At 43.5% G+C, this 103577-nt stretch overlaps 1 protein-coding gene across 1 annotated transcript; it reads right to left on the reverse strand.

The window, feature by feature from the left end:
- Positions 1 to 41225: 41225 nt before the first annotated feature.
- On the reverse strand, positions 41226 to 98451 carry ANKRD54 (ankyrin repeat domain 54). The gene is made up of 8 exons (XM_082266604.1): positions 98088 to 98451; positions 93761 to 93808; positions 71194 to 71292; positions 54215 to 54286; positions 54058 to 54105; positions 53834 to 53958; positions 51508 to 51615; positions 41226 to 41420 (listed from the first exon to the last, which is right to left on the reverse strand). Exons 1-8 carry the CDS (start codon positions 98293 to 98295, stop codon positions 41346 to 41348), a joined length of 783 nt encoding a protein of 260 aa, XP_082122730.1. The 5' UTR covers positions 98296 to 98451; the 3' UTR covers positions 41226 to 41345.
- Between the last annotated feature and the right edge of the window lie 5126 nt (positions 98452 to 103577).

Raw genomic sequence — 103577 nt, forward strand, 5'->3', positions numbered from 1 at the left:
GGGACATACACTAGGTAAGTAAGACTGGTGACTGAGATTGTACACTGACTGAGGGTGTAGTGTAGTACCTGAGTATCTGTGAGTACCTGAGTATCTGTAAGTACCTGAGTACCTGTGAGTACCTGTGAGTATCTGTGAGTACCTGTGAGTACCTGTGAGTATCTGTGAGTACCTGAGTATCTGTGAGTATCTGATAGTATCTGTGAGTACCTGAGTATCTGTGAGTACCTGAGTATCTGAGAGTACCTGTGAGTACCTGTGAGTATCTGTGAGTACCTGTGAGTATCTGTGAGTACCTGAGTACCTGTGAGTACCTGAGTATCTGTGAGTACCTGAGTATCTGTGAGTACCTGTTGCTACCTGAGTGTCTGGGAGTACCTATCACTACCTGAGTGTTTTGCGTCTGACCGGGCTGTGCGACTGAGCATTGTGCGTCTGACCGGGCGGTGCGACTGAGCGTTGTGCATCTGACCGGGCGGTGCGACTGAGCGTTGTGCGTCTGACCGGGCTGTGCGACTCAGTGTTGTGCGTCTGACCGGGCTGTGCGACTCAGTGTTTTGCGTCTGACCGGGCTGTGCGACTCAGTGTTTTGCGTCTGACCGGGCTGTGCGACTCAGTGTTGTGCGTCTGACCGGGCTGTGCGACCGAGTGTTGTGCGTCTGACCGGGCTGTGCGACTGAGCGTTGTGCGTCTGACCGGGCTGTGCGACTCAGTGTTGTGCGTCTGACCGGGCGGTGCGACTCAGTGTTTTGCGTCTGACCGGGCTGTGCGACTCAGTGTTTTGCGTCTGACCGGGCTGTGCGACTGAGCGTTGTGCGTCTGACCGGGCTGTGCGACTGAGTGTTGTGCGTCTGACCGGGCTGTGCGACTGAGCATTGTGCGTCTGACCGGGCTGTGCGACTGAGCGTTGTGCGTCTGACCGGGCTGTGCGACTGAGCGTTTTGCGTCTGACCGGGCTGTGCGACTCAGTGTTGTGCGTCTGACCGGGCTGTGCGACTCAGTGTTGTGCGTCTGACCGGGCTGTGCGACTCAGTGTTGTGAGTCTGACCGGGCTGTGCGACTCAGTGTTGTGCGTCTGACCGGGCTGTGCGACTCAGTGTTGTGCGTCTGACCGGGCTGTGCGACTCAGTGTTGTGCGTCTGACCGGGCTGTGCGACTGAGTGTTGTGCGTCTGACCGGGCTGTGCGACTGAGCGTTGTGCGTCTGACCGGGCTGTGCGACTCAGTGTTTTGCGTCTGACCGGGCTGTGCGACTCAGTGTTTTGCGTCTGACCGGGCTGTGCGACTCAGTGTTTTGCGTCTGACCGGGCTGTGCGACTGAGCGTTGTGCGTCTGACCGGGCTGTGCGACTGAGTGTTGTGCGTCTGACCGGGCTGTGCGACTGAGTGTTGTGCGTCTGACCGGGCTGTGCGACTGAGCGTTGTGCGTCTGACCGGGCTGTGCGACTGAGCGTTTTGCGTCTGACCGGGCTGTGCGACTCAGTGTTGTGCGTCTGACCGGGCTGTGCGACTCAGTGTTGTGAGTCTGACCGGGCTGTGCGACTGAGCGTTGTGAGTCTGACCGGGCTGTGCGACTCAGTGTTGTGCGTCTGACCGGGCTGTGCGACTCAGTGTTGTGCGTCTGACCGGGCTGTGCGACTCAGTGTTGTGCGTCTGACCGGGCTGTGCGACTCGGTGTTGTGCGTCTGACCGGGCTGTGCGACTCGGTGTTGTGCGTCTGACCGGGCTGTGCCACTCTGTGTTGTGCGTCTGACCGGGCTGTGCCACTCTGTGTTGTGCGTCTGACCGGGCTGTGCGACTCAGTGTGGTGCGTCTGACCGGGCTGTGCGACTCAGTGTTGTGCGTCTGACCGGGCTGGGCGACTGAATGTTGTGCGTCTGACCGCGCTGTGCGACTTAGTGTTGTGCGTCTGACCGGGCTGTGCGACTTAGCGTTGTGCGTCTGACCGGGCTGTGCGACTCAGCGTTGTGCGTCTGACCGGGCTGTGCGACTCAGCGTTGTGCGTCTGACCGGGCTGTGAGATTGTGAGTGTTGGGTGACTGACCGGTGTCAAGTGAGTGGAGCGGAATACCAGAGGGTGAGAAGGTAGCGTTAGGAAGCCAGGAAATAGCCACATAGGATAGACTTAAATCGCTGAATCCCCATTAGATTAGATAGTAGGTACAATGCCCGGCGGGTGTGGGGATGTGACTCGGTGTACATCTTGTGATATGTATGCGTTCCTCGGTCATGCGATCGAGGGCGAATACAAATGCGCAAAATGTGAGCACGTTGCTTCCCTGGAAGCTCAGGTCCTGAATCTAGGGAAGCAGCTGGCAACACTGAGACGAATGTCCATACCGGAGGAGAGCCAGGATTGTACCAATCAGGTGCAGACAGGGGCCTGCACAGAGGTGGGCGGAGTATTGGAGGTGCAGGCATCAGAGCAGAGTAGAGGGGTGACAGTTAGGAGGGGTAGAAGGGGACAAGTCAAGGAGGCTGATCCTGGGCTGGAGCACCCCAATAGATACGCCCCGTTGTGTGATGTTGGGGAAACCAGTCAGGGACCAGCATTGCTGGAGCAGAGTGACGCCCCTAGCTGCCAGGGGAAGAACTCCTCCAGTGAGGCCGGGAGAAAGGGAAAGGAAAGACAGGTGCTGGTGGTAGGGGACTCAATTATTAGAAGGACAGACAGTGTAATCTGTGACATAGACCGTGTGCGCCGAACAGTCTGTTGTTTGCCGGGCGCTCGGGTTCGGCACATCGCGGATCGGGTGGACAGATTACTGGGTGGGGCTGGGGAAGACCCAGCTGTCATGGTACACGTGGGTACCAATGACATAGGCAGAGGAAGACGGAGAGTCCTAAACGATTTCAGGGACTTAGGCGCTAAGTTGAGGACTAGGACCTCCAAGGTAGTATTTTCCGAAATACTACCTGTACCTCGAGCCACACCAGAGAGGCAGCGGGAGATTAGGGAAGTTAACGAGTGGCTGAGGAGCTGGTGTAGTAAGGAGGGTTTCGGGTTCCTGGAGAACTGGGCCGTCTTCTCAGTCGGTCACCGGCTCTTTGGTAGGGACGGATTGCACCTAAATGGGGTGGGTGCAGCCGTACTGGGTGAGAGGATGGCCAAAAAGTTAGAGGGGCTTTTAAACTAGGGAATGGGGGGGAGGGTACAGATGTAGAATTAGCCAGTGGAAAGCAAGTTTCAGAGGGCAGAAATGGGGGCATTAGCGGTAGGGTGTTCGGAGCCCCTATACCCAGGGTGGGTACGGGGAAAAATCAAGAGAGCAGCCTAAAAACATCAAAATTACGAGGCTTATATACCAATGCCAGAAGCCTGGCCAACAAGATGGGAGAGCTGGAGCTGCTGATGTTTGAGGAGGACTTAGATTTTGTGGGGATAACTGAGACTTGGTTTGACAGCTCTCATGACTGGATGGCGACCATTCAGGGGTATTCCCTTTATCGCAGAGATAGAGAGGGTAAAAAAGGGGGAGGGGTATGTTTGTATATTAAGAACAGTATACAGGTAAATATGAGGGATGATATTAATAATGGAGCTATGGACGAGGCAGAATCCCTATGGGTAGAGCTTCAAAGGAAAGGCACGGTGGGGAAGGTAATATTGGGCGTATGCTATAGGCCCCCAAACCAGAGGGAGGAGGGTGAGGTGGACCTCATGTTACAGATAGGATTGGCAGCAAGGATGGGAAATGTCATTATAATGGGGGACTTTAATTATCCTGATATAGACTGGGCAGAAGGAACCGCGCATTCAGCCAAGGCTCGGCAGTTCCTAAATGTTTTGCAGGACAATTTCATGGGTCAGATGGTGAATGCACCGACAAGAAACAATGCGGTACTTGACCTACTGATTACCAACAATACAGACCTGCTCACGGATATAGAAATACGGGACAACTTAGGGAACAGTGACCATAGGTCAATTGGTTTCAGTATTAATTACAGTAATAGGAAACACAAGGGTAATATAAGGACACTGAATTTCAAAAGAGCCAATTTCCCTAAACTGCGCTCGCTGCTAGAAAATATCAAATGGGATAGAACCCTGGGAACAAGAACACGGAGGAAAAATGGGAGTGCTTCAAGAGCATACTTAACAAGGGGGTGGGCCAGTGCATTCCACAGGGAAATAAATTTAAAAGAGCAAAACTAAACCCTGGGTGGCTAAACTCCAACATAAAAATGTATATTAGAGCTAAAGAAAAGGCCTTCAAAAAATACAAGACTGAGGGGTCATTGGCAGCATTTAAGCATTACAAAGAGTGTAATAAGAAATGTAAAGATGAAATCAGGGCGGCTAAAATAGAACACGAGAGACATATAGCGGAGGAGAGTAAAAAGAACCCCAAGAAATTCTTTAAGTATATAAACAGTAAGAAAGCGAGGCCAGAACACATTGGCCCCATAAAAGATGATAAAGGAAAAATGGCCACTGAGTACAGAGAAAAGGCGGAAGTGTTAAATAATTTCTTTTCTTCAGTCTTCACAAAGGAATCGGGGGGCTACACGAACCCCGCTTGTAAGGCCGAACTAAATAATACACCTCAGGAAGTGCCGCCATGGCTAACAGAGGATAGACTTAGAGCTAAACTAGAGAAACTTAACATAAATAAATCCCCGGGACCGGATGGCTTGCACCCAAGGGTTCTAAATGAGCTCAGTCAGGTGATTGCCAGACCATTATTCTTGATCTTTAAGGATAGTTTACAGACAGGTATGGTGCCAGCTGATTGGAAAAAAGCCAACGTGGTACCAATATTTAAAAAGGGGCCGAGATATATCCCGGGTAACTATAGGCCGGTCAGCCTAACATCTGTAGTCTGCAAAATTTTGGAGGGGATGATAAGGGACCACATACAAGACTTTAGTAATGAAAACGGTATTATAAGTAGTAATCAGCATGGATTCATGAAAAATCGTTCATGCCAAACCAATCTATTAACTTTCTACGATGAAGTGAGCTGCCACTTAGATAAAGGTAAGCCTGTGGATGTGGTGTATCTGGACTTTGCAAAGGCCTTTGACACCGTTCCCCACAAACGCTTACTGTACAAACTAAGGAAGGTAGGTATGGACCATAAGGTGAGTACCTGGATAGAGAACTGGCTCCAGGGGAGAGTACAGAGGGTGGTGATTAATGGGGAGTACTCGGATTGGGCGGGTGTGGAAAGTGGGGTCCCCCAGGGTTCTGTCCTGGGACCAATCCTGTTTAATTTATTCATAAATGATCTAGAGGAGGGGATATCTAGTACAATCTCAGTATTTGCAGATGATACTAAATTAGGCATGCCAATATCTTCTATGCAGGATGTGGAAACCTTACAAGCGGACCTGAACAAAATAACGGGGTGGGCAACTACATGGCAGATGAGATTTAATGTAGAAAAATGTAAAGTAATGCACTTGGGGGCCAGAAACCAGAAAGCAAGCTACTCACTAGGGGGGGAACCTCTGGGTGAATCTAGGATGGAAAGGGACCTGGGGGTACTGGTAGACAACAGGCTTGGAAGTGGCATGCAATGCCAAGCCGCTGCAAGCAAAGCCAACAGAATACTGGGTTGTATAAAAAAGGGGATTCACTCCAGAAATAAAGAGATTATTCTTCCACTCTACAAGACTCTGGTCCGGCCACATCTGGAGTATGCTGTCCAGTTCTGGGCACCGGTCCTCAGGAAGGATGTGCTGGAACTGGAGAAAGTCCAGAGAAGGGCAACAAAAATAATTAGGGGAATGGAGGACATCGGCTATGAGGAAAGACTACAAGCACTGAACCTATTCTCTCTGGAGAAGAGACGATTGAGGGGGGATATGATATCAATGTACAAATACTGTACTGGCGACCCTAGCATAAGGAACAAACTATTTAGAGTAAGGGAATACAATAAGACACGTGGCCACTCACTAAAACTAGAGGAAAGGCGGTTTAACCTTAAAGTGCGTAAGGGGTTCTTCACTGTAAGAGCGGTAAGGATGTGGAATTCTCTTCCGCAAGCAGTCGTATCAGCGGGGAGCATTGATAGTTTCAAAAAACTATTGGATGGACACCTTAAAGACCACAACATACAGGGGTATACAATGTACGGTTAAAAGCAAACACACACACATAGGTTGAACTGGATGGACTTGTGTCTTTTTTCAGCCTCACTAACTATGTAACTATGTAGTCTCTTCCCTCATTTTCATGGTGCACCTTATATGAGTGTCATTCCGAGAGAAGAACCAGAAAACACCAGGAGTCCCTCATTTACGTATCCAGAGAGAGTCTACACTCATTACATGTTTGGAAACAGTGGGATCTGGTAAGCAGCTCCCCCCCAACCCCCGCCCCTGTCACACGTGAAGGTGGGTTCCAACACAGCACTCCCTTTTGGTTATCTACAGAGGTCCCTTTGGATTCATATTTTGTCTATCTGCCCTAAATCTACTTAAAGCTGGTAAGCGGTGAATTCACCAGGTGATGGGATTTTCACGTCACGTTCGTTGAGTTGCAGCAGCACTTGGTTTTCTCACGGCCACCAGTGATTATTTTTGGCACTGGTATTTATTTAGTTTATTTTTTTTTTTTTAATTCTTCCATGTAAAACAAACAAAATTATATATACACACACCAAATTTTCAACTGCCAGGCACTGGTATTTATTAAGTAATTATTTTTTTTTTTTTTTTAAATCCTTCCATTTAAATAAGTAAAGAAATGTATAGCAGTAGTGTTAAACATGCTTGCAGCCGAAGATATATATATATATACCGTATTTATCGGCGTATAACACGCACTTTTTCCTCCTAAAAATGGAGGAAAAAGCAGCAGTGCGTGTTATACGCCGATCTTAAAAAAAAAAAAAAAACGGACAGGAAGCACCGCCGAGAGCAGAAGGGGCGGGCCGGGCTGAGGAGAAGGAGGGACAAGCTGTCATAAGAGCAGAAGGGGGCGGGCCGGGCCGAGGAGAAGGGAGAACGAGCGAGCGCTGTCATCGGAAGTCCCGCCTATGACAGACGTCACACGTCTCGGCTCGCTGTCTGTGCTCGCTAGTTCTTCCTTCTCCTTGGCCCGGCCCGCCCCCTTCTGCTCTTATGACAGACAGCTAGTCCTTCCTTCTCCTCGGCCCGGCCCGCCCCTTCTGCTCTTATGACAGACAGCTAGTCCTTCCTTCTCCTCGGCCCGGCCCGCCCCTTCTGCTCTCGGCGCTCCTTCCCGGCCTTTTTTAAAACAAATATGGTCAGTTCCAATGGCGCTTGTGAGGCTGCATATTTGGACACTGCTGGTGGGCTGCATACATGGACACTGCTGGTGGGCTGCATATATGGACACTGTTGGTGGGCTGCATACAAGGACACTGCTGGTGGGCTGCATACATGGACACTGCTGGTGGGCTGCATACACGGACACTGTTGGTGGGCTGCATATATGGACACTGCTGGTGGGCTGCATACATGGACACTGCTGGTGGGCTGCATATATGGACACTGTTGGTGGGCTGCATACAAGGACACTGCTGATGGGCTGCATACATGGACACTGCTGATGAGGATGCATTGTTGGACTGCTGATGAGGCTGCATTCATGGGCACTGGTGAGATATCATTTGATTTAAAAAAAAAAAAATGTTCTGAGTTCAAAGCTGTTTATTTTAAATTTTAAGCTTTTTTCCTGAAATTTCTCTCCAAATATTGGGGTGCGTGTTATACGCCGATAAATATGGTATATATATATGCTTCAAATGTCGGGCGCAACATCTTGCCGAAAACTCCAACCATATACAGCAGCTCCAAATGTCGGCCGCAGTTGCGTTGAAACATCTTGCCGAAAACTCCCAACTCTCGTGCACAGTGTTTCCCACTGTGCATGGGCATTGACTCGCAGCCAGCTGAAGTGAGGAGAATGGTTGGAGATCTTGGCAAATTGAAAAAAAAAATATATACACACACACACACACAAGTTTCAACTGCCAGGCACTGGTATTTATTTAGTTAGGTTTTTTATTTAATTCTTCCATTTAAAACAAACAATAAATATATATATATATATATATATATATATATATATATATGTGAGGATTAATATATATATATATATATATATATATATATATATACCAAAGTGTCAGGCACTGGTATTTTAGGGTTTTTTTTATTCGTCCATTTTTATAGATATAAAAATAAATAAATGGGAGGATTAAAAAAAAAAAAGCTGTGTGTATATATATATATATATATATATATATATATATATATATATTATATTAGTAGTAATATACATATATATTTTTTAATCTTCACATTTTATTTATTTTTATATATTTTTTATATATATCTATAAAAATTGAAGGATTAAAGAAAAAACTAAATAAATACCAGTGCCCCAGTGCCTGACAGTTGAAAATTATAAATATATACAGTGGGTATGGAAAGTATTCAGACCCCCTTAAATTTTTCACTCTTTGTTATATTGCAGCCATTTGCTAAAATCATTTAGGTTCATCCTTCTTCCTCATGAATGTACACATAGCACCCCATACTGACAGAAAAACACAGAATTGTTGACATTGTTGCAGATTTATTAAAAAAGAAAAACTGAAATATCACATGGTCCTAAGTATTCAGACCCTTTGCTCAGTATTTAGTAGAAGCCCCCTTTTGATCTAATACAGCCAGGAGTCTTTTTGGGAAAGATGCAACAAGTCTTTCACACCTGGATTTGGGGATCCTCTGCCATTCCTCCTTGCAGATCCTCTCCAGTTCTGTCAGGTTGGATGGTAAACGTTGGTGGACAGCCATTTTTAGGTCTCTCCAGAGATGCTCAATTGGGTTTAAGTCAGGGCTCTGGCTGGGCCATTCAAGAACAGTCACTGAGTTGTTGTGAAGCCACTCCTTCGTTATTTTAGCTGTGTGCTTAGGGTCATTGTCTTGTTGGAAGGTAAACCTTCGGCCCAGTCTGAGGTCCAGAGCACTCTGGAGAAGGTTTTTGTCCAGGATATCCCTGTACTTGGCCGCATTCATCTTTCCCTCGATTGCAACCAGTCGTCCTGTCCCTGCAGCTGAAAAACACCCCCACAGCATGATGCTGCCACCACCATGCTTCACTGTTGGGACTGTATTGGACAGGTGATGAGCAGTGCCTGGTTTTCTCCACACATACCGCTTAGAATTAAGGCCAAAAAGTTCTATTTTGGTCTCATCAGACCAGAGAATCTTATTTCTCACCATCTTGGAGTCCTTCAGGTGTTTTTTTTAGCAAACTCCATGCGGGCTTTCATGTGTCTTACACTGAGGAGAGGCTTCCGTCGGGCCACTCTGCCATAAAGCCCCGACTGGTGGAGGCCTGCAGTGATGGTTGACTTTCTACAACTTTCTCCCATCTCCTGACTGCATCTCTGGAGCTCAGCACAGTGATCTTTGGGTTCTTCTTTACCTCTCTCACCAAGGCTCTTCTCCCCCGATAGCTCAGTTTGGCCGGACGGCCAGCTCTAGGAAGGGTTCTGGTCGTCCCAAACGTCTTCCATTTGAGAATTATGGAGGCCACTGTGCTCTTAGGAACCTTAAGTGCAGCAGAGAATCTTTTTGTAACCTTGGCCAGATCTGTGCCTTGACACAATTCTGTCTCTGAGCTCTCCAGGCAGTTCCTTTGACCTCATGATTCTCATTTGCTCTGACATGCATTGTGATCTGGAAGGTCTTATATAGACAGGTGTGTGGCTTTCCTAATCAAGTCCAATCAGTATAATCAAACACAGCTGGACTCAAATGAAGGTGTAGAACCATCTCAAGGATGATCAGAAGAAATGGAAAGCACCTGAGTTAAATATACGAGTGTCACAGCAAAGGGTCTGAATACTTAGGACCATGTGATATTTCAGTTTTTCTTTTTTAATAAATCTGCAACAATGTCAACAATTCTGTGTTTTTTTGTCAGTATGGGGTGCTATGTGTACATTCATGAGGAAGAAGAATGAACTTAAATGATTTTAGCAAATGGCTGCAATATAACAAAGAGTGAAAAATTTAAGGGGGTCTGAATACTTTCCGTACCCACTGTGTATGTGTGTATATATATATATATATATATATATATATATATATATATATACACACAAAAGTTTAAACTGTCACTAGTATTTATTTAGTTTTTTTTTTTTTTTATCGTTACATTAAAAAATAAATGTAAAAAAACATAAATAAACATATATATATATATATATATATATATATATACACACACACAAAGGTTTCAACTGCCAGGCACTGGTATTTATTTAGTTATATTTATTGTTTGTTTTAAATGGAAGAATGAAAAAAAAAAAAAAAAACTAATATATATATATATATATATATATATATATATATATATATGTATACAGTGCCTTGCGAAAGTATTCGGCCCCCTTGAACTTTGTGACCTTTTGCCACGTTTCAGGCTTCAAACATAAAGATATAGAAATGTAATTTTTGTGAAGAATCAACAAGTGGGACACAATCATGAAGTGGAACGAAATTTATTGGATATTTCAAACTTTGTTAACAAATAAAAAACTGAAAAATTGGGCGTGCAAAATTATTCAGCCCCTTTACTTTCAGTGCAGCAAACTCTCTCCAGAAGTTCAGTGAGGATCTCTGAATGATCCAATGTTGACCTAAATGACTAATGATGATAAATAGAATCCACCTGTGTGTAATCAAGTCTCCGTATAAATGCACCTGCACTGTGATAGTCTCAGAGGACCGTTTAAAGCGCAGAGAGCATCATGAAGAACAAGGAACACACCAGGCAGGTCCGAGATACTGTTGTGGAGAAGTTTAAAGCCGGATTTGGATACAAAAAGATTTTCCAAGCTTTAAACATCCCAAGGAGCACTGTGCAAGCGATAATATTGAAATGGAAGGAGTATCAGACCACTGCAAATCTACGAAGACCTGGCCGTCCCTCTAAACTTTCAGCTCATACAAGGAGAAGACTGATCAGAGATGCAGCCAAGAGGCCCGTGATCAGTCTGGATGAACTGCAGAGATCTACAGCTGAGGCGGGAGACTCTGTCCATAGGACAACAATCAGTCGTATACTGCACAAATCTGGCCTTTATGGAAGAGTGGCAAGAAGAAAGACATTTCTTAAAGCTATTCATAAAAAGTGTTGTTTAAAGTTTGCCACAAGCCACCTGGGAGACACACCAAACATGTGGAAGAAGGTGCTCTGGTCAGATGAAACCAAAATCGAACTTTTAGGCAACAATGCAAAACGTTATGTTTGGCGTAAAAGCAACACAGCTCATCACCCTGAACACACCATCCCCACTGTCAAACATGGTGGTGGCAGCATCATGGTTTGGGCCTGCTTTTCCTCAGCAGGGACAGGGGATGGTTAAAATTGATGGGAAGATGGTTAAAATTGATGGGAAGATGGATGTAGCCAAATACAGGACCATGACTGGGACGGAGATTTGTCTTCCAACAAGACAATGATCCAAAACATAAAGCAAAATCTACAATGGAATGGTTCACAAATAAACATATCCAGGTGTTAGAATGGCCAAGTCAAAGTCCAGACCTGAATCCAATCGAGAATCTGTGGAAAGAACTGAAAACTGCTGTTCACAAACGCTCTCCATCCAACCTCACTGAGCTCGAGCTGTTTTGCAAGGAGGAATGGGCAAAAGTTTCAGTCTCTCGATGTGCAAAACTGATAGAGACATACCCCAAGCGACTTACAGCTGTAATCGCAGTAAAAGGTGGCACTACAAAGTATTAACTTAAGGGGGCTGAATAATTTTGCACGCCCAATTTTTCAGTTTTTTATTTGTTAAAAAAGTTTGAAATCTCCAATAAATTTCGTTCCACTTCATGATTGTGTCCCACTTGTTGATTCTTTACAAAAAATGACAGTTTTATATATTTATGTTTGAAGCCTGAAATGTGGCAAAAGGTTGCAAAGTTCAAGGGGGCAGAATACTTTCGCAAGGCACTTTATGTATGTATGTATGTATGTGTATATATGTATGTATATATATATATATATATATATATATATATATATATTGTTTTTTTTTTTTTTTTCATTCTTCCACTTAAAAACAATTAATAAATATAACTAAATAAATACCAGTGCCTGGCAGTTGAAACTTGTGTGTGTGTGTGTGTGTGTATATATGTGTATATATATATATATATATATATATATATATTTAGGTTTTTTTTTTTTTTTTATGTAACGATTAAAAAAAAAAATAACTAAATACTAGTGACAGTTTAAACTTTTGTGCATGTGTGTGTGTGTATATATATATATTATATATAATTTTCAACTGTCAGGCACTGGTATTTATTTAGATTGTTTTAAATGGAAGAATTAAAAAAAGAACCTAACAATATATATATATATATATATATATATATATATATACAGTGGGTACGGAAAGTATTCAGACCCCCTTAAATTTTTCACTCTTTGTTATATTGCAGCCATTTGCTGAAATCATTTAGGGTTATTCTTCTTCCTCATGAATGTACACATAGCACCCCATACAGACAGAAAAACACAGAATTGTTGACATTGTTGCAGATTTATTAAAAAAGAAAAACTGAAATATCACATGGTCCTAAGTATTCAGACCCTTTGCTGTGACACTCATCTATTTAACTCAGGTGCTTTCCATTTCTTCTGATCATCCTTGAGATGGTTCTACACCTTCATTTGAGTCCAGCTGTGTTTGATTATACTGATTGGACTTGATTAGGAAAGCCACACACCTGTCTATATAAGACCTTCCAGATCACAATGCATGTCAGAGCAAATGAGAATCATGAGGTCAAAGGAACTGCCTGAAGAGCTCAGAGACAGAATTGTGGCAAGGCACAGATCTGGCCAAGGTTACAAAAAGATTTCTGCTGCACTTAAGGTTCCTAAGAGCACAGTGGCCTCCATAATCCTCAAATGGAAGACGTTTGGGACGACCAGAACCCTTCCTATAGCTGGCCGTCCGGCCAAACTGAGCTATCGGGGGAGAAGAGCCTTGGTGAGAGAGGTAAAGAAGAACCCTAAGATCACTGTGGCTGAGCTCCAGAGATGCAGTCAGGAGATGGGAGAAAGTTGTAGAAAGTCAACCATCACTGCAGCCCTCCACCAGTCGGGGCTTTATGGCAGAGTGGCCCGACGGAAGCCTCTCCTCAGTGTAAGACACATGAAAGCCCGCATGGAGTTTGCAAAAAAACACCTGAAGGACTCCAAGATGGTGAGAAATAAGATTCTCCGGTCTGATGAGACCAAAATAGAACTTTTTGGCCTTAATTCTAAGCGGTATGTGTGGAGAAAACCAGGCACTGCTCATCACCTGTCCAATACAGTCCCAACAGTGAAGCATGGTGGTGGCAGCATCATGCTGTGGGGGTGTTTTTCAGCTGCAGGGACAGGACGACTGGTTGCAATTGAGGGAAAGATGAATGCGGCCAAGTACAGGGATATCCTGGACAAAAACCTTCTCCAGAGTGCTCTGGACCTCAGACTGGGCCGAAGGTTTACCTTCCAACAAGACAATGACCCTAAGCACACAGCTAAAATAACGAAGGAGTGGCTTCACAACAACTCCGTGACTGTTCTTGAATGGCCCAGCCAGAGCCCTGACTTAAACCCAATTGAGCATCTCTGGAGAGACCTAAAAATGGCTGTCCACCAACGTTTACCATCCAACCTGACAGAACTGGAGAGGATCTGCAAGGAGGAATGGCAGAGGATCCCCAAATTCAGGTGTGAAAGACTTGTTGCATCTTTCCCAAAAAGACTCCTGGCTGTATTAGATCAAAAGGGGGCTTCTACTAAATACTGAGCAAAGGGTCTGAATACTTAGGACCATGTGATATTTCAGTTTTTCTTTTTTAATAAATCTGCAACAATGTCAACAATTCTGTGTTTTTCTGTCAGTATGGGGTGCTATGTGTACATTCATGAGGAAGAAGAATGAACCTAAATGATTTTAGCAAATGGCTGCAATATAACAAAGAGTGAAAAATTTAAGGGGGTCTTAATACTTTCCGTACCCACTGTGTGTGTATATATATATATATATATATATATACATACATACATACCAAAGTGTCAGGCACCGGTATTTATTTATTTAGGTTTTCTTTTTTATCCGTCCATTTTTATAGATATAAAAATAAATAAATGGGAGGATTAAAAAAAAAAAGCTGTGTGTGTGTTTATATATATATATATATATATATATATATACACACAATTTATATTATATTAGCAGTAATATACACATATATATATATATATATATATATATTTTTTTTTTTTTTTAATCTTCACATTTATTTATTTTGATATATATCTATAAAAATTGGAGGATTAAAGAAAAAACTAAATAAATACCAGTGCCTGACAGTTGAAAATTATATATATATATATATATACACACACACACACACACATGCACAAAAGTTTAAACTGTCACTGGTATTTATTTAGTTTTTTTTTTTTTTTTAATCGTTACATTAAAAAAAAAATAAAAAAAAACATATATATACACACACAAAAGTTTCAACTGCCAGGCACTGGTATTTATTTAGTTATATTTATTGTTTGTTTGTGTGTATATGTGTATATATATATATTTTTTTTTTTTTCAACTTGCCAAGATCTCCAACGATTCTCCTCACTTCAGCTGGCCGCTAGTCAATGCCCATGCACAGTGAAGAACACTGTGCACGAGAGTTGGGAGTTTTCGGCAAGATGTTTCAACGCAACTGCGCATGCGCCCGACATTTGGAGCTGCTGTATATGGTTGGAGTTTTCGGCAAGATGTTTTTTTTTTTTTAATCCTTCCATTAAAATAAGTAAAAAAAAAAATATATATATCTATCTATGTATATAGATATATATACATAACGGAAAATTTATATCAAATACTTACCGTAATTTTCCTTTCCTGATGGACTCCATGGCAGCCTACGTGTGGGTTAGTCCCGCCTCCTCCTACCTCATAGGACCCCACTCCCATAAATTTCACTCTGCCCCAGAGACCATGTTCCATAAAATAGCCTCCTCCGGCAGATGGGTGTTGACTCCGGCTGCCATGGAGTCCATCAGGAAAGGAAAATTACGGTAAGTATTTGATATAAATTTTCCGTTTTCCTGACAGACTCCATGGCAGCCTACGTGTGGGAAATAACTAGCCAAACACACCAGGGTGGGCAATCTGCTGTTCAAAAGAAATTTAATTTGCACCATCAACTGATAGTATCCGCAAACCAAAATCAACAGATGATAAAGAAGCTGGCTCGACACAATAATGAGCCATGAAAGTGTGAATTGAGGACCATGAGGCCGCTTTGCATACAACTTCAGGAGCCACATGACGAAACGCTGCCCAAGTCGACATTCCTCTTGTAGAATGCGCTGTCACCGCCTCCGGGGGAGCCAACCTTTAGCTCTATAGGCCCATTGAGTGGACTGGACAATCCAAGATGCGATCGTTCTAGACGAAGCACGCAAGCCTTTATTCTTCCCATAGAACAGGACAAACAAATAATCCGAATGGCGGAAATGAGATGTGGCTTCCAGATATAGTTTCAGAATTTGCCCTACATCCAGTGGATGAGTCGCAGAGTCAGACGATTTGAATGTTGGCAAGACAATTATCTGATTTTCATGAAAAATAGAGGATACTTTTGGATGCGAATCCAACATGGGAATCAGAACCACCCAATCCGGGAAAAACGACAAAAAGGGTTCTTTGCATCCCAAAGCTCCTAGCTCAGAGACCCTTTTTGCTGAGGCGACTGCCACCAGGAACGCTACTATAAGAGACAATTCTTTGATGGAGAGTTGAACCAGGTTATCTTTTCTGAGGTCTGCAAAGAAATCCAGAACAAGTGGAAGATCCCACTTAGGGAATCTGGGCTTCCTTTGTGGTCTGAGCCTAGAAGCTCCTCTGAAAAATTGCCTCACTAGAGGATGCTTTGCCCAGGATGTTCCTGCGAAAGCCGAGATAGCTGACACTTGATCTCGAAGAGAACTGACTGATAAAGGCAGATCCAGGCCAGATTGTAGAAAACTCAAAATGTGTTGAACCTTTGGAGTGCCTTGCACATCCATATTTCCGGAGAAATGAGACATGAACTTCTTCCATATCCTTTCGTAGACTCTATTTGTTCCAGCTCTTCTCGCATTCAACAGTGTGGAGATAGCTCCACTTGGACACCCTAATGCCTCCAGCCTTTCCCTTTCAAAAACCAGACCATCAGGTGCAGATGGGCCGGGCAAGGGTGTAGCAACGTTCCCTAAGACAGGAGATCCTGCCTGGAAGGTAGTGGAACTGGCTCGCGAAAGCTCAGCTGTAGCAGCATCGGAAACCAGGGCCTGTTCGGCCAATATGGGGCTATCACAAGAGCCTCCACTTCTTCCGACCTGAGTCTCGTCAGGAATCGAAGGAGGACTGGAACTGGTGGGAAGGCGTAAGCCTTGTGAAACCTCCACTGCTCTGTTAGGGCATCCACCCCGAAAGCTTGTGGGCATTTGCATCTCGTGTAGTAATTCTCCAACTTGAAGTTGCACGGGGAAGCGAACAGATCCACTTCCGGAAGGAACCCTAGGGATTTTAGCCACTGAAACACATCGGCATGAAGACTCCACTCGTTGTCCATGGAGACTAGTGATAGAAAATCCGCCTGGATGTTCTGTGTCCCTGGCAGAAAAACCGCAGTGAGGTTGGATAAGTATTTCTGAGCCCAGACCATTATTGGCTCGACTTCTCTCAATAAAGAGTGACTGCGAGTTCCCCCTTGACGCTTTATATACGACACTGCCGTCGTATTGTCCAGCCTCAGGAGGACAGATGTTCCTACTGTAATGTGATGAAATGCTTGGAGAGCTCGAAACGCTGCTCGAAGCTCCAGGATGTTCGAAACTTCCCTGTGTAACCGAGGATTCCATTTGCCCTGGGATATCTCTGATAGGCAGTAAGCGCTCCAACCTGTGTTGCTTGCGTCCATGGTTATCGTGACCCAAGAGATGGGAAGGATAGAATGGCAATTGAGTAGATTCCTCTTCTGCAACCAGCACAGGGGACTGTCCCGCATTACTGGGGAAATCCAAATCAGATGATCCATGTCACCTGGGCACCATTGGCGAAGAAATCCTGTTTGAAAAGGACGCGTCCTCCATTGAGCCCATTTCACCACAGGTGTCGTGGCCACCATAGTACCTATTATTTTGAGGCACTGTGAGACCCGGAGATGAGATGTTGACATGGCCAGCTGTACTCTGTCTCTGATAATCAGGATTTTCTCTAGAGGCAAGGAGATGATGCCCTTGACTGTATTGAATTGAGCCCCGAGAAAGATAAGTGCCTGTGGGGGCTCCAGATGGCTCTTTTCCAAGTTTAGCAACCAGCCGAACTCGAGAAGAGTCGCCGTGACTAGATCTCTGTGAACCAGGAGTTGCTCTCGATCTTGCGACAGAAGTAGTAAGTTGTCTAAATAATGGTGAAGACGCACTCCCTTGATTCTGATCAGGGCTACCACAGCCAATAAGAGTTTTGAAAATACTCGAGGAGATGTTGTGAGCCCGAATGGGAGACATGTAAACTGAAGATGGTGTTGATCCACAGCAAACTGCAGGTATTTCTGTAACTCTGTTGCTATAGGCACATGGAAATATGCATCCTTCAAGTCTATTGACACAAGCCAATCTCCTGGCTGAACCGCCTGGCGGATTGTCAATAGTGTCTCCATTTTGAATTTTCCCTTTTTTATAAAGGAGTTTAGATGTGTGAGGTCAATGACCGGTCTCCAGGAGCCGTTCTTCTTCATTACTAAGAAGAGTGGAGAATAGAGGCCTTGAAACCGCTCTTTGGCTGGTACTGGAACTACTGCGCCTTGAAGCAGCAGCGCATCTACGTATGCTGAAAGGATTTGCCTTTCTTCTTCCGACCGTGGAAGAGCTGTGGGAAGGAACTTGAGGATAGGTGGACTGCAGAACGACCAAGTGTGTCCTGTAGAGATTGTCCTGATGACCCAAAAATCTTTTATCGAGGCTGCCCAGACGTGTCGAAACCAGAGAAGGCGAGCACCGACCTGAACCGTCTGGACAGGCCCAACATCAAAAGGACTTAGCCGCTTCCCGGCTACTAGAAGAGGCTCCTTTGGAAGCCTTTTGGTTTGAAGATGGATTTTTCCTCCATGTTTTCCGGAATTCACAACCAGGTCTGTAACCTCGAGCATCCTTCGCTCTATCCGAAGATTGTCTGGACTGTGTCCTTCTCTGACCCAGCAGACGACGATCCTGCGGGAGGAACCCCGACTTACGGCCCGTGGCCCGTGAACTAGCGCTCTCCAGCTTGTTCCCGAACAAGGAAGACCCTTTGAATGGAATACGGAACCAAGCCTGCTTGGAGGAAGGATCAGCCAGCCAGGGGCGCAGCCATAGAGCCCGTTTAGCTGTCACTGAAGAGAGCATTGCCTCGGGCCACCAGACGAATAATATCTAGGGAAGCCTCCCCCAGAAAAGAAGCCGTCAGTCTGAGCTCATTCACTGCTGAAGCTCTGGCTACTTCTTCTGATACGGGCCTTAGATCCGAATCCACCTCTATTGTCCAGGCCTCCATGGCCTTGGATAAAGCCGCAATGGGCTAGGGCTGGCTTACAAGCCATTCCAGCAGACACATAAATCTTCTTAAGGTCAGTGTCGATTCTTCTTTCCAGCCCATCTTTAAAAGACACTGTGTCTTTGAGTGGAAGAGTGACGTGCCTCGCTAATCTCATGAGGGCGGCGTCCACTAGGGGCGCTGACTCCAGGTGCTTCACATCCTCACTCTTGAATGGGTACACCCTGGAAACTTTGGATACCAGAGAATGTTTCCTCTCTGCACATCCCCACTCATCCGAGATAATTTCACCAAGTTCACCTAAAAAGGGAAAGTTAAAGCGCTCTTTCTTTAGGTGCTTGAAGTACCTTCTTTGTTTAGATGGTGACTCTACTGGCTCCTCCCACTTTAGGGCTCCCTTTACTGCCTTAACCAGGGTAGGGACCAAGGCAAAATCAAAGCCTGAGCCAGGAGTATCCGATTCGTCCTCACTATCCGAGGAGTTGAAGCCGGAAATGCTCTGCTGAGAAGGGCCGGGAGTACTGAGGCTATCCCTAACAGGGATGTCTGCCATACCAGCCGAAGGGTTACAGGTGCGGTCAACCTCCAGGTTTTGTAGGGATTCTTGGACCACCCGTCTAACCAGGGATTCCACCTGCTGGTTATCATTCCCCCTTTCTCTAGAGGCATGGGCAAAACATGCATCGCATATTGATTTCCCATCAGAAACACGTGCTGCACAACCCCAGCAAGATCTTCTATCAGGGTGTCTTTGTGCTGATGCAACCGTGGAGCCTTCCCTGTGATGTTTGGTAGAAGACTTGTGGCGACTAGTGCCAGGAGAAGTGTGATGACGTTGTGACCTAGTAAGGTCCTTATCTTTGCGTGCTTTAGTTTGTTTATCAGACTTAGAAGGGCTAAGAGAAAAGGGAAAAATTACCCCTACTGCCCTAAATCCGAACCGTTCAGGGATAGGTAAAAAATAATACCACTCTTACCTGTAGAGTAAGGGTTGGCCACTGGGGGGCGGTGAAGTATCCATACTGCTCTTAACAGGAAGACTGTAACAAACACAGGAATAAGGAAGTGCTGCATAGTGCATACACCAAACTGCACACAGACATCCAGCTTACCACTAGCAGAGACCGATCAAGCACAGGAAAGCTGCCGCATATGCCCGCAGTACAATCCCAATGTGATCCACTGTGACAGCAGTTTAAATCTGCCGCCAGATGATTACGTCACTGCCCCCCGTGACAGACAGCATCCGTGCGCATGTGTGAGCACCGAACAGCCACTCCACTGCGCCGGCACCGCCCCCAGACACCCAGTGGTGACCCAGAAGCTGCGCTGGGACACAGGAAGAGCCGGGGCCGCAAGATGGAACGCACCTGCGTTCCAAAACACCGCAAGACAAAATACATATACAAAAAATGGCTGCCATACGTTACCAAGCACGCTCCGAACCACGGTCTGACCTGGGACACGAAAACCTCCAGTGCATCGATTCGGGGTGTATTAATGGGCCTCCCGCTAGTAGCTAGGATGATTGGCCGTATTCAGCTTGCCCGCCAGTGGCCAGGCTTTATGCTTCTTCAATGCATGGGATTGCACACCCGTGTCCTACCCCGCTAGTAGCTAGGGCGTACTGGACTCTTCAGGAATTCAGCCTGGAATCGATCGTGTAAATCACCAGGAAATAGACCGAAAATCTTCGTGAGGTAAGACTTGATATCCATCCAACAGGAGGAGGACAAAAAAGGAACATGGTCTCTGGGGCAGAGTGAAATTTATGGGAGTGGGGTCCTATGAGGTAGGAGGAGGCGGGACTAATCCACACGTAGGCTGCCATGGAGTCTGTCCGGAAAACAAATTTTCAACTGCCAGGCACTGGTATTTATTAAGTTTTTTTTTTTTTAAATCCTTGCCGAATATATATATATAAGCTCCAAATGTAGGGCGCAACATCTTGCCGAAAACTCCAACTATATACAGCAGCTCCAAATGTTGGGTGCATGCGCAGTTGCGTTGAAACATCTTGCCGAAAACTCCAACTCTTGTGCACAGTGTTCCCCACTGTGCACGGGCATTGACTCTCGCGGCCAGGGCATTGCATTGAAAGTCTCGTACTCGCGGCGGAAGTGACGTGTGTGGTTGAAACTTTCGGCAAGTTGAAAATATCGGCAGTACACCGGCCATTAGTTCTCTCACCCGAGCTGATTGGTGGTGGTCAATCACATGGTCTAATGCCAGCTGTGCTGTAGTATTGTCCCTGGGAAGCACATGGGGGTGAGACGTGCGACTGCCGGTTAAAACTTTCGGCAGGACACCGGGATTGAAGATGTTGCAGCTCACACTGACTAAGGGGGTTTTCTGAGTGAAAAATGTAAACTTAGACTCACAGAGAATTGTATTTTACCACTGATATCTGGCTGTGCAAGCTGTGTAGTGCATGTTTAATACGATATTACCTTTGTCACAGTTTGCATTGGGCCTGATGATAGATATATCATAAACAGTACTTTTCCTGTACTTTCCAGTACTTTTTCACAACCTAAGGTCTTGCTGCCCCCTCAGGACAATGGGTATCCGAATATACTGCAAAACAAGAAGAGAAGGGCGCCCCGACCTAGTGCATTACCACTACATTTTTTTATTTAAATGAAAAGAACAGCATACATTATATTACAAACGCATGATATACACGCAGGTCAAAAAAAGGTGGAATCAATCGCCTCCAAGACTGCTGGGATACACTGATGATGCAAGGAGACCTGGTGGCGTCTGCATAGGCCTGGCTGACGCATTTTGAGGGTGAACCCTCTTTCTTAGAGTCGAAAGTACTACTGGCCCACCATGAGTTTAACCACCTCCCGCAAACCGTTGGCTTGAAGAAGTGGTTGTACCAGGGTGATGCCTGCAGCGGGGTAACAATTGTAATAACAACAACCGATGGGGCTCAGCAGCCGCGCGGCCATTACCACAGGGAGCGGGTGCGGGGCGCCCCCCCCCCCCACCTTCTACTGCTCTGCCTGGGTCTCCTGTCCCACCAGCACGTCCGCCAGCTGGTCAGAGTCGGCTTTGATCAGGTCTCCAATGAAGTAACCCGGAATCTACATCACTTCCGGTTTACTCAGCTGCCAATGGTGCAGATTTTAAAAAAAGTGACAGTATTCAAAAATGCAGATTTCGGCGTTTTGAATACTTTAAGTCCCGCTATAAAGAGTATTGTCATGTTTACATTCCTTGTGACAGCAATAAAAGTGATCATATATATATATATATATATATATTTTTTTTTTTTTTTTTTTTTAAATAAAAAAAAATGTTTAAAGCGCCCCCATCCCAGTGTGCTTGCGCAGCACAGAAAACGCATACGTAAATCACGCGCGCAAATGTAAAGGGTGTTCAGATTACATATGAGGTATTACCCTGATCGTTAGAGAGAGAGCAAAATTTCTAGAGAAAGACTTCCTCTAAAAATGTTTAAAGCGTCGCCTATTGAGATTTTGAAGTACCGTTGTTTCTCGTTATTCCACAAGTGTGCAAAATTTTAAACCATAACCCGTTCGGTATCTACTCGGCGTGACATCATCTTTCACAATAAACAAAAAAGATGAGCTAACTTTACTGTTTATTTTTTTTTTAAATCAGTGAAGTGTATCTTTTCCAAAAAAATTGTGTTTGAAAGACCGCTCTTCAAATATTGTGTGACAAAAAAGATTGCAAGGACCATCATTTTATTCTCCAGAGTCTTTGCTAAAAAGATATATATAATGTTTGGGGGTTCCAAGTAATTTTCTAGCAAAAAATACTGACTTTACCTTTTAAAAAAACCGTGTCAGAAATAGGCTTGGTCCTTAAGTGGTTAAATAGGCATATATAGCCAATCTGTACAGCCCTCAATAGTCGTTTACTGATAGTCAGCGGCATCCACAATAGTGAGTGGCCACACAATACAAAATACTACCCCTGTATGCGCAAACAAGCTGTATGCATACACCAGTTAAAAACAATGACAAGAATGAAATGATGACATAATGGATTGAATGTGCACTGTAAACAATTGACAGAACCAGCAACCATGGTAACTAGAGTTGTGCAGAACTTCAACTTTAAAACCACAAACATGGAGGTGGGTAAAAACAGCAATGTATGTACAAAATACTCCAACCGTTATGTAATAAGTAGATATTAGGGATCATGCTTAACCTCCCCCCAATATGTACAGTTCGTTTGCTGGATCCGTATGCCGGGATTCATGTTGTTATCAGCGCCTCAAGCCGCATCATGCTTGCTTAAACAGCATGCCCAGCCAGTACACCCGGAAGTTCGGGGAGATCTGCGTTCCATTGTCCGGCGTGTAATTTTCGGTTTCGTCAGAGGCTACCCCACACCGTGAATGACAGCCATAAAGACAAATATAGGGAGCATCTCGGAAAACCATCGGAACCCCCCCCCACCAGAGGTGCACAAAGGAAAGAATGATGCATGGCTCCCCGAGTGCCTCACAGTCCCAAACCAAGGAGGACTCAGTGTGCCGTACAGTGTGCTGCATTCCCCCGAAAAATGAAAGATAAGGGGAGAGATAAGACCATAATGTGATAAAAGTCTGTGTAATATAATACAATATAATGTATTATATCATATAATATTGTAGACTGTAAAAATTACAAAAATTGCATTGGAGCAGTGATTAAAAGAATGTACTTCACCTACCATCTAAAGTTACTTCTAAATTAGGACTCTATGATAGGCCTTTACTAAATACAGGTGCATCCAAATAACTGACAGATAATGCCATACATGTGCACATTAATGTACTTCCACCAGTGCGTTTCTGCATGTACACGATCGTGCCTACATATGCGCTCGCGTACCCATTCACGCACAGGCTCGATTGTCCATACATCTGCATCTCATGAAGGCTTTTAGTTTCCAAGGATTACAGTGGACTGGGGGAGAAAAAGAGGGGATAGTAAGGGAAGGAAAAAAAAAGCCCAGAAGAGGGAGGAAAGGTTTATTAAGTACCTACTTCTATACAAATTGGACTGATAAGACCATATTAGTAACAGTATCAATGACAGATTGACAGTGGCCAGTAGTGATCTGTCCATTCCCAGTCTCCCCCCCCTTCGCCCTAAATGCTGCACCCTATACATTGTACAGTATCAATGACAGATTGACAGTGGCCAGTAGTGATCTGTCCATTCCCAGTCTCCCCCCCCCCCCCCTTCGTCCTGATTGCTGCACCCTATACATTGTGTCGTATGTGACTCACTACTGACCCCTGCACGCTATACACTATGCAGTTATGTTACATACACAGTCCTAGTGAAAGTGTTTATTATGTCAACAGTTACTGGTTTTAATATAGTTGATAATATTTTTTAAGAAGGTTTCCTTGTCCTGAAATGTATTTGTGTCTGTGAGACTGTCATTTGTGGCACAGTAATATGGAGTATTTTGTGGGTACAAGCATAGTGGTTCTTGTTAGAGACTTAATATTTTTATTTTAAATAATAAAAGTCTCTGAAATACATATGAATGTTATAATATAATATGTTAGTTTTGAAAGTTACTTCAATATGTCTTTGTCAAGGATAGAAAAGCCATTTTGCTATGTATGTATTTATATTCTGAGTTTCTATGTTGGATGGAGTTATGTGCCTTACTATAAACTCAAACTATATATGCAAGAGTGGGTGTTACTTTTATATTTAGAATTACTACCTTCTTGGGACACACTTTTTGCTGACATCGTCTTTACATATGATATAAAAGACAACTATATCTACAGATCAAGCAGAGATGAGAAAAGAGCATCCTATACTCTGAAGACATGTAAGAGCCGGTTCACACTACCACGACCAGAAAGTCGCCCCGTGACTTGAGGAGACTTGTTTAGAGACTTGGAAAAGACTTGAAAGAGACTTGTGCACTACTTTGAAGAGGCAGGCGACTTTGTCTGTGGGGAATGCCTGGCTAATCTCTTTCTTCTTCCTGGAAAGTCTGATAACAAGTCGTGTCAATTAAGATAAGGAGGCGACTCTCATTGAAGTATATAGGACAGTCGGATCACAGGTCGCCTCAAAGTATTACAGGACCCTTTTCTGAAGTCGGAGCGACTTCAGTAGTGCCAATTAAGACGGAACTGATTGATTAACATTGCTTTTGTTATGTCAAGCGACCTGGGGCTACACAAGTCGTGATAGTGTGAATGGGCTCTAACACTTTTCTTTCTCCTTTTGGTGCGTGAAACCTTTCTGTTTTGTATGTTTTGCTTTACTTTAGGAAAATAAACAACTTTCCTGAAGTATCAGATTCGTGACAGCTGAGAAGTCTATTTCAAACAGTTCTGTGTTTTTTATTCTTCCAGTTTAAGTCACTACCACTGTTAAGTGCAATCTGGCTATGGCCACTATTAGCCACAGTGTGCTTTGTGCACAGCAAATGTTGTTTCTGTATTCTATCCCAGGGGGCCACAGGTCTTTCATATTCATTATTATGCTCACTTTTTGGTACACTTTATTCACATTTTAATTGTAAAGCCAGTCATTTACATATAGGCCTGGATTGGGTGTCACTGGTCTCTGATTGTACTAGTTTGGCTTTGGAATCAAAAATGGTGCTTCCATGCAGCCTGACACAGTAGAACAAGGATTACCAACAAATTTAGAACTCAATCAAACAATCTGGGACACTAATTGCTTGGAGGGAAATACAGAAAAAGCTAGGGGTCTCCCCTTATATATTATTTCCGCCTAATATTAGCCTAGCCATGGTTATCTCATGTTTCTTTAAAGCATGCAACATAAGGCCTTGTCTACTGGAGATCCTAAGGGGTCTTAAAGGCTACCTCTCTATATGACATGGACTCTTGTACTTGAAATTGTTCTAAGATCTGCCCGCTGAATTTAGCCTACCAAGCCACCACTTCTTATACTACTTACAGTTCACTGACTATACTAAAGCTTGCTACCTGGATAGGAACGAAAGGTTCTAGCTTTCCCTGATAGATTGCCTGAATAAAAAACTACCCTAATCCATCTTAGATATGGATCAGCCATTACACTTTTTTTTTTTTTTACTAAACTGGCTGCTTCCACATCCTTGAAGAATTGAAGTAAGGACTTTCCAGATGGCACTTTTTTTGATCTCTCCATGTCAATGAGACATGGAGAGAATCCCAATTCAAGCTAATCCACAGAGCATTCTTTCCTTTCCTCTCAGCAAAGGACACTCCTCAGACATCTGCCCTCTCTGTGGCACCTGTCGACCCTTTCTTTCTTGCTTTTTCTGAATCTACCCTTCAATCTCCAATTTTTGGGACCAAGTGTCTCTACAGTAGATAATTGGGTTACAAACTGTCATATCCCCAAAGATCCACTTCTATTATTGTTCAGCTACGGTACAGCAGCAACTAAACCTACAACCCCAATTCCAGAAAGGTAGAGGCACTGTGTAAAATCGACATAAAAGCAAATCTCCTAAACCCATGTTTTTTTCACAATAGAAAACAGATTAAATGCCTAAACTGAAAAAAATGTATAGATAAAAGTAAAAAATAACATTATTTTGAAATGAATGGCAGCAACACATCTAAAAAAACCTGGCAAAGTAAGTGGCACTAACAAGGAAGAGCTGGAAGAACATTTTGCAGCTATTTAGGTTAACTGGCAACAGGTCAATAACATGATTGGGTATAAAAAGAGCATTTTGGAGAGTCAAAGGTTTACTAATCTGTGAAAAGCTGCTTCTGAAAATTGGTGAACAACTTCAGAATAATGTTCAACGGAAAGCTGTAAAAACTTTAAATATATAACATTAGCTACAGTACATAATATCAAAAGATTCTGAAAATCTGGAGAAATCTCTGCACACAAGAGACAAGGCTAAGACACAATATTCAATGCATGTGATCTTCAGGCTCTCAGCACTGCATTAAAAACAGCATGATTTTTTGGACATCACTGCATGGGCTCATGAATACTTCCAAAAATCACTGTCTGTGGACACAGTTCGCCATGTCATCCAAAAATGCAAGTTAAAGCTCTATCATGCAAAGAAGAAGCCATGTCTGAACATGATCCAGAAACGCCACCATTTTCTTTGGGCCATAGCTCATTTAAAATGATCTGTTGAAAAGTGGAAAACTGTTCTCTGCTCAGATGAATTGCAATTTGACATTCCTTCTAGCAACCATTGGCATCGGACTAAAGAGGAGAGTGTAGAAGTGGGGTTGCGGCGCTCAAATAACAATCCGTGTTTGACAGTAGGGACAATCCAGTCTGCTTACCAGATGGGAAATCAAAATATGCCTGTCATCGAGTAAAGGTGATGTTGAGAGCCGGTTCATACTGAGGCGACACGACTTCGGGGGGCGACCCGTGACTTTGGCGCGACTTGCAGGGACTTCACATAATGGAAGTCTATGCAAGTCGCTCCGAGGTCGCCCCAAAGTAGTACAGGACCCTTTTTCTAAGTCGGAGCGACTTGTCTCGCTCCTATTAGAACGGGTCCTGTACTACTCAATGGACTGCGACTTGTCAGGCTGACAAGTCACCTGACAAGTCGCGGCAGTGTGAATGGGCTCTTCATCTTTCCTTTCAAGCCTGGCTCAGTCAGTTCAGCAGAGACAGCAAGATGTATGTAAACAAAACAAAAAGAAATCTCATGGTGCAGTATGTTCCAACTAATCAATAGTTAAGATCCAACCCTCCACCAAGAACCCTTATTGAGCCATGCTCTGTGGTCAGAAAGGCTGCTCACCAGAAATATGTAAATATAGGGGATGTACTTTAAGGGAAGACCGTCACCAGAATCCCTTGTTAAACAGCAAACAATGATGGTAAAGAGGAAAGTTCCTTCTGGCTTGTTATCAGCACTCAGTTCAAAAGTCTGCATCTCTGATAATATGGGGGGTTGGCTCAAATGGGCATTTTCCCTTGAAAAAAGATAGTCCAGACGACAGGTTTTTCTTAAAATCTGACTTGTAGCTAGTTTTATGTAAAATGCTGCATGGAAATTAAACAAAACAAAGTAAATCCTTGTCATCCAGGCATTAACTAGATACAGTGGGTACGGAAAGTATTCAGACCCCCTTAAATTTTTCACTCTTTGTTATATTGCAGCCATTTGCTAAAATCATTTAAGTTCATTCTTCTTCCTCATGAATGTACACACGGCTCCCAATATTGACGGAAAAACACAGAATTGTTGACATTGTTGCAGATTTATTAAAAAAGAAAAAGTGAAATATCACATGGTCCTAAGTATTCAGACCCTTTGCTGTGACACTCATATATTTAACTCAGGTGCTTTCCATTTCTTCTGATCATCCTTGAGATGGTTCTACACCTTCATTTGAGTCCAGCTGTGTTTGATTATACTGATTGGACTTGATTAGGAAAGCCACACACCTGTCTATATAAGACCTTCCAGATCACAATGCATGTCAGAGCAAAAGAGAATCATGAGGTCAAAGGAACTGCCTGAAGAGCTCAGAGACAGAATTGTGGCAAGGCACAGATCTGGCCAAGGTTACAAAAATATTTCTGCTGCACTTAAGGTTCCTAAGAGCACAGTGGCCTCCATAATCCTCAAATGGAAGACGTTTGGGACGACCAGAACCCTTCCTAGAGCTGGCCGTCTGGCCAAACTGAGCTATCGGGGGAGAAGAGCCTTGGTGAGAGAGGTAAAGAAGAACCCAAAGATCACTGTGGCTGAGCTCCAGAGATGCAGTCAGGAGATGGGAGAAAGTTGTAGAAAGTCAACCATCACTGCAGCCCTCCACCAGTCGGGGCTTTATGGCAGAGTGGCCCGACGGAAGCCTCTCCTCAGTGTAAGACACATGAAAGCCCGCATGGAGTTTGCTAAAAAAAACACCTGAAGGACTCCAAGATGGTGAGAAATAAGATTCTCTGGTCTGATGAGACCAAAATAGAACTTTTTGGCCTTAATTCTAAGCGGTATGTGTGGAGAAAACCAGGCACTGCTCATCACCTGTCCAATACAGTCCCAACAGTGAAGCATGGTGGTGGCAGCATCATGCTGTGGGGGTGTTTTTCAGCTGCAGGGACAGGACGACTGGTTGCAATCGAGGGAAAGATGAATGCGGCCAAGTACAGGGATATCCTAGACAAAAACCTTCTCCAGAGTGCTCTGGACCTCAGACTGGGCCGAAGGTTTACCTTCCAACAAGACAATGACCCTAAACACACAGCTAAAATAACGAAGGAGTGGCTTCACAACAACTCCGTGACTGTTCTTGAATGGCCCAGCCAGAGCCCTGACTTAAACCCAATTGAGCATCTCTGAAGAGACCTAAAAATGGCTGTCCACCAACATTTACCATCCAACCTGACAGAACTGGAGAGGATCTGCAAGGAGGAATGGCAGAGGATCCCCAAATCCAGGTGTGAAAGACTTGTTGCATCTTTCCCAAAAAGACTCCTGGCTGTATTAGATCAAAACGGGGCTTCTACTAAATACTGAGCAAAGGGTCTGAATACTTAGGACCATGTGATATTTCAGTTTTTCTTTTTTAATAAATCTGCAACAATGTCAACAATTCTGTGTTTTTCTGTCAGTATGGGGTGCTATGTGTACATTCATGAGGAAGAATGAACCTAAATGATTTTAGCAAATGGCTGCAATATAACAAAGAGTGAAAAATTTAAGGGGGTCTGAATACTTTCCGTACCCACTGTAGTTCAGGTTCCTAACTCATAAATGAGGGGCTTCTCCCAGTCACCAACAAAACAAACGTTATGCAAACCTTTTTTATTTCCCTCACAAAAGTTTTCAAAATGATCTCTCTCGTCCACCGCAAAATCTGGTCCGGAACCAACACTGCCAAGGTGGCCTGGAAAACCAAGACCGGATTCCACCTTAGTTTCCTGCATATGAACGCATGCAAGGTGATACATAGCATCCATCAATCACCTTGCCTTTAAAAATGTCACAGGGTGCATTGGTACGTATGAAATGGGCAGCTTGCACATCTGGAAATGCACCATCAATGCTGAAAGATGTATCCATATTTTAGAGCCACATATTCCCCCATTCAGCTGAGGTCTTTTTTTTTTTTCTAGGGAAGGCCTTGCATATTTCAGCAGGACAATGCAAATCCACGTACAGCATCTTTGACAACAGCATGGCTTTGAAGTAGAAGAGTCTGGGTGCTTAAAGGATAAGTTAACTTTTGAGAACATGTTACATGTTCCACCTGATTTTAGGGTGGAAAATGTAACATGTTCCTAATGCTGCAGCCGATCCCCACACTCCCTGTGGCAGCAATACGGGGAGAAGTTCCCCGTACTAGCTGCCACTGTTTGAAAAACACAGCTCCGTGTGTCTGAATGAACTACAAGCCCCGACATCCTTAGCGGCTGTAGGCTTGTAGTTCTCAATAAACTACCACGTAAGGCCAATTTATACAGAAGTCAATTAACCTACCAGCATGTCTTTGTAATGTGAGAGGAAACTGGAAATTACATCTCTTCTGTCCTCGTTCCAAACTTTGGGGTAGTAAGCCAAAGCAAATCGTGGCAATCTATAAAGGCAGATATCTTTCAAGATCATTTTACACTATCTCCTCCTACAACCATCTGATATATATTCCCCCTGGCTTTACAGTGTATATATAGTTGATAACCCAGAATGCAGTCTCGAATTCCCGGTTATTCTTTTGATGTTACTTACCTATGTATCCTTGAGCTACTTATTCATACTTTTCCCCTACCCCTTTCCTTCTGTTTGCACAAAATTTCTATACATGGATGTCTCCGTCTCATCTTGGGCTTCCTGAGGATTTGCTTACCCTCTTTCTTTATCAGGTGCAGCCATTAAGTAGCCAACCATCTATTCTTCATAGAAAAGTTGTAAGAACTCAGTGTCTATGTTAAAGCAGGTCTATAGTCTAAATATGATCTATCACTTAGAGTACCTGAGTGCATTGAATCTATGTCACCTGCAATTCTGTATCATAGAGGATTTCTGCATGTATTATGTGGATTTCACTTTGTAAAACTCAATAAAGTTTATGTAAAAAAAAAAAAAGTTTTTTGACCCTCCCCCTGGAGGAAGATGACCTTTCTGCAGAATGGAGGTGATACTTTGCTGAGAATCAAGGGTCCGCACACTTCCTAGTAGTCTGGGACACTTTACAAATTTACGCTAGATCCACTTTAATAACCAAGATCTCCAAATTAAAAGCTATCTCCGAGACTAGCATAGATCAGGCTCTATCTACACTTTTCTCAATATAAAGACAATACGTAACTAAACCACCTTCAGCTCATGCTGATGCCCTGAAAACTACAAATCAGAACGGTAGACCAACTTCAATATGAAAAGCACACTCTTCTTCCATAGACAGCATAGGCGAAAGAGTGGGGAAACTACTTGCCTACCTTGTACACAGTGCGGATAGACCCCTGTTGGTTATTACTCTACCCTCTTCAAATGGAGACACTATAACGGATCCCAGCCAGGTTACTGACACCTGCGAATTGTGCATTTTTTTGGTACGCTTTACAAATCTACAGTCACCTGTGATATGGATTCCATGGATGCCTTCTTGGCTGGCGTCCAGCTTCCCCGTCTCACTGGGAAACAAATTTAAATACTGGAAGCACCACTCTCAGCTGATGACCGAGCCAAAGTTATGGCCAAATTTTCCCAATCCAAATCCCCAGGTCTAGATGGCCTACCAATTTAATTATTTTCGCAATATGGCAAAGTTTTAACACCTAAACCTTTAACCCTCTTCAATAGTATATTTAAAACCTTCACCCTACCCCTCTATGAGAGAGGCAATAATCAGCTTTATCCTTCAATCCAGAAAAGACTTCGGCCTTCCTGAGTCTTACTGTCCTATTTCACTACTACAGGTGGACATTAAAATCCTCGCTAAGTATTGACTCTTCGCCTCAATCACGTGATATTATCCCGGATCCACACGAACCAGTTTGGCTTTATGTCGGACCGTAATACCTCCTTCAACCTATGTGGATTGTTTATGAATTTACAGGTCTCTCATGACAACATCTGCAATAAAGCAGTGGTTGCCTTGGACACTGCTAAGGTGTTTGGTTGAGTAGAGTGGTGCTATCTATGGAAATGCCTAGAATGCTATGGTTTTGGTCCCAATTTTATCAAATGGGTACAGTTATTATACCTACGGCTAGGATATTAGCGAATGGCTGGGTCTCGAAATGGTTCCCACTACTTAGAGGGGGGGGGGGGGTACGAGGACGAGACAGGGCTGTCCCCTTTCCCCTCTATTATACGCACTTGCTGCAGAGCCTCTTGCCATATCCCCAAGATCACACCCCAATATACAAGGTGTCTGCCATGGCTCGTTGTTGCAGGAAAAAAAATATATATATATCAGTATATATACAGACTATACCCTGCTCTATCTAGCTGACTCTGGCATTTCATTATCAACCACTTTACAAATTATTGAGCAATTTGGTCGCTTCTCTGGACTTAAATTGGGAAAAGTCCCAAATACTCCCTCTGGACTGCTTTCCACCTCCGGTTGACCAAGCTAATGTCCCTTTGCAGAGAGTTAATAAAATCAACTAACTCCACTGCAGACATTATCTTAGCCAATATAGAATCGTTATTTGTTCTGATCAAATCTAAAAACACAAGTATGGGCCTGACTACCCCTTGGAGTAATGGGACATATTAATTAACCCCTTCCATACCGCGCCATAATAAAATGACGGCGGCAGGAAGTCTCTCGATCCGGGCGGACGTCATATGACGGCGCCCAGATCTCCCCGCTACTGCGCGCCCCCGGGGGCGTGCAGCACGGCGATCGGGGGTGAGGCTCGTCCCTTGGACTGAACCCAACCCCGATCACGGTAAACAGCCAATGAAATTGGCTGTTTACCACGTGATCGGCTGTGTCAATCACAGCCGATCACATGAGCGGCTCCAGCGCGGGCCGCTCGTTCCCTCCTCAATGCGCGCCGATCGGGGACGAGGCTCGTCCCTCGGACAGAGCCCATCCCCAATCTAGGTAAAGAGCCAATGAAATTGGCTTTTTACCACGTGACCGGCTGTGTCCAATCACGACCGGTCACAAATGTCAACAGAGAACACGGTACCTAGCTGTCACCATGTTCTCCTCCTCACACACTGATCCTGTGTGAGGAGGAGATTGTGGTAACAGCTAGTTACCAAATACAGTGCACCCCAAACACACTGATTGCCCCCCCCCCAATAAAGAGCACCTGTCACTAGCCCATCAAAGTACCTGTCACTAGCCCATCAAAGTACCTGAGTACCTGTCACCAGCCCATCAGGTACTCTGATGACAGGTACTCAGGTACTCTGATGGGCTGATGACAGGTACTCTGATGGGTAGGTGACAGGTACTCGGGTACTCTGATGGGCTGGTGACAGGTATTCGGGTACTCTGATGACGGGTATTCGGGTACTCTGATGACGGGTATTCGGGTACTCTGATGAAGGGTACTCGGGTACTCTGATGAAGGGTACTCGGGTACTCGGATGACGGGTACTCGGGTACTCGGATGACGGGTACTCGGATGACGGGTACTCGGGTACTTTGAGTACCTGTCACCAGAGTACCCGAGTACCCGTCATCTGAGTACCCGAGTACCTGTCACCTACCCATCAGAGTACTCGAGTACCTGTCACCTACCTATCAGAGTACCCGAGTACCTTCCACCTGCTCATCAGAGTACCTGACACCTGAAGTACCAGAGTACTTGCCACCTGCTCATCAGTACCCATCACTACTTATCAGTACTCATCAGTACCCATCACCTATCAGTATCAGTACTGATCATCCGTACCCATCAGTACAGTATCAGTACTACTCATCAGTACATCACCTGCCCATCAGAGTACCCGATTTCCGTGTCACCTGCCTATCGGAGTACTCGAGTACCTGTCACCTGCCCAGCAAAGTACCCGAGTACCTGTCACCCTTCATACAGCCACCATGTCCAAGTCCAAAAAGGTTTATATACGTCCTCCGTTTAAACCTAAATACCGGTGTTATGGCAGCAGATAGCTGCCATAACCCTGGTATTTTTTTTAAACGGTGGACGGTGCCCCCCCCTCCCGCCACGTTCCGGTCCTTCTCCCCGCTTACCGGACCCGCCGGCAGCGGGGAAAATGATCCGGTCCCGGATCCTCACAGACAGGATGTCGAGTGAGGGCAAGCTTGCCCTCACTCGACTCTATGGTCTTGGAGGACCGGAGCTACGGCAAATGTCATTGCCTAGCAACCGGTTTAAAGGTCCCTTTTTTTTTTTCATTTTATTTTCTTTTTTTTTTCTATCTTTTAGTGTACTTGTGAGATCTAAGGACTTTTTGACCCCAGATCTTACAAAAAAGAGGTCCTGTCTTGCCTTTGTCTATTACAAGAATTGTTTACATTCCTTGTAATAGAAATAAAAATTATCATTTTTTTTTTTTAAAAACGGTGTAAAAATAAAAAATAATAAATAAAATAGTTAAAAAAAAAAAAAAAAACACATTAAAAGCGCCCTGTCCCCGTGAGCTCGCGCGCAGAAGCGAACGCATACGGAAACCCCGCCCGCATATGTAAATGGTGTTCAAACCACACATGAGGTATCGCCGCCATCGTTAGAGCAAGCGCAATAATTTGAGCCCTAGACCTCCTCTGTAACTCTAAGATGGCAACCTGTAGAAATTTTTAAAGTGTCGCCTATGGGGATTTCTAAGTACCAAAGTTTGTCGCCATTCCATGAGCGTGCGCAATTTTGAAGCATGACATGTTGGGTATCTATTTACTCGGCATAACATTATCTTTCACATTATGGAAAAAAATTGGGCTAACTTTACTGGTTTCTTATTTTTTAATTCAAAAAAGTGAATTTTTTCCAAAAAAATTGCGTTTGGAAGACAGCTGCGCAAATACGGTGTGATAAAAAATATTGCAATAATCTCCATTTTATTCTCTAGGGTCTCTGCTAAAAAAAATATATATAATGTTTGGGGGTTCTAAGTAGTTTTCTAGCAAAAACAACAGATTTTAGCTTGTAAACACCAAATGTCAAAAATAGGCCTAGGCAAGTGGCTAGGATGCATGATGGTGCTCCTTGGATGTTGGGCCCCTCTATATGGCTAGACTGTGAAAAAGTTTCACACATGTGGTATTGCCATACTCAGGAGGAGTGGCAGAATGTATTTTGGGGTGTCATTTTTGCTGTGTACATGCTATGTGTTAGGAATATCCTATAAATTGACAACTTTGTTTAAAAAAAAAAGTTTATTTTTTTCCCACATTTTCCAAAAACTTTTGGAAAAAAAATGACATGTTCAAACGACCCATAATGCCTCATAGAATATACGTTGGAGTGTTTGCTTTCCAAAATGGGGTCATTTTCTATTGTATTGGTGCTCTAGGGCCTTCAAAAGTGTGATAGGTAGTAAGAAAGTTTTATGTGAATTTATGCTCCTAGAACGCCTGAAGGTGCTACTTGGATGTGGAGTCTCTTTTTGTGGACAGGCTGTGTAAAAGTCTCACACATGTGGTATCACCATACTCAGGAGGAGTAGTAGAATGTATTTTGGGGTGTAATTTTTGCTGTGTACATTCTATGTGTTAGAAATAGCTTATAAATTGACAACTTTGTGGGAAAAAAAAAAAGATTTTTCTTCATTTTCCCAAGAATTGTGGGAAAAAATTATAACTTCAAAAAACTCACCATGCCTCTTACTAAATACCTTGGACTGTCTACTTTACAAAAAGGGGTCATTTGGGTGGTATTTGTACTGTCCTGACATTTCAGGGCCTCAAGAAAGGAGATAGGCCGTCAGTACATCTGGTGTGATCAATTTTCAGTAATTGGTACCATAGCTTCTAGACTCAATAACTTTCACACAGACTAAATAATATACACTAATTTAGGTTAATTTTACCAGAGATATGTAACAGTATAAATTTTGGCCCAAATGTATGAAGAAAAATTAATTTTTTGCAAAATTTTATAATAGAAACTAAAAAAAAAAGTGTTTTTCTTTTTAAATTGTTGCTCTTTTTTTGCTTACATCACGAAAAAAAAAAAACCCCAGTTGTGATCAAATACCACCAAAAGAAAGCTCTATTTGTGTGAAAAAAATGATAAAAATTTTGTTTGGTTACAGTGTAGCATGACCGAGCAATTGTCATTCAAAGTGTGAGAGTGCTGAAAGCTGAAAATTGGTCTGGGCAGGAAGGGGGTCTAACTGCTCTGTATGGAAGCGGTTAAATAAAATGGTACCCCTTCCTAAGATAATATACCCGCTCTGGCACTCTCCAATATTTTTACCCCTCAAGTACTTTAAGACCATGGAAGCTATCCTTATTCCTTTTGTATGGGATACTATCGGACAAAAATGATCTTGGCTTACTCTCAAAAATACCACAGACCTAGGAAGAGCAGCTCTTCCAGATCTCAAACTCTATTACATAGCAGCACAACTGTCCCATCAATTTCATATAGATAAAACAGATAGAATAAGATTTAAAATACCCTGATTGGCCTAAATTGGATACAATCATCTTCAGACTCTAGTGCTATAGCATGTGGCTTGCAGGGAGCAGAGGTTGTACTGAATAGAACATCATTCTTATATTACTACAGACGAATTTGGGACTTCGCCTCTGACAAGTTGAATGTTACCCAATTCAATGGCTACCCTCCCCTATGGCATAATAAAACATTATCGGAGCCCATCTCCGTCCCCCGTGCCGACTCATGGAACTTAAGGGGGGTCTACTAATTGAGCCATCTTCTCTCAGATGGGAATCCTAAAATATTTGACAGACTCAGAGAGGAATTCTCATTGCCCATCTACATGTTTTTCAGATTCATACAGGTTCACCATGCAAACACAGTTTCCGTCAGAGTTCCCTCAGTCAGCCCTTAACTCCTTAATGGACATGGTCAAAAGCATGGACCCCTGTAAATTAATTTTCATATTTTATAGTATGTTACTCCTTTCTTCCTCAACACAACTGGCTTACAGGATAAAGACGAAATGGGAGAGCGATATGGGTACTAGAGCAGGGGACCCCAACCCCTGGGCCGCGGACCGGTACTGTTCCTTGTCTTGTTGCCTCCTGCTGTGACGACAGCCTGCGGAACGAGTCCTGTCACAGACCACGGGACATTTAGTAGCCTGTGTGTATTCTCATGTCTATTAGCAAGGCAGGGGGCGAGAGCAGAAGCAGATCGGGACAGGGAGACTTTTCAGAACAACAAGCGGGTAATCACCTGCTTGTTAATACAAGTTTGGCAGCTCTCACTGTGTCCTGATCTGCAGTTGCTCCAGCCCTCTGCCTTGCTAATAGGTTGACATCGGCGGCCGGTCTGGACCTGAGAGAATACACACAGGCTGCTAAATGTCCCGCGGTCTGTGAAAGGACTCCCTTCCTGCGGAGACATGAGAGAATACATACAGGCTTCAGGGGAGGGAGAGATTAAAATGGGCACTGTGCAGGGATGACTGTGATTTGGGGGGGGGGGGCATGGCTGCAGGGAGGACTGTGATTGGAGGGGGCAGTTACTGCAAGGGACACTGATGTGGGGGGAGTGGCAATAACTGCAAGGGGCACTGTGGTATAACGGCCGAGGGACTCGTGGACATCGCTGGACAGAGATTGGGTGTGAGGGGGTGGAATACATTAATACATACATAAAAATACATTAATACATCACCTGAAAAATACCATAGGGGAGGGAGCAGAGGGGAAAGGAGACTACTCCAAGCCACCTGAGGATGGGAGATGGGGTGTGACAGAGCAAAAAGTCACTCAGTCATATGTGTCCCCTGTGAGGAACACTAAACAGGCTGTCCTTACATCCAGGTTAAGGCTGTTGCAGTTGACCCAGTCTTGGCTAACACGATCTGCATGCCCTCACAGACTGGGCTTAAAGAGAAGAGGGGAGCCTACAAGAATTTATTGTATTGCCCAGCTCAGCAATTGAAAGTCTCAAAACCAAAAAAAAAAAAAAAAAATCCTAGCTAAAATCCTAGTCTGACCACTGTCAGGGGCCTCCCTTAAGGTGTGCTTTTGTTTTTTGGCTAGGGTCCAATCCTGAAGGTGGACCTATAACCCTATAGAGCTCAGCTGTTTTCTTTTGCAAAACAAAGAAATGTCAGAGAGATACGCCTAAACAACATCTAAGCAGTGGAGAGAAATCTCCTTCTGGTGAACTGGACCTTAAACTGATTGGAGTTTTAGTTATTAGAGAATGCCAATGAATTATTCTCTAGCCTTTCAAATCTCTTGAAAACTTCAATGGCACACAGAAATCTCTAGCCCTTGAGTTTGAGAGTCTCCCTCACTGATCGCAGCATATTTATAATGGGACAGGAAAAGTAAGTCCACTCTTGATGACTATGGCAGTAGGGTGCACCAAAAAGTTCAGGTGAAGATTTTACACCTACAGTCCCCTATAGAGATAAAAGAATCAGACAATAACTTAAAGGGTTTTGAAATACATTTTTTTTTTAATAAAATAACAAATGTCATACTTACCTGCTCTGTCCAATGGTATTGCAGAGTGGCCCTGAACCTCCTTTTCTGGAATCCCCTGCCAGCTGTCCTCTCCTCCTCGTCTGTGTCTGTCCCCATAGCAAGCTGCTTGCTCTGGGGGCAGATGTGCAAGCTCACTCCCAAGCTGCACCGTGTGTGTCCATAGACACACACAGCTCTCTGCTTTCAGGGTTTGACTTTCAGCAGCAGGAGCCAATGGCTTTGGCTGCTGCCCGATCCTACTGTGATAAGAGAAAAGACAAGGGAGAAGAACTGCAGACGGACACAGCACTGATTTAATACAGGGCTCAGGTGTTTGAGGGGGGCATAGCAAGTGGCAAGACCTTTTATACCCTAATGCAGGGAATGCATTAGGGTAAAAAATGTTTTTTTCGTTGGAAAAAACAAAAACGGTAGGTTTCCGCCATGGTAATGTTTCTGACTGAGGTAAACACAAAGCAGAATTTTAAAATTGTAATTTTTAATAACAGAGTTTCAATCATACAATGAAAGGACATTTACAGCTTCCCAAAGAACAGTCACAATAATGTTGTCACAGTACAACAAATAAGAGACAGTATTGTATTTTCCTAATGGGAAATGGAGAGATTAAGATTGATAAACCATTGCAGACAAGAAATTACGCACAAATTTATAAAAGAACTGTACATGATTATCTTATAAAACATATTTAGCGCAATTCCAGTGCAATTTATTATAAATCAGCCCACCTAAACTTGACAATTATGTTGATGAATACTGGAGCTAAACACCCAACAGATTTGAATGTCTCTTGTGGAATCTGTGGGATCTTAAAGCGGAGTTCCGGGCACAAAAACAATTTTTATTTTTTGTGCCCCTCCGCTAGGTATGCCTCACCTGAAAAGGAATTGGATAGTTATTTTTTTTTTTTTTTGTTTACTTACCTTGCAATTGAAGATTGAAGATACTCACCTCAGAGTACTTCCTCCCTCGGAGCCGCGGCTCACCCCGTCACTTCCTGCCTCGCTATGATTCCTGGGAGCTGAACGTCACAGCTCCCAGGAATCAATGCGACGGCACTGGCCCCGCTCGTCAGTTTCGGGCGACGGAAGTGACGAGAGGGGACGGTGCGGCGCATTCTGGGACAAGAAGACGCGGAAGAAGACACAGAAGAGGACCGCGCCGGCTTCAGCTGCCCACAAGAGAGATGGAAACGCTGTGGAAGAAATTTTATAAGTAAGTATTTCTTCTAAAAGGTAAGTGCGAACCGGGACAGATCAGAGGCTAGCCATTGTGGAATGTGCTAGCCCTGACTGTCCCGGGGGTATGTTTATTAAAAAATGACATCTGTGCCCGGAACTCCGCTTTAAAACACTTTTGTAATGTTTTCTTACTATATTGTGTTCGCTTTTCATTTTCTTTATAGGTCTTCCATTTCTCTTTCTGGCTTTGCGGTGTCTTTCTGTACCATGGTGTTCAAAATGTTTATGATTGCAATTGGTGATGTGTTAACACATGTAGCTACCACAACAAAAGACAAACTGGCTACTGAAATCATTCAAGATAGGACTATGTATTTAAATTTATTTTATTTTTTTATTCGCTATCATACAGAGAGACAACTTTCAATTTTTTTTAGGCAAAATAAGAATGAATTAAAAAGAGTATGTAAACCCAACATTTCATATTCCTGATAGGTGCCTGTTGTATCATGTTCAAATGATCAGAATTGTCCTGACGCACCCTCCGTATAGATATAAATGTGTTTTTTTATATCTAAAATAGAAATGGAAGGCAAAACATTTGTGTATAAACTGAATTGATTGTATTACAGGCTGAGGGTTTACAATCACCAAGTTAGAATAGTAATAAAGTAGGTTTTTGACACCTTACAATAACAATGCTTTTCACAGCAGATTTGCACTGGATTTGCATTAAATGTGCAATACATACAAAATTACACTGAACACGTTTTGATTCTGCACTACACTACTACAAATACCTTTACATACATATAAAAATACAAGTGACACAATGAAAACATCTAAGGCAGTACAAAGTGCAGTAACCGACAGAAACCAATTAGCTTTCAGTTTAATGTAGTTAAATATAAAAATGGGTGAAATCTGATTGATCGCTGTAGGTTACTACAATTTGCATAACCCTACTAAATAATTCCCACAGATCTCAGGACCGAAAATTAAGAACACTTAACAGCAGCCAAGTGAACATAGATATCAGAGTAAACATGCACAACTCAAGGCAATAAACCAGCCAAGGACAAAAAGGACAGGGTCCTGGTAACTGAAGACAATATGAAGACAAATCTGTAGCTCCTCAAGTTGAAACGTTGAGGCGTAGATTGTCATCGTACCATATGTTTGTAGTCAAGGTGTTAACGGTTTTCCGATGTACTTTTCAGCAGGAAAGTACGAATAACTAAACCTTAAATCTAAAAGTTCAGGCATTTTGTTGTTAGAAAAGGCAGGACAAATGCAAATGAGCTGTCTCACCAGCTGGATTGCTCTTTTGTAGTTAAGAATACCTCTTACCTCTGTAACAGCCTGTATGCCTGTAAACCTGGTAAGTTCACACCAGTGCTGTACTGTTCTATATGGATGCGATGGTCACCCAACACATTGCTCATAATGCGACTACCCCCATACCAGCAGATAAAAAACATTGTTAGGTAGCTGCTTGTATTGGGAAGTATTATAGACAAAGTTAACCTACTTTCGGATTACTAAGGCCTCTTCAGACCTTTGGGGTCCATGGTGGGGGGTCGTTGCCACATGCAAATAAACATGTGTTGTGTTAAAATAGCCCATTCATTTTGAACAGGCTACCAATGGACAAAAAAAAAAAAGACTGGACCAGCAGCAATTTGTTTTATGCAGCATGCATAACAGGTGTTTTAGTGTGCATTGTAGTCTACTGTTCTTGTGCATTGGGATGTCATAAATTTGCATTTTACTATACATTACTGCAATGCACAAATGTGAAGTCAGGTTAAGTGTTAAAATTCAAATGCATGTAGGTAGGGGTAAAGTTTCTAAAAATGTAAATTTTATGAAGTTTAGATTTAAGGTTTCTCATTAGAGACCAACAGACTTTTAACGTTACGGCTAGACCTAGATGACCCTCAAGGTAGCCAATAGTCCAGGATTGTGTGGCATGGCAGTAAACAGGCGACTGGAAAACTCCAGGAGTTCCTGATATAGTACAGCAGTCACGAGTTTGGCTACCTGTTCTCCATGTTCTGTATTTGGAGGCTAAGAGACGTGAAGCTGGCCAGAAGCTCTGTCACCTCATCCACCTGTAAAACATAGTTTTTCTTTTTTAATCTATAGGATTCAAAGATTACCCTTTCCTCATTGAGCAGTCCCAAACAAAAATAGGATTAATACTTCAACAAAATAATATTTATAATGAATACACAGTCTAGGATTATAATTACCGATTCTTACCTGTCAATGTTCTAAAAATAACAAAAGAGTTCATGCCAGCACACTAATGGTGAGCTGAAAAATATTCCAAGTGGGTCGGCCTACTGTACTCACTTGTGTTTTTATCAGAAACCTGAGACTTTTCTGCAAACTAAAGCTGGCCATACACCATACAATTTTCTTCTTCTATTTTCATTAGATTTACAGTATCTCACAAAAGTGAGTACACCCCTCACATTTTTGTAAATATTTTATTATATCTTTTCATGTGACAACACTGAAGAAATTACACTTTGCTACAATGTATAGTAGTGAGTGTACAGCTTGTATAACAGTGTAAATTTTTTGTCCCCTCAAATTAACTCAGCACACAGCCATTAATGTCTAAACCGCTGGCAACAAAATGAGTACACCCCTAAGTGACGATGTCCAAAATTGGGCCCAAAGTGTCGATATTCTGTGTGGCCACCATTATTTTCCAGCACTGCCTTAACCCTCTTGGGCATGGAGTTCACCAGAGCTTCACATGTTGCCACTGGAGTCCTCTTCCACTCCTCCATGGCGACATCACAGAGCTTATGGATGTTAGAGACCTTGCGCTCTTCCACCTTCCATTTAAGGATGCCCCACAGGTTCTCAATAGGGTTTAGATCTGGAGACACGCTTGGCCAGTCCATCACCTTTACCCTCAGCTTCTTTAGCAAGGCAGTAGTCATCTTGGAGGTGTGTTTGGGGTTGTTATGTTGGAATACTGCCCTGCAGCCCAGTCTCTGATGGAAGAGGGGATCATGCTCTGCTTCAGTATGTCACAGTACATGGTGGCATTCATGGTTCCCTCAATGAACTGTAGCTCCCTAGTGCCGGCAGCAATCATGCAGCCCCAGACCATGACACTTCCACCACCATGCTTGACTGTAGGTAAGACACACTTGTCTTTGTACTCCTCACCTGGTTGCCAACACACACGCTTGACTCCATCTGAACCAATTAAGTTTATCTTGGTCTCATCAGACCACACGACATGGCTCCAGTAATCCATGTCCGTAGTCTGCTTGACTTCAGCAAACTGTTTGTGGGCTTTCTTGGGCAGTAGCTTTAGAAGTGGCCTCTTTCTGGGACGACAGCCATGCAGACCAATTTGATGCAGTGTGCGGCGTATGGTCTGAGCACTGACAGGCTGACCCCCACCTCTTCAACCTCTGCAGCAATGCTGGCAGCACTCATACGTCTATTTCCCAAAGACAACCTCTGGATATGACGCTGAGCACACGCGCTAAACTTCTTTGGTAAACCATGGCGAGGCCTGTTCTGAGTAGAACCTGTCCTGTTAAACCGCTGTATGGTCTTGGCCACCATACTGCAGCTCAGTTTCAAAGTCTTAGCAGTCTTCCTATAGCCTAGGCCGTCTTTATGTAGAGCATCAATTATTTTTTTCATATCCTCAGAGAGTTCTTTGCCACAAGGTGCCATGTTGAACTTCCAGTGACCAGTATGAGAGAATGAGAGCGACAAACACCAAATTTAAACACACCTGCTCCCCATGCACACCTGAGACCTTGCAACACTAAACGAGTCACATGACACCAGTGAGGGAAAATGGCTAGTAGGGCCAAATTTGGACATTGTCACTTAGGGGTGTACTCACTTTTGTTGCCAGCAGTTTAGACATTAATGGCTGGGTGTTGAGTTATTTTGAGGGGACAGAAAATTGACACTTTTTATACAAGCTGTACACTCACTACTTTACATTGTAGCAAAGTGTAATTTCTTCAGTGTTGTGACATGAAAAGATATAATAAAATATTTACAAAAATGTGAGGGGTGTACTTACTTTTGTGAGATAGTGTACCTTCAACTTTGTAGTGCAAGGGCCTGCCTGATTGCATGCAAATTGAAAGTGTTTAGGTTTGACCTCCTATTATATGGTTTTGGTAAATCTAAAAAGGAAAATTGTACAAGAGAATTGTATAATGTATAGCCAGCCTAAGGGGGGGGGGGGGGATTTACTAAAACTGGAGCACATAGAATCAGGTGCAGCTGTGCATAGTAACCAATCAGATTCCATGTTTTATTGTTCAAGCCTTATTGAACAAGCGGATTGGTTGCTATGCACAGCTGCACCAGATTATGTCTGCTCCAGTTTTAGTAAATCCCCCCCTCCAAGTATCCTGGTTATGATTGCAAGGAAGATTGTTTTAGGTTCTCCATAAAAAGTTAGTAAAAAAGAGAACTTTGAGCAAACAAAAAATATAAAACACATTCTTCTCTGGGTGCTCTATGTAAAAGGTAAAATGCAGGAATTTAAACAAACTTTGTTGCAAATTCCTACCTTGTGTTAGTCCCGGTTCACATTTGTGCGATGCGGGAATGCTGCGAATATGCAGGATACTGAAGAAAGGAAAGACACTGCTCCAGGTGTATAGTGTGTGGTGATTGCCAGGAGATAGGAATATGCAGCGTGTTACCGCATCGCATCCGCACCTCTGGCAGTTCACACTGCCATATGTGATACGCTGGGGGTGTCAATTATAAGTTAACGACACCCCCAGTTGCGATCGCATATCGCAGTGCGATCTGCAAGTTCACACAGAATCGGATCGCACAAGTGTGAACCACTATGCGATCTGATTCTGCTGCGGCTAAAAAAAAAAAAAAAGCCTCATGTGCGAGTTTATTGAGGATGCGGTGCGAATTCAGCCATATAAAGTGTATGGCTGAAAATCGCACTGCACATGAGATCGCATGTAATGAAGGAGCAGTGCGCTCCGAATTACATGCGATCTCCGCAATCGCACTAATGTGAACCGGCCCTTATTCTGAAGGAATAGCTGTTTGTCTATGTCCATGTGGAAAGTGAGGGAAAAATGGGAGTGATTTTAGAACTTTCAATCAACTGCTTTTTGGGAGCATCTCACAAAAAATGGCAGGGAATACCCAAAATCTGATTTAGTACAGACTTCTGGAAAAATCAGTAAACCAATCACACAAGCAGGAAATTGCATTTTGGGGGGAGGGGGGCTTGTTCTTTACACCATATGTATATAGAATGTCCTCCAGGTATCCATATTGCATTGCATTAACCACTTCCCGCCCTCCCTATAGCAGAATGACGGCGGGAATGTGGTTGTATTATCCTGACCGGACGTCATATGACGGCGGCAGGATAATACAGCTCTGGGCGCCCCCTGGGGCGATCGGTGATGCAAGGTGTCAGTCTGACACCCTGCATCTCCGATCTCGGTAAAGAGACTACTGACGTAGCTCTTTACCATGTGATCAGCCGTGTCCAATCACGGCTGGTCACATGGTAAACAGGAACAGCCGTTGATCGGCTTTCCTTAGTTCGTGCCTGACAGGCACGAGTAAAGGAGCGCCGATCGGCGGCTCCCCTGACGGGGGGGGGGGGGGGGGGGGGTCGGCACTGGTAATCAGATCATTGATTACCAGTGCAGACCCTCGGGGGGGGGGGGTGCCACTAGATCCACCAGGGATGCCCACTATGACCCCAGGGATGCCCACCATGACCCCAGGGATGCCCACTATGGCCACCAGGGATGGCAATCAGGGCTCAGGGAGCCCCCCATTGCCCTCCCCATCAGTGCTGCCCGCCAGTGTCCTCCCTATCAGTGCTGCCCACAAGTGCCCATCATTGCCATCCTTTAGTGTCGCCCACCAGTGCCCATTATTGCCCACCAGTGCCGCCTATCAGTGCCCATCAGTGCCGCTCCATCAGTGCCCATTATTGCCCATCAGTGCCACCCATCAGTGCCACCTATCAGTGTCCATCAATGCCGCCTATCAGTGCCCAGCAGTGCCACCTATCAGTGCCCACCAATGCTGCATATCTGTGCTACCTATCAGTGCCACATATCAGTGCCGCCTATCAGTGCCACCCCATCAGTGCAGTCTCATCTGTGCAGGAAAAAACTTATTTATTTACAAAATTGTATAACATAAACAAAAAAACTTTTTTTTTTTTTTCAAACTTTTCTGTCTTTTTTTATTTGTTTAGCAAAAAGGAAAAAACCCACAGGTGATCAAATACCACCAAAAGAATGCTCTGTTTGTGGGGGGAAAATAACATAAATTTGGTGTAGGTACAGTGTTGCATGACCGCGCAATTGTCATTCAAAATGCAACAGCAAAGGGGAAAATTGGCCTGGGCAGGAAGGGAGGGAAGTGCCCTGTATTGAAGTGGTTAAAGAAAATTACAACGCTGCAGGTTAAAAAAGAAAGGTCATTTTAATAACATCTAACTACAATAGGACTTGTGTAGCAATTTTATAAGCTATACATTTTTTTTCCCTGAAAGTGGAGTTACCCTATAAAAGGATAAGTTCACCTCTACAAAAAAAATAGCAGACTCTTTGTGTAAGCTGTTTGGCCAAGCAAATACACATTAGCATGAAGCATTAATGAACTACCACAGCGCCATAATAGTTAATTGAGAACTACAAGCCAACAGTTGCAAAAGTTGTCAAATCTTTTAGTTTTCCGATTCACAGAAAACTGTGAATGGATGACGCGGCCAGAGGGTGGAGCCCTGCAAGGCCACATCTTTTACAGATTGTGACAGCTAGCAGGAGGGAGAAGATCCCCCACTAGCTGTCAGACTGGGGGTCTGGGGGAAGCGGGGGGCGGAGCAGAATATAGGTGTACCATGTAACATGCTACAAAAGGTGAACTAATCCTTTGGGAACTGTCCATTATTTTTTATTTGAACAGTTACATTTTCAGCACAAGCTTTCAAAGTCCTAAAGAGCGGGAAGGGACAGACAGCACCACAGACAGCCCCATGACCACCAGAGGGTCCAGGTCGCAACAAGATGCCTTTCAAAGAAATCTTACACTTCTTCAGCACACTCTCAGGAAACCCGACGCTGGCTTATGGACTGATCCCATGTGCGGGACAGTGTAGTGACAGCGGCGCACAGTTTTGCCCTTAAAGTGGTATTAAACTCTGTACTACCACTTGTACCTACAGGCAAGTCTATAATAAGGCTTACCTGTAGGTACTGTGAATATCTCCTAAACTTGCACAGTTTAGGAGATATTCAGAGTGCATACAGCCAATGACATCACTAGCGAATGGTGCTGGACCTTCAGAGCCGTGCCGGAAACGGCAGCTCTCGCATGCCATTGCTCCCCCGGCCCGTCATGTAGCCGGAGGCCGTGACCCCGGAAGGAAGACCAGGGGAAGATGTCAGCCCTCTCAGCGGTGTCATTGTGGCGCTGAAGGGCTTTGTTCTTAGGTAAGTCTATCATAATGTGCTAGTATGTGATGCATACTAGCACATTATGACATTGCCATGCAAGGAATTTTTTTATTTTTATTTTTTAAATCACCTGTGGTTTACAACCACTTTAATTGCTCCCGATGCATCTACCTTTGTGAGTAGGATCTTTTTTTTTTTGAGTAGGATCTTTTTATACAGTTTTAATAAAGGCTAATATTGACCTACTACACCAGAGCTGTGCCACTATCTGTTCCTTCCCCTTTTGTCTTCATACAGGTGGATACTCTCCTCCATGGAGCTACCCACTCAGAGTCGGTTCACACTGAGGAGATCCGACTTCGGGGGCGACCTGTGAAGTCGCGTGCACCGCTGTGCACTGCAACTTCGGCGCGACTTGCAGGAACTTCACATAATGGAAGTCTATGCAAGTCGCCCCGAAGTAGTACAGGACCCTTTTTCTAAGTCGGAGCGGCTTGTGTCGCTCCTATTAGAACGGGTCCTGTAGCAGTCAATGGACTTCGAGGGAGCGTGACTAGTCAGGCTGACAAGTCGCGCTAGTGTGGACCGGGTCTTACTGTTTTTCGAGAAAGCAGCGTGCATCTCTCTTCGGTGTTCAGGTTTTTATGTTATTTTTAGAGGTCTAATCTCTTTTTGGTCTAAGTAGTACAGATCCAAAAATGTTTAGCACAATGTTGAAGGCCAAGTTCACCTTTCAACAAAAAATAATGCACACAATACTCTTTTTTCTTTTAGGAGCCTGGAAAGCATTGAACCAGCAAGGTCAGTTTAAGCTGTCTGCTCATACGTCGTACAGGCAGTCAGTTCTACACTGACAGGAAGAATCAATGAGCTACCACAGCCTTCAACAGCGCCGTAGTAGGTCTTTGAGAACTACAAGCCGACAGCCGCAAAGGTAGTTGTAGTCCATTCATTCGCAGAACACTTTCTTTAGAGCGGGGGGGGTTGGAGAAAATCAACCCCCCCCCCCCCCCCACACTGCCAAAACAGGGGATTGGGCGGTGTGGGGCCAGGTGCATTTGTAACACATGTTACACTCTGAATATGAGTGTAACAGGTTACAAAAGGTGAACTTATACTTTAAAAAGGGTTACTAAACCCACAACAGTAAAATCAGTCTGATTGTAACTGAGTAAGATAACATGTGGGATTTTTTTTTAGTAAAATGATTCTTTATATGCAGTAAAGCATACTTGTTATACTCACTGTAGAGTCTAAGGGGGTTAATCCTCTGCACTTGTGTAAAATGCCCTCTCTGATCATCCCCTTCTTCCACAGTCCCCAAACTATTTCCTGATAGTACATAGCCTTGGGGGCAAGCTGCACATGCTCAGTTTGGTGTGTATTGCTAGAGAGTTTTTTTTTCTTGGGAGGGTGCATGTAATCAGGACAGGGCCAATCAGCACTGTCCAGAGAGAAGGTCAGGGGTCTTTCAGCCTCATGGGACAATCAGGGGAGAATGAAAACTCCTCCTACCAGCTTTAACCAGTGCTCTGCTGGACAGCGATAGAATTCACAAGACTGCTGAGGAGAAAAAGTATTTAGCAATTTATATTTACTAACACTATTGTATTTCTATGTTCTGTGTACTGTGGGGGACCAGATATAGTGAATGCAGGGTCCTGGGTTTAGTAACACTTAAGGAAAAAAAAAAAATCTGCAAAGCTAAAGATTTCCTGAAAAAAAAATAAAAATAAATAAACTGTTATGGAGTTTTTATTTTGTTTTATTCATTTGCATTAACGTGTATGTTAATCTATTATATTTTGACAATGTGTGTGTTTGTCTCTATGTGGATGGTTATTATTGTAATCTGTTATCTTTTTATTTTGTCCTATTAGGAGAAATACCGGGTGATTGTGCCAGTCCCCCTTCTTTGCTTTTCCAATCTGACCATGCCAAGCATAATAAAAACTGCTCTGTGCTGGCGCATGGTCAGTTTGCATATCAAAGTCTCCTCCTTTACAGGATGCTGTGCCGGTGCTTAATGTGCCCTTATCTCTTGTAGTCAATACGGCCTTCATGCCCCCCCTGCCACTGCAGCTTGTAGGAGAGCTGCACACACAGATGGGAAACTGTGCTACGCTGTGTATGTTCTGCCCCTTCCCATATTATAGGAACAACCCCCCCCCCCCCCCCCGCCGCTATGACTATGATAGTACCAGTGTGTTTTAGGTGTTGGAAAGTCGATTTCAGTTGCCCGGCCTCAGCCTGTTGAGTAGTAGATGCCTGTAGTAGGCAGTGTATTAAATGGGAGGTCCAGAGATGTCAATGAATAGTTCCACCTCAGGTTATGAATGAATGAATGAATGAATATGTGGAGAGAAAAAAAAATCATATGCAACTGTCATAGGGTCCAATCCGTGCACTGATTCACAGAAGAATGAGGAAAAGAGGATCTTATTAATAAATTATTTTTTCCTTGCTCTGCCTCAATGCACAGATCAAAACCTATATCTGCTCTGCCTCAAAGTACATATTGATGAAATCTGTACAGAGGCAGAGCGGAAAAAAAAGAAAAAAAAAAAAGAAAAAAAAAGGGAAGAGATGATCTACTATGAATCTATGTGATCTGCTAATCTGTGTACTGATGAGGAGGCTTTGTAATGCATGCTCCACTCTGCACCCAATATAAGCCTGCCCTCCTCTTTAGATCATGCACTTTGGGAGAAGCAAGAGCTGAGTGCTCTGATGGAATGCTAGGAAATGTCATCCCAGCAAAGACACTATATGCAAGGGAGCTTTTAAAATAAAAAGTACCCCCTGAGGTCAACTACACTGAGCCCCCGTTCACACTGGGGCGACCTGTCAGGCGACCTGGTCACCTGACAGGTCGCCGTAGGTCGCCTCCCATACAGAAGCTATGGACCCGTTCTAATAGGAGCGACACAAGTCTCTCCGACTTAGAAAAAGGGTCCGGAGCTTCTTTGGGGCGACCCGGAGCGACCTGCATAGACTTCAATGTTATGAAGTCCGTGCCGGCCGCTCCGAGGTCGCGGTGCGAGCAGTGCACCGCGACCTCTGTGGTCGCCTGGGGAAGTCGGATCGCCCCAGTGTGAACGGGGGCTGAATGTGGTAAGAAAATGTTACATTTGTTACAGGACAGCCAGAATAGGTAGTAATCATAACAAATATTTTGATGTTTGTGTGCCTGTGCTAAGGTAAGAAAAGGTGCCAGTGCTAAAACTAGTGAATGAGCTGGTACTGGGAAAAAGATATATGATCCATATGTGCAAAATCCCCAGCGCTGTACCCTGAAATTATACATTTCATATATTAACAAAATAAATCCATACAATCGTACAAAGTATTATCAACGTCCTCCTAACAATGGTGCTTTCTTCAAAGTGCAAACAGTGTTCCAAATCTTCATATGTGCAATGAGGTGCCGTGCTCCCCTATGTGAACTCACTCACCAAATTATGATGTACGATTGGACCTTATGAATTTATTTTGTTGTTAATATATGAACTTTATAATTTAAGGGGACAGAGCTGGGGATTTTGCACATCTATAACAAATAATTTAACAATTTATTGCATACTGTTTGTTACATATATAGAACACTTAAAGCGGAGTTCCACCCTAAAATTATACTTACCTCCATCTTCTTGCTCCAGGTCACCTGAAAAACAAATTGATAATTGCAATTTTTTTTTTTTTTTTTTTTACTTACCTTGTTTAGAAGAAAATATACTTACCTTACTTCCTCTTCCTCCCCTCGGCAGCCACGGCGATTCGTCACTTCCTGGCTTGCAATGATTCCTGGGAGCTGAACGTCATCACTCCCAGGAATCAATGCGCCTGCACCGGCCCCGATGTCAGTTCCGGTGCAGGCGCCGTCATACCTTGCTAAACAGCTTCTGGGCATGCCCAGAAGCTGTGCAGGGATGACGCTGCAGCACTGGAAGTGACGGCGGGGCCGGTGCAGTGCATCATGGGACCGAAGAAGACGGAAGAGGACACAGAAGGGAATCGCCGCTGGCTTCAAGCTGCCCACACCTGAGATGGCAGCGCTGGACAATACATTTTCAAGGTAAGTATTTCTTCTAAAAAGGTAAGTGCAACCCGGGACAGATCAGAGGCTAGCCATTGTGGAATGCACTATCCCTGTCCCGGGGGTATTTTTATTTAAAAAAACTTTCCCAGGGTGGAACTCCGCTTTAAGCCTAGTTTCACATGTGTATGACAATCACAGCGATCCCTGAGCATTTCACGCATTTCACTGCATTGTGTTTGCGATCCGCTGCGGGTGTCAATACAAAGTTAAGGACACCCCAAAAAGATAGCAAATGCAGTGCGGTTTGCCCGCACCGGATCGCATCGTACACAACCATGCAATGCAACTTCAAAAAAAGGTACCTGCACTTTTGGTGCGATTTTGCACCCTTTTAAAATGAATGGGCTTAAATCTCACTGCACTGAATTGCATGTGAATTGCACAGGCATGTGGTGCGGTTCATGTGAAATTCACATGCGGGTTATAGGGTTCAGTGATGACTGCATTAATGTAACTGAAATTCAGCTTTAAACATGTGTGTGATCCCTATACAAAAACAAAGAAAGTATTAGGTTTAGAATGGATCTAAGAAAAAAATATATATATCTGACCAGTTGGAACCACAAATCTTTCTTTTTTACTTTCATAAATGTAGCCTATAATCTAGTATGCATAAAAAAGACAGCAAACACAATCCATCACCTGTTCCTTTGTGCTTGTCCTCTGTAGCCTGTAACAAATGTGATCCAACTGTTCGGTTTGCTCCTGCTGGCCCAACTTCTCTAGATACTCTCGCAACATCTGGATGATCTAAAAAGTCAATGTACAAAAATTACAGGTTTCTACAGTCCAATAACATATAGTATGCTTTAAAAAAAAAAAAAAAACACATTTGTTTTTCTTCTCCCCAACATGACTGGTTCAAATCTATATGACAGCACTAATGCCTGGTAGACCCAGCACTGTCACATGGGGTTGGTTGAGAGCCCTCAAATCAAGTTCTAACAAGTCACACTTCAGAGTTCAGACAGGGGTGTCTTTACTCTGTATCGACGGGTGGACAGCATGGTAGGGTAAAGAAGAAAAAGTGAGTATATGCAGCTGAGCAAGGGAAGTTAGGCGACACATTGCTTTGCTTTTTGTGGAAAAGAAAGCACAGTAGTTTTTAAGTAAATTGTGAATGTATTTACACAATTACAAGCCTTTTTTTTTTTAATATATGTAGAGATGTATACATTTGGCACAGAGATCCTACAGAGAGGTTCCTTATAATGTGCGTCTAAGCTGCATCAAACTAATATTCTATTCCTATCTTACTCTGCTTAACAATACTAAAGGTATCTACCAAATACAAAGTGGATCGATTTCGCTCATTTACCCGATTTATATATTTAGATTGTGGGGAAGGAGCAGTTAAATACAACCACTGTGTAGCATTGTAACAGAGGATGCAGAAATGGAGTATCGGCAAATGTGGCTTCCCCATCCATGAACAATGTCTGACCGTGTTTTTCAAAAAATGTAAAACTATTCCCTTAAAAACTGAAGTTTAGCCAATCTGTAGGGATGCAACACAAATCACATGATTTATCTGCAATGGTGCATATCCTGTCTTGTAAGCTGCTGCTTCACGTAAAAACCCTTGCTTTATTCAGCTGGATACTGGCCAGAGCAGCAATCTTTCCAGTGTCAGGGGTTAACAGCAGTACCTACAAGTATGAAGGACTTGCTCAATCGCCCTCTGCTTTCTGTCCACCCCGCCATTAACAGAGCTAACATCATAATGCCTTCTTTAAATAGAGGAGGTGCGGATGAATGACAGGATCTACCCTGCACATTCACAGAAAAGTGGGCTACCTTACCTTTTGAGCACTGAAGGGTGAAGCAGAGGGTCACAGGAGTCACCACTGAATGCTACTGCACTAAAGAGACTTTTATGCAGCACTTTTTTGCACTCTAGTCACGTTTTATATGGACTGTCACCATCACTACCAGTGTTATTTATTTAATATTAATTAATATATATTGGCTTATTGTTCATATTATTATTATTTCTACATTTTTTATAAGTTTATATTGCCATTTCACATTTGAGGTATTGGAGTGATCCACACTCACTTTTTTTCACTTACCTATATTGTTGAATTATCTATTGATTGAGTTGTCCATTTAGTTAGCACAGGTTAGCGCAGTATTTTTCTCCTTCACATTTTCCCAGATCACTATTTATAGTGCACCTGATTACTTTGCTGCTTCCCTTAGACACCGAATTATATATTTTTTCAGCACCTAGGCGCGATTATACACAAATTTCTTTACATTCACAGAAAGCATTGTATTGTAGGACAATAATATTACAAGTTCTGTAAATAGTGGAGGGAGTAGAAAGGGACAGGCGAGTTGCAAAAGTCCTTCACACTCGCAGCTGCTGCTAACCTCTGCAGTGCTGGAAGATCACCTCTCTGGATCATAAGCGGCATGGTATAAAGCGGCATAAAGGAAGGATTTTTATAATAAGTAGCAGCTTGCAGGACACGGGATACACATTATTACAGGCAATTAATGTGTTTGGTGCTGTATCCTAAAGAAAAAACAAAACTAAAACTTCACCTTTAGGACCTGTTCGCACCACAGTTTCTGAGTTCCAGATACGTTTTTGCATACATGTTTACACACATTTTTTCTGTGTTTTCGATGCATTCCAGTGCGTTTTTTTCCTTTTTATTTTGACACTTGAAAAATCTTTAACTTAAGGACAATGTGCCTTCTGGTGCGTTTACATGCATTTTGCTGAATTCCAGATGAAAAAAAAAAAATGCAGCAGGTTCTATTGCTGTTGACTGCACTGTAATTGATCACACTGGTGTGAACGAGGGCCATTGGAATACATGGAAAATACTGTGCATGCATTTTTGATGTGATTTAAAAATGCACTGGAAAGCATCTGGTGTGAACCAGCCCTAAAGGATTTCGGATCTTTTGCTAGAAAGTTATGCTGGTACAGCTACTGTTACTTAGGCCATCTCACCTGTTTCACCTCTAGTCGCAGAGATTCCAAGGTCTGTGATTTTCCATCCTGCAGGATGTTCAGCTTTGACTTGGCCAAGTGAAGTGGGGTTCGGCCTGCACGATCCAAGGCATCCACTCTGGCACCTTGAGATAAGCAAAAGAATGCATACTCCAATTTATGTAACATATTTTATACCCTGTAATGGAGATTTTGGACAATAGGCATACAAAAAGATCTCTTACCTCCACGTAAAAGGGTTGTAATTACCGGAACATGGCTCGTACATGCAGCTGGGGGGGGGGGGGGGGGGTAGGAGAGAGGAAAGAATTAATAATACATAGTAGAAGTGAAGGCTATGAAATACAGAGCAATATGAGAGAACTACAGGATGTGTCATACCCAAGTGTAATGGAGTATTCCCTAGTCCATCTCTCTGGTTTGGATCAGCCCCATGGTCTAAAAGCATATGTACTGAAAAACAGAGCAAAATATATATTTATATATAAATTTATTAAGTGTTGTGTAGCAACATAAATCCTTGTCAGTTCTACCTTCACATTGGCAGTCAATTTTGGGAAAAAGCACTTTTCATTTGTTACGTGTTCACACACCATGCAAAAAATTTATAATCATATATTTCTAACCTTTCTAGTTGTTTCTTTGGAGCAGGCCCTTGGGCAGAATGCTAGCTACTTTGAAAAATTTGAAAGTGCATGTAAAGGGACTAATTAGGGGTAGGGTGAGTTTCCTCATTACCATACAAAGCAGAACCTAAGCCCTGAGATCTTTAACGCTTTGTTAGGACTGAGGATTTAAATCTAGTTTACAACTAATGAGGTCTACCTGCACAGTAGAGACAGGGTGAATTATGGTAAACATTAACTCCCCAGCCCACTCCTAAACATTGCACGTTACAAAAAAGCTCCAGTTTTGGAGTTCTTAGAAATAAGCAAGTGAAATTGTAAGCAGCATTTTTTAAATACATACGTCATATAAACATAAAATAAAATATATAGTAGGCATTATCCCAGTTTGATTGCAAAAGTGGAAATACACCTAAAATACATTCCTGCAAAACATTACCTTTGAACCAATCTGTTTAAAAATATTACAAAACCACCATAGATTCCTGTCTTTTTCAAAACAGAAAAAGGTAGAAATCTGCAACAAAAATGTATTAAAATTCTTCAAATGTACACACATCACACAAAGGGGAAATTGTTCATTACACTTTAAAGCGGAGTTCCACCCAGGGGATACTTTTTTTAATAAAAATACCCTTGGGACAGTCAGGGCTAGTACATTCCACAATGGCTAGCCTCTGATCTGTCCCGGGTTGCACTTACCTTTTAGGAGAAATACTTACCTTGAAAAAGTATTCTCCAGGGCTGCCATCTCAGGTGTGGGCAGCTTGAAGCCAGCGCGATCCTCTTTGGTGTCCTCTTCCTTCTTCTTCGGTCCCACGATGCACTGCACCGGCCCCGCCGTCACTTCCGGTGCGCGCGCGTCATCCCTCCACAGCTTCTGGGCATGCCCAGAAGCTGTTTAGAAGGGAATGACGCGCGCGCACCGGAACTGACGTCGGGGTCGGTGCAGGCGCATTGATTCCTGGGAGCGATGACGTTCAGCTCCCAGGAATCATTGCAAAAGCCAGGAAGTGACGAATCGCCGTGGCCGCCGAGGGGAGGAAGAAGGAAGTAAGGTAAGTATATTTTCTCTACCAGGTAAGTAAGAAAAAAAAAAAATTGCGATTATCCATTTGTTTTTCAGGTGACCCGGAGCGAGAAGATGGAGGTAAGTGTAAATTTAGGGTGGAACTCCACTTTAAGAGATTTTATGACACAAGAAAAAATACTTGTCAACTATGGTCTCCATTATTAAACCCTTTGTGGATTGAAATGTGATGGAGTGGGAGGTGGACAGACAGCACTATATGTTGCAAATCCTCCATTTTGTTTATAGCAAAGCTGGTTTTACATCAGTGATGGCATCAGTGTGCTTCCTGTTCATTTCTACTTCATAAGACCATCCTTCCTCCTCCTCCACTGAGCAAAATTCATTCATTGAAGACACTGCCTGTAACATGACCTGTGAATGAGGGAAAGATCCTCTGACTGACCAGACTTTCCCCCATTTAAAGATCCTGTTAGAGGCCGTGAGATCATTTTTTTTTTACTCTCCCGCTCTCTACGATAGTCGGAGGTGCTGGTGAGGGGAGAGCGAGAGAAAAAAAAAAAAAAGGAGAGAAAGAAAGAGAGAAAGAAAGAAAGAGAGAAAGAAAGAAAGAGAGAAAGAAAGAGAGAAAGAGAGAAAGAGAGAAAGAAAGAGAGAAAGAGAGAGGAGAGAGGAGAGAGGAGAGAGGAGAGAGGAGAGAGGAGAGAGGAGAGAGGAGAGAGAGAGAGAGAGAGAGAGAGAGAGAGAGAGAGAGAGACTGACTCAGCTTTGAGAGGCTAGGTCAGCGTGTTCGGCTGCCGGAAAGGAGACACGAACCGTGGACAGGACATAGGAAAAGGGCAGCTGTAGGTCCATGAGGAACAGAGCTCATACAGCTCACAGGGACTAAAACATGCCCCCGACAGTTTGCCCAAGAAGAGGACAGAGAAACTTTTGAGAACCTAGAATATTTCTCTTACATCCGACAGTCGCCGCCCACTCATACAGTCTTCACCAATGGGTATTGACTTCCTCTCCGCAGGAGTAGCTAGGCATAAGACTTGTTAAAAACAAAAGCATTTAACATAGACACACCCATGGGGGCTGTCCCACTGGTCAATACCCCCCTGCAGTAAGCCATCCCACTTCAGTTTGTCTTCTGCCTAGCGTTAGGAGTAGATAGGCTTCCCTGAGCTGGAGCTACAGTCTCAGCCTTCTAATCTTTTTCTTATGATTTTTATTTGCAAGAATGTCATTTTTCAAGTATTAACCTGCCACACACAAAAGAGATATCGGACCCCCAATATCTCTTTTGGAATGCAATAATCAAGACCACACTGAACAAACAGAGACAGAGAAAAGCCAGATATAGCTCTATAAGGCACTGGACTGGTGAGTTATTCTGAGTTACTCTCTTCCGAAGTCTTTTTCCATACACCTTTATAATTGCTGTGATTACATAATTTCTGCAACTCTGAGGTTGGGACCAGCCCCCCCCCCCCCAAACTGCAGGAGGACTGTTTGGAATGAAGGTGCAGTGGGGGGTTGGGAGGAAAAAAGGGGATCGGCAAAGCGAGACTAAAAGTCAAAGAGGTCATATATATTTTAAGGAAAGAAGGTGAAAAGGGAAAAGAAAGCAAGATAAATAATAAAAATGAAGGGTAAAACGGCAAAAACAAGCAGAGCAACAAAGTCACCCATAAAAAACTCAAGTCCAGGAACAATAAAAAAAATATATATGTCTCAAGGAGAGAGCCATCAGAAGTTTATAGCAGGAAATCAGCCAGGAACTCGCGCAAAACAAACACCATGAAATAATAAAAATAATATAACAGTCGGTTCAAAGGCATTAAGTCAATTGAAAGGAGTTATGGAGATAGAAAGCGATAATGAAATAGAACTTATTGAAGATCAAAGCTCTAAAACACAATTACCGACAACAGAAATGGCAGACATGTTTGCGAAGTTACAGAACTCTTTGAAAACTGAAATGGCAACACTACACTGAGACCTGGGCCAGATGCTTAGGCGAGTAAAAGAAACAGAAAAGAGACTGGAGATCCATACACAAGAAATAAAAGAGCTAAAAAAATGAAATGAAAAATCTACATAAAGAACACAGGGACACGACATACAAATTAGAGGACCAAGAAAACCGAGATAGAAGAAAAAAAACTTGAGAATCCGTGGCATCCCAGAAATAACGCTAAAAGAAGATCTAACAGAAACAATAAGGAGAATATTTAATCTGTTACCAAGTAGACAAATATCAGATCCATTAAAAATTGAAAGAGCGCACAGGATAAGAAGGACACAGGACATCCTAGTCGAGACCCCAAGAAATGTAATTGTAAGGTTTCACAATTATGAAGACAAGGCCCAAATATGGGGTAATCTGAGAAGTCCTCCACTGAAATATGAACATGCAAACCTCCAGATTTTTGCCGATCACAAGAGACTGTCACAGTTCTATGGATGTGAGCCCACAGGTGAGCAGGTGACACGGGATTCCCCAGGGCGTGGAATCTAAGGGCCAGCCGGTGTTCTGCCAGGGACCCCCTCACGGGAGTTTGGACTTAGCTGCGTGCTGACTAGAGATTGACCGATTATCGGCAAGCCGTTATATCGAGGGCCGATCTGCACTTTCCCCAATATATTGGAATCGGCCCCTGAGGTTACCGATATTTCGGGAAAGTGCTTGTACCGGAGTGATGCCTGCAGCTAGAGCCATCACCCCGGTACTGGCGTCCATAGCCGACGGTCGGCTGTCTTGTAATGACAACCGATGCGGCTGAGAAGCCGCTCGGCTGTCATTACAAGGAGCAGTAGGGGATGTTCCCCCCTCCCGCCACCTTCCACGGCTCGCCTGGATCTCCCATCACACCGGGAGACCCGGGCAACCATTGTGCACGGCCGCCGAAGAGAAGACCTGATCAAAACCGCATTCAGGTCTGATCGGGTCTCCATGTAAAAACCCAGAAGTTTTTACCTGGAGATCATGACATTACTTCCGGGTACTCGGCGCCAAATTAAAAAAAAAATGCCAGATTCTAAACAGCCAAACTTGGCGTTTTGAATTCTTTTAAGTGCAGAGGAGGGGTTTGGGGGTCTTTTAGACCCCCAAATTCCTCCACAAGAGTACCTGTAAAAAAAAAAAAATATATATATTTTAATGTACGAAAATATCGGCCGATACTGATATGCGATGACCAAAATATCGGGATCTGCAATAAAAAAAAAAACGATATCAGTCTATCACTAGTGCCGACCCCAGGTCCCGACCCCCAGGTTCACCCTGCTCACGAGGAGAGTTCCCAAAGACATGGTGCAGGCACGGATGGATGGATCAGGGCAGGCATTAGACAAACAAACAATCAGGAGAACTAGCCGGGTTGGTACACAAGAGAACAGTCCACAAGAAGTCAGGTAGGAAAGATAACACGGAAGGACCACAGGAACAAAATGTTGCTCAAGCAACTAGAAACTGGGAATTAAAAATAGGGAGACACATGGGAGGCTGTACAGGAAGTAGCTGGAAGGAAGTTATATTAACCATCAGCTGAAGCAGGTGACACCCATAGCTGCTAAGTCAGTGCAGCAAGAGCAGAGCACAGGCTTGTGGAACCGCAGGTGCAAGCAGACCTACAGCAGCGAAAGGTAAAAAACGTATGCAAACAGAAAGACACAGATCATCTCAGCCGCAGATCTGTGACAGAGACATTAAAGAGAAGATTTCCTAAACCCCTTTTGAAACAAATGAGAAAACAAGATATACAATAAAACTAGGGATTCCCTGCAGAAAGAGGGATGCCCAGCAAGGCTAGAGAGCTTCAGGAAATGTGGAAAATTAGATCTTGCCGTACCAGGAGATCCCCGGTTGGAAAGATGCCAAAAGAGAAAAAAAAAGAACAAAATGGAAGATAGACAATGGGTCCAAGTTGGACGGAAGAAAAAATAGACACCAAAAAAAGGGGTATAGACTAGAACAATTTGAACAGAGCAATAGAGGTGCTGGGAGGGGGGAGGGAATTGACAGAGAATATAAGCTATTCGGTGGGAAATATGGGCACCCAATGAGCTCTGAGCCTTCATCCCTAGTGAGAAAGGGAGGGAGGTTCAGAAAAGGCACCAGCCAGAGTTCCACCCTGTGTAGGAAGAGTAGATGGGCTGGAAAGATCCCAAGGGGGGGAAGAAGGTATCTACTCAAAGGCCAGAGGTGGGTCAAAACTTAATAAACAAGATCATTAGTAATGGAGTGGTAAGGGAGTTGGGTGGGAGAAGGGTTTGGGGAGAGAATACATGGTAGCGGAATTTTGGAAAACTCCTCCACTCTTATATCTCCTTCTCAGTTTGCATGGGCCCTCTTTATTTGTTTTGGAGGACAAATCCTCTCTCAACCTTCATGTCCACCCAAGGGGGGACATGGGGATAGAGAAAGAGGAATGATTAGAGGCAGAGACAGAAAGAAGATAGAATGGTAGAACTAAAATTTATAACAATGTAACAGGATTAAATAGCCCAGCGAAGAAACATAAGATCTTAAAAGAAAATAAATAAAAATATACTCTGTAAATATAATATTTCTACAAGAGACACACATAGCACAAGATTCAAATGTAAAACTATACTCAAAACCTCATCCGACATCGTACTACGGAGATTCTCCAACTAAAAAAGCAAAAGGAGTGGCAATAGGGATGGCAAGAGAGGTGAAGTTTATATTAAAGGATCGAAAGGTAGATCCAGAAGGCAGATTTCGATTTATAATGGGGACATTACAAGGTGTGGGGTATACATTGGCAAATGTCTACTGCCCTAACAAGAACCCGACAGGGCATCAGAGAAGTTCTGGATAAGTTGGACTATAGAAGGGGCCAAATAATCCTGGCAGGAGATTTACATTTCTGTATGGATCCAGGGACTGATAGTACATTGCATGGACTGGGGGCTAGAGACTATCAACTCAGGATGATAAATGAAAAAGAAACTACACCAATGCCAGTTGGTAGACGTGTGGAGAGTGCAGCACCCTGGGATAAAGAATTATGCTTTCTACTTCCCAGTGTACGGGACGTATTCAAGGCTGGATCATATAATGGTAGAGCACAGAGGGTTGGAGTCAGTAAGAAAAACATAAATAGAAATAATGACATTGTCAGATCATGCCCCAGTTATAATGAATTTTAAATGAGGGGAAATCAAGAAAAAAGGAGTACCTGGAGATTGAATGAAGACCTAATATAGGATAAAAAGATAGAAGATAGAATTAGATTCAGCTAAATGAAACACCAGGAATGTCAGATGCCACAATATGGGAAGCCTATTAAGCCTATAATAGAAGAGCATTGATCTCACTAGGGGCTAGGAAGAAAAAAAAAAAAAGGAGGACAATCAATATGAAAAGATTAATAACAGAAATGTACAAGTTGGAACATAATAAAGAGAAAATGGATAGAGAAATACAGTGTGCCCTAGTACTAAGAAGAGATGAGCTTAAAGCGGAGTTCCACCCAAAAGTGGAACTTCCGCTTACCTGTCTCCTTGCCCCCACCCCCCCCCCCCCCGGTGGCACTTTTCAGGGGGGAGGAGGGAGTGGGTACCTGCCAATTACTTTGCGTGTGCGCAGCAGGGAACTGGCCCTTAAGCCGCAAGGCTTCACTCCCGAGTCCCCTTACCGGCAATGGCAGCGGCAGCACCCGACAGCAACATCAGCTGCGGTGCCGACATCGCTGGACTCCAGGACAGGTAAGTGTCCTAATATTAAAAGTCAACAGCTACAGTCAGTGGTGTATTTAGGTTTTGTGCTTCCCTAGGCCTGACTAAACTTGTGCACACCCTAATTGAAATATGACCTACCCCTTCCTGTAAAGGCCCCACTCCTTTCTGTTTATAAGAGCAAGTGAGGTAATTGGCGCTGCCTAAAATTGTATAAAAAATAGGATAAACAATAAAACCAATGAATAGTATATAGAGGATTTCTCAGATAAAATGTGAAACAGCAATTCAATATATAGGGAATCTCCCAGATATAAATATAAAGTGCAAGGCAATAAATTAATATAGTCACAGATCAATATATATATGCACATATGATTTAAAACATATATGGTGCAAATGGTGCAAAAAAAGTGCGCAAACCCCAATAAAATTAATTGAAGTGAAATATAATAAATATATATGTAAATATATAGGTTTACAAAGAAACAACACTTTAAAATTGAGTCATTTGCACTAATCAGCACCTTAGCACCATTCACTACTACTATAGATTATCTTTGATTATACTGCACTTTATTCTGCAATTGATTATATTTATTATATTTATTGCACCTATTCACCTATCATATTTATACATCTCCTATGATATTGTTGCACAGTTATTTTTTTCACAGATTAAGTTTAACATTTATTTCTGTTTATTCACTGATCAGATACCCCACTGGCTAATTTCACTTCAATTAATTTTACTGGGGTTTGCGCACTTTTTTTGCACCATCCAAATCATATGTGCATATATATTGATCTGTGACTATATTAATTTATTGCCTTGCACTTTATATTTATATCTATTTATATCTGGGAGATTCCCTATATATTGAATTGCTGTTTCACATTTTATCTGAGAAATCCTCTATATACTATTCATTGGTTTTATTGTTTATCCTATTTTTTATACAATTTTAGGCAGCGCCAATTACCTCACTTGCTCTTATCATTTTAAATATTGACTTTATAGTCTATATTTTAGGGGTAGGCAGCAGCCTTTTTAAACATTTTCTCCATAGCGCAGATATTATCGTTTTTTACCATTTTCCTTTCTGTTTATGACCCGCCCTGTCATCTGTAAACCACAGACCACAATCACAGTCTATCACAGCCGCCTCATCAGTGGCCATCAGCGCAATACATCAGTGGCCATCAGTGCAATATATCAGTGGCCATCAGCGCAATATATCAGTGAAGCTTATCAGTGCTGCCTCGTGCTCATCAGTGCAGCCTCATCAGTGCAGCATATCAGTGCAGCCTCATTAGTGCCCATCAGTACCCACCATTGGCAACTCATTAGTGCCAATCAGTACAGCATATTAGTGCTGCCTTATCAGTGCAGCCCCATCAATTCTTTTAAGATATTTGGACTTGTGTTTGCTGCCACTGATTGTAACCATAGAATTATTTCACTTATTTGTATAATAAATAGGAAGTCCATAGTCATTATACAAATAAGTGAAATAATCAGTGGCAGCAAACACAAGTCAAAATGCAAATCAATATTCTCGCTCAAGGACAAGGATGTTTAACCACTTAACGTCTAGCCACGTAGAACTACGTCGGCTGACTTTAAGGGGTTATACCGGGATGATGCCTCTAGCTAGAGGCATCATCCCGGTACCGTGGTTTGAAGCCGACGGTCGGATTTCCGTCGGTAACGACCGATGCGGCTCGGGAGCCTCTCGATCGTTACTCGGGGGGAGGGAGGGGACGTTCCCCCCCCTCCCGTTGCCTTCCGTGGCTTTGCTCGGGGCTCCCGTCCCACCGGGAGCCCCGAGCACCCAGCCGGCACGTCCGCCGGCTGGATGGAGTCCCGATGAATGCCGGACACGGCAACGATCGAGTCTCCGATGACGTAACCCGGAGGCGGCGTCCATGACGTCACTTCCGGGTTACTGTGCTGCAAAAGGCGGCATATTTGAAAAACGGCTGTATGCAAAAATGCCGTTTTCGGCATTTTGCATACAGGGAAGTGTAGTGGAGGGGGTCTAGGGTCTTTTAGACCCTCGATCCCTCCATAAAGAGTACCTGTCACTACATATTGGTGTCACAAGGGATGTTTACATTGCTTGTGACAGCAATAAAAGTGATCAGATTTTTTTTTTTTAAAAACCTGTAATAAAGTTAAAAAAAAAAAGAAAAAATAAATAGGAAAAAAAAATAAAAAAATTTAGCAGCCCCCGTCACCGTTAGCTCGCGCACAAAAAAAAACGTATACGCAAGTCGAGCCGCGAATGAAATCGCTGTTCAAACCACACATGTGAGGTATCGCCGCAATCGCCAGAGTGTGGGCAATAATTAAAAAAAAAAGAGCTACACTCTAACTCTAAACTGGTAACCGTTAAATACATTTTAAGCGTCGCAGATTGAGATCTCTATTGACCGTAGTTTGTCGCCATCCCACGGGGGGGGCGCAATTTTAAACCGTAACATGTTGGGTATCTATTTACTCAGCGTGACATCATCTTTCACAATATACAAAAAAAAATGGGCTAACTTTACTGTTTAGTATTTTTTAAATGCAGTGAAATGTGATTTTTCAAATTTTTTCCAAAAAAATGGCGTTTTAACCACTTTACCACTAGAGCATTTTGCTGTCTTACGTCTGGGCCACTTTTTGCGATTCGGCGCTGTGCGACTTTAACTGAAAATTGCGTGGTCATGCGACGCCGTACCCAAACAAAATTTACGTCCTTTTTTTCCCACAAACAGAGCTTTCTTTTGGTGGTATTTGATCACCTGTGCGATTTTTACTTTTTGCGCTATAAACAAAAAAAGAGCGTTTATTTTGAAAAAATAACAATATTTTTCACATTTTTTTATATGAAATTCCCCCCAAAAAAGATGTAAAAACCAATTTTTTTTAAATTTTTTGGCCAATTTGTTTTCTGCTACCCATGTTTGGTAAAAAAAAAAAAAAAAAAAAATCGCAATAAGCGTATTTTGATTGGTTTGCGCAAAAGTTATTGCGTTTACTAACTAAGGGAAAGATTTAGGTCATTTTTGGGGTTTCTTTTTTTAACGAGTAATGGCGGCGATCTGCGATTTTTTTTGCGGGACTGCGACATTGCGGCGGACAAATCGGACCCCTGACTGACATTTTTGACACTTTTGGGGGTACCAGTGACATTACTGCAGTAATCAGTGCTATAAATATGCACTGTTACTGTAAAAATTACACTGGCAGGGAAGGGGTTAATTTTATTGGAGAGGGAGGGGTTAATGTATGCCTGGTGCTTACTGACGTGTGGGGGGGGGGGGAGGTGACTGTGTGAGACAGGGACAGATCGGATGTCCAGCTATGCTGAACAGTCCGATCTGTCACTCCCTGTCACTGAGGAGATCCGCCCGCTCTGTTTACACAGGCGGGCGGATCTTCAAACTGGATTCCCCGACGATCGGGGCAGAGCAGCGGCGATAGCCGCTGCTCCTCCCCTGGCCCGACTCCCGCTGTGAATGAAAACAGCGGGAGCGTGCCTCTGGCGGCGCGCGAGCGCCGCCTACAGGGGAGGAGTCTGGCGACGTAGGCCTACGTCGTCAGACCTACAAGAGCCACTTTGCCGCAGTAGTACTACGGTACTCAGCGGTAAAGTGGTTAAAGACCGCTGCGCAAATACCGCGTGACAAAAAATTTTGCAATGACCGACATTTTATTTTCCAGGGTCTTTGCTAAAAAAATATATATAATGTTTGGGGGTTTTAAGTAGTTTTCTAGCAAAAAATACTGATTTAAACTTGTAAACAAAAAGTGTCAAAAATAGGCTTAGTGGTAAAGTGGTTAAAGAAATGAAATTATATTATTGACATGATGCCTGCCATACCTGGGGGCGGAGGAGGGTATGCAGAGCACTAGGCTGCATTGCCACACTTATTAGCATTGGCGGCCGTCGGTCCAGTTGTATTAAGTGTGGTTGGCGGCCTGCGGTCTGTCCGAATGTCCTCACCGGCCGGTATTATCATACCGGCAGGAATAGTGTGACCGCTTTGTGGGGATGCCAGACTGACTTGCTTCCTGGACCCTGCCCTCCGGCCCAAATCGCCCCATAGTACTGGTACTATACTAAAAGCGTAGTGCAAGCCGGCAGGGTCCCTTTTCGTGTGGGAGCTGGTAGGAGGCTGTTCTTTTTTCATGCAGGGGAGGGGGGGTGCCGCTTTTTTTGCTGCCCCCCCTGCAAAGTGCTGCTCTAGGCCTGGGCCAAGATACAGCACTGGCTACAGTATGTGTTTAATGTTTGGGGGGGGGGGCGCACGCAACTCCACTTCGAAGACTTAATGGAACAGGAAACAGGTTTTCAATGGAATGGCCAAGGGTAGATATTTCTCCTGTATTGAATTGTAAATATATTGTCTTCCCTCATATTGTAAAGCGCTTTGTAAACTGTCGGCGCTATATAAATCCTGTATAATAAATAGGGAAACAACCCAGGAAAACCTCTAGCAAAAATATAAAAGCAAACAATTTCATACAAAAAAAAAAAAAACAACAATGGTAAAGGGGAGATAATGCATTCAACAACAGAAATAGCTAGGGCCTTCCAAAGTTACTATAGCATACTATATGCAGTGACACAGAAGTGATCACAAGAACCTGGAATGGAAAGATCACAAAAAATACAAAAATTACCTAATATCCCAGAAGAAAAATTGCAAAATTTTACAAGAAGATTCAATAACACAAGAGTAGATCAGTCTAGCAATAAAAAATACAGCAATAGGGGAGAGTCCAGGACCAATGGGTTTACAATCTGCTATTACAAAAAGTTCAAAGAGCAATCGATTCCAAAATTGTGCGTATATATGAATGGATTGGCAGAGGGAAAGGAAATGAGGAAAGAAAGAATCACCAAACGCACATATTACAGTTCTACATTAAAAAGGAAAGGACTCAACTCTATGCTTCAGATATGGACCAATAGCCCTGCTTAATGCAGATACTAAACTGTATGCAAAAGGTATTGCCCACAAGAATGAAAGAATTGATGCCTGCATGGATCCATACAGACCAAACCGGGTTTATCCCAGGAAGGCAAGGTAAAGATAACAGGATAAGAACATTACTCTTACTGCACAAGCTTAGAGGTGGAAAAGCCCCAGGTAATAGATGCTGAAAAGGCATTTGACAGGGTGGACTGAAGCTTTATGTTGAACACAATAGAAAACTTGGGACTAGGCCCTAAGATGGTCAGATGGATCAAGGCATTATATAATCATCCCACAACATCAGTAAGAGAAAATGGGAGCCTGTCATCACCTTTTGAAATGTCTAATGGAACGAGACAGGGCTGCCTGCTTTCACCTCTCTTGTTTGTACTCTCATTGGAGCCACTACTTACAACAATAAGAAATAATGTAGATATAAGAGGGATAAAGATCAGAGATCAAGTATATAAAGCAGCGGACTATACCAATGATATTCTGTACTATCCGATTAATCCCAGGATAACATTACCAAAATTTAATAAAAGAATTAAAGAAATATGGAGAACTCGCTAATTTTAAGATCAATCCAATAAAATCAGAAAACTTAAATGTAAATTTGAGTAAAGAAGAAGAGCAGCATTACGGCAGGAATTGTGGGATAAAATACCATGGCATAAAACTAGCAACCAACATTAGAGCAGGGCTCGCATTTGCGACTAGAATTAGCGACCTGGCGCCTGGGGTGCCCTGCAGGAGGTGTCCTGCCCCTTTTGCGCCCCCACCTCCTCCCCGAGTGCATGGACTTCCTTGCCGTCTGAAAATTGAGGCCCCGGCTTTTCGGCCTTCTTCTGTGAGATAAGAGAGGCTGGGGAACTGGCACCCTCTTGTGGTGGCCGGGAGTATTGACTGTTTCCACTGCCTGTTAATGCATTCCCGTCTCCTTCCTAAGAGGAGGTGAGAGGGAAGTCTTTGCAGGCTTCATCTCCCTGTCCAGTTACCTTTGCTTAAAAGGTAAGTGGATAGGGAGTGTGGTTATTATTAATTTATTTTTTAAATTAAAAAAAAAAAATAATAATAATAAATTTTCTTCTTTTTTTTTTTTTTTAATTATTAAAAAATAAATAAATAAATATGTATATTATATATATATATATATATATATATATATATAAAAAAATATAATCTTTTTTTTTTCCCTCATCGCCATGCCACAGCCGAAGGCCCCTTTCACGCGGGCTGTCTGATCAGGTCCGCCTGTCAGTTTTTCAGGCAGACCTAATCGGACCCTTCATTTTCCTCTATGGAGCAGTAATCTGCCGCCATCTGATCCTGTCCGCCAAAAACAGACGAATGGTGGTTCTATTTTCTATCCACCCCATGGATCAGATCAGATGGCATCGGATGAAAAGAGACAGACAGTCTGTTTCCATCCAATTGCGCTATAGAGGAGAGTGGGGTTCTAGTCGTATTTATGTGTACATTTAGTATCCGTTTTATTAAATAAAGCTTGGTTGTTAGTTTAAAAAAAAAAACTGGCTCCTAACTTTTTTAGCTGGCTCCTAGATTTCAGGCAAATTTGTCAAGCCCTGCATTAGAGAGAATATATTAAGCAAATTATATCCCATTATTAAAAGATTGAAACAGAATAAAAAAAAAAAAAAAAAAAAAAGTAGTGAATAGACCACTCTCTTGGATCAAACAAATAAATATAATAAAAAAGATAGTGATTTAACCAAAAATTCTATATAAATTCCAGATGTTGCCAATATTAAATACCCCAGATATATTTTAGAACATTAAAGTCAATGATGTTAAAGTTCATATGACAGAACAAGAAACCAAGAATACAATATTCAGTACTAACCAAAGGTAAAACACAAGGTGGGCTAGCAGCACCAGGCATTAAAAGATATTATGAAGCTGTCGTATTACCACGATTGATTGAATGGTCAAATAAAAAGAGGTAAAAAAGGTGGGTGGAGATTGAAAATACCCTAAGACATTATTGAAAAAGAATATATGGATTCCACATAGATATAGAACACTAGATATACACATGAATTGATGACAAATGTATTTAGGACATGGGATAAAATACATAAGCAAGTAAAATGGGAATATAATTCACCACTAATTGCAGGAACAAACTTTTCTACTGGGCAATGGGACGCAATTTGGTGAATGAATAAAAAATGCACATTTAAAAAAAAAAAAAAAAAAAAAAAAGGAAAACATTTGATCATACCAGGAATAAAAACACAAGGGCAATTTTATGAAGTTGAATAAATGGAGGTATTTACAGCTAAAGCACTTTGTATTAACATTGCCACAACCAATTAGATCTGAGGAAGATTTAAAATTAAATTTGAACATCAAGGAGCTGGAAGAGCCGAGAATACCTCCATTCATTAGAAAATGGGAATGGGAATTAGGAACAAAGTTGGAGGAGCACCAAATAGGTAAAATAATGAAAGCAGTGCATAGTTCGGCAGTAGATATAAAAGACGATTGAAATGAACTAAAAACTCTTGACAAGATGGTATAGAACGCCTGAGAAAGTACAAAAATATCAGCCGGAGAAATCACCACTCTGTGGGAGAGGATGTAATATGATGGGTACAATGACCCACTTATGGTGGGAGTGCTCAAAAATACGAGTATTGGCAGGAAGTGGAACAATATATAAAAGAAATGACAGGTATAGAGATTCCAGACAACCAGTTAGGCTGTCTATTCCATAAAACAAATAATTCAATAAAAAAAGGGAGTACAGTGTTACCACACTTGCTAAATGCTACAAAAAAGGAATAATTCTAAAAAAAAAAAAAAAAAAAAAAAATGGTTAGACCCAGAAAGACCCTCAATAAAAAAAGGAATGGTTTGAAAGAATTGAATACATATTTAATATGGAGTATCTTTGCAGCAGAGAGATTCTCTGGAATATGGGAAAATTGGATAGACTTTAAGAAATCGAGTAAATATGTGCAGTGGAAGAGAGGCATAGGGATGGGAATGGGGAATGAGAGGAGAGGGTGGGGGAAGAGTAGGGCGGGGTACTAGGTAGGGTAGGGAGGGAACGGGTGAAGATGGGAGACAATAGTAATTGTATACAGAAATATGTGATGCGGTTGTATATTTTAAAGGTTTGTATTGAGAAAATAAATAATAATAAAAAAAAAGTTCCTGTCTCCATTTAGCAATGAATGGAGGGTCCTGTGGCAGGGCGGTCTTCAGCAAAACCTGGTATATGCGAGATAAGGGGTGTATCGGCCTGTCAGATTGGGTAAGCAAGCTCTCAAAATCAGTAAGTGGTCTAATCAGGGCAGTTGTAGGTATATTAGAGGAAAGATAATGGCGGGGTTGAGAATATTCCATCCAAGCTCTGGCCTGGATGACAAGACCTAAACAGTTGTAACATTGGGATCAATGTACCATTCCGCAGAGTGTGACAGAGTAGTAGTTTGTCAGCCTTATTCTAAATAAGGAAGTGAGATTGATGAAGAGTAGGAGGAAATGCAAGAGTTTCAAAAAGCGGTGACAGGTCTCGCTGTGAACAACAAACATGATGTGAGTAAATCCCTCCCTACATAAGGGTCCCAGGTACAGAGAGTAGAATCCATCAGGAGGGTAAGGCATCCTTATGTGTTCTGTCTTTGGGTCGGTCCATAGCAAGGACGTGATGTCAGGGGTGAGAAAGTCATTTTCCAGGACAGTTCATAATTTAGAGTCTCGGCAATGGTACCAATCAAGGATTCTGAGAAAGCAGGATGCTTTATGGTATAGTACTATGCGAGTTAGAGCAACCCCACCTCTAGATTTAGGCAGAAAGAGCGTGGAGCGATGAATCCTGGATTTTTTTATGCTGCCAGATGTAGTTATGCATAAGCGTATTAACATGAGCAAAGAATCCGGAGGGGGGGCTATTGGAACCATTTGAAAAGTATAAAGCAATTTGGGCAGTATGTCCATTTTCATGAAGTCCATACGGCCAAACCAAGAGATAGTGGTCTTATTGTATGATTTAAGACAAGTGCGAATAAGGGAGAGCAGGTGTATGTAGTTTAGATCTGACAGTTTAGAGAGTAACAGGTATATGAACACCTACATTTTAATGGCTTGAGTGTGCCACTTAAAAAGGGAAGTTAGAACAAAATCTAGAGCTCTCTAAGGAGGATAAGGAGATGTTAAGGGCCTCCGTCTTATCCAAGTTAACTTTAAAATTACTCACAAGTCCAAAATTCGCAAATTTCCTCATTAGTGAAGGGAGAGAAGAGGGGAAGAAATATAAAAGAAGAAGATCATCTGCGTAGAGAGACAGTTTGTAATGATGGGAACCAACTTCAATACCCTTAATATCTGGGTTTTTGTGCATGGCCACGGTAAGGTGTGGTCCATTGTCAAAAATGTATAAGGAGGGGAGAAAGAGGGCATCCCTGGCGAGTTCCGTTTCAAATTAAAAAGTCTGAGAGGATTCAATTAGAGAGTATTTTCATGGTAGGTCAAAAGGGTAATTGGTAATTGTGTGCCCTCTCAGGATACAAGGGTTATAACTGCAGCAAGGGTCTTTGGCATTTCTAAGAAACTGATTATTGTTTAAAGCAAAGATCAAAAACATGTCTGATCAACCCAATTCGCTTCCTCTACATCTTGAGAAGAAGGTGTATATCAAGGAAAATAAAAATCAGAAGGGTGAAAGGAAGAGCCTAGTCAATGGATATATATATATATATATATATATATATATATATATATATGAACGCATGTGTAAGCCTCGAAGACACACAGATGCACTTATAGACTGCATATATATCTGCTGGATGCATAGAATGTCTGTAACCTTGCTAAAATCACGCAAGGAAGGGCTGAAACTCCTTTGCCAATGAAGTGATTTCCTTGAAACTAGTGTGTAGTCAGATGTAATCAGCAGCTTCTAAGACAAGTGATTTGCTGTTTTAGACACTTCTTATAAAACGGATTGTAACCAAGGCTTTTTGTAATGTCACTAAAGAAATCTTAGCCATTCACTGTTATCTTACCAATCTGGTCATTTCCATTGCAGGAAGCAAAGTGGAGTGCTGTGCGGCCCTTGTCATCAGCGGCACATGGATCTGCACCTTCATCTAGCAAATGCCGAACTGAAAAAAAAACAAAAACATTTGGTAAATTAATTCTGCAGCGCTCATTGGATGATATATTTAAAAAGACCAGCTCCAGGTTGAGCACAGAGTACAGCTCCTAGTTCCTAATACCCTACTCAGGTCTTACCCCCCACCAGCAGACAGCAGTGATTTGTGGTTTTGAACAGCACTAACATAATTATATAAAGAAGTACTGTGAGCCCAGGGAGGCAGGAAGTCCAGCTCTTTACAATCTAGGGCTAAAGCTGCCCATACAAGGATTGAAATTCAACTGTTTTAACAGGGACTGGCCAAATTTTGATCCAAGTGTGGACAGGGAATTTGTACAACCACAGTTAGATTTTCCCTCATTGATCAGCGCCGTTGGCTATAACCAGCAGCGCTGATCAGTGTACTCGGATGGTAGGGAAGTCTCCAAGCTGTCAGAAAACAATAGTTTGTTGAAGAGGATCCCTCCATTCCTATCAAGTGTGTGAATGGGGAAATTAATGAATTTCTCTTTTTTTGGCTCAACCTGCTGGTTGAACAAAAAAAAAATGATAATCTATGAGCTGCCTAACAGTAAGATTGGTGGCAGCAGCAGGATCTGACTTTCTGCAGGGTATAGAACTGTAGAGGAGTATTGCATCAAAAGCAATTTTAGATTCATGTTCTCTGCTGTGACATCAGCACAGCTTGATCATGAATGCTATCAAAAACTTAGCTACATACAGCAGAGCCTGATGGCTCCTTGTGCTCCTCTTCATTCGATCAGTCTCAGCCTTGCAAAACAAGGGTTGTAATAAAGTGCTACGAAGAGTGCTTACACTGCATTTAAAATACAAATTTTATGAATGCATACCAGCAATAAATTATATTTTTTGCCTGGAATTCAGCCTTAAAATATTTTTGCAGCTTAACTGGGATACTGCCTACATTATATTATATATATATATATATATATATATATATATATATATATATATATATATATATATATATATATATATATATATATATATATATATATTTATTTATTTATTAGGGATTGGCCGATATTGGACTTTTGCCGATATATCTGTATCGGCCCTGGAACTGGCCGATATTGCCGACATTACAAATGTTGCTCACGTAAGGGTAAAATTACGTCACATAGCATAATTCTGTTTACAAATGTTATTGAATATGGCACTCACATATGTGCAAATTAAAGATATAAGCATTTACACATTAGCAGATCTGCTGGCAGATCGGTATCTCTCACCCCCTTGCCGTAAGCGATACCGCTCCGTTCGGCATACACTCAATACTGCTCTGTCTCTCACCCACTCCATCTCCCACCCACCCGATACCGATCCATCTCTCACTCACTTACCGTAAGTGATACGCTGGGCGTGACCACACACGTGACCTCCGAGATGGGTGATACTGCTCCGTCCGGCATACAATGACTATCTCGGAGGTCACGTGTGTGGTCACACCCAGCGTATCACTTACGGCAAGTGGGTGAGAGATGGATCGGTATCGGGTGGGTGGGAGATGGAGTGGGTAAGAGACAGAGCAGTATTGAGTGTATGCCGAACGGAGCGGTATCACCCGGGTATCACTTACGGCAAGTGGGTGAGAGATACCGATCTGCCAGCAGATCTGCTAATGTGGGATTGCTTATATCTTTAATTTGTACATATGTGAATGGCATATTCAATAACATTTGTAAACGGAATTATTTTATGCGACATCACTTTACCCTTACACGAGCATCACCACCTAATGGTTGGAGAAGGAGAAGACTAGTCTCGGATCCTGACATAGAATGTACAAAATATCAGCTCATACCGATATGCGATTGCCAAAATATCGGTATCGGCAACGAAAAACCGATATCAGTCGATCCCTAATATTTTTTTATATACATATATTTTCCACTGTGGGGGGATCCCAGTGTGGACTACTTGAGGCCCCAGGTTTGGGGGCATTTTGCAAAGTCTCCATCTTGTTGATGTTATTTCTCCCCCCCCCCCCCCATAATACCCCTGAAGAAACTGAAATGCGTCGGAAACATAGAGAAGACAGTGTACCAACATATGTATACTTTGTAATAATTCAGCTGTTCATTCTTGATGATCATGTTTTTATCCTTTGTATTGATGCTTTTACATTTTATATACATACATATATATACACACACACACACACACACACACACACACACACACACACACACACACACACACGCATAGCAGCCCACATTACATTATTATATAGCCATCAAGCAGTGTCTGGCCTACCTGGTGATGACTGGTCCTGGCGCTCTGATCCGATGGCCTGGTCTTTAAAGGGGCAAATCCTTGCGATCCAGAAGTGGTATTAATGACTTTACTATTGCTTTAGGCCTGGTTCACATGTATGCGGGTTGGCGGTTCACATGTATGCGGGTTGGTGGTTCACATGTATGCGGGTTGGCGGCCCACATTTGCACAGGCATAGCAGCCCATTGATTTGAACGGGCTGCTATGCCCTCATTTTCCGCAGAAAAAAGGTGCATGCAGCATTTTTTTAAAATTCAGTGGCCTTGAAATCCATCCTGCTTTTGCACCATGCGACTAACCTGCAGTTCCTGCTCTGGCAAGCTTTCTGCATTTTCTGTATACGTGGGCACGGCATTTAAAAACAGTTTGCGTGTGCAGCAACGGCAGGTAAGTCGCATGGTGCAAAAGAAGGATGGATTTCATGGCCACTGCATTTTTTTAAATTCTGCATGCACCTTTTTTCAGCTGAAAACGCAGGCATAGCAGCTCAAGCCCATTCACATCAATGGGCTGCTGTGCCTGTGCAAATGTGGGCCCCCAACCCGCATACATGTGAACCAGGCCTAAAGCAATAGTAAAGTCATTAATAGATAAAAACACCGGTCCTCCTGCAGGTTTAACCAATTAATGACTTTACTATTGCTTTAGGCCTGGTTCACATGTATGCGGGTTGGGGGCCCACATTTGCACAGGCATAGCAGCCCATTGATGTGAATGGGCTTGAGCTGCTATGCCTGCGTTTTCAGCTGAAAAAAGGTGCATGCAGAATTTAAAAAAATGCAGTGGCCATGAAATCCATCCTTCTTTTGCACCATGTGACTTACCTGCCGTTGCTGCACACGCAAATTGTTTTTAAATGCCGTGCCCACGTATACAAAAAATGCAGAAAGCTTGCCAGAGCAGGAACTGCAGGTTAGTCGCATGGTGCAAAAGCAGGATGGATTTCAAGGCCACTGAATTTTAAAAAAATGCTGCATGCACCTTTTTTCTGCGGAAAATGAAGGCATAGCAGCCCGTTCAAATCAATGGGCTGCTATGCCTGTGCAAATGTGGGCCGCCAACCCGCATACATGTGAACCGCCAACCCGCATACATGTGAACCGCCAACCCGCATACATGTGAACCGCCAACCCGCATACATGTGAACCGCCAACCCGCATACATGTGAACCAGGCCTAAAGCGATAGTAAAGTAATTTATAAACAACACCTCCTTCAGGTTTAACCACTTCTTGACCACAAGGATTTGCCCTCTTAATGACCAGGCCATCAGATCGGAGCCGAGCGCCAGGACCAGTTATCACCAGTTAGGCCAGACACTGCTTGATGACCTATTTTAGGCCTGGTTCACAGAGTCTGTACTGACTGACTATATAATAATGTGCATAAGTGAACCAAAGCCCCTAAATTCAGCAATGAAATTGAAGTGAGGTGGAAATTTAATAATTTAAATTTAATAATAGAATACCGTGATAATACCGTATACCGTGGCAAAACATTAATCAATTAATCGCAGCATGAAAATCTGATACCGTCACAAGCCTACAGCTAACTAAGACAATTTTATGCTCCCAACTTTGTGGGAACAGTTTGGGGATGGCCCCTTACTGTTCCAACATAACTGTGCCCCAGTGCACAAAGCAAGGTCCATAAAGACATGGATCAGGGAGTTTGGGATGGAGGAACTTGATTGGCCTGCACAGAGTCCTGACCTCAACTAGATAGAACACTTTTGGAATGAATAAGAGTGGAGACTGAGCCAGGCCTTCTCATCAAACATCAGTGCCTGACCTCACAAATGCGCTTCTGGAAGAATGGTCAAACATTCCCATAGACACTCTCCTAAACCTTGTAGACTTCCTTCACAGAAGAGCTGAAGCTCTTGCAGCTGCAAAGGGTTGGCCAGCTTAATATTGAACCTTACGGACTAAGACTGGGATACCATTTAAGATCATGTGCGTGTAAAGGCAGGTGTCCCAATACTTTTGACAGTATAGTGTATATACCATAGTTTGTGGACTCTAATTTCCTACAAACAAAATAAAATAATAGATTTGGGTTATTGTGTCATCACAAAAGAATTGTAGCAAAATACAGTTTGGCCTAAATTTATTAACAAAGATTATTTATTTGAAAAAGAACAGAAATTTTTGGCCTTTTTTTTCGCTTAATTACCAAGTATGTAAAAACCCAAGGGTGATTAAATATCACCAAAAGAAAGTGCTCTTTGGGTGAAAATTTCTTAAATGTTTCATATCGGTACAGTGTTGCATAACTGCGTAATTGTCAAAGTGCAACAGCACTGAAAGCTGAAAATTGGCCTGGACAGGATGGGGGTGAAAATATCCAGTATTACTGTAAAAACTCAGTATGTCTAACATACAGTTGTGCTCATAAGTTGACATACCCTGGCAGAATTTAAGATTTCTTGGCCATTTTTCAGAGAATATGAATACCACAAAAACTTTTCTTTCACGCATGGTTAGGGTTTGACTGAAGCCATTTATTATCAATCAACTGTGTTTACTCTTTTTAAAATCGTAATGACAACAGAAACTACCCAAATGACCCTGATCAAAAGTTTACATACCCTGGTGATTTTGGTCCGATAACATGCACACAAGTTGACATAAAGGGGTTTGAATGGCTATGAGAAAGAAAAAAAGAAGGAGAAAGGAGAAAGAAAAAGAGAAAAAGAGCAAGCATCTCTGATCAGTCTTCTCCTTGTATGAGCTGAAAGTTTAGAGGGATGGCCAGGTCTTCGTAGATTTGCAGTGGTCTGATACTCCTTCCATTTCAATATTATCGCTTGCACAGTGCTCCTTGGGATGTTTAAAGCTTGGGATATCTTTTTGTATCCAGATCCAGCTTTAAACTTCTCCACAACAGTATCTCGGACCTGCCTGGTGTGTTCCTTGTTCTTCATGATGCTCTCTGCGCTTTAAACGGACCTCTGAGACTATCACAGTGCAGGTGCATTTATACGGAGACTTGATTACACACAGGTGGATTCTATTTATCATTAGTCCTTTAGGTCAACATTGGATCATTCAGAGATCCTCACTGAACTTATGGAGAGAGTTTGCTGCACTGAAAGTAAAGGGGCTGAATAATTTTGCACGCCCAATTTTTCAGTTTTTTATTTGTTAACAAAGTTTGAAATATCCAATAAATTTAGTTCCACTTCATGATTGTGTCCCACTTGCTGTTGATTCTTCACAAAAAAATACAGTTTTATATCTTTATAATTGAAGCCTGAAATGTGGCAAAAGGTCACAAAGTTCAAGGGGGCCGAATACTTTCGCAAGGCACTGTACTGTAAAAATATATCAAAGGAATTGCGAATGCCAATCAGCAGTGTTTAAACTCTAATCAAAAAGTGGAAAATTAGGGGTTCTGTTGAAACCAAACCACGGTCAGGTAGACCAAACTAAAATTTCAGCCACAACTGCCAGGAAAATTGTTCAGGATGCAAAGAAAAACCCACCAATAACTTCAGGTGAAATACAGAACTCTCTGAAAACATGTGGTGTGGCTGTTTCAAGATGCACAATAAGGAGGCACTTGAAGAAAGATGGGCTGCATTGTCAAGTCGCCAGAAGAAAGCAGTTACTACGCAAATGCCCCATACCTCTGAAGGTATGCTGTGGTGTCTGGCACCAAGCTCAGTAGCAGATCCTTTTATGCTTGTAAGTTGTGAGGTGAAACCTCCAATTGAATTTGTTTTTCCCACAGATGCTTGATGGATAGGGATCTGAAGGCCAAAATCAACACCTCAAAATCATTGTGTTCCTCAAACCATTCTTGAACCATTTTTGCAGAGTGGATTATCCTGCTGAAAGAGGCCACTACCATCAGGAAATACCGTTTTTATGAAGGTTGTACATGGTCAGTAACAATGTCTAGGTAGGTGGTACATGTCAAAGTAGCATCCACATAAATGGCAGGAAACACTGCCCCTGCCCAAAGCATCATACTGCCTCCACCAGCTTGCTTTCTTCTCATACTGCATTCTGGTGCCATCTATTCCCCATGTAAGCAAAGCACACTTATCCGGCAATCCACATGATGTAAAAGAAAAAACGTAATTCATCAGATTAGGCCACCTTTTTCTTTTGCTTCGTGGTCAAGTTCTGCCGCTCACATGCTCGTTGTAGGCGCCTTAGCTGTGGACAACGGTCAGGATGGGCAGACTGACCAGTCTGTAGCTACACAGCCCCATATACAAAACAAAACTGTGATGCCCATTTTTTCTGCCTATAAAACACATCAACTTAATGGACAACATGTTTACTTTCTGCCTTATACACTGCTCAAAAAAAATTAAAGGAACACTTCTTATTTAGAGTATAGCATCAAGGCAATTAAACTCCTGAGATATTAATCTGGTCAGTTAAGTAGCAGAGGGGGTTGTTAATTAGTTTCAGCTGCTTCAGCTGAAATTAACAACAGGTGCTAGAGATGGGCAACAATGAGACAACCTCAAAAACAAGAATGGTTTTACAAGTGGAGGCCAATGACATTGTTTTCCCTACTCATCTTTTCTAACGGTTTTACACTAGTTTTGCATTTGGCTAGGATCAGTGTCACTACTGTAACATGAGGCGATACCTGGACCCTATAGAGGTTGCACAGGCAGTCCAACTCCTCCAGGATGACACATCAATACATGCAATTGCCAGAAGGTTTGCTGCCATCTCCCAGCACAGTCTCAAGAGCACGGAGGAGATTCCAGGAGACATTTACTCTAGGAGAGCTGGACAGGGCTGTAGAAGGTCCGTAATCCCATCAGCAGGACTGGTATCTGCTCCTTTGTGCCAGGAGGAACATGATGAGCACTGCCAGAGTCCTAGAAAATGACCTTCAGCAGGCCACTGGTGTGAATGCCTCTGACCAAACAGATTTCATGAGGGTGGCCTGAGGGCCCGACATCCTCAAGTGGGCCCTATGCTTACTACCCGACACTGTGGAGCTCGACTGGCATTTGCCATTGAACACCAGAATTGGCAGGTCTGCCACTGGCGCCCTGTGCTTTTCACAGATGAGTGCAGGTTCACCCTGAGCACGTGACAGACGTGAAAGTATCTGGAGAAGCCGTGGAGAACGTTATGCTGCCTGTAACATCGTTCAGCATGACCGGTTTAGTGGTGGGTCAGCAATGGTCTGGGGAGGCATATCCATGGAGGGATGCACAAACCTCTACAGGCTAGGCAATGGCACCCTGACTGCTATTAGGTATCTGGATGAAATCCTTGGACCCATTGTCACACCCTACGCTGGTGCAGTGGGTCCTGGGTTTCTCCTGGTGCACGACAATGCCTGGCCTCACGTCGCGAGAGTGTGCAGCCAGTTCCTGGAGGATCAAGGAATCTATACCATTGAATAGCCCCTGCAATCACCTGACCTAAATCCAATAGAACACCTCTGGGACATTATGTTTCAGTCTGACGCTGCCAGGTTGCACCTCAGTCTGTTCAGGAGCTCAGTGATTTCCTGGACAAGATCTGGGAGGAAATACCCCAGGACACCATCCGTTGTCCCATTAGGAGCATGTCAGGACGTTGTCACGTGAGGGCCATAACTAGGGAGTACCATTTTGAGTTGCTGCAATGAAACTGGACTAGCCTGCTGCATCATTTTTCACTTTTTTTTGTTGGGGTGTCTTTGAATTCAGCCCTCTGTGGGTTGATAGCTTTATTTTCATCAAACATTGTGGCATCCTTTCGATCCTAACACATTACCCATTCCATATCAGGATAAATATCCAGCATGATATTTTTTCCCATTGAGATCAGATGTCTTTTCAAAGTGGTCCTTTAATTTTTTTTTTTGAGCAGTGTAGATCCCACCCATTTTCAGATGCCATTGCAATGAGACGATCAGTGGTATTTGTGACGGTGGCGGGTATCAGACCCCTGGCCTTCTTATCCACCTCATGACCAAAGACCAAGCAATCTCACACCCTGCCGTCACTTGCGTAACAATGCCACTCTCAGCTTCACCCAGCACACAGATTGTCCAGCTTGCGGGACCACAATCTAGATGCCAGCAGACAGAGCGATCGTCACCGGGTTAAACGATTAACCCTTTCGCTGCCACCACCGCTACGTTTTGAGCTTAGTGGACGCTCCTGATTTCACAAATATCAATTATGACTTTAGAATAACCGTCTGTAACACACACTGTCACCTGACAAGAATGTTTCAGATAGGTTAGCCTAAACAGTACAAATATCAATTATGACTTTAAAATAACTGTCTATAACACACAATAGCGCTCTTCAGGAAGCAGATTTGTTTGGGTCAAGTTGCGTTTAAGAGCTTAGAGACAAAGTTTAACACTTTTCAAAATAAGGTTTAATTATAGAAAGGTTAAAAATTGGTGCGAATAAAAATATTTACAGAAAAATGGGTTACAAAGAAATGGAGACACAATACAGCAATTAAGAAATAGGAGAATAAAAGAATGAAAATACTTGCATTAAAACAGTCCTGGTATTACCTTGGTTTCAGAAACTGAACATGCGGTCGGTCCTTTCTTAAAACGATGTTATGGCCTCGATGTTAGGATGAGAACTGAGAACTCTCTCAGTCCCTGCCTTTTTCTCTGACTCTCCAGGGGGTGTCACCAGAAGTACTCAGCCAATGGCTCTGAGTCTATAAACCTCTAAATGACCGCCCGCTTTGACAGATTCATAAAAGCACTCATATCCGGAGATATGAAAAGGTGACCCGCTTGAAACCGATATTTCATGCTCCGGTTTGGAATGTCCTATCTTTAGACACTAAACATGGGTTATCACGTAATAACCTCTGACCTGTACGCCATTGGATCGCTAGCTTGCCTTTCCTAGGCATGACGGTGTCCGTGCTTGGACTTAATTCGATTGGTATTTTATGGGGCACCCAAATATCTACTTTCTAGAGACATATCTTGCTTGGGTATGAAATTATGAAGTTTGGGGTTAGCGGTGTCCTAGACCTAGGAGCCCATATGCTGTGTTCAGATTACCAATTAACTCCATGGGAGAGGAGACGGAATGTCTGGGCGGTCCGTCTGCTTGTGTATGTTAAAGGTGTGAAAAATGTCAGCTTAGCAGGAACCTGGCATATAGTGACCCAGGGGGTCATTACAGTGCCAAAAGGCTGGGGGGATGATGCTGGTAAGAATGAACATTTCCAACACTGTCAACTAAGCTCGTACCACAAGATGGATGCTTGCGACAGTGTTTGAACAAAATGGCGGCCTGACAAACTAGAGTGCCAACGCACAATATCATTACAGTATTCACTTTATCCGTCAGTGATCTTAATGTTATGGCTGGTCAGTGTAGAGCCACGAGGCTGCAGAAACAGAAGTGCCCAGGCACACTTGCATGCCAGGAAGCGTAACTCAGGAGGAATAAACGACAAAAGGGCTTGCTAACACCATAAGGCCGAGCTGATCAAACAACTGCTAGTGTGCACTGGCAGGAACAGTGCAGATACACAATCCCAGTGCACCTTACCGTTTCCTTTTTTTTTGGTCCAAAAATTATTGAAATACAAAAGTTCTATTCCCACAACAAAGTTGCAAAACCGTAGCTTGCGTTGAGACCTGTTGCGCACACAAGACATTGCTGTGAATTTACACCATCGGGAACAAGGCATTTAACCTTGTCATGTACTGGGTCCACACTGGCCAAGGTGCACCTGAGATGAACAAGCCCAATACGTAGATTTTAGACAGCAAATCTTCAATTTTTAAATTCAGATCCAGTTAAGCATGCTACCTTAACCACTTTACGACCGGCGCACGACGATCTACGTCGGCACTCAGCCCCGGCCAGGCAAACTGACGTAGGCCTACGTCAGCACAATTTGCCGGCCCTGTGCGCGCTCCCGCGCGTCCCCGCCGCCGATGATGACTCGATTGGGTTCAGAACCGATCAGTCATCAGGTCCAGGCCAATCATTTTTGGTCTGGACCTGTTGATCGGTCCTGCCCAATCAGATCATCCTCTAAGCCTGTGAAATGTAAACACAGGCTTAGAGGAGATGTGCCCTCCCCCCACAACGGTCTTTTTGGATCCAGCGTGAGAGGAGAGCACATCTTACTGTGAGTATTGCACCAAGCACACCCACACACAGTTAGATAGGCACATTTCACCCCCGATCGCCCCCCCAATTAACCCCTACAGCACCTGACACAACACACACTATATACAGCATATAGCATATACCTATATACCTGTATAAGTGTGATTTGTGAACAGGTGTAGCCCTTGCGACCCCCCCTTTTCCACTCAAATTACCCCCCACCCCCCCTAATAAAGATAAAGAAATAAATAAATTTAACCCACTGATCCCCCCTGAACCCCCCCTGATCACCGCCGTTAACCCCTACACCCTCTGTCACATCAGCACTAATACAAACGCAATATACGGTGTTATTGTATTTTTGTATTAGTGTCATTGTGATCAGAATTAGCGCAGGCGACTAAGTTTCTGTCCCAAGAAGGTTTAGGGTCCCCGCCACCCGCCCAATAAAGATTTAAGCCCCTGACCCCCCCCTGATCACCCCTACACCCCCTGCCATAACACACACCGTATACAGTATATAGCATTTTGCTATATACCCGTATAAGTGTGATTTGTGGTCAGGTCTAGCGCTTGCGACCCCCCTTTTTCCACTTGAATTACCCGCCACCCCCCCTAATAAAGATTTAAGCCCCTGATCCCACCTGATCCCCCCCTGATCACCGCTAGTTAACCCCTACACCCTCTGTCACATCAGCACTAATACAAACGTAATATACTGTGTTTTTGTATTTTTGTATTAGTGTCATTGTGATCAGAATTAGCGCAGGCGACTAAGTTTGTGTCCCAAGCAGGTTTAGGGTCCCCCCCACCCGCCCAATAAAGATTTAATCCCCTGATCCCCTCCTGATCACCCCTACACCCCCTGCCACAACGCACACTGTATACAGTATATAGCATTTTCTATATACCCGTATAAGTGTGACTTGTGACCAGGTTTAGCGCTTGCCACCGTTCCTTTTATCCTTAGGATACCCGCCAGTCCCTTCCAATAAAGATTTAAACCCCTGATCCCCCCCTGATCACATCCCGTTAACCCCTACACCCTCTGTCACATTAGCACTAATACACACATAATATACTGTTTTTACTGTATTTTGTATTGGTGTCATTGTGACTTGAGGTTGCGCTAGCTAGCTAGTTTCTTTCCCAAAGGAGGTTTAGGGTCCCCGCCACCCCCCCCAGATCCCCAGCGCATAGTTTAGAAGTAACCCCTTGATTGCCACACACGCACGCACGCACGCACGCACGCACCTACACTTCCATTTCTAGTATAGTGTTTGAACAGATCAATATCTGATCTGATCAGAACTATACTAGCGCCCCCATAGTTTAGGGTTCCCAAAACGCGGTGTTTGCACGATCAGTACTGATTCCGGCCAGCACCTGCGTTTAACCCTTTCACCCAGGCAAGTGTAGTAATCAATAGATTACTGTCACTTGCAAAAAAACACAAGACACAAAACCGCTGTGTTAGCAGAGTCAGGCCTGATCCCTGCTAGCATTAGCAGTTTTTTTTGTAGCGCTTGAAATAATCTTCGACAACCAGGTGCTTTTATTACCTGTGAGTCGCATCACTGTACGAGTAAATTTAGTTACCAAAATGACCAAACGTTCGTACAGGGATGAAGAGCTTGTCAGTTATATGCTGACCGAGTCATCTGATAGCGAAGGGGAAGCTACAATGACCGAATTAGTGTCAGTATATGAACCTGATGACGGCAGCGGCTCCCTGACAGATAGCTCCGACGACAGATGGGTCCCTGTTAGACCCAGGCGTACCCGACCCCATTCTGAAGTTGTTGTGATGCAGGAATCGCAGGGTGCTCGTATGGAGCAGAGTGTGGGTACTAGTGCCGCTCATCCTTCTGGCGACCTGGCAAGCGCCAGCGGCCTAGTACAACCTGGACCTAGTACAACCAGCACTGCAGTAAGACCTGGTGACGTGGCGAGTCCCCTAAGTGCAGTTGAAGCTGGTGCGGTGGCTAGCACAAGTAGTGGCCCGCAGCCACCGCGTATTCGAAGACAGGCCCGTAGAGCCCATAGTGCCCTCCCTGATGCGCTGGCATTTCCTAATTGGCAACCCACTGATACTACAGCGCCAGTACTTCCCCCATTCACCGCCCAACCTGGAATCCACGTGGAGACAGCTGGTTTTACGCCCCTGAACTTTTTTGAGCTGTTCTTCACGGAAGATCTTTACAGATCTATTGTGGATCAATCAAATTTATATGCACAACAGTTCATCGCCGCCAACCCAAATTCACACCTTGCCAGACAATTCGGCTGGAAACCTATAACGGTTTCCGAATTTAAGATCTTTCTGGGCCTTTCCCTCCACATGGGCATAATTAAACAGAGTGAATTGCGGCTATATTGGTCCACTAGCCCAGTTCACCATATGCGCATGTACTCTGCCTCTATGTCCAGGACGAGATACGAGCAAATTCTGCGATTTATGCATTTCAGCGACAATGAACTCTGTCGTCCTCGGGGAGACCCTGCATACGATCGGCTCCACAAAATTCGGCCCCTCATAGACCACTTCAATCAGCGGTTTGCAGCCTTGTTTACCCCCGAACAAGTTGTCTGCGTTGACGAGTCCCTGATTAAATTTACTGGCCGCCTTGCTATGAAACAGTACCTCCCCAGCAAGCGTGCCAAGTACGGGGTCAAACTGTATAAATTGTGTGACAGGGCCACAGGCTATACAGTTAGTTTCCGGGTCTATGAGGGAAAAGATAGCTGTGTGGAGCCCCCCAACTGCCCAGACTACATAGGGAGCAGCGGTAAGATCGTTTGGGACTTGGTGTCACCCTTATCCGGAAAGGGGTACCATTTGTACGTGGACAACTTTTATACAAGCGTGCCACTATTTAGTCACCTTCTTGATTTACAAATTGGCGCATGTGGCACCGTGCGACCTAATCGCCGGGGCTTCCCCCAACGGCTTGTAGATTCCCGTCTTAGTCGGGGGGCGAGAGCCTGCTTGAAAACGGACAAATTACTTGCGGTGAAGTGGAAGGATACACGGGATGTTTATGTTCTGTCCTCCCTTCACCCAGACACGACGATCCAAATTCCTACGGCAACTGGCGTTATGGAGAAACCCCTCTGTGTCCACGAATATAACCTTAACATGGGAGGGGTGGACCTTAACGACCAGCTTTTGGCGCCGTATTTAGTTGCCCGTAAAGCCAGACGCTGGTACAAAAAAGTGTCTGTTTACCTATACCAATTGGCTATGCTGAACGCCTTTGTCCTATACAGGGCGTCAGGACGAACTGGATCTTTCCGGGAATTCCAGGAAGAGATCATCCTTGCCTACCTGTACCCAGGAGGCATGCCTGCCCAACTTCCCCTTCCAGATGCAGTGAGCCGGCTGCATGAGAGGCATTTTTCACATGTCCTCCCGAGTACCCCTACCCAAAGAAGGCCCCAAAGAAGATGTCGTGTCTGTAGCAAGCGCGGATTTAGGCGTGACACCAGTTATTATTGTCCCAAATGTCCTGACCAACCTGGTCTCTGCATCGGGGAATGTTTCGAGCGCTACCATACACTAGTGGATTATTAGCGTAGGGTACAGCACGACACAGTGTAGGGCACATAAACACAGGGTCTCGAAGGATGTTGGATGTCCATCGACATTTTGAGAGACCCAAGCTGGAAGAGAAGATCGCAGATGATCGCAGTCCCTCCCAAATCAAGAAGTAAAGGAACAGTTAGAAAGAAAAATAAAAGGATCCAAAAACTGTTGTGGTGTCAGTAATTTTATATGTCCTTCTACTCCTTCCTACTATACTTTTTTTCAATGTCCTTTGTTTGTTTTTTCATTCTTTTGTGACCTGTTTCTCTTGCAGGTCCCTCGTCGGCTACCACGCATTGATTTTATATATTCTGACACAAACAGCGTTTGCGCTCAGCATATATGGATACCTTTGCTGATAGCAGCTGTGGTGATTTTCTGATTTCAGCACTGCAGTTAAAATCCTATTTTGGTATACGTGGATAGTGTCGTGTATACCCATCATTAAATTCAGTGGGTGGTTGTTTGGGCGGTTAATGATGAGTAATACTACGCATTATTCCTGTGCTGATTTCTGATAGGTTCTCTTTTTTTCCGTTCAGCCCACAGGCTGCATGAAAAAAAAAAAAACCTATATGCCAAACAAGGACCAGCAATGTACTGGTACGTTGCTGGACTTTGAGTGGTTATACCAGGATGATGCCTGCAGATTTAGGCATCATCTTGGTATCGTTTTTTTACAGCCAGCGGTCGGCTTACATGTAAAAGCAATTCTAGCAGGTAATTGGCCGCTAGACTGCTTTTACATGCAGTGGGAGGGGCCTCCCCCCCCCCACCGCCGCCTTCCGCAGCCTTCCATGGTTTTTCTCTGGCTCTCCTGTCCCACCGGTTAACCCGAGAGTGCAGCCGGTGGTTCAATTATCTAACCATAGAGCTAATTGGAGATGAGAATGGCTCCAATCATCTCTATGGCCTAAGATGCCGGAGGCTACGAGCATTTTATGACTTCTGTTTCGCCAGAAATAAACAGGGCCATTGGGAAATTGGGAAAGTATTTTATCACACCAATTTTGGTGTGGTCAGATGCGTTAAGGTCAGAGGAGAGATCTAGAGTCTAAAAGACCCCAATTTTTTTTAAAAAGAGTACCTGTCACTACAGATTGCTATCATAGGGGATATTTAAATTCACTATGATAACAATAAAAATGATTTAAAAAAAAAAAAAATTAAAAGGAAAGGTGTCAAAATAACATAAAAAAGCAAAAGAAAAAAAAAAAAAAAATTGAGCCCCCCCCCTTACCCCCCGGTGCTTGCGCGCAATGGCGCACGCAAGCGGTGGTCTAGTGTCATATGTAAACCACAATTGCAGCATGTATGTGAGGTATCGCCGCGATCGCCAGATCGAGTGCAGTAATTCTTGCAGTAGACCTCCTCTGTAAGTCTAAAGTGGTAACCTGTAGAGACTTTTAAAGGTTTTCAAAAATGTACATACGTTTTTGTCGCTGCGCAGGCATGCACAATTTTTAAAGCATGTCATGTTAGGTGTCTATGAACTCGGCATAAGATCATCTTTTAAATTTTACCAAAAAAATTGGAATTATATAGTGTATTTGTGCAATAAATTAAAAAAAAATGTATTTTTTTCGCAAAAATTGCGTTTGGAAAATCTGTGCGCAAATACCGTGTGACAAAAAAATTTGCAACATCCACCATTTTATTCTATAGGGCCTCTGCTTTAAAAAAATATATAATGTTTGGGGGTTCAAAGTAATTTTCTAGTAAAAAAAAAAATATTTTTTCATGTAAACAAAAAGGCACAGAAAAGGCTTGGTTTTCAAGTGGTTAGAAGAGTGGGTGATGTGTGGATAAGATTGAGTATAAAATGCCGGAACTGTTCAAACACCCCCCTAATGACCCCTTTTTGAAAAGTAGACACCCAAAGCTTTTTTCTGAGAGGCATGGTGAGTCCATGGAGTATTTTATATTTTGCCACAAGTTTCGGGAAAATTATTATTTTTTTTTTTTTTGTTGTTTTTTTACAGAAAGTTGTCACTAAATGATATATTGCTCATGCATGCCATGGGAATATGTGAAATGACACCCCAAAATACATTCTTTTGCTTCTCCTGAGTACAGGGATACCACATGTGTGAGACTTTTTGGGAGCCTAGCTGTGTACGCGCCCCCGAAAACCAATCCACATCTTCAGGTTTTCTAATGGCGTAAATTGCTGATTTTACCCCTGACTACCTGTCACAGTTTCAGAGGCCCTGAAATTTCAAGATGGCACAAAACCCCCCCAAATGACCCCATTTTGCAAAGTAGACACTCCAAGCTACTGGCTGAGAAGTATGGTGAGTCCATGGAATAGTTTATATTTTGCCACAAGTTTCGAGGAAAAAAAATTTTTTTATTTTTTTTTATTTTTTTACACAAAGTTGTCAGTAAATGATATATTGCTCACACAGGCCATGGGTATATGTGAAATGACACCCCAAAATACATTCTGCTGCTTCTCCTGAGTACAATGATACCCCATGTGTGAGACTTTTTGCCAGTCTAGCCGCGTACAGGACCCGGAAAACCAATGCGCACCTTTAGGCTTTCTAAGGGCGTAAATTGTTGATCTCACTCCTTACTACCTATCACAGTTTTGAAGTCCATAAAAAGCCAAGATTGCACAAACCCCCCCCCAAATGACCCCATTTTGCAAAGTAGACACTCCAATCTATTTGCTGAGAGGCATGGTGAGTATTTTGCAGCTCTAATTTTTTTTGGAAAATTAAGAAAAAACAGGAAAATGCATTTTTTTTCCTCTTTTTTCAATTTCCAAAACTTTGTGACAAAAAGTGAGATCTGCAAAACACTCAACATGCCTCTCTGCAAATAGCTCAGGGTGTCTACTTTCCGAAAAGGGGTCATTTGGGGGGGGGTTGTGCTGTCTTGGCATTTCATGGCCTCCAAAACTGTGATAGGTAGTCAGGAGTGAAATCAACAATTTACGCCCTTGGAAAGCCTGAAGGCGATGATTGGTTTTCGGGGTCCTGTACTCGGCTAGACTGCAAAAAAGTCTCACACATGGGGTATCCCTATACTCAGGAGAAGCAGCAGAATGTATTTTGGGGTGTCAGTTCACATATACCCATGGCATGTGTGAGCAATATATCATTTACTGACAACTTTGTGTAAAAAAAAAAAAAAAATATATATATATATATATATATATATATATATTTCCCGGAACTTGTGGCAAAATATAAAATATTCCATGGACTCACCATGCCTCTCAGCAAATAGCTTGGGGTGTCTACTTTCCAAAATGGGGTCATTTGGGGGGGTTTTGTGCTATCTTGGAATTTTAGGGCCTCCGAAACTGTGATAGGTAGTCAGGAGTGAAATCAACAATTTACGCCCTTGGAAAGCCTGAAAGCGGGGACTGGTTTTCGGGGACCTGTACTCGGCTAGACTGCAAAAAAGTCTCACACATGGGGTATCCCTGTACTCAGGAGAAGCAGCAGAATGTATTTTGGGGTGTCATTTCACATATACCCATGGCATGTGTGAGCAATATTTCATTTACTGACAACTTTGTGAAAAAAAAAAAAAAATATATATATATATATGTATTTCCCGGAACTTGTGGCAGAATATAAAATATTCCATGGACTCACCATGCCTCTCAGCAAATAGCTTGGGGTGTCTACTTTCCAAAATGGGGTCATTTGGGGGGGGTTTGTGCTATCTTGGAATTTTAGGGCCTCCGAAACTGTGACAGGTAGTGCAGAGGTGACATGCACAATTTACGCCATTAGAAAACCTGGGAGTGTTGATTGGTTTTCGCGGTCCTGTACACAGCTAGGCTCCCAAAAAGTCTCACACATGGGGCATCCCCATACTCAGGAGAAGTGGCAGAATGTATTTTGGGGTGTAATTCCACATATACCCATGTCATGTGTGAGAATTTTATCTTTTAGTGACAACGTTGTGTAAAAAAAAAAAAAATAAAAAAAAAAAATAGTAATATTCCCAAAACTTGTGGTAAAATATAAAATATTCCATGGACTCACCATGCCTCTTAGCAAACAGCTTGGGGTGTCTACTTTCCAAAATGGGGTCATTTGGGGGGGTTTTGTGGTATCTTGACATTTCAGGGCCTCCTAAACCGTTAGAGGTAGTGAGAAAATGCAATGAAAAATGTACGCCCTTTGAAATTCTGATGGTGGGGATTTGTTTTTGTGGTCCCGTACACAGCTAGGCTCCCAAAAAGTCCCACATATGTGGTATCCCTGTACTCAGGAGAAGCAGCAGAATATATTTTGGGGTGTAATTACACATATACCCATGGCATGTGTGAGCAATATATCATTTCAATGACAACTTTGTGTAAAAAAAAAAAAAAAAAAAAATTTTAGTCATTTTTCAAACACCTGTGACAAAAAAATGAAATATTCAATGAGCTCAACATGCCTCTCAGAACATTCCTTAGGATGTCTACTTTCCAAAAAGTGGTAGTTTGGGGGGGTTTTGTACTGCCCTGCCATTTTAGCACTTCATGAAATGAGATAGGCAGTCAAAAATTAAAGCTGCGTAAATTTCTGTATTTACACCATAGTTTGTAGACGCTATAACTTTTGCGCAAACCAATAAAAATACGCTCATTGAATTTTTTTTTGTCAAAGACATGTAGCTAAATATATTTTGGCCAAAAAAAAATACATAAATTGAGTATATTGGATATTTTTTAAAAGACAAAGTTGAAAATGTCATTTTTTTGCAAAATTTTCGCTCTTTTTTTATTAATATCGCAAAAAATAAAAAGCGCAGAGGTGATCAAATACCACCAAAAGAAAGCTCTGTTTGTGGGAAAAAAAGGACGTAAATTTCGTTTGGGTACCACATTGCATGACCGCACAATTGTCAGTTAAAGTCACGCAGTGCCGAGTCGTAAAATACCCCCTGGTCGGAATGGGGGTAAAATCTTCCGGGGCTTAAGTGGTTAATGTACTTAAAGAAGTACTGTAATTCTCTGTCATTAAAAAACACAACTACAGTACTTAGAAAATGAGGAAGTGCTTTCTACCCACTGACAAGATTCTGAACACCTGGCACAAAGGAAACCATAAAGCCATGATGGAGACATGTACAAGTACTTGTAATAATGTGTCTTTGTTCCAGAAACTCGTTTAAATCTTGTATAATTTACATTTTTTTAATGTTTAATAAGCATTTTCTCCTGCAAACAGGGTACCCTGGAGACCAAAACTCTTATGTAAAGCATTATCAGACCAGTCTCCAATTCACCTTCTTCTTTTTCCTAAAGCCCCGTACACACGCACCGATTGTTGGCCGATCGATCGGCCGTCTTTTGTCCAGTGTTGTTGTGTTGGTTGAAATGTGCTCTAGACTGCACACGAATTTTCTCGCCCAACAACAACCAACTTCAGAAGTGATGTCATGTGCTGGTCTACTTTTCGTGTGTTTTTTCTTCTCTGAGCATGCCCAGACTTGCTCATCTGATTTTTGTCAGCCGAAATCTGTACTGACTGACGAACAATCGGCCATTCTGGTGACGGCCAACAAAAATTTTATAGCATGCACACCAGATTTTGTTCGGCCGAAAAGTCGCAGTCGGTTGTCGGAAGCATCATACTAACAAGCCGACAATCGGCCGATTGGACGTTGGCCGAAACTTTACGGCCAACAATCGGTGCGTGTGTACGGGGCTTTACTGAAGACATTACCAGCAGCCGAGTTACGCAAGTACCTGTCCATCCACCCCCCCCCCCCCCAACGCACAGATTATAAGCACCAGCTTCAGCAATAACACTGCAATGTTTGACAAAATCCAGCCCCAAGCCTGCCCACTGCAAGGCCCTACAACTATACTGTGCAGGATGTTTAGTTCAGTGAAAGATGACTGCATCACCAGGATGTTCACTTTTGCTTTTTTTTTTTTTTAAAAGACTTGGGACTTGGGCAGATGTTCACTGTCCAGCACAACAACCCCAAACATGCAGTCAGAGCTACAAACCTAAATTCAATTGAGAATCTGTGGAAAGACTTGAAAATTGCTGTTCACAGACGCTTTCCATCCAATTTGACAGAGCTTGAGCTAAAATGTGGCTAATTTTACAGTTTAGTTTTTTTTTTTTAAATTCATTAAAGTGTATTTTTTGAAAGACTTCTGCGCAAATACAATGCGACATAAAAGATTGTAACGATCGCCATTTTATTCTCTAGGGTCTCAGCTTATATTATATACATATATATATATATATACACACACACATATACACATAATGTTGGGAGTTCTAAGTAGTTTTCTAGCAAAAAATACTGATTTTAACTTGTAAGCAACAAGTGTCAGAAAGAGGCTTGGTCGTTAAGAGGTTACAGCCCTCACTTACATACCAAAGTTCATTCTTTTGGTCTAAAACAGGGGTGGGGAACCTTTTTTCTGCCCAGGGCCATTTGGGTATTTTTAAAATAATTTGGGGGCCATACAAAATTATCAACTTAAAAATGTGCCTGTTATATTTTGTCAAACATTTAATTAACTCACCCCTAATGTGATGGCTGCAACTGCTTCTCTTTGGTGAGGTGTGTGATGTTAGCTGGTATTGATGATGTTGCTGCTCTCAACTGGTTTTCCAGGTTTGCCCCCCCCCCCTTAATGCAGAGTGATGAGTGCCCCCATCAATGCAGAGTGATGAGTGCCCCCATCAATGCAGAGTGATGAGTGCCCCCCATCAATGCAGAGTGATGAGTGCCCCCCATCAATGCAGAGTGATGAGTGCCCCCCATCAATGCAGAGTGATGAGTGCCCCCCATCAATGCAGAATGATGAGTGCCCCCCATCAATGCAGAGTGATTAGTTACCCCTTAATGCAGAGTTATGAGTGCCCCCCTTAATGCAGAGTTATTAGTGCCCCCCATCAATGCAGAGTGATTAGTTCCCCCTTAATGCAGAGTTATTAGTGCCCCCATCAATGCAGAGCGCATGGGGATTACAGCGCCTCCTGATTACACACAGAGCGGGTTCTTCTACTTACCCGGCACGGGCGCTCTCATACCAAGTCACGCCTCCTGGACCGACCCTTATGATAGACGTCACCACTGTGCTGTCTATCATAGTTTGGAGGCGTGACTTTGTATGACAGCGGCCGCGCCAGGTAAGCAGAGGAACCCGCTCTGTGTGTAATCAAGAGGCGCTCCCCCTCCGGAGGCAGCCCAATGGCAGGGCCAGGTCACATGGCTTCGGGGGCCGCATACGGCCCACGGGCCGTAGGTTCCCCACCCCTGGTCTAAAAGAACGAAAAGACACATTGTAAAACATTGGGTTTATAGTTATCTCGCAGGCCCCTTTTACACTTGTGCAACTTGTCCTGCGATTTGGGGCTGCAAGGTCACATGACAAGTCGTACTCCATGATTTCTAATGCATACCCTTCATATCTGTGCGACTTCAAGTTGCAAAACTTTAAAGTAGTCCCTGCACTACTTTGGTCCAACTTTGATGAGTTTTGAGGTCCATAGACAAAAGTATTACTTCACGTCAAAAAAAAAAAAAAATATCTATATATCAAAAAAATCGTGCGACTTTTAGGTCGCACAAGTGTAAATGGGGCCTTAACAATGTTGATAAACATTTTTTATCAGCCCCCGGAGGCCCCCTTTTTTTTTTTTTTTTGACAGCTGTGAGTAAGCAGAGAACAGCTCTAAAGTATATGCATTAAGGACATGCCATTTTAAGATAGTGGGGGGGGGGGGGGGGTGGACTCGAGATCGCAATTTTTTAAGGATTAATCATGCAGCTCTAGTCCCAATTAAATAAAATTTACGGTTTTGGTTGTAACATGACAAAATGTGGAAAATTTCAAGGGGCATGAATACTTTTTTAAGGCACTGTGTATTTATCTATATATAGCAAATATTTTGCAAGAAAAAAAAAAAAAAGTACATACACATACATACATCCCCCCACCTTTATTTTATTTTTATTTTTAAAGGAGCCTGCACAACATTGCACCCGCGATCAGCAGATTTCAGGGGAAATGTCATTAACCTGCACACACTCGGTATAGCTGTCTGCCTATATACCCATACGGGCAGACCGTTACTGAAGCGCAGGAAATGCCGGAGACTACAAAAGCATTGATCAGCATCCTTGCAGTTTTTTTTCTTTTAGAACTCCACTTTTAGTTCATTCATTCACAGATGTGTATAATTGAATGACATGGTTGTGCGGGTGGAGCTCTACACAACCAGCTGTTTTTAAATAGTGACAGGCGGAGGAGGGGAGGGAGGAATGCCCCGCCCTCTGTCACTATGGGGTATGGGGGGGGGGTGAACTTATCCTTTAGAAAGATGCAACACCTAACCTAATTACAAGTCTAACAATTGGCTACTTTTTTTTTTAATATTATTTTAAATTCTCCCTCCAAATAGATTCATATCATGGAGTCCATCTTCCCATTGGCTGTTTATGGGCTCTCTAAGACTGTTATAGCATTTAAGAACTAACACATTATTAATAACAGCAACTAGAAAAAAACCACTATCACTAATAAACTTACCTGTATCTATGTCATTCCCATTCGCTGCTTCTCTTAACTTCCTTAGAGCTGTTGGTGAAAAAACATTTTGAACAGAATTATTTCTCTCTACAAACAACATTCTCTTTCTCCCCTGCTGGACACAGTAAGTGCATTAAGCTCTTTTCAGAGGGGCTGCAGTTAGAAATTAGAATATCTTATTTGCAGGATGGCTGTAATGGAGGATAAGAAGTCATTCTTGCAGCTACTGTATATTGGACTCAATGCCTTCATACAGCGTTTGACATGCTTTCACTGAATGTACTCTAACTAGTGTGTATAGACAGCTGCAATCAATGCATGTATCAGTAACGTCTCAACCTGCATAATGGTCACCCCACTGGTGGCATTGCTATTCTAAATGGTAAAAAATGCACTAACTGCAAAGTCTGTATGGGGGCTTAGGATAGAGAAATAGTTTGTTATACAAGCCTTTATGACAGAGGGGGGTAGTCAAAGCCTGACCCTCTATACCAGGGGTCTTCAAACTACGGCACCTCACAAGATTACCCAAGCCCACATCAACTGTTCCTGTATTTCCATCATGCGTTGATGTAAAAGGGGGAAGCTTGCTCTGATGTGATGGGGGGGGGGGGGCTCTGAGATGTGAAGAGGGGGCTGGATGTGATAGGGATAAGCTCTGATGTGATGGGAGGAAGCAGGAGCTCTGATGTGAGGAGGAGTCCTGGATGTGATGGGAGGAAGCAGGGGCTCTGATGTGACAGGGATAAGCTCTGATGTGATGGGAGGCAGCAGGAGCTCATATGTGATGGGAGGCAGCAGGAGCTCTGATGTGAGGAGGGGGGCTGGATGTGATGGGAGGAAGCAGGAGCTCGGATGTGAGGAGGAGGGCTGGATGTGACAGGGATAAGCTCTGATGTGATGGAATGAGGCAGGAGCTCTGATGTGAGGAGGAGGCCTGGATGTGATGGAATGAAGCAGGAGCTCTGATGTGAGGAGGAGGCCTGGATGTGATGGAATGAAGCAGGAGCTCTGATGTGAGGAGGGGGCTGGAAGTGACAGGGATAAGCTCTGATGTGATGGGAGGAAGCAGGAGCTCTGATGTGAGGAGGGGGGGGGGGGCTGGATGTGACCGGGATAAGCTCTGATGTTATGGGATGAAGCAGGAGCTTTGCTGTGAGGAGGGGGCTGGAGGTGACAGGGATAAGCTCTGATGTGAGGAGGGGGCTGGAGGTGACAGGGATAAGCTCTGATGTGATGGGAGGAAGCAGGAGCTCTGATGTGATGGGATGAAGCAGGAGCTCTGATGTGAGGAGGGGGCTGGATGTGACAGGGATAAGCTCTGATGTGATGGGAGGAAGCAGGAGCTCTGATGTGATGGGATGAAGCAGGAGCTCTGATGTGAGGAGGGGGCTGGATGTGACAGGGATAAGCTCTGATGTGAGTGTGAGGAGGGGGCTGGATGTGATAGGAAAAAGCTCTGATGTGATGGGAGGCAGCAGGAGCTCTGATGTGAGGAGGGGGCTGGAGGTGACAGGGATAAGCTCTGATGTGATGGGAGGAAGCAGGAGCTCTGATGTGATGGGATGAAGCAGGAGCTCTGATGTGAGGAGGGGGCTGGATGTGACAGGGATAAGCTCTGATGTGAGGAGGGGGCTGGATGTGATAGGAAAAAGCTCTGATGTGATGGGAGGAAGCAGGAGCTCTGATGGGAGGAGGGGGCTGGATGTGACAGGGATAAGCTCTGATGTGACAGGGATAAGCTCTGATGTGATGGGAGGAAGCAGGAGCTCTGATGGGAGGAGGGGGATGGAGGTGATAGGAAAAAGCTCTGATGAGATGGGAGGAAAGTTATGTCTTGGAGCATTTTATTCATTTACAGTGTATTCATTTATTTCTAAAACAAATTGATTTTCAGTCCACCAATATTTGTAAAATACATAATATGGCCCTCGTTCTGGAAAGTCTGAGGATCCCTGTTCTTTACCATTTGAAAAGTTCTGAAGGAGTCCTTTCAAAAAATGCCGTTCACATGAAAGAAGCCTCAGAACTACTCAGTAACTCTGATCATACAGTGACTGGCAGAATGGAGGGGGTTACTACCTAGGGGATGAAGGAGAGAGAGACCACCACAAGGGACACTTTGCAACGAATGGAATTACTGTATCTGGTGCCGATATAAAAAAATAATAGACTGGACTTAGGCTTTAGGCCCTGTTCACACTTGTGCGACCTAAATGTTGTGCGATTTTGCCTGGACTTGAAGCAACGCCTGTGTAATTTTGAGGTTTTTTGGACCTCAAAACGCATCAAAGTCGGACAAAAGTAGTGCAGGGACTTTGAAGTTGTTGCGACTTGAAGTTGCATAGATATGAGCGGTACTCCTTGTCATGCGACCTTGCAGTCGTAGGACCAGTCGCACAAGAGTGAAAGGGGCCTTAAAGTGTTATTTACCTTTACAGAAAAAAAAATGTAAAGCTGAACTAACACTGGATACCTCTCAGCCCCCACTCTACTTACCTTCACGGCTGCAGTGCTGACAGCATTCCTATAGCTGGTCCAGGGATTTGAAATCCCCGCTCTTCTCCATGCAGCAACTTCCAGGACGGACCAGACTAATTGGCTGACCAGTTAGAATCAGTCCGATCTGCACAGAGAAGAGCGGGGATTTCAGACCCCTGGACCAGAAGAAGTAATGCTGACAGCTCTGCAGCCCCGGAGGTAAGTACAGCAGGGAGCAGAAGGGTGTCTGGTGTTAGATTTCTTCTGTAAAGTTGGACACGTTATGTGTAGGTCTGAATGCATTACTAACCTGCACAGAAACACGCTGCTCTTTAGCAGACAAGATGCCATTGATTGTCATGCATTGGCACCCGTGCATGTTTTTCGTGCAGCATAATGCGACGTGATTTTAACCACTTGCCGACTGCCGCACGACTATTTACGTCGGCAGTCAGCCCCTCAAAGGAAAAGCGACGTAGGGCTACGTCACTAGCCTGTAAGGGTTTTGGGAGCGAGCGTGCGCCGCCGGATGCGTGCTCCCGCTCGGTCACGGACCTCCCCCGCGCGTGTGCCCGGTGGACCCGATGTCCCCTGGTCACTCGCGATTGTCCGTGACAGCTGGAGAAAGGCAGGCGGCTGATGTAAACAAAGGCGCCTGTCATTCTCCCCTGTGTAAGAATGGTGATCAAACGGTTCTACTATGTAGGACCGTTGATCACTGTTCTTACACATCAAGCCACAGCGAATCACAGTTAGAAACACTCCCCTAGGACACACTTAACCCCTCCCTCTCCAATACAGTTAACTTCTTCACTGCCAGTGTCATTTTTACAGTAACAGTGCATATGTATAGCACTGATTACTGCAGTAATGTCACTGGTAACCCCAAAAGTGTCAAAAATGTCAGTCAAGGGTCCGATCTGTCCGCCGCAATGTCACAGTCCCGCAAAAAAAAAAAAAAATCAATCACAAAAATCTTTCCCTTTGTTAGTAAACGCAATAACTTTTGCGCAAACCAATCAAAATACGCTTTTTGCGATTTTTTTTACCAAACATATGGTAAAAAAAAAAAAATTGGCCTAAAATGTTAAAAAATGTTGATTTTTACTTTTTTTTGGGGGGGGAATTTCATATAAAAAAAAAAGGTGAAAAATATTGTTATTTTTGCAAAATTGACGCTCTTTTTTTTGTTTATAGCGCATGATAAAAAAAAAAAAAAAAAAAAATCGCATAGTTGATCAAATACCACCAAAATAAAGCTCTGTTTGTGGGAAAAAAGGACGTCAAATTTGTTTAGGTACAGCGTCGCACGACCACGCAATTGTCCGTTAAAGTCACGCAGTGCCGAATTGCAAAATAGGCCCTGGTCAGGAAGGGGGTAAAATCTTCCGGGGCTCAAGTGGTTAATAAAAGGTTGGGGACTTTTCTCCTGCCGATCTTTAAATGAATAGGCTGCTGGATCTGGGACGTGCACACATGCGAACCTGTGAATATGCAAATCCTGCAGAAAGTGTGAAAATGGCAGGAACAGAGGCAAGAGATCTGATGCCCTCCCAGCACCTACCTGTCAGTTGTAGGTGGCCTGACACTTGTATAAAAGTCATGTATGAGTATATAGGAGCTCCCCATACAATGATAGTGACAGAAGAATGTCATGTATGAGTATATAGGAGCTCCCCATACAATGATAGTGACAGAAGAATGTCATATATGAGTATATAGGAGCTCCCCATACAATGATAGTGACAGAAGAATGTCATGTATGAGTATATAGGAGCTCCCCATACAATGATAGTGACAGAAGAATGTCATGTATGACAGCTGAGCACACACAGCCTCTGCTCACCATAGTTCTCCCTCCCCAGAGGACACATCCTATAGCGGTGTTGTCGGTGAGACTTCACTCGGCCTCCACAATTCCTCTTCTGCTTCTCGGGTTCCTCCCATAGCGCTCTCAGCAGCTCCGGCACAGCGGACGGACACAGCTCTTCTCCCCGGACCCCAGCGCCCAGATCGGCGGAAATAATCGTCTTGCTGGGCTCCTCCAGCTCCATTCCCTTTACAGGCTCTGGACAGCACTAGGCCGCAGTAACCACGACAACAATGAGCTGCAGCCAATCGCGACCGAGTATAGTCTATGAAACCTGACACGTAGGGAAAGGCCCAGTCTAGCTCATTTGAATACCATTTGCCAAATACAGCCTTTGCCTGTCTAGACATTCTATCGCCACAAGGTGGCAGGCGTTCTTCAACCCATTCGTTATTGATTCAACGTTTTCTACACTTCCTACTCATTCTAGGAATGATTTCAACTGGAGTAGCTATGTATAGTAAGTTAGTAACCAATCAGCGTCTAGCTTCATCCTGCTTTGAAAAATAAAGCTATAAGGTAATTAGTTGCCATGCACAGTTGTCTAAGTAAATTCCCCTCTCTGATCCTCTGACATCTGTGTCATCTTCTCCACTCCGCCTTCCCCTAAAGACTGTGTGAATCCTTTCCACTTCTCATAGTCACACTTGGTTCAACCACCTTTCCTCCAAACTCTTCCACTTCTCATCTCCAATCTCACTTTCCCTGACAACTGTGTCATCTCCTCATACTCATTCTTAGTACCAATGCCCTTTTCCTGACAACTGTGTCATCTCCTCCTCTCTTTATATCCATTCTGGGTTTCTTTTCCCTTCCTCTGACAACTGTGTGATCTCCTCCCCTCCTTATATCCATTCTGGGTTCCATTTCCCTTCCCCTGACAACTGTGTGATCTCCTCCCCTCCTTATATCCATTCTGGGTTTCTTTTCCCTTCCTCTGACAACTGTGTCATCTCCTCCCCTCCTTATATCCATTCTGGGTTCCATTTCCCTTCCCCTGACAACTGTGTGGTCTCCTCCCCTCCTTATATCCATTCTGGGTTCCATTTCCCTTCCCCTCACAACTGTGTGGTCTCCTCCCCTCCTTATATCCATTCTGGGTTCCATTTCCCTTCCCCTCACAACTGTGTCATCTCCTCCCCTCCTTATATCCACTCTGGGTTTCATTTCCCTTCCCCTGACAACTGTGTGATCTCCTCCCCTCCTTATATCCATTCGGGGTTTCATTTCCCTTCTCCTGACAACTGTGTTATCTCCCCCCCTCCTTATATCCATTCTGGGTTTCATTTCCCTTCCCCTGACAACTGTGTGATCTCCTCCCCTCCTTATATCCATTCTGGGTTCCATTTCCCTTCCACTGACAACTGTGTCATCTCCTCCTCTCCTTATATCCATTCTGGGTTTTATTACCCTTCCCCTGACAACTGTGTCATCTCCTCCCCTACTTATATCCATTCTGGGTTCCATTTCCCTTCCCCTGACAACTGTGTGATCTCCTCCCCTCCTTATATCCATTCTGGGTTCCATTTCCCTTCCCCTGACAACTGTGTGATCTCCTCCCCTCCTTATATCCATTCTGGGTTCCATTTCCCTTCCCCTCACAACTGTGTGGTCTCCTCCCCTCCTTATATCCATTCTGGGTTCCATTTCCCTTCCCCTCACAACTGTGTCATCTCCTCCCCTCCTTATATCCACTCTGGGTTTCATTTCCCTTCCCCTGACAACTGTGTGATCTCCTCCCCTCCTTATATCCATTCGGGGTTTCATTTCCCTTCCCCTGACAACTGTGTGATCTCCTCCCCTCCTTATATCCATTCTGGGTTCCATTTCCCTTCCACTGACAACTGTGTCATCTCCTCCTCTCCTTATATCCATTCTGGGTTTTATTACCCTCCCCCTGACAACTGTGTCATCTCCTCCCCTCCTTATATCCATTCTGGGTTCTATTCCCTTCCTCTGACAACTGTGTGATCTCCTCCCCTCCTTATATCCATTCTGGGTTTCATTTCCCTTCCCTTGACAACTGTGTTATCTCCCCCCCCCCTCCTTATATCCATTCTGGGTTTCATTTCCCTTCCCCTGACAACTGTGTGATCTCCTCCCCTCCGTATATCCATTCTGGGTTTCATTTCCCTTCCCCTGACAACTGTGTGATCTCCTCCCCTCCTTATATCCATTCTGGGTTCCATTTCCCTTCCACTGACAACTGTGTCATCTCCTCCTCTCCTTATATCCATTCTGGGTTTTATTTCCCTTCCCCTGACAACTGTGTCATCTCCTCCCCTCCTTATATCCATTCTGGGTTCAATTTCCCTTCCTCTGTCAACTGTGTCATCTCCTCCCCCCCTTATATCCATTCTGGGTTTCATTTCCCTTCCCCTGACAACTGTGTGATCTCCTCCCCTCCTTATATCCATTCTGGGTTCTATTTCCCTTCCCCTGACAACTGTGTGATCTCCTCCCCTCCTTATATCCATTCTGGGTTTCATTTCCCTTCCCTTGACAACTGTGTTATCTCCCCCCCCCTCCTTATATCCATTCTGGGTTTCATTTCCCTTCCCCTGAAAACTGTGTGATCTCCTCCCCTCCTTATATCCATTCTGGGTTCTATTTCCCTTCCTCTGACAGCTGTGTGATCTCCTCCCCTCCTTATATCCATTCTAGGTTCCATTTCCCTTCCTCTGACAACTGTGTCATCTCCTCCCCTCCTTATATCCATTCTGGGTTCCATTTCCCTTCCACTGACAACTGTGTGATCTCCTCCCCTCCTTATATCCATTCTGGGTTCCATTTCCCTTCCTCTGACAACTGTAATCTCCTCATCTCCTTATATCCATTCTGGGTTCCATTTCCCTTCCTCTGACAACTGTGTCATCTCCTCCCCTCCTTATATCCATTCTGGGTTTCATTTCCCTTCCTCTGACAACTGTGTCATCTCCTCCCCTCCTTATATCCATTCTGGGTTCCATTTCCCTTCCTCTGACAACTGTGTAATCTCCTCATCTCCTTATATCCATTCTGGGTTCCATTTCCCTTCCTCTGACAACTGTGTCATCTCCTCCCCTCCTTATATCCATTCGGGGTTCCATTTCCCTTCTTCTGACAACTGTGTGATCTCCTCCTCTCCTAATATCCATTCTGGGTTCCATTTGCCTTCCTCTGACAACTGTGTCATCTCCTCCTCTCCTTATATCCATTCTGAGTTCCATTTCCTTTCCTCTGACAACTGTGTCATATCCTCCCCTCCTTATATCCATTCTGGGTTCCATTTCCCTTCCTCTGACAACTGTGTCATCTCCTCCCCTCCTTATATCCCTTCTGGGTTCCATTCCATTTCTCTGACAACTGTGTGATCTCCTCTTCTCCTTATATCCATTCTGGGTTCCATTTCCATTCCTCTGTCAACTGTGTCATCTCCTTCTCTCTTTATATCCATTCTGGGTTCTATTTCCCTTCCTCTGAGAACTGTGTGATCTCCTCCCCTCCTTATATCCATTCTGGGTTTCTTTTCCCTTCCTCTGACAACTGTGTGATCTCCTCCCCTCCTTATATCCATTCTGGGTTCCATTTCCCTTCCCCTGACAGCTGTGTGATCTCCTCCCCTCCTTATATCCATTCTGGGTTCCATTTCCCTTCCCCTCACAACTGTGTGGTCTCCTCCCCTCCTTATATCCATTCTGGGTTCCATTTCCCTTCCCCTCACAACTGTGTCATCTCCTCCCCTCCTTATATCCACTCTGGGTTTCATTTCCCTTCCCCTGACAACTGTGTGATCTCCTCCCCTCCTTATATCCATTCGGGGTTTCATTTCCCTTCCCCTGACAACTGTGTTATCTCCCCCCCTCCTTATATCCATTCTGGGTTTCATAGTTACATATAGTTACATAGTAGGTGAGGTTGAATAAAGACAATAGTCCATCCAGTTCAACCTGTGTAGGTGTGTGTGACTGTAATCATCTAACATAGCCCTCAATCTCCTGATCCTTGAGATGTAAGTCTAAGAGTCTTTTGAAAGTCACCATACTACCCGCAGAAACCACCTCTTGTGGTAGACAATTCCACAATCTTGTAGCCCTAACAGTAAAGAACCCCCCACGTTGCCTGAGGTTAAAACGCTTCTCCTCTAATCGCATTGTATGTCCTCGAGTCCTCATGCAATTCCTTCGAATGAACAGCTTTTCTTCTAAGCTGAGATCCCCATTAAGATATTTATAAATTGCTATCATGTCCCCTCTCAGACGTCTTTTCTCCAGGGAAAATAAATCGAGCGATTGCAGCCGCTCTTCATAGGTAAGGTCCTCCAACCCCCTAATCAGTTTAGTTGCCCTTCTCTGGACTTTCTCCAGCTCCAACACATCCCTCCTGAGGACTGGCGACCAGAACTGGACAGAATACTCCAGATGCGGTCGGACCAGAGTTTTATAAAGTGGAAGGATTATAGTCTTATCTCTGGAATACATCCCTTTCTTTATGCATGCTAATATTCTGTTGGCTTTGGAAGCTGCCGCTTGGCATTGCATGCTGTTGCCTAATCTATCATCAACTAAGACTCCCAGATCTTTCTCCATTTTTGATTCCCCCAAGGGTTCCCCTCCTAACGTGTATTGTGTTTTTATGTTTTTGGTCCCCAAGTGCAAAGCCTTACACTTCTCCACATTAAACCTCATTTGCCATGTCGTTGCCCACTCTGTAATTTTGTCCAGGTCATTCTGTAGGATATCTGCTTCATGCTGTGCAGTTATTGCCCTGGCCAATTTTGTGTCATCTGCAAAAACTGATAACGAACTACTGATCCCTTCCTCAATGCTGTTTATGAATAAATTGAACAAGGTTGGTCCCAGGACTGAGCCCTGGGGCACCCCGCTTACTACCTCAGACCAGTCTGAGTATGCGCTGTTTATTACTACCCTTTGGACACGGCCTTTTAGCCAATTCCGTATCCAAGAGCAAACCCTGCTGTCGATACCTGCAGACCTCATTTTATAAATTAAGCGTTTCATTTCCCTTCCCCTGACAACTGTGTGATCTCCTCCCCACCTTATATCCATTCTGGGTTCCATTTCCCTTCCACTGACAACTGTGTCATCTCCTCCTCTCCTTATATCCATTCTGGGTTTTATTACCCTTCCCCTGACAACTGTGTCATCTTCTCCCCTACTTATATCCATTCTGGGTTCCATTTCCCTTCCCCTGACAACTGTGTGATCTCCTCCCCTCCTTATATCCATTCTGGGTTCTATTCCCTTCCTCTGACAACTGTGTGATCTCCTCCCCTCCTTATATCCATTCTGGGTTTCATTTCCCTTCCCTTGACAACTGTGTTATCTCCCCCCCTCCTTATATCCATTCTGGGTTTCATTTCCCTTCCCCTGACAACTGTGTGATCTCCTCCCCTCCTTATATCCATTCTGGGTTTCATTTCCCTTCCCCTGACAACTGTGTGATCTCCTCCCCTCCTTATATCCA

The sequence above is a fragment of the Pelophylax lessonae genome, assembly GCF_965119305.1.
Source record: "Pelophylax lessonae genome assembly, chromosome: 8".
Lineage (NCBI taxonomy): Eukaryota > Metazoa > Chordata > Amphibia > Anura > Ranidae > Pelophylax > Pelophylax lessonae.

Excerpts from the sequence above, each read along its gene's own strand:
- ANKRD54 (XM_082266604.1), bottom strand. The coding sequence starts at position 98,295 with ATGGAGCTGGAGGAGCCCAGCAAGACGATTATTTCCGCCGATCTGGGC. Across the intron at positions 51,616-53,833 it reads TGCGACTAGAGGTGAAACAG|ATCATCCAGATGTTGCGAGA; the intron begins GTGAGATGGCCT and ends TTGACTTTTTAG. Across the intron at positions 41,421-51,507 it reads GGACAAGCACAAAGGAACAG|GTGGATGAGGTGACAGAGCT; the intron begins GTGATGGATTGT and ends TATGTTTTACAG.